The 136,636-nt window shown below is 39.9% G+C and overlaps 1 protein-coding gene across 2 annotated transcripts; it reads left to right on the top strand.

Moving 5' to 3' along the window:
- Nucleotides 1-28,186: 28,186 nt before the first annotated feature.
- Nucleotides 28,187-121,462, top strand: Ptprc (protein tyrosine phosphatase receptor type C). Of its 2 annotated transcripts, XM_090341461.1 has the most exons (31): nucleotides 28,187-28,292; nucleotides 28,378-28,493; nucleotides 69,515-69,541; nucleotides 77,485-77,634; nucleotides 78,926-78,985; nucleotides 80,324-80,350; nucleotides 83,011-83,223; nucleotides 84,545-84,697; nucleotides 85,804-85,941; nucleotides 87,421-87,537; nucleotides 89,832-89,999; nucleotides 91,537-91,745; nucleotides 95,363-95,423; nucleotides 98,389-98,497; nucleotides 99,511-99,545; nucleotides 100,131-100,240; nucleotides 101,099-101,189; nucleotides 101,283-101,359; nucleotides 104,094-104,130; nucleotides 104,225-104,322; nucleotides 105,456-105,581; nucleotides 106,777-106,934; nucleotides 108,191-108,326; nucleotides 110,048-110,197; nucleotides 111,229-111,319; nucleotides 114,360-114,493; nucleotides 116,555-116,689; nucleotides 117,122-117,244; nucleotides 117,443-117,621; nucleotides 119,387-119,522; nucleotides 120,760-121,462. In XM_090341461.1, the coding sequence occupies exons 2-31, from the start codon at nucleotides 28,421-28,423 to the stop codon at nucleotides 121,033-121,035; spliced, it is 3,597 nt and encodes a 1,198-aa protein (XP_090197587.1). In that variant the 5' UTR covers nucleotides 28,187-28,292; nucleotides 28,378-28,420; the 3' UTR covers nucleotides 121,036-121,462. The 2 variants fall into 2 exon arrangements, with proteins under 2 accessions (XP_090197587.1, XP_090197588.1); XM_090341462.1 differs by lacking the exon at nucleotides 77,485-77,634 and having other exon boundaries at nucleotides 28,188-28,292.
- The last annotated feature ends 15,174 nt before the right edge of the window (nucleotides 121,463-136,636 follow it).

The raw sequence follows: 136,636 nt of genomic DNA, 5'->3' as shown, positions 1-136,636 counted from the left end.
AACTGTTGATCCTTTATGATAAAGAGCAAAAGTTTTAAGCTTCCATGAAATCCAATTCATCTATTTTCATATTGGTTGCCATCTTGTTACTGAATCAAAGAAATTTAATGAAATCCAAAGTTGTAATTGCTTTGTGATGTCTTCCAAGACTTTTATAGTTTTTAATCTTATCTTTACATTATGAATCCTTTCAAATTGATTTTTGTTTTATTATTTATTTATGTATTTATTTATCATGGGACTGGGTTAGAACTTGCCTGTGCTTGCTGTGAGAGTGAATCTACCACTAAGTTTCTCCTTGAGTCCCTTTAGCTTTAGTTTCTTTTCCACATATTGCCTGGGTCTCTCTACCTGTGCTTCCATGTAGCTGAGATTACAAGCATGATCCATTCTACTCAGACTATTTATAGAGAAGGGGGCTCATTTTTCCTAGTCTGGCCTGGAGCCATGATTTTCTGGGTCTTTTCCTCCTAAATTGCTGAGATCACAAATGTAAGCCACTATGATGTCTGGCTCAAATTAATTTTTTCCTTGTGGAATTAGGTAACATTCCAACAGCATTATTTTGTATTTGGGCATTTAATTTTCCTAGTAATATCTTTTAAAAGACCTTGATTAGCTAGAAGCTTTATTTTCTCTAAACATTTTCTAAATTTTCTTCCCTGTGATTTTTTTTCTTTGATGCATTGTTAAAAGTCTGTAATTTAGGCTCTTGTGGCTCATGCCTATAATCCTAGCTACTGAGGAGGCTGAGATCTGAGGATGGCAGTTTAAAACCAGCCTAGGCAGAAAAGCCGCCATGAGACTCTTATCTCCAATAAACTACTCAAAAAAGAAGTGGGGACCAAGACATGAAAAAGGGTGTCAATGTGAAGTGATGCACCTTCTATCTGGTGAGTATAATGTAACCCTTCTATTAATTACAATAAAAATATATGAACAAAAGAAGTGGTAGCTGGGCGAGGTGGCTCACGCCTGTCATCCTAGCTACTCAGGAGGCTGAGAGCTGAGGATCAAGGTTCAAAGCCAACCTGAGACTCTTTTATCTCCAATTAACCTCTAGAAAATGGGAAGTGGGGCTTGGCTCAAGGGTAGGGCCCTATCCTTGAGCTGAAATGCTCAGGGACAATGCCCGGCCCAGGGGTAGGGTGCTAGCCTTGAGCTGAAGAGGTCAAAGACAGCGTCCAGGCCCAAGTCAAGTCCCATGACCCCCCACCCCCCAAAAAAGAAGTGGTGCTTTGGCTCGAGTGGTTGAACACTGGCTTTGAGCACTAAGAAGCTTAGGGACAGTGCCCAAACCCTGCGTTCAATCACAGGACTGGCAAAAAAAAAAAAGTCTGTAACTCTATTTCAATGAATTTGTCAATTATCCAGATTTATTTGTCAATGTCATCTTCTTACACTTATTTCAGTGAATCGTATATTAATTGTACTTTTTTTTTTTTGCCAGTCCTGGCTTGAGCTCAGGGCCTGAACACTGTCCTTGGACTTTTTCAAGGCTAGAGCTCTACCGCTTGAGCCTCAGCACCACTTCTGGCTTTTTTCCTATTTATGTGGTACCAAAGAATCGAACCCTGGTCTTCGTGCATGCTAGACAAGCACTCTACCTCTAGGCCAAACTCCTGGCCCCTTAATTGTCCATTTTAATGGTATTCAGGCAGAAATTTCCAATGTGACATACATCGATCATGTCTATTCACTCTTCTATCCTGTCTCCTCCTGCCCCTCTCCTTTCCCTCTTCCTTTCACCTGCCTCAGTCTTAGTAATCCTTTCATACGCTTGGGTCATCTTTTCAGTCTATTATAGCTGGTCAGTTGAGGCTCAGTTTGTGACCTCAGATATGCCCTGGCCTGGGAAAGATTTTGTGTGCACTTAGGAAAGATGGAGTGTGGCATGTGTTAAATCCAGTACTGTCCATGTCCTCTCGGTCTTCGCGTGTCCTCTGCTGGGCTGCTTGGGCCATTGGGAGAATGGAAGGTGAGAGCATCCGGTTATTGTAGAATTATTCATTTTTGCCTTCACCTTGATCAGTTTAATTTCATGTATTTTGAATTTCAGTATTTCAAACATGTTCAGATTTTAGGTGCAGAAATGTTTACAATTGCTATAACTTCTTAGTTTATGGAACTTTTCTTTTTTTAGCTTGCAATGTTTTTATGCTTCCTGTAATCTTTCTAAATTTAAACTGATTATTTTTTCTGGTAGCAGCAAAGCCACCCCCCAACTTCTCTTTTGGTTACTACTGCATGAAATAACTTTTTTCCATGTTTTCATTTTCTATCTATTAATATCTTACAATGTAGAGTAAGTTGCATATATAAATAAATTTCTATATCTATATCTATAAATGTTTGCATGTGTGTGTAATAGGGTATAGCTAGCTCCTGTATTTTTACTTCATTTTGTTAATCTATGTCTTTTGATTGGAAAGGTATTATTTACTTAAAAATACTGATGAAAGGCATTTATTTCTTTTATTTAGCTCTTTGTTTTCGACATGGCTTAAGCTTCTTTTGTCCCTTATTTCTTGCATTGCTGAGTTCTTTGGTATTTAGTTGACATTTTTTAGTGAAATTTTAAAATTTTATGTTTGCTCTTTTTTGTACATATCTTTAATTATGTCTCTTGTGTTGACCATGGGTTTCCATATCATACATTAAGAACTCCTCTAGGATTACCTTGGGAAGGGAAGAAAGAGGACAGGGCAGAAAGGTTAGAGAAAAGATTAAGAAAGGGGAGGTAGTCAACCCACTTTCTTTCCAGGTAGAAACTTCGTGTGTGTGTGTGTGTGTGTGTGTGTGTGTGTGTGTGTGTGTGTGTGCCTGTCCTTGGGTTTGAACTCAGGGCTTGGGCACTGTCCCTGAGCTTCTTTAGCCCAAGGCTAGTGGTTTATCACTTGAACCACAGCTCCAATTATGACTTTTAGATGATTAATTTGGAGGCAAGAAGCCCACTGACTTTGCTTTGCAGGCTAGCCTCAATCCTTGATCCTCAGACTTCAGCCTCCTGAGTAGCTAAGATTACAGGTGTGAGACACTGGTGTGTCAATTTTAGTAACATTCTCTCTCCCTCTCCCCATCCCTCCCCTCCTCACCCCCCTCCTCTGTTTTGGTTGTTCATGGGGCTTGAAGAGTGCCTAGGTTTGATCAAGGCTACAGCTCTACCACTTGAGCCACAGCACCATTTCCTGAACATGTTTCTTGACACACCCCAGCATAAACCTCATAACCTACCAGATACTGGTACTGAACAATCTATTTACAAGTCCTGAATGCAGCAGAACCCGGATTGCTTGGCTTAATATCATTTTTTCCAGGTCTTTCCATTTCCATCTGCAAAAGGATGTTACCGCATTTTCATCATCTCTGTGTGTGATTAAATGGGAAAAGAGTTTGGGAACCTTCAGAGGACATCTGGGCCATCTGGGCCTTCCCCACACTGCCCACTCCATGCTAGATGATTCGAGGGTAGCTTATTAGTTCCACTCTGGAATTCACCCATCACTGACTTTCAGTATTCTAACTATTCTGTGATTAAAAAAAGGGAAATATTGCTCCATCTAGTTTACCAAGAATTCTTTCAACCTTTGCTGTTCTCATTTGCTTCCTGTGTTAAAAAGTTTTGAGATAAATTTTAGGCTCAGGACAAAATTTCTCAGTCTGAAAGTTTCCATCTTTAAATTTTTCTGCCCATCTTTAGTACCTCATGTCCTATCAGTTTGACCTCTGCCTTGTCCTGCTCACTCTTGTCCTTTCTTTCTTTTTTTTCTAGTCCTGGGCTTGTCCTTGGACTTTTCTCAAGGCTAGAGCTCTACCACTTGAGCCACAGCACCACTTCCAGCTTTTTTTTTTCTATGTATATAATACCAAGGAATCAAACCCGGGTCTTCATGCATGCTAGCCAAACATTCTACCACTAGGCCAAACTCCTGGCCCCTCATTCTTTCTTGTTTTGAATATTGCACTGCTGTTCTGGATGGTTTCCTCACTTGCATTCTTAATTCTTTATAACTCTCGCATAATAGAACAAAAGTAGATAGAGGAGATTTTGCCTTTGTTTTTTTTTTTTTTTTCTTAGCACAAGGGGAGTTGGCTCTGGGGTCAGAACACTTGCCTAGTGAGCATGAGGCCTCAGACCACCACACAACCACCACCACCATCACCACAACCACCAACAAATACGATTCAAATAATGTGAAGTGTTTTGAAATGACAAAGAACAAAGAGAAAGGAATAAAAGCAGAAGTCAGACTCTTAATGACCTTTCTGTTGTACAAGCCCAAGCACATTCAATCAACCACACCCCAAAGACTAAGAGCTTGAGGAAAGGAACTGGAGAGTTTCTGTTAACATGATTTATACACAGCTACTCTGCAGTGTGTGATAGGTATGTGCTCCTGTGGGGAGGGCATGTGTGGATTCAAAGAAAGAATGAGTTAGAATTGTAAATTATTATGATGTCATTTATAGCCATAGATGTGATATAGATGTCAAATTATAAGTCACTTATAGCCTGAGCTTTTGGGGTAAGTTTCCTTTCATGGGCGGCATATTCCATGCCCCCTTTCAAATATATATATATACATATATTAATTTGGATAGTTTATTCCACAAATTATAAAAAGAATTTGAACAGGACTAGTGTTAAGACTGAAATAATGTACATACAAAATGAGCAGGCTATTCTCAGTCCTATAACTTTACAGGATCTTCCTAATTTAAACATCACAATTTTGTCCAAAAATCTTAGTTTGAAATCAGTTTTACCATTTTCAAGTGACACTTGAAGACTTTTAAACACCTTAATATACAAAAGCTAATAAATGTAAGTAATCAGGGAAGCAAAAGCCCCTGTAAAGAAACACCTAGTTCACTAAATATTTTCTCTGAGCATAAACACGCATCACTTGCCTAGATTTAATACAAGATTTTCCACGATATTTTTTGTGTGTGTTAGTTCTGTGCTTATTAGCAGGAATTTTTGTCTAAAGCAAGTAATGGGATTTTCCTGGCTTTGTATTATGTTTCTTTTCTTCCTTATGATTCTCTGTTCATCTTTTATGTCTTGCTCTGAGCTATCACCCATAGTAAACCAAGATAATCCATGTAGATGGTAATTTTTTGTCAGAACCAAGACACTAATTGGAGATAATCCCCTGTCTCTATACCAACTCTAGGGTCAGTTGTCTAAAGTATGACGTCCTAATTAACCTTGAACTCTATAGTTAGAGCTTTGCTATTTCTATCTATGATTGACACACTCAGATCCGGTCAAGTGGATCATCCGTCCAACTGCATCTGCTAGTTAGGAAATGCCTGCAAGCAAACTCCTCTTCCTTTTAAAATCTGTGCAGCAGGAGAGATTTTTATAGGGATCAATGTGTGTTTCTGAAGGCTATGAGAGGAATCCCTCCAAAATTACACAGAAGCCATGCCTCCTGCTGTATTTCACCTACTACAAGACAAATTCACTCCCCAAACACCTCTGCTCCTAATAACTACAGCAATATCTTTAAAAAATGACTTCCCTTTCCTTTATGGGGAACTCATTACTTAATTTTGATGTCTTCCTTTGTCATGGCAGATGTATACAAAACAATTACATTTAAAATATCATCATATTTTAAAGCCCTACCGCTTTCCTTTCTTCTAAATTTTTCTGCTTTTATGATCAGGGGACTTCTGTGCTCTACCCTAGACCTTTCTTTATGAATTATACTAATAGACTCAAAAGTCTATCTGTTAAGATAATGTTGTAATTATAGGTCGATAAGTAAAATCTATTACTACTTGAATCTGAAAGCACTCAATCATATTATGAAATCAAAATATATTTAGTCAAAAATATTTTAACAAGTGGACCTGAAACCCTCTTAATGTAATGACTATACTGTTTGATTCCATTTTCTACAATTCTGTGTGGTATGATTTGTCCACTGTTGTCTTGGTAACCTCACCTTACTGAAGAATCTTAAGTCTGTTGATTCTCTGTTACTCTGCCTCAAAGAAATGAGAAACATCAGGTTAACCTTATCACTTGGTCTAGCTTGGTCCCAATCTCTCTGAAAGACAGAAGTTCTGGATATAATGGGAGAAGGGTGGACAGGAGGGAAAATGCCCATGAAAGAACCAGGAAACTAACAAAAAGCCACTCAAGAGAATGAGAAATGAAGGCACAAATACAGCTATGTATTTTTACTTCACTGATGACTGTCCATCTTCTGTCTGTCAATATCTTTAGCATAATGAAGTTCCCAAGAATTTTCCTTTTGGATAAAGACATCTGATTTTGTAGTTGCGGTTGTTTCTAGTAGTGAATATGTCATAGAAGTGAATGACAGATACTGACTTTGTGCTACATTAGATCAGATGCGTGACCACATCTGCATGCATGTTGAGTGTCATCACTGGGTGGGGGAAGCGTGCTACTGGGATGGAACAGTCAATGCTAGAGGCACTGCTGAATAGCCCCTAAAGGCCCGGGCAGAATTCCCACACCAAAGGTGTCAGTCCTAAGAAAACTCACTGGAGGGGCTGGGAGTTGGCCTAGTGGCAGAGTGCTTGTTGGCCTAGTGGTAGAGTGCTTGCCTAGCATGCACGAAGACCCAGGTTCAATTCCTCAGTACCATACACACAGAAAAGCCAGAAGTGATGCAGTGGCTCCAGTGATAGAGTCTGAGCTTTGAGAAAGCCCAAGGACAGTGTTCAGGCCCTGAGTTCAATCCCCCAGGACTGGCAAAAAAAAAAAAAAAAAAGAAAGAAAGAAAGAAAGAAAAGAAAACTCACTGGAACTTGAATAAGATCTGCCATGTTATGTCATCCCAATGCAAAATTTCTGTATAAAAATTCAAGGGTGTGGAGCCGGGAGTTTGGCCTAGTGGTAGAATGCTTGCCTAGCATACATGAAGACCTGGGTTCGATTCCTCGGTACCACATGCATAGAAAAGAAAAAGCTGGAAGTGGTGCTGTGGCTCAAGTGGTAGAGCTCTAATGTTGAGAAGGTCCAAGGACAGGGCTCAGGCCCTGAGCTGAAGCCCAGGACTGGCAAAAAAAAAAAAATCAAGGATGTGAGTCTTTTTTTTTTTTCTTTTCTTTCTGGAGTGAATCCAAACTTTCTATTGTCAACAGTACCAGATGAAAAGCTCCTCAGAGTGACCAAGTCCGATGAAATAGAAAATAATTTGGTGGAGGTGGCAGAGTTGGGGGTGATTTGTGGCAAAACTCCCTCCCCTCCTCCCACAGAAGCTCCCTTTTGAAGAAGGGGAAAAAGAAAATCCCTATGTATCAAGCAGTGGAATGCAGCTCATTAGTTACCTAGCTGCATTCTGTTCTTTACAGGAGACACTTCCTCTGGGGTTGCAGTGGGGGTAGAGGACCCTCAAGGGAAGGGAGCGGGTAGGAAGTTTGCAAGTCTGAGAAATACAAATCTTTGAGGTGACTAAATTAAAAACATGTTAGGAAGCTATAAACTCACTACTGAATCTCTGGCCTCAGGTCAGAGTCCCTGCAGGAGAGCTATTTCCTCAGTACCGGTGCTTGTTAAGTTTTTCTGTAAGCAGCAGCCCAGAGCTAAGTCAGCTCTGAGCAGGACTCTGCTAGGCCACATCAAAAATGACAAACAGGCAGCCCGTGTGCTAGGCACAGTGGGAGGCTCACCCTGGGTGACGAGTTTGTCCTGTCGCACCCCGGGAAAAATAGCAAGGACAAATCTAAATGTCTGTTTCATTGAAAAACCACTTTAGATTACACAAAGCCTTTCTTCTTCTTCTTCTTCAGTTGAAAAGCTATCCAATTCTATATTCATATGTACAAGAGACAGAGATTTGTGATGGTCCACCGAGCAGTTCAGTGACAACTGCTCTGAGCTGTTCTGTCCACTCTGGGGGGACGTGGAGCTGCACTTTTGGTCTCCCCATCAAATAACCTCACACCCCGATCCATTGACTGTAGTTTGGTGTTTCATGGCTTTGCAAAGAAAGAAAAAATATAGTGTCATAATTACCCATCACAGATTGAATGTGTTGTTAAATGAAAATGATAAGCAAGAAAAAAGTGTTTCACAAGAGTTAGGCCAAGTAGTATGTGTGGGTCAGGAGCATGGCCGGGTAGCTTCAGATGCTCCAGGCAGCAGCTGTCACTCAGGTCCACACTAAGAAACCTTGGCCTAAGTGGGACCCCGTTCCATCAGCTAAAAAGAAAAAAAAAACAGTAATAAAACTGAGAACCAAAGATTTTGCTTCCAGCTCTCTTGGCCTGCTGAAACCAATTTCTAGTGTAGATGTTGAATGTGGAATTAGCTGAGAATCATTTCCAAAGTACATATATACAGTCATACACATCCTTTAGACAGAGGCCCAGGATGTCAACCTCAGTAGACAAAGTTCTTACAGGAGCTCATAAAACAGTTATTTTATTAATCAGTTATGTCAGCTTTAACCATATATCAGTGTGTCACGTACAGTACCATTATTCCTAATTATTATATCACAAATTAACATTCTATCCCAGATAAGCCTAAACTATTACAATTTATTTATGAAAATAAATGTTAACTTAAAAATATAATTAAGTATCACATTAGCTTCCCAGCTGTTGTTTTTCAAATTCTGAAAGCCAAAAAAATATTTTATTATATATTTGATTAGGAATTTTCCATCTGTTTTCTCTGAAACAGTGCCTTATTTCTGTTTTTTTTCAAATTGTTGTTTTCTTTTGAATCATCCATCTATATTTTAATTATTGTGAGATTGAATGTAGAAAGCAAAAGTCCTGCTTTGAAAAGTATTTAGTAGAATACATATTCTAAATCATTTTGACCAAAAGTTTCTGTATTGTTTTCTTGGGCTAAATTAGGGATATTGATCCTATAAATATAAAATCCTTTGAAACATGGCTTGATTTATCTTGAATTATGTAAATCTCCTGTTGCTATTGTTTAAACTGCCAAAATATGAGAGGATATTCAAAATACCCACTTTATTTGGTTTATCATGCTTTAGGTGTATTGTTAGGTGTTTGTATTTTCTTTTAAATTTCAAAGTGCTAAAATAACCAAGATACTCGTTTTTTCCAAATTTTGCAGGCTCTCAGATAACAGCTTGTGTTGTTGTACAGAAATAAAGGCTTTGTGCTTATGGGACATATAGTTGGTAACCTTAAGATTTCTCCAGGTGAGGCTTGTTATTTAAGGGTCTTTAAATTTTCAAGGTACTGTATGATGCAGTCTATTAAATACATGAAGGCCTTTGCTTTGAAATTTTAAGAGCTATTTTTAAATAGCGATTTCTACCAACTGACCTTGTTTTCAGAGCCCTTTCAGATACATTATTTTATCAAATAGATGCAAGAACAATGAGCTATGCTAATTGGCTCTATGTATCACTGAATTATAGCCATCTGTCATGATCTTATGCTCTTAAAAAGATATAAACCACTCCAATTGTGTCAGATAAAATGGAAAAAATTATAATCCTTTCATTTTAGTTATAGTAACTATAGAAATGTGATTTGGCTCCTAAACATGATAACCGTGATCAACTTACCTCTAAGTGAGCCAAACACCTGACACTAGTGGATTCTAATGGGAAATAATAAGATGTCAATTCAGAAAAAATATTTCTCAGGAAACTTTATCTCAACTCAACTATGACTTGAGTGTACTAAGTTTAGTGGATTTATGGTTATTTTTGTTATCATTATATTCAAAAACACAATGGCTGGCTGATGGTGGCTGATACCTGTAATCTTAGCTACTTAGGAGGCTGAGATCCAGGGATCACAGTTCAAACTCAGCATAGGCAGACAACTTCATGTGACTCTTATCTCTGATTAAATACTGAAAAAAAGAAATGGAACTGGTGCTGTGGCTCAAGTGGTACAACACGAAGCCTTGAGTGAAAAAGCTAAGGGACAGTGGCCAGGCTCTAAATTCAAGCCCTAGGACCAGTACACACACTCACATACACACAGACTCACACACATAAAGTGGGTGTGCAACAAAATCTCAGCACTTTATAATTAAGTCACTTAAAAAACACTTCACGATGTTAAATTTTAGAGTTTCTGTATTTTAGTGGTTAAGAAACTTGTTTACATTCACATATAAATAATATGGTGCTTATTGATAAAAGGAAAATTATATTATTCTCTTTATTCACTATATATATGTAACTAATTCATATTTTTTGGTATTTATGGAAGGAGTGCTAAAAGAGATTAATAACCAAATGTGGATAAAGAGAGAAAATGTATCTTCAGTAGTTTTGAACAAGAATTTTGTAGCCATTCCTTTATACTATTAAAAAATAATTATGTGGTATTAACAAACACTGCTTCCTGGGTTCAGTGGGCATTACTGCATCCTAAGAGTCAACAACCAACCACCCAACAAAACCAGAAGGAAACACGAAGAGTGTGAGGAGGGATGCGCCATGAGCTTGCACTTGTTTGGAAAGACGCTCTGACATGATTAAAGAGGCAGGGGTTTCATCACTTACGGAAAGGCACAAAAATAAGAATATGTGGACCAGTTTGGTTGAGGTTCTTGCCTCCATCTTTTGTCTCTGAGCCCAGGCTGCTTCCTCCTCACACCTCCGCCCACTGAGCCTCACCTCCACTGCTGGCTTTTCTGTGGTTAATTGATGATAAGATTCTCAGGCACTTTCTTGCTCAAACTGACTTCAAACCATGACCCTCGGCTCTCAAAGTCTGCTATAGCTAGGATTACAGGTGTGGGCTACTGGCACCCAGCCAGAGAATAAGTCTCTTGAATGCTTACAGCCTTCAGAAAAGGTCAGAAACCATAGAAACCTTCCTGGCCCAGGTCCTGTACCTTCCTGTTAAAACCTGAGCACCTCAGGGCTGGGAGTTTGGCCTAGAGGTAGAGTGCTTGCCTAGCATGCACAAACACTGGGGTTCAATTTCTTAGTACCACATACATAGAAAAAGCCGAAAGTGGTGCTGAGGCTCAAGTGGTAGAACTCTAGCCTTGAGAAAGTCCAAGGACAGTGCTCAGGCCCTGAGCTCAAGCCCAGGACTGGCAAAAAACCAAAAACAAACAAAAACAAAAACCCTTGGGCACCTTGAAGTCCACCTCTTGCCCATTTGAGATGAAATTCCACTCTCTTCAAACATTTGCTGAAGATAAACCCTTCTGGATGAATCTGTGCCTTCATAAAAGGAGAGATGTCACTCTAGGGGTTTCACTGTCTTCAGAAGGCCCTTCACATCCCTTCAGCACTGGAGTTCTATGCATTATGAAACATTAAGGCTAACTTTTACTGGTTGCTCTTTCTTTTATGTTCTCCATATCCAGAGAGGTAAATGTTGTTATTAATGAATGCTGTTAATTCTAATTCCAAGAATACTTCAAGAAGAGCAGTTATTTAGTTTGTTTTTTTTCACTTCATCTATGTAAGTGCAATCTATTTATAATATGAGCCAGTTGAATATGAGTTGTGACTTGTGCTTTTTTTTTTTTAAAAACAGTCCCTGGGGCTTGAACTCAGAGCCTCAGCTCTGTCCCTGAGCCTTTCCGGGCTAGCACTCTACCACTTGAGCCACGAGGACGTTTGTGGTTTTTTGGTTTGTTTTGGGTTTTTTTTTTATGAGTAGTTTATTGGAAATAAGAGTCTCATGGACTTTTGTGCGTAGGCTGGCTTTGAACCATGATCCTCAGATCTCATCAGGATCTAGGATTACAGGCACAAGCCACCTGCTTTTGGCAACGTGTGCATTTTATCGGTCCATGGGGCTTGAACTCTGAGCCTGGGCACTGTCCTTGAGCTCTTCAGCTCAAGACTACTGCCCTACCCCTTGAGCCACAACACCACTTCTGGTTTTCTAGTGGTTAATTGGAGATAAGAGTCTCACGGTCTTTAGGGCCTGGGCCGGCTTTGAACCTTGATCCTCAGATCTCAGTCTCCTGAGTAGGTAGGATTACAGGTATGAGCCACCATGCCCAGCAGCAACCACTCTTTTAATGAATATCTCATCTTCAAAACATATATATATTTTTAGTGCTTTTCTTCATAATTGCTTGCTTTCTTGCTTTTGCTTTTTTTCCTTTCATAGTGGGAACTTAAATCCTCATGACTTATCTGTCTTGTTCATCAAAAGGAATATAGAACCATCTAACTTTTGCAGATTTTATAATGTTGGGGCCTGCAGAAGAGACCTGTCTCAACTAGAGATTCTGGAATACTCCAGTAGCTTGGCAATAACTCTACCTCCATTTTAGATATGAACAATACTAACTAGTATCTAATTTTATTTAGTGAATGAGAAAGAGTGCTCTTACTGAGAGCACTCAGTTCTATAAAGTTACTGAGAAATAGATAAAGGAAGCTATTTTGAAAAGAAATGCCTAGTTTGTAAAATTGACTCTTCCTTCTTTGTTACATCCAGGATAGCACAAATTCATCTCCGGTCACTTGATCTACTTGCTTGTCAAGGGCTATCAAAGAAGTCTAGAAGGTAGGAAGGCTTGGCATAAGTTCAGAGCTTTTCTGATGATTCAGTTCTGGAGTCAGCCTTCATATGTGTTGGGGAAACATAATTAAAAACACAATCACATACCAAATCCGCTCCGTCAAGGTGAAGGATAAATGAAACAATCTGATTACTCATAAACATCAATCCACATTATAATGAACAGCCCAAACCATCTGCTAAAGGATTGTGAAAACATAAAGGAAGCTCACCCTTGGATGGAACCAGATGGATAGGGCAGGTTTGCAAGACAAACATTAACAGTGCTCAAGGACTTGCACTAGGTGGTCACACGTCAGTGAGCTCAGCTCTGCAGGACCAGCAAAGTTCACTATCAATATCAGCTGATCCACTGTACACTACATCATCCCATTGCAAATGGCAGTTTTATAACTTGAAGAAGTATGACCACATGAAGCAAGTTACCCAACGAGGTCAGACAAGAGGTGCCAGGAGTGTATTCAAAGAGCTTACATTCAAGTCCTTGAGAAGGACCATCTTGTATTATCAAGTAGATAAGCTAGACTATCAAGTTTGTGTGAATGCTAGACACACAAGTGTGTGTGTGTGTGTGTGTGTGTGTGTGTGGGTGGGTGGGTGTGAATGTACAGATAAAGAGAGGAGAGAGTACACAGCCATACCCATTTTTATGGTAAATGTTCTACAAATGAGAAATTTTTTCTCTTATGTTCAGAGAACTCATCTTCTCATTTTGAATCTATAGACGCCCATCAAATGTCAGAGATGAAAAGCCTATCTCTCTAGAAGGATTTTGTCATTGATGTTCCATAAGGGATCGTGCTGAGTGACTTTTCCTGTGGAAGTCTTGCCTCGTCTCGGTAGGATGAAGCTTGTTATAGCATCTGAATAAGACTTTTGGCTGGGTCCACTTTTGTGTCTAAAACACAGTTGAATCTTCTTCCTCTTCCTTCATGTTGTCCATGATGAACTTTCTTCATGGATCCTACTTTTCATTCAAGTTCAGACAGCTTGGTAACTATGAAAAAGAAGGGCATAGGAAATCAATGTAATTACCTGTCTGACGTGGTTCCTACCTGTAATAACTTTCCCATAGAGAACTGTGGTTATGATGCCTTGAGCACATGCTTCTCTATTACCATGAGAAAGGCCTCACTCACTATTTTATCTTGAAAGCTATTCAAATCTGCCTGCCAAATTCAGCATTAAAATGATTCATAATGTTTAAATTCATTGCCATTTCAATGATCTCTACCTTTTGATCTCTATCATGTTTCTTATTGTTATTGAGTATTATTTTCTCTTTCAATCTCTGCTTTTACAATAGAGAGGATGGTTGGAAATCTTAACCCCCTATCTTCTTGTTGAACAAATGAGGAAACCGTGGCCTCAGAAGGTCACAAAATTACAAGAGTTATATAGTTATATTATGTTATATTAGAATTATATTTAGGTCACAAAGGAATCACATCTCTGGGTTCTTTTTCTTCCTTGTCTCCTCCTTGGTGAGAAATAGTTATCAGCCAAAGTCAGTTCTTTTATTTGCTTTCTCATTATTTCTTTTGGATATATCACCTACCCAGTGGCTTGTGTGGTCAACAAATATTGGAGGAAAAATTGTCAACTGGGAATGAGCTGACTTGATAACTTCTTATACAAGTTAATGACCATTTGAACATCTGTATACCAAAGTATCCTTAAAGATGGAGAAGAAAATGTTAGCAAGCTAGACTGATGATCAAAGATAAATACTAGATATTAAAATTCGATGATGTAAGCTCTACTCCTATAGCTCACACCTGTAATCCTATCTTCTCAGGAGATGAGGATCTGGAGGAATGGGGTTTTAGGGTCTCTTGGGCAGAAAAGTTCACTAGACTCCAACTCCAAAATAACCAACAAAAAGCAGCGGAGAAGTGACTGAAGCGGAAGTGTGTTCACTTAGCGTATTCCAGGCCTAAGTGTAATCACTAGAACCACAGAAACCAAGCAACAGCAAACATCGATGACCTGGGCTTCCAACTCGGGAAACTAGACGTGGAATTGCAAAATCAAACCATTGTAATGTATCAGAAAATAATGTGGATAGGAGCAAAAGACCAAAAAACGAAAGATAAAGTAAATTATGTGGGAGAAAATTAAACCAAGAAATCAATTCCTTGAAAAGACTAAAATACCTGTAGCAAAACTGAAGCAAATACTACAAATTACCAAGATCAGTCATTAGAACTTGGTAACAATATAGATCCTATAACCCTTGAAAAGAGAACAAAAAGCCATTGAAAGTAATTGGGTCAATAAAATGATCGATTTAAACTAAGTTAATGATTTCTTTTTTATTGTCTTTAAGTAGTTGTACAAAGGAGTAACTATTTGACAAATGTTTATTAGCATAATGCATCTTGATTCATCTTTCTCCCCAGCCTTCTCAACCGTTCTTCTTCTCTAAATGTCTTAATTTTATGGGATATGCATTGAATTTCATGGGATATGTATTGAATTTTATGACTGCATTTCTCCTCCCTCCTCTCTTCATTAGTGTATTCCTTCCCTTTAATCCTATTTCAAGTACCAATATTGTGGTGTTTATTTTGTTGGACTGTGAGTTTGTCTTTCTGAGGATTTACACTGCTGGAATTCTCCATTGAAATTCAATTCATAATCTAAAGAACACGGTTTATTAAATCTGACTTAAGACAAATTTGAACACCTAAAACATTTTATTGATTTTTATTTTATTTTTGTCAGTCTTTGGGCTTGTACTCTGGGCCTGGGTGCTGTCCTTGAGCTCTTCAGCTCAAGGGTGGTACTATACCACTTTGAGCCACAACACCACTTCCGATTTTCTGGTGGCTAATTGGAGATAAGAGTTTCATGGCCTTTCACAGGTCAAAACTTTCTTAGTAAGGACCCAGAAACACAATAAATCAGAGAAAGTCTGGATAAGTGGGACTGCATTAAACTGCAGAACTTCTGTATGGCAAAGGACATAGCTAGCAGATTAACTAGAATGCCTACAGAGTAGGAGAAGATCTTCACTAACCATACAACGGACAAAAGCCTCATATCTAAAATATATCAACAGCTCAAAAAATTGAATCACTCCAAAACTAATCTCCAAAGAAACAACCATCCCATTAAAAGATGGGCCAAAGACTTAAAGAGAGTCTTCTCTGAAGAAGAAATAAGAATAGCCTATAGACACATGAAGAAATGCTCAGCATTTATGGCCATAAAAGATATGCAAACCAAAACAGCTCTGGGATTCCACCTCACTCCAGTGAGAATGACCAGGATCAACTAATCTAATAACAACCGATGCTGGAGGGGATGTGGCCAGGAGGGATCACTACTACACTGTTGGTAGTGCAAACTCATTCAACCACTATGGAATCAGTATGGCAGTTCCTCAAAAGACTAAACATAGAGCTCCCCTATGACCCAGCAATTCCACTACTTGGCATTTACCCAACCATCCAGAAACAGGAACATACTAAATCCACTAGCACAACGAAGTTCATTGCAGCATAGCAAAGATATGGAACCAACCCAGATGTCCCTCAGTTGATGAGTGGATCAACAAGATGTGGTATTTGTACACAATGGAATTCTATGCTGCTGTCAGAAAGAACGACATCGCCCCATTTGTAAGGAAATGGAAAGACTTAGAAAAAAATCATATTAAGTGAAAGAAGCCAGACTCAAAGGAACATAGGCTCAATGGTTTCCCTCATTTGTCATAATCAGTAGAAATCTTGGGCTCTCCTAGCAGAGATTTGCAATAGAGCAAAACCTAGATACATAAGGCCATATAGTATGACACTAAATGAAAGGACCTCCAGGATATAGAAACAAAAGCCATATAATGAGTGATTGTTGTCCTTAATGTTCTATGTTTTCTCTCATCTCTTTTGCTGTCCCTTGGTTATCTCATATTGTTATAGTATTTCACCTTGTTATCTGATATATTGTATATATGCATATTTGGTTATTTGAAATAGGATAGGGAAGGGGGAAAACAAATGAGGGACGGGGGTGGAGGGACAGAAATGGGGACCAAGACATAAGAAAGGGTATCAATGTTCGTGAATGTTCTATCTGGTGAATATAATATAACCCTTCTATTAATTACAATAAAAATACATGGAAAAAAGTATTATGGCCTTTTCATTCCCCAGGCTTGCTTTCAACAGTGATCTTCAGATCTCAGCCTCCTGAGTAGCTCGGATTACAGGCATGAGTCATGGTCTACCTGCTATCTAAAATATTTTAAACTACAAGGTGATGTATTTTTTAGGAGCCTTAGCTCTCTCCTTTCCTTAAAAATATCAGTGAGCTCCTGTCTGCTTTGGCTGTCAGAGCTCAGAACAGAATATACCAATGTACCACCTGGGATTGCCCACTGTGTAAGGAAGGCCTCAAAGCGAGATGTCTGTGACCGTCTACTACTTTCTACCTCATGTCTCTTGTCTCCCTTTCTCGGTCCAAACAAACCAGGAAACCTGGAACAATCACTCTCTGACCTACTTCCCCAGAAACTAGGTCATAGCCCCTCACGTGACTGACAGATGTGTTCTGCAGACAGGTGTCTAGGGAGGAGCCAGAGAAGACTGTTGCACAGGCAGAGGTGGAACAGCACTTGCCAGGTTCCCATCTGAGCTCCATCACTAGCAGATCACAGCTTTTATCCAGACGTGCTGCTTTTATCAAAAGTAGCCCCAAAGCAGTTTTCCCTGGGCCCCTGCATCTTCATTTCTGAGGGACCTCAGGTCATATAAAACTTTAAACATTTGCATCAATTGTATAGTGTTTTATTTTGACATGCCCATGTTTGCATTCAGTGCATCTTGATCACAGCCACCCCTTTTTGTCTTCCCCCTTTTTCCCGTCTCCCCCTTGGCAAACCAGTCACATCAAGGCCCTTGCTTCATTTTCATCCATGTGCACGAAGTGTTTTAAGTATCCTCACTCTCCTCCCTACCTATTCTACCTCCACCCCCGTTCCTGTACCTCACACAAGACATGCTACAGCTTTCTCATCTTCTTAAGTGCGTGTTAATTGTTCAAAGGAGTTTCACAATGTATTATACTTGAGTCAGATTGATAATATGCAGACAATTCTGCATGCAGATATGTCTTTCTTTATAACTTGGGTCTAACAGAAAAATCTCAGAAAAATATGTGACCTCCATTTCTTCTGACCATGGATTACTTTACTTCCTATTCTAGTTTTCAGAACCATCTGCTTCCCTGCAAACAGCATCTTTTTATTCTTCTTTATGGCTGAACAGTAGTCCATACTGTATTTAAACCCAGTTTTATGATCAATTTTGTCAATTATAGGCTGTTTGTGCAGACTGGCTATTGGAAATAGTGTGTGAATGACCCTGAAGATGAAGATGGCCTGTCTAACATTCTTCTGGAAAATAAAACTTTGATTAGATAAATTTGTTATGTTTTTGTTGTTAATATGTCTTTGGTTATAGATGTGTCAAGAAGTATATATTGCAAACGGTGAAGAAAAATATTGCTCTAGTTCTCCCCTACGATAAGAAGTCACAACAGCCTTACACAAACTGTTCTAGATAACGGAACAAAGGAAACATTTCCTATTTTGTCTTAACTAGTGCAATCTTATTCTCAAAAGTTTCAATCAGAATTCACTCTAGTACAGTCTTCTTCCCAAAAAAGTATGCCTACTTGAAAGAATAGAACAACGTAGTACTACCAAACAAAATATTAATACAAAGATGAGAAAAACATAAAAATAATATACAATACCATATACCAACTAAGAAAGAAGATCAAGAAGGACTTGCTATATTCTTCTTAAAAGCAATGGCTTTTACTTAGTCTGTTGATTAAATGCTACTGTTTGTAAAAATGCACTAAAATATGTTACTTTGGAAGAAGAGTGTGTCTTGATGCAAGTTAATTGGTATAGTATTAAATGTTAAAAACATGGAATAGCTCCTCCCTTTTATAACATGAAGAAAAATATATAATGTACAAGTGCTTTTTATTTTTATTTATTTTTACGCCCATGCTGAGGCTTGAACTCAGAGCCAAGAGCTCTGGCTTGTTTTAATTTTCACTAAAAGCTGATGCTCTACTACCTAAGCCACACTCATAATTCTGGCTTTTTGCTGATTCATTGGAAATAAGAATCTCATAGCCTTTTCTGTTTGAGCTGCCATCTAACTGTAATCCTCAGATCTCAGCCTCCTAAGTTCCTAGTATTACAGATGGGAGCCACGAGCAGCACCTGGCTTGTAATCTAAAAATGTTGTACACTTGTATGAGTGATGTAGGAAGGGAGTACAAGTCACTTATAAGATGTAGCATGAGTTAGTTAGGAGTTAAAAACTCCAAGTCAGATTTTGGTAGTGTACAGGCTTAACTTGCTAATGATACTTTAAGTTGAGAGAAATTCCATAGCAAATGTAATAATCAGTTTGACTTCTTTTTTTTTTTTTGCCTGCAGAATATAAATCATTCTCTCCTTAGATACAGAGAAAAAGCAGTATTAGAGGAAGTTATTCATTTAGGATTTCATGTTCTTTGAAATAACACACATTCAAATTCTATCCTAAGTGCAGGAAAAAGAAATATGGGTGCAATCTAAAAATAGCTGCATGCCATCAACTTTTTTCTTGAGAAGGTTGCTATCAGTCACATTTATTGTGTACATAGAGGAATATGTTTCTGGTTTACATCAAGTTCACGTATTTCTCTTATGGGGTAGGATTAAAGTCAGGATGTGATTTACTTCATGTATTAAGCATTTGAATTTTAAAATATCCCAGTCATTACGAAAACAAAATAGGAAAGTATAAGGGGAGAATGTCATCTGACAATCTAACAAATAATAACTCACCCACATGTCAGACACACTGTAGATATTGCTGGGTGCGGAATTAGTCCTTGCTTAGCGTGCAAATGCACAATATGGGACTTTTGAAACGATGCTCAATAGACCGTCTTCTCCATTGATCAATATATTTTCACATTTTGGGAGAAGATGGATCAGTTTATTCACAAATGTGCATTTGTCAGTGTCCTATCCTATCAAAAACCAGAAGGGGAGCTGTGGCCCAAGGTGGTACATACAGTGTTAATCTTGAGTAAAAGAGCCCAGAGACAATGCCCAGGCTCTGAGTTCAAGCCCCACAACTGACCCCTCCCCCCCCAAAAAAAACCAAGTTGTACAGTGGTACAGTGAGTGTCTACATAGGTGCAATTGCAGTCCTTACCTAGGAGCATCATGGTGCATTTTTGACTGTTCTATCTGCTCATCCGTTTCTTCTTCGTGTGGTTTACCCCCACCCCCAGCCTCCCGCCTCGGCCTTGGACTCAGGTCACCCGCTGTATGTAATACTTGGAGGTTAGCAGATGCACTGTGCGCTATGTGCTGCTTTCTGCCTCAGCTCCGCCCCTGCTGGGGAGCCGCCCTGCGCAGGCAGCCTGCTGGGAAGTCAGCGTGGCATCCTGGCTGACAGGCTGGCACAGGTACTGCATGGCTGAAAGGGGAACCACCGAGGACTTCCTCTCCCCAGGAGCTCTGTTCACAGCACCCCAGGAGGAGGTGCTGTCCTTGGGGGGTGTCCTTGGCAGGAAGACCCCCTGCACTAGGCCACCCACCAGGCCCTGTTCTGTCCCCAATGCCAAGCCAGTGGGCCTCCCACTGGCTGCCACCTTTGGAGCTCTGTGCTGCCCACCTATGAGCACCCCAGGTCACAGCACAGCCTGCAGCTGCACCGCCACGGGAGGGGGGGGGCAGGGGATGCTGTGGGGCCCAGCTCACTTCCCGCATCAGAGGTGACACAGGGGCTAGGCCAAGGCCTCTGCCAGTGGCGAGCTGTCTCAGGCTCCTCCCCACACAGGGAAGGAGCCATGGGTGGCACCCAGAGAGGCCCCAGCCAGCCTAGAGGGCCTGGCTTCCAACCCCTGGCTCTTCTCAGACCACCTTCACCCAAAGGGAATGCCACTCAGTGCTCCCACCAAGGGTTTCATATGGCCAGACACGTTTTTCTGAGTATGGGAGCAAAAGGAAAGAAAGCCAGAAGAGGAGACAGAGACACAGAGCCATAGCTGACAGGGAGAGAGATAAAGGGTCAGAGATGAGAAAGAGAAAGAAAGGAGAACAAGGGAGACTGGGAGGCATACACATACACACGCCTGCACACACATTCTCACACACCTCAAACATATATACCAACCAGAAGTTTAACAGTCACAGCTTGAAGATCATAAAAACACAGCCCTAAGTGAGCACACACTAGTCCATCACTCGTCCTTGTTGGCATCAGATGGAAATGAGTCCACCACGGAAAGAAAGAAAACAGGAAGTAATTAAGAGATACAAAACAGAAGCTGTAGGAGCTGAGTGAGGAGACAAGGAGGATGAGAGAGGAGCACCAATGTGTATCTTCAAACCCTGTATCTCACAAGTCCCAAGTAAGCTGTGGAGTTATCTTCCAGGGCTCTTCTCCTCCCATCCAGGACACAAATGCAAGCACGTGGCAGCGTTAGGATCTGTTGCTTCCACCTCCTGCACAGCCATGTGGCCTTTCTCCTGAGGGTGATGAAAAGCTTGAACAATACGACTGTCCCTTCCCTGCCAGGGCCCAGATTTCAGGGACTTTTTGTGAGCACCTTGCTAAACTAACCCCAGAGACAGCTCCTGAAGGCTCAACAGTCTGTGTTTCTCAAAAAGTTGAACACGCAGACAAACACATTCATGTTTGTTCTTGCGTAGATCGCTTGTGAGGTTCTGTTGTAGCAAGTTTGACATTTCTAATTTTCCTGTCTGTTTTGAAATTCTTGACTAACACTTGATTTTTATTCTCATGATAGAATTTTTATTATGTGTCAGAAGAATGTTTTAGAATTCTTTTCTTTTACCTTCAAGTTATCCAAGGCAAAGTTTTTGTTTTATTCCCCTGATTGATACCTAGGGTATTTTTGACCGAAATGTCTAGAAGTCCCCAAACTATAGTTATAGTCATCTTTTTACACTGTGGAGCTATCAGCCAGTAGATGTCCAATGAGAAAGTACCTTTCCTGTTACTCCTTTCAACCTGATTTGGGTTGATCATGTGACTTAATGGTTGTCAACTGAATAGGTGACAATACGAATTGTGTATGCAAAGGCTTTCCTGTACATTCTTTCCCTTTCGAAAGAAAGGCCAAGAGATCCTAGAGCCTTAAGATAAAGAGAATGGATTCTTGAATCACTGTTTGGAGATTACTTTCTTTTTCTTTTTTTTTTTTTGCTAGTCCTGGGCTTGAGCTCAGGGCCTGAGCACTGTCCTTGGACTTTCTCAAGGCTAGAGCTCTACCACTTGAGCCTCAGCACCACTTCCAGCTTTTTTCTATGTATGTGGTACCGAGGAATCGAACCTGGGTCTTCATGCATGCTAGGCAAGCACTTTAACCACTAGGCCAAACTCCTGGCCCCTGGAGATTACTTTCTAACAGACCCCCACATCAGATTGTGAGGGAAAAAAAATCCATCACATTTGAATCTTTACAAATATGTGTGTGCAAATTCTTCTAGCAAATAACATTACTCATCTTTATCAGTGCTAATAGTATAGTCACCTTTCACTGAGGCAGAGCTATGCATTGAGAAGATTGTTTTGTTCTTATACACATCCACTGTACAAGATTAATGTGTCTTTGCAAAGCGTAAAGCGTAAAGGTGCCAAAATGAACAAGTGTACCAGATTAGATTTTGTTACCTCAGGCTACAAGTGTTCAAAAATGATCACATCTGTTTTATTTTCTGAGATTCACATTAAATCTGATCTTGTTCCTAAGAACCTTATTCTTTGGGTCTGGTTGTAAGAAAGCTGGGTGTCTTAGATGGCTTATTCACTTTAGCAACTAATTACAATGTATACTGGCCTATAGGCACAGTAGCCACATTTATAAATGACATGCTTGCTCTAGAGACACAGAAACACATCACATGATATAGCAGGGGCCATAAAGAAGATGGAAAAAAACGCAGTGGGAGAATATTGGCAGGATATTTCATTTCATCAGAGAAGACAGGGTCAATGAAGCTCATACCTGAAGATTAGAATATGGTTAGAAGCATAGGGCTGGATGTGGGAGCCAGGCAGAGGTTTCAAGATAAAGAGGACTGTGATTATAAAGGAGATTAGATCATGCCTGTGTGACTGGGGTGGGGGACTCCGAGGGGATTGTGAAGTGGGGTTCAGAGAAGAGGAGCATGGATGCAAGGCCCTGGAGGTCCTCTTTAGCACTGGTCTTCAAATCACAATGGAGATTGTGTACCCCAGAAATGGCTTTCTCTAGGAAAGCATGGGCAGAGATTTTGCAAGTGAGAACTAAGGAATATGCACTCAGTCAGGTACAGGAGGACCGGTCAGGAGGCCATTTTAGAGTTGTTGATTCCAGTGCTGTTAGTCATTAAGTCGGAGGTGGCATCAACACAGAGAAACAGACAGACACATTTACAATATATTTAGGAAATATCATACCAAGGTACTTAAATGAAATGAAATTAGATCAGGAATTGGTAGAAAATAATTGTAATACCTGCAACATTCTACCAATTTCTCAACACCCTAGCTGGCACTTCTTAGTATAACAAAGGTGAAGAAATTCATATAGCACAAACTGTGTTCTATCAGCCCAAAGACAGAGTCCAACATTGCATGAAAAACTAGCCTAGCTAGTCCTTCCATGACAAAACCTCTAGGCAACTCAGAGAATGAAGCTTTTAAATGTGTCTACATCTTTGGCTAAAATAGTTCACAGTCACCTACTCTGAAGACAGGCTTAGGAAGCAGGGAGCAAGGTGGGTTTGGAGAGAACAAATAAGGTTCTGAAATAGAAAATCACGTAGAGGGATTTCTTTAAAGCAGAGAGGGACACTTCACTGGGGAAGAGACGTGCCTGAAGGAGGTCTGTTCAGTGTGGGTGCCACAGGGTGGGATGAGCAGAGCATTCTGGGAAGATGAAAAACATCCCAAAGAGATGAGGAGGTTGGCATTTCAAGGACCAGAAAAAGAGCAACATATAGCCAGCATGTAGTGGACGAGAGGTGAAATGTGAAAGTTGAAACATGTTCTGGAGTAGTTTTGGTAATGTAAATGAAAACTAAAGCAATACTGGTAAGTTTTAAGCCAGGATTCTATTGATAGAAGATCAATTTGACTGCTCCGTGGAGTTACTATAGAAGGGAGATAAAAATGAAAGCCTAGAGGCCGGTGAAGGGTTCTTTCAGCTCCTGCCTCTTCCCTCCTTTGGACAGCCTGCTCTCCTACAGACACCATACCTCCGGCCTGCACTGCCACATTCTGAGTTATCAGCATGGGAATGTGTTATTGTGTACTTGTCCATTTGCAACAGGTTGTATTTTTTCCTGTGGGGGCATAATATGGGTTTTGCTGCTTAAAAATCTAGTGAGCCTTGCAAACCCTGCACTTAATTTTAACAGTCTAAAATAAGAGCTATAAAGCTAGATATGGCAGCACTCTTGGAATCCAGGCACTCAGGAGACTGAGGCAGGAGGTTCCTAGTTTTTAGACCAGCCTGGGCTGCATCGTGAAACACTGTTACAAAAATTCAAATATTAATAAATGAAACATAAGCTCCTACTCATCTGGTGCTAGATAGTCTTTCATTCCTTGGGTAGAATAGTTCTATTCACTTGCCAACAATACAATGGAATATTCTAACATGTGTATGTATGTATATTTTCATAAGTGGCAGATCCTTCTTTGATGATCCTTCAACACTGCTCAAGCTATGCTTCTATGAGTATATTTTGTATACTTGACTCTCATTCAACAGATAGGAGAGTCTACGCTTGCTTCTGGTGTCTCATGTTTCCAGTATTTTACCATAGAGCATGGCTGCAGCACAAGCACAATGATGTGCTCTCGATAGACAGTGGTAACCCCCAAGGAGTAGGGCACTTGGAAAGGGTGGGGGAGGGCCAAGGGAAGAGGAGTAGATGAGGAAAGAGAACAAGACATGGGGAATACAGCCAAGAATCCAAGGAGAGCCTAAGAATTAGGAAGAGTGAGGTAAGGATGGATCGGGGAGGGATGGGTGAAAATAATGAAAAGGGGTGACTGGATCAAGATACACTGAATTCAGACACTGTTTCATTACATGGCAACTCCTCTGTATAATTAGAGATGGTTTTTAAAGTAGGCCAAAGAATTGAGCATTCAAATCCAGAGCCTTGGATACCCACTTTCATTATGAAACTTAGTTCTCTTTCACAGCCACCTGACTTAATGACAATTTTCACTAGTAGGGTGGCCTGCATTTTTTATATATAAGACATTATAAAGAACTCATTTGAATGATGAACTGACAGTTTAACACAACGAATTCCAGGAAGTTGAAACATGGTTTGTCAAGGGGAAGGGGAGAAGGGGAACGAGAAGGGGTTTGATGGAGAAAGGAGGGATGAGTGACCATGATCATAATAGTATAAATGTGTGTCTGTGTGAAAGTAGACCTAGGTAAATTGGGGAAATGGGTGATTTGGGGAGAATGATGATGGGTATGACACTGATCAAGATATATTGTACTGAGGGGCTCAGTGGCTCATGCCTGAAATCCTAGCTACTCAGGAGCCTGAGGTATAAGGATCAGGGTTCAAAGCTAGCCAGGGTACAAAAGACCTTGAGACACTAGAAAACAGGAAGTGGGACTGTGGCTCCAGGGGTAGGGTGGGAGACTTGAGCTGAGTATCTCAGGGACAACACCCAGGCCTAGAGGTAGGGCTGTAGCTTTGATTTGAAGAGCTCAGGGACAGCACACCCAGGCCCAGAGCTTCAGCCCCATGACCCACCAAAAACAAAAAGAAACACAAAAAGAAAAATGATATATTGTACTGAAAGACATGTTGAATTGAAACCCCTTTTTTTTCTTGTCCTGGGGCTTGAACTCAAGGCCTAAGCACATTCCCTGGGCTTTCTCAAGGATAGAGCTCTACCACTTGAGCCATAGCAACACTTCTGGCGTTTTCTATGTTTGTGGTACCAAGGAATTAAACCCGGGGCTTCATGCATGCTAAGCAAGGACTCTACCACTAGGCCAAACTTCCATCAAAATAATAATTTTTAAAAGTACCTGGAACAAAACGTATGAGGCAAGAAGTGAGAAGCCTGGAAGAGAATAGTGTATAAATAGAGACAGGGGTTGGGGGGAGAGAGAGAAGGAGGGGGGGAGAAAGAGAGAGAGAGAGAGAGAGAGAGAGAGAGAGAGAGAGAGAGAGAGAGAGAGAGAGAGAGGGAGGGAGGGAGGGAGGGAGGGAGGGAGGGAGGGAGGGAGGGAGGGAGAGAGGGAGGGAGGGAGGGAGGGAGGGAGGGAGGGAGGGAGGGAGAGAGAGACAGAGAGAGAGGTGGGGGGAGACATGGGAAACTGGGAAACTTGTTCAAATCATGAGTAACTTGTTTGCTTATTTGTTTTAATCTATAAGACTTTAGGCACGTCACCTAACTTCTCTCTGAGTAATGGCATATTATTCACCTTTGGTAATGTATGTCAACTGCTACATAAACTGAAAGTTCCATAAGACTGCAATGATAGTAATAGCCACAACAAAATAAAAATCATAATTAAGATCCTGGTGACTGATTCCTGTAATCCTAGCTACTCAGGAGATTTGAGGTTAGAGTTCAAAGCCAGCCAAGGCAGGAAAGCCTGTGACTCTTATCTCTAATTAACCACCAGGAAAACCAAACGGGTAAAGTGGCATAGCTCTAGCATAGAGTGGAAAAGCTCAGGGACCAGGCCCAGACCCTGAGTTTAACCTCCTGACCAACCCCTGCAAAGGTAAGCGTAAAGAGATTAGTCCATGAGGTCATTTCTGTGTATAGAATTTGACTCAATAGCTCAAGTATCAACTGCATATTTCCATGGGTATAAAAACTCTATAACAACTCCTTCATAAATTTTTTTTAAATTTAATTATTGTTTTTCCTTTTTGCCAGTCCTGGGGCTTGAACTTGGGGTCTGGGTACTGTTCTTGAGCTTTGTTAAGGCTAGCACTCTTTGAGCCACAGCACTACATCTGGCTTTTTTTGTTTATGTGATAGCTAAGGAATTGAACCCAGGGCTTCATGCATGCCAGGCAACATCCTACTGCTAGGCCGAACTCCTGGCCCCCCAATTTTATTTTATTATAAAGATGATGTACACAGGGATTTCGGTTACATGAGTAAGGTAATAAAAACATTTCTTTTTGAACAGTGTTACCCCTCCCTTGTTTTCTCCTGCTTTCCATCCTCCCTAGCTCCCTCCACCCCAGGCTGTTCCGATCATTTCCAACACAGTATCTAGTGCAGATTGCTGGTGCATTAGTTCACGCTTAGTCCCGCTGTTTCTGATTCTCCTTCCCTTCCCCAAATCAGACAAACTTATATACAAGACAAAGGGTGCAGAAATCAGAAGTAGTGACCAGCAAAGGGAATAAGCCAGAGGAGAAAAAAAAATAAGGCAAAAGAAATAACTGAGAACAGTACATTAAAAAAGAAAAGAGAAGAAAAACCCCAACATTTTGTTTCCATATCACAGAGATCATTTCGATTAGCACCATGTTGTGTGGTCATAGGGACATAGCTTTTGGGCCACTGTGAACCTCTGCTAGGACCTATCCTAGCTGTATTGTGATATTAACCATAAACTGGAGGTCCTGTCTGCCCATAACTTCCCAACACGTTATTCAGAGTTCAAATAATGAATTATCCCTGTGTGAAATCATACTTGTAATTGCATATAGACATTCTGACAAGGACGCTCATTCAGGCAGCATCTGCTTTGAGACAGTCACTAAGAACGCACCGGAACGTGATGAGCCTTTTATTGGTGTCTCAATCAAAAAGACTGGAAAACTACTGTGAGAACAAAGAAACGAAGTTTTTGTCCTATGGGAGACAACACTTGGACTTCATGCTTTTCTTCCTGGTGTTAGAAGCACAGAGGGTTTCTCCCTTTGCTGCAGATGCTACTGAGCTTTTGGAACAGTTTGTCGAAGTGGATAGGACAGGACAGGGTGACTTCTTTTCTCACAGCCATAGGGTCAGAAGCTGGTAGGCAACCTGTTATTCTCCTTAGGGACAGTTTTGCATAGGAAATGGGTCTCACTGTTAAAATTATCTGGGGCAAGGTTTGAATAGTCTTATCATGAATGACACTATTTATAAAAAGAGAAAAAAACAGATGGGTAATTTATGGATCCACTTGGTTATCTTAATAAATTATGTTTTTAAAAATTCAGTTATTGTGACACTTTTCAAGCCATCTTTGGGATAGCTTTGCTGAATACAGCATCACTTGCCAAGAGAGAATGACTTGACAGACATTTATAATTAAAAAATATGTTTATTATTAGCTTCAAGTAGTTGTACAATTTCAACAGGCCAGTCTTAGAGTTCAATGCATCTCTATCAGTGCCATTTCTTCTCCATTTTCTCTCCCATCTTTTATAACACATTTAGATATTAAAAAAAAATGGTCTAAATGATACTTAAAAATCAATATTACTTAGGTAGTAGATACTTAGGTATCTCTTGAGAGGAAAATCTTCTAACCGACCTCCTAACTGAGCAGAATTTCTTCAATTAAGGAAGTAAGATGCATTGCAGTGACTTTGAACATTTTTTTTTGCAACTTCCTGCAAAGGGGACCCTTCACAACATTTTTGGAGAAGTTAGTAAAAGCGAATCTGACATCACTCCCTAGCAGGACTTGAAGCTAGCAAGTGGTTTTGTTTCTTTGGGTAGCAGAGGAGGAAATTGCTCCCCGTCCGATAAAAAACTAAGTAAAGAGTATGTGTTGATTTCTTTTATTTCTCGATTCGGTATTTGACAGAGAAACAGTTTTTGGTGAGATAACTGTTGTTTTGCCTTGCAGGAGGACGCATGGTGTTTCTTGGGGTCAGGATTGATTTCCAGATATGACCATGTACTTGTGGCTTAGACTTCTGGCATTTGGCTTTGCTTTTGTGGACATGGAATTGTTGGTTACAGGTAAGGAGAAGAATAATTACTTTTTTTCCCTTTTGGAGAAACATTGGTTTGAAATGGATATTCAAAGTCAGTTCTGTGTTAAGTGACTGAAACCGATAAGAAAAATGGCCAGGCGTGGTGTGGCGGGGAGAGACAAAGACTGTTGTAAGATAGAATACATTGTTTCAGTTTAAAAAGGCAGCAATATTTGGGAAGAAAGATCACTATTTAAAAATGAAAGCATTGTTTATTCGTATCTTTATTTACATACCACTGAAGGATATTAAAAAAATCAACAGTTGCCTCCATGAGGTGGTGAACATGATGAGTTTCTAAAGTCTAAGGAAAGCAACTCACTTTGCTTTAAAAAACCACCACCACAAAATGTCCTATCTCCCAGTCCTAAGATGGTCTGAGTTGCATGAAAGCTACTTTTTGGGGGGGGACTGAGAATTTGATGCCTCAAAATTTGATTGCTGTTGAAATATTTTATCAAACCACTTAGGAATATACCAGTTCAGAAATCAGTTAGGTATTCAATAAAATATTAACTTTTTGCAGGTTCTTATCATCCATGTAAGTCAAGTTTTTATTTTTTGCTAATGGCTTTCATAAATTTTTGCTTTGGAAAACATGGGCAAGACCTCCTTTCCTGGGTGATGGGTAAATACCAAAGCCTTGAGGATGTAGAAATATTAAAATCCTTAAGAACCATGCAAATACAATGTCCTTCAAAAATGTACTTATTGAAACTTGGACAGTTCACTTTTTGGTCTTTGTACATTCACGGTCCATTTAATTATTTTTTTCTTGAACAGTTTCAGTTTAGGTAACACCTGCATTATTTTCTTCTTCTTTTTGGTTTTGTCTTTTTACAAATATATTAACAGTACAAAGGAGATTTATTGTCATATTTTCATACATGCATACGTGAGTACATTTTATCTACTATTATTAACTACTAAAAAGGGATACAAAATTTCTTGTTGCGAGGAAAGGATAAAAGCTTTAAAAATTATTAAAGGGACATCGAAAACAGAATCATTATAAAAATTCCAAAATAATTGTAGAGATTACTTTAAAAAAACTTTTTCTTTAATTTCACTTTGAAAAGAAGTGTTTTGTTGTTTGTTGTTGGTTCCCATCTTTACCTTTCTCTTTTTCTTCATAACTCAAGGCCATTTCAATATACATTGTCAATTTATGTTTTTGACACTCTTAAGACTAGGAAGAAAAGAAAAACAATAAGATAAAGTTTTTTTGTTGTGGTGATTTTGTTTGTTTTGATTTCCCAATGTAACTTTTAAATTTTTAAAAATTCCTATGGGAACAGCATATTTGTGAAGTTTCACCTCTGTAATTATGTCATCAATGAAAAGCAAATTATGAAGAATAAGTGAATAGGCTACTCTATGTGTTTTATCACTAATCACAGCATTATTTTTTGCTAAAAATTTCATCTCATGAAATGTTGGTAAGCAGTGTGTGTGTGTGTGTGTGTGTGTGTGTGTGTGTGTGCGTGCGTTTCCTGGGCTTGAACTCAGGGCCTGGGTGTTGTCTCTGAGCTGTTGTGCTCTACCACTGGTAGAGCCACAGCTCTACTTCTGGTTTTTTGGTTGGTTTTTGGAGATAAGAGACTCACAGATTTTCCTGCCTGGGCAGCTTTGAACCTTGATCCTCAGATCTAGACTCCTGAAAAAGCAGGGATTACAGCAAGAGCCTGTAATGCATTTCCGAGTGAGAACTAAAGGAATACTGAAATATTTTTACAGGCAACAAAACAAGTTGCATGAAAGTTTCAAATCAGTCTATCAAATATTACTCAACCCAAGAGAAATCTCTGGATTCCTGATCAATGAGTTTGTGTGAACTAGAAACCTTTAAACCAACATTGCTTATAATACATACCATGCTACAACTATACAGAGGGAGATTTATTAAGAAAAATTTAGTTTACTTGTAATTGCTAACAGTCACACTGAGATCAAACATGTTTAAAATGGGTTTCAAGAATCTTCCTGAATATATACACTAAAAAAAGTTTAAAAATGTACATAGTCATTTGTATCCTCAAATATTGTTTAGCATTCTAAAATACACTTTGTGATACAGCATATAATTTAGGAAACACTACTGCTTTATTTTTTTCATATATTTTTTATTGTAATTAATAGAAGGGTTACATGATATTTGCCAGATAGATGGTGCATTAATTCCCATACATTGATACCCTTTCTCATGTCTTGGTCCCCATTATCTCTCATCTCTTTTGCTGTTCCTTGGTTATCTCATATTGTTACAGTATCTCACTTTGTTACCTGATATATCGATATATTTATATTTGGTTATTTGAAATTGGATAGGGAATGGGGGAAAACAAGATGAGGGGTGGGGGTGGGGGGAGGGAAATGGGGAACACTACTGTTTTAAATGACACATTTTTCTTTAGAAGCCCCAAATGAAGCAACAAGTGAGCTGGATCATACATTTAATTTTATTATACTAACATTAACTTTGTGTCTAGGGAATACAAATTTTGGACAGCTAACTTATATACTTAAAAGGTATAAAGAAACATAGAAGAAGAGATATCAATGCATGACCACTGAGATGTATCATGTAATTTCTAAAACACACTTGTCAAGGAAGCCAATGTTTAATCTATGCTGGCCTCAACACTGTCCAAGTTTGTTTACATAAAATTTCTATTCTCTCTGCTGGAGGAGAAGAAGAGATACATTCTGTCTCTTCATTGGAACCAAAATGTTGCTTGTTATTTCTAAGCAATTCTAGGCACAATGAGGGCTTAAGAGGCCCAGGTCACAGTGACTATTCTAGTAACTGTGTAATGCCAGACCGCTCTCCATTATCGAGCAGTTAAAAGTGTGATAAATTGTGCCACACTGTGGCACAATGTTAAACTGTCTGAGTCATAATGGCGGAGACCCATTTCCTGAGTATAATTCTTCATTTCTCTATCCCTGTGTTATAAACCTGCCCTTCCAGCTAGCTGTGCAAGTTATGAGGTGACCCGGATGAAGTAGACCTCGTGAGTGGTCTATACTTTGTAACTTCGTGGGGTTCTGTGATCTGGGAATGACTATTTTTTCTTAAAAATGTTTTTCATACCGTGCATTTTTCTGAGACCCTCATCATTGCCAGAAAAGGTAGAAGTAAGACCGGAGGATTTAGAACTTTGGATTTCCTTTTCCTCTCTCACTTGATCTTACTAAGGACAGGCCCAGAGTGGTTTGCTTGAGTTGGATTCTTTCTCTATTCTATTTGATATCTTCTCATCAGTGATAAATAAGGATTCTACATTGCTCATACATATATATATATAAATATAATATGCCTGTGTATAAATACATGCATACATGCTGCATAAAGTTGCACTAAGTACATATAGTGTTGTACATTTGATTCTGTTATTAGCTAATCTATCTACTGGATCTTCATATCTTGTATTTTATTCTTAACTTTGTGGCCTGTACTGGTATTTGAATTCGGGGCCTTTTACTTGCTAGCCAGGCACTTAAAGACTTGAGTCATTTCCCTAGCCCTTTTACATTTTAGCTAGTTCTCAGGAGGCTCTGATGATTTTCACAAAGCCAGCCTGGGGCCATGATCCTTCTACTATGTCTCCCTCATAGGTGGGTTGACAAGTACACACCAGCACACCTGGCTTATCTTGTTGAAATGAGGGGGGTCTATCTCTTTTGTTTGGGCTAAAATTGAACTATAATCTTCTCGGTCTCTGTCTGCCTAGCAGCTGGGATTTTATGGATTTCAGTTCTTTGTAGTTTTATTTTTTTTCAACAAGCTAGTTTCTTTACATTTATCTGCTGTCTGTTGATGACCCCAGTCCACTCTTCTGAGTACATCTATTTCTTTAGTTATATGAGTGTCAAAAATCTGAATTTTTTATACTCTCTAAAATTCTAGCCTTCTCCATCATCACATTAACTTCTGGCTTTGATAATTTTCATCTGTAATAGTGTAACATTTTCCTGATCTACCTAGAGTTTCATCTTTAACTTATATACTCTACAATTAACAAAACAAAAGAAGATTCTGCTATCTCTGCATGGCTCTAGATCTAAACTCTAGTTCCAATCTTCTTGCCAGAACAAGTGAATTCTCCAATAAGCCCAGAGCAGTGCATGGGCCAAAGCAAGACACCTTTGTTTCTTCTCCTTTCAGGATTGATGAAAAGACACCATGCAGCAATTGGTTTCAGGATCCAGTCTTTCTCTTTTCCTCTGAGCCTTTGAGTTCTCTGCACATTCTCTTCTTTCTCACACTCTTTTACACCCTTTCTCAACATAGCTCCATTGAAATTGCATATATTTCCCCAATTCTCTTTGCTATTGTTCAAGTGGTATCCAGTACCCTGATTGTGATTGCACTGTGTGAGTCAGCGTGTTTACTGCCAGCCTTCCTCACAGGAAAGGAGAAATCAGGTCACATGTCCCATCCAGTGCTTTTGTAACCATTGCTGCATGGGAGATAGAACTTCTTCATCCAACTGAAGAGTGGCATGATAAAGGAGAAAGAAAAGAGGTAAACCTCAGAATAGAATACCAACAACAACAAACAATTAGCAAGAAGTAAAGCCAGAAAGGCTGTGCAAGATCAGATAAATTAATTCATTAGTCCTTCACAAACTTTGTCTTTTTATTTTGCTATTTCACACATATATGTATTTGTATGTATAAATATATATGTGACTATGTGACTATATATGCACATACATGAATAGATTTATATACATACATATGTATCCATATAGATTCATTGTTGGCTTTTTTGTGGTTAATTGGAGATAAGTATCTCATGTACTTTTCCTCTCCAGGCTGGCTTGAGCCACAAATCCCCAGAACTCGGCCTCCTGAGTAGTTAGGATTAGAAACTCTTTGTTTGCGAAGGTTATTCGTGATCACTCTGCTTATGTTATCTGATGGGTCAGGCTCATCCTTCAGATGGAGCTGTCCTTGGGAAGAAAAGTGAGAAGTGGAGTGGAAAATGCAGAAGCTGTCCTGGAGAGAGCCGGCCAGGGCCAGTGGCTGCTAGTCATTGAAGGTAGAGGAAGGTGAAACTGCCAGAGCAAGCTTCTGGACAGCGCATGTGGGCTTAGATCTTGACCCTGCATCCAGGTAGACAAAGTGCAGAGTGGCAGTCCTGTTGACTCATTTTGTTCATGGACACAGCTCTCATGGAGACAGTTTCACATTTAGAACCTTGGGATTGTACCTCTGTGTGACATCGAGATGAATGGATTCTCATTACACTAACATTCAGCTTTTCCAGCTATCCTAAAATTATGAAATGATGGATGCAATACAGATAGATTCGAATCTGAACTTGCTTAAGTTTGAATTCTGTTTAGTTTAAAAGTCTTTCCGAGGACAAGTTATCTGACCCCAGATAGTTGCCTAGAAACAAAGGATTAGGGCTCTGATTTGCATATGTCAGAAGAGCATTTTCGGGATATCCCAGATTCATTCAGCAAAATGATCTCCATTTTCACATCATTTCTAAGGATGCAGAAATGAGAAATTTATAATATGTCTTGATTTTAGTACTCATGGCTCTAACCAATTCATTTTAAGGTCTTGAAAAACTCTAGTTTGTGTTCTCATTTTACTGGCCAATGTGTTACTTTTAAATTCTATCAAGCTCAGGAGTAATTAATGTAACATTGAAAGTCGTGTGTTTGAGAATCACTAAAGATCATGAAAAAAATAAAGATGTAAAGCTCTTCTTTTTTGTCACTCAAGAGAAGCATAAATGTATAAATATATAAAGTCAGTGTTTGCAAAATTTTCTATTTACTTGAATAGTGCCTTGAACTGGTTCACTTCTGAAAGATACTGAGTGACTTGATATTTTACTAGATTTACTACAGACTCAAGCTCCAACCAATGTGAATATTTTATGATATAGATATATATTACATCAAAGATTTACATTACATATGCCATTTATAACTTTCATTTTCTTCTAAAAATGATGCAAATGTCTGGAGTGAAAATGCTAATTTACTGACAATTTCCCTTAAGATATTACAAACATAAACATTACAATTATAATGCACTGGTATTCAAGTGAAAAGAATCACATCTAAAATTTCAAAATACCATCTGACTAAATTTTGAACAACTAGAAGAAAATCGTCTATCTTGCAAACAGTGCTCACCTAAGCAAGAGCAAGGGCAAAGCAAGCAGTACCCTTCATGTGCCATGAATTGAACAGCTGGTGGAGTAAACTTAATCAAAACCACTGCTAGGCAAAAAGAAATTCTCTTCATTTCAAGGAAATGAAGCATAACCAGAAGTGAAGCAGGCATCTTCGGGGCTGGTCAGTGTCATGACACTTGGAGTTAGAAATATTGTTGAAATCTAACTCCCTGAACTGTGTAATATTGGTCTAAGTCCCTTTTCCTCTTTATGAACTGTCACAAGTGATGTTTACAAGAACACTTGGAAATTTGAGTAGTCTTTAAATGTATACACTGTGTTCATTATGTCTCAAGACATAAGAACACAGTTTTCCTTGGTGCTCTGGTCTAAGCCAATCTCTTCCTTTACATCCTAGGTGAAGAATAGACAGGTCAAAAGGTTCTGTGGCCAAGGCCTAAGACTCTTTTTTTTTTTTTTTGCCAGTCCTGGGCTTGAGCTCAGGGCCTGAGCACTGTCCTTGGACTTTCTCAAAGCTAGAGCTCTACCACTTGAGCCTCAGCACCACTTCCGGCTTTTTTCTATGTATGTGGTACCAAGGAATTGAACCTGGGTCTTCATGCATGCTAGGCAAGCACTCTACCACTAGGCCAAACTCCTGGCCCAGGGCCTAAGACTCTTTAAAGGACTAAGATTTCTTTTAACCTTGCACTTCCTTGCTTTGGGGATGTTTTTCAGGCTTTTCTGGGTGCGACTTTATCTACACATTTCTTAACTGCATCCTGTGCACCATCTTTTGTTAGGGAGGTTGGTCTTGTCAGTTTTTTAAACAATAGTTCTGCTTGTCTCCCATTGTCCCATGCCCATCTTTAAGAGGATCAGGATTCTCTCTGCAAAAGGCTAACTCTCTTTTGTACATCTCTCCTTTAATAGCTTCCTGTGGAGTAGAGAATATTTTCACCAGCTGATTTTGATATTCGGATATTTTTACTCAGCCTTTATGAAAATAACCACTAAATACTTTGTTAAAATACACCAAATACCTGCAAGTTTTCCTTAAAGTGCAGGGGAAAAAAATCCCCACTAAACAGACTTAATTCTGGAGTACTTTTACCTAATCTAGCTAAATAATTGCCATTATTTCACATTTTATTTTTATTTTGCTACACCAATATTTAATGGTATAATTTTCATATAAAACTATTATATTCATAAATAAATTTTCTTAAAGATTTTTATCAACATTTTTATCAACATTTTTACATTATATTTCAAATGTCATGTTTAACAAACAAGTGTTCAATAAAGGAATGTCTATATACAATCACTGGCACATAGATTTTAGAACATAATTAAAATTAAGCTTAAGGTTTGTATGAAATAGATACATATTAAATTATGTGGATTACAGTTTATGCCTCAGGGGGGTTTGTTTTGCAGTCATTATTTTTCTGAGAATAATTTTACTTATCCACTCATAAAGATTTACATCTTTCAAAAATGTTTTAATTCTCTTTAGCCAGGAACATTTTCTATATACTATTTTAGTGCATGTTTATTTTTAATTTAGTTTTGCACATCAACTTGACATAATGTCATTTTTATTTTTTCTGAAACTTGTATTGGGCAAGCCACTTTCAGTTTTATGCTGTGTTCTTGTTTCTATGAACAATATTCATTTTGAGATGGAAAGCTCTTCCCTCTGTGTTCATTTTGAAATTCTTAACACAGAGTTTTCTTAATGAAGACTTTAGGATGGGACTGCTCTGTCGTCATTGAAAATTACAAGGCTTGACTCTTGTACTCTGTTCTGACCATCATATGTGCTCTGTGCAGAGTTCTTCCTCATGCACCAACCGGAAGGAGAGACATCATGGGTGCAGGAAGCTTACAAGGCTCTCAGAGTGCAAGCATGGACCAGAGAGCATCCCATCACCTGACTCCGCTCTTTGTGTCTCAGTAAAAGAACAAAAGCAGTTCACACTGCCTCTGCAATTTGAATTCGATGGTCTACATTTCTACAGCTTGATTTTTTTAGCTAGTTTGTGACATCAACCATAGTAACTTACATTTCCTTAAACTTGTATTTCTCTTTGTGAGCTAGCTGCCTTCTCGCTTTTCCCCCCTTTGTACCATTTTCTCCTCCAATTGAAGAAATGATAATTGCGCTGCAAAACTTAGCTAGAAACTCATGTACCCTGGGAAGCTTCTCCTATCTCATTAAATCCCCTCTCTTCTGTTCCTGCCACCTCCCTCTTAGTGTTTGTGCCAGTCCTGAAGCTTGAACTCGGGGCTTGGGGGATGTTTCTGAGCTTTCTGCTCGAGGCTCCCTTCCAGGCTGGCTTTCAACTATGAGTGGTCCTGAGGAGCCAGGACGGAAGGTGTGAGCCACAGACACCTGGCCTCTCCACCTCTTTTCTGCCTGATAACATAGGATGCTCTACAGTATAGCTCGCTTCAGATAGTTCATGGTGAGGATAATCTTGCATAAGTTATGAAGATGAAGTCTCTAGTTCAACTATTTATAGTTTATGTCTCTCATCTTAGCTACTAAGGAGGCTGAGATGTGAGAATTATTGGCTGAAGCTAGCCAAGGCAGGAAAGTCCATGAGACTCTGACCTCCAATTAACCAACAAAAAGCTGGAAGTGGAGCTGTGGCTCAAGTGGAGTCCCAGACTTGGATGAAAAAGCTAAGGGACAGTGCCCAAGCCCTGCGTTCCAGCTCCATTACCAGCACAGTAGATAGATAGATAGATAGATAGATAGATAGATAGATAGATAGACAGACAGATAGATAGTTCCTATAGGTGGCATAAAGCTCTCATTGTTAGGATTATTCATAAGTACCCAATATATTTTTCTGCAGAATTGTACAGCTGCCAGTGAGTTATGTATGTTCTCATTAGCCATTTTACAAAGAAAGAGAGCAGACGCAGAAAGGACTTGATCAGCAATACTCATTGTTTATTTTGGTTCCTGATTTATTCTGTAAAGGAAATATTTATAGAGGGAAAGCAGTCAAAACCCATACGAATACATATCACATATTTTGGGTCATGTTCCAGAGAGGTTTCCCAAAGGCACCAGCTCCTAACAGAGGGTCTTGGGAGGGAGGGCTGGATTTACTCTGGGTCCATCTGTTTCTGGGTCTGTTCTTTTCCCCTTGGATTGATCACTCTTGTTCAACCTGATATTCAGAAAATTGCAGGCACAATCATGATTTGCAGAAAAGCACAGCTACACCAACGGGTCACAGACTGTTCCCAGAGGCCCTTTCTTAGCCCCATACACCTGATTGAGCTCCTCCTGTGAAGCCCTGTATCAGAAGCCCCTTCTATTCATTTGTCAAAACCTAATTTACTGGAGGTGGATGTCTCTTATTGCAAAAAAGATACCTTTGATCAATCTGCATTTACCACAAATGCTAGTGCCCGTCAAGTTATGCTAAAGTTGCATGTTCCAATCACCTATCACCGTGAAGAGGAAGCTAACAGAATGAAGGACTCAGCGTGTCTTGGAATGAGTGATGCCATGGAAAGAGTGGATTTTCCCTTGCCTCGTTTTTTAAATGTTTTTGATAGTACATAAACTAGAAGTCATTGAACGACTCACTGAGGTATCTAACTGTGTGTCTTGAAGTGCAAGGGAAGGAACTTGACCTTTCAGTTCTTTGATCGTTGAGGTTTTCGTCTCACTGGAGGAAGTGTAGATACCAGATAATCATTTCCTAGGGGTCCTGGAGGCACACGACAGAACTCAGCCGGGTACAGCCCTCTCCCAGGCTTCCCTCCCACAATCAACCTGGCGAAGCTCCCACGGAAGAAAAGAAAAATAATCCATGCAGTGCTTGCTTAACATGACTGACAGAAAATGCTAGCCAGACTGCTTAGGTCAAATATTCTACTTTTTGACTTCTTAAACCTAGGTTTCCAAACATTCCTGTAGTTTCTAAAATGCCATTTTAAATGAATGTTGAATACCGACATACTTCAATTCATCATTGATCTGGGTTGTTATGCTCTGAATGTATTGATGGATGCTTCAGGTCTGATCAAAGTATAGACCGGCTAAGAAAAGCACAAGGTATGAATGTGGAGTTTGACTCTAGGAAGAAGGTTTTTATGGGAGGTTGATAAGCAGGAGGAAAGGCAGGAAGCTGACAAGAAATATTAGAGTAGTTGAATCTCTGCTTTCTAAGCCCTGAGCCTGCTCATCAAGAAGCATGGTGGGAATGATGGGTCAGAGCTTAGTTTCCTCAGATGTGACAGGTGAATAACCAAAAGGGTGAAACGACGGTGGCTTAGTGCGTGCCTCGCATGTCCGAAGCCCTGGGTTTTAATCCTCAGTCCCACATACACAGAAAAGGTTGGAAGTGGAGCTGTGGCTCAAGTGGTAGAATGCTAGCCTTGAGCAAAAGAAGCTCAGGGACAGTGTCAGGCCTAGAGTTTAAGCCCCAGGACTGGCAAAAAAAATCAGTATTGAGATAATTCACTCACTGGTTTATCAAGTGTTTATGAAGCTGTTAGTATATGCCAAAAGCTGTTCTAAAATACACAAAAGTATTTATAAAATTTATATTCTAACCTAAATGGAAGGGCAAAGAGTGAAGAAATGCAGCAGTGACACTCACTAGACACTATGGGGAAATTGAAATGCCCAACTTGTAGTTGGGGACAGAAGGAAAAAATGGGAGAAACTGAGGGAAAGGGTGACTGTGCAAAAAGAAAAATACTCCTCACCTCATTTATGTAACTGTAAACCCTCTGTATAGCGCCTTCTTAATAATAATGAAGAACAAAAATGCCCCTATATTCAAGCATGGAGGGATCACAGAAGAAAAATATCAGCTTTTAATAAGTATAGTAAAGACTATGAAGCAGTCCAATGTAATAAAGACGGGAAAGATTCAGAGGCATATATTTCGTGTCTTTTTTTTTCCAGTCCTGGGACTTGAACTCAGGACTTGAGCACCATCCTGGGGCTTTCTCAAGGCTAGAGCTCTACCACCTGAGCCACAGCACCATTTCTGGATTTTTCTGAGCATGTGGTACCAAGGAATGGAATTCAGGTCTTCGTGCATGCTAGGCAAGCACTCTACCACTAGGCCACATTCCCAGCGCCCCCCACCCCCCACCCCAGCTCCTTTCTTCCTTTCTGGTTCTGTGGCTTGAATTTTGGGCCTAAGTACTGTTTATGCTGAAGGCTAGCACTTTACCACTTGAGCCACAGCATCACCTCCAGGTTTTTCTTTGTAGTTTATTGGCTATGAGAGTGTCCCTGACTTTCCTGCCCAGGCGGACTCTGAATCTGTGATCCTCAGATCAGCGTCCCGAGTGGTTAGGATGACGGGGTCCACTGCCGGCACCGGCTGCAGATGCTTACTTACGCAGAATAAGCAAGGAAGATCTTTCTGAAGAAGTGTTTTTACCAGCTGACATGAACTTGCGATCACATGAAGAGGAACTGGCAGGTGCAAAGGCCCGGTGGCAAAAGAAAACAAATTGTTGGGCTCAGGACTCAGAGGGTGCAGGTGCTTGCTTCCCGGAAAACAAAGACTGAGCATTGGTGAGAAGGTTAGACAGATAAGCAGGAGGAAGGTCTGTAGAACACTGCTGGACAGGATGCACACCGTAAGCGTCCAAAGGAGAAAAAAAAGCTAATCTTATTTTCAAGTAAAAGAGATTGTGCTGGGCACTGTGAGGTGAAGAGAGTTGATATAAAGCAAGTTGTGTTGGCAGGGTGTTTGCGGGGAGGGCATGGTATTCTGAACTCAGGATTGGTAGTGGAGGTGGCAGAACAAAAAGAGGGATTTGTGCCCCAAGAGAATTTGCAGACATTATACAGAATGGGTCTCTCCACCCGGCCCCCAACCCCTTCTGTCCCCGCCCCACCCTCCTCTCCCCCAGAATCTTTCAGAGTGTGAGTGACCAGGAGGGAGGAGAAAAACCAGAATGGGTTCCCTGTGTCCTCTGTAAGGGGAGAGGAGGGGAAAGGACTCAGCAAGCTTCCTGGGAAGTAGTGGAAATTTGACTGAACTCCACCCCCAAATCCCAGTGTATGACCTCCCTTCAAACAGCCTAAATATCGGCAATTACCTCCAATTAACATTGTCAGACAAGTCATTAGCAAGAGCTGTATATTTGGAGTAATTATCTTCAAGCAACAGAGACCTGGCTGGATTAGGTACCGATCGCACGAGTGCTGCAGCATTCCTCAATGAATGTTAACACAAGTTGTACAATATGTCCAGAGTCTCATAAATTAGAAAGTTAGCTGAAACTGTCTTGAGATTGCCTCGGTTCTGTTGAGTGACTTAGATGTATCTATTTTGTTTCACTTCATTTTTATAAAAATAGTAAAAGCTACTATTTAAGTCTCAACTTGAATAGGTTGGGGATTTGTTATGTTTATTTGTTCCATAAAAGGCTATTTTAAAATAACATTTTAAGGCTTGAACATCTTGGAGAATTTTGAAAGCAATTGATTATTGAGTATCATAAATATAAAGGTTGAGGTTAATATCTCTTATAGTTACCAAATCATACAAATAAAATGGCATGTAATATATAAATATATACATATACATTGTACATATATATGACATATTTTGTATAATCCATATTATATTATGCTATATTGATCCATATATTATTATATTGATTTCAAGCGTGGCAGGTTTTCTCAAGTGATAAAAACCTCTCTCTCTCTCTCTCTCTCTCTCTCTCTCTCCATATATATATATATATATATATATTGGCCAGTCTTGAGGCTTGAACTTGGGGCCTGGGCACTGTACTTAAGCTCAAGGCTAGAGCTCTACCACTTGAGCCTCAGCACCACTTCTGGCTTTTTCTGTGTATGTGATACCAAGGAATGGAACCCAGGGCTTCATGCATGCGAGGCAAGCACTCTACCACTAGGCCATTCTCCCAGCCTCCCAGCCTGAGATACTTTTAAAAATTTTAGATCACCTTGTTTTTTGTTTTGTTTTTGCCTTTTTTTTTTTTTTACAAACTTATAGCTTGCTAATAAGCAGTTATGTGAAAGAGTAGTGCTGACAGGCTGTCCCTCTGGTCATGGTATATGATGTTAGCACGTTTAGCGTAAGTTTAGAAATATGTTACCTTAAGTGTGCTGACACTTAAAAAACCCCATACTGATTAGCTTATCCTAAAAGGAAATTTGTGTATTCAATTAGTTTTGTTCTCTTAGTAAGTAGTAAAATTGTTTAAGTCAGAAAGGGATGTGCTGATGGCCCAACCCTGTGTGCCCCAAACTCAGTCTCCTTCACCCCAACCTTTGTTCCTAATTGTTCCGATTATTACATGAATGGAGAAATACTCCTTGGTCATTAGGTTTTTTTTTCTTTTTTTAATTTGTCATGTCACTGCCTTGCTTTTTATTTCTTTTCATTTTGACTCATTTATTTTAGGATGGTAGGAATCAACCTAGGACCTTGTATGTGCTAGACCCAAATTTTACCCCTTTCGTTTTAATAAGAGAAGCATAGTGCTTAAATTGAAAGCAAAACAATATAAATACTACTGATGTTTTTTCTGGAATACGGTAGTTTTAAAAGTCTTCAACTTACGAAAATTGCAGTAGGGAAAAATCCTAGCATTTTCTGTTTCCCTGCTTAACCTTTATATAAATATCAAGGAGCAATGTAATATAAATAAGACAAACGAAGTACATCTGATTCACGCTCATTAAAAAGAAAACACATGAAAGGGAAGGAGGAGGGAGAGACTAGACCCAACCAAGTGTGTGAATGTGACACACATTCTGTTGCTGAGTGTGGGGAAGAGATAATCGTGCTCAAGGGCTTATAAAGCAGTAGAGAGATGAACACTTAGTGATCCTAAATGATCTGTTTTCAGACATGGGAGCTCCATTTTGTAGACAAACACCCTTGCCTTGTCCATTATTCCATGTGAACATTTACTAGCAGGGCCTACCATGCCATCAACGAAAGGAGTCAGCATCCTGGAAACGTGGACAGCTATGAGGGCTGCCTGGATGTCCGGGATGGACGTTCAAGAGCCCACGGAAGTTTAAGAAAAGAGTGTGTGTGTGGGGGGGGCTCCCATGTTCGGGAACATGAACTGTAAGAGAAAATCACCCACACCTTGTAAGAGGCAGCTATTCCATTACTAAAAATAAGAGAGAGGTGTGTGGAGGGCGGTGAGAGGCCACGGCTGGAAAGTTTTGGGGGATGGAGCCTAGAGGCCAAGAGCCAGTGAGCTTCCAGATTCCGGAAATGGAACAAGTTGGATTCCACTGAAGGAGGGCGTCAGACATGGAGAAGTAACTTGCCGTTGTCAAATGTAAAATCTGTGCCATTGTTGTCTCATTCTATGTTTTAGGAACACTGTAAAACTGAAAGTGCTCTTCATTGATGTCCATTCCACTGTACATATCTCCCCACACCTCTTCATTCTTGTCTTCTTTTTTCCCCAGTCTTGGGACTTGAACTCTGGGCCTGGGCACTGTCCCTGAGCTCTTCAGCTCAAGGCTACCGCTCGACCCCTTGAGCCACAGCCACACTTCCTGTTTTCTAGTGGTTGATTGGAGATCAGAATCTCGTGGACTTTAGTGCCTGGGCTGGCTTAGAACCTTGGTCTGAGGATCTCAGCTTCCTGAGTAGCTAGGATTAAAGGCACGAGCCACCAGTGCCCGGCTGATTGTTCTGTGTTTAAAAGAAGAAAAAGAGAAAAACACATTGTACTCAAAGGAGTCCAAATGACTATTATTTTGTATTCACACTCTGATTAAACTTCTTAAGCCCAAATCTGACATGTATGCTTTGAAGTGTAGAACTGATATAGAAAATGAAAGAGGAAGCTCTTCATAAAGTGTGGTGGAATAGATTAATAGAATAGTAATATAGTTAGTATAATTGTCACATTGTGCATTTAGAAAGCTAGAAAGGAGCTTTCACTCCTTTCTTTAAGGAGTTAAATGATAGATATCTTGATTTTTAAAAAGAATCACACTAAGAAATATATAAAATTCGGCTGTTGTCCATGTGGACTCCTAGTTTGTAAATTTTCAACAAACTTCTATAGTTCCTACAAAATGACAGATTAAGGAAAAATGCAGAACGATGTGATTCCTAAAGCTATGATTTTGTGTCATCTTGTCTCCTGTGTATGTTTTATCACACCTAGAAAGGTCTACCTATCTGCTAAACAGCAATCTTTATATTTTAGATCAAAATCTTCACATAAACATAACCACTCAAAATAATATGCTTTATATGCAAATCCATCCATTAACCCATTCCATATTTTATATAGAAAATTTTACTTTGGTTATTTTAAAACAAAAGTCAAACACAACTCATTTACATGATAGAAACAACATGAGAGACAAAGCTCATTTTCTTATTTGTAATGAAAAGAAATTTGAAATTAGTGATCCACCAAAATCTATGTAGATGACAAATCTTAGTTTTGTTCTTAGTGAAAAGAGAACAACTGTACTTTTTAAGTCTTTCTGTTTTATTTTGTAATTTTAACAATTCATCTGCTAAACTCTCCAAGTGACAAAATACAACACACAACAAGTAACTTTGCTTGCGTGGTCCTTCTTCTGAAATACAACACCTGTTCTCTGCCTCACTTCAATTTTGCCTACCTAGTAGAAGAATAATATGCCTTGTAATTCAAAAAATTCACATAAAGAAGTTGTGTCAAAATTCAACATGACTAACATCTGTAGCAGTAATACATTAACAAAAAGGACTTTTTTCATTGAAAATAAAGTATTAAAATAGAAAATTTAAATGCTCATCAATCGAGAAGGAAGTGTGTGCAAATGCAGACATAATATTCAATGTACATATATGAAAATGGAGCTAGAAAATTGAGGGGCTGTGTGGGGTTGGGAATGATGGGGAGAATGATGGAAGGGGACACTGAGCAAGATGCATCTTACTCATAAATTTACATGTTGAAATAAAATCCCCATGTACAACTACTTTATGAAAATACAAGTTAATTTAAAATATCCATCAATTATTTCAAATGAAGACAGTTATGAATTACTGATCCAGAGATAATTTAGGAAAGTTTTATCTCCAGAAGTATATCAATGGATGACTCCATCAAACTAATCTAATAAATTCAGCAATTATATTTTATTGGTTTCCTGGCTGGTTTTCCTTTATTTTTATAGTCTATCTCATGGCTATAGTCGAAGATGAGAAGAAAAATGTATCTTCTCGTTAAATTAGAATTAAAAGCAAGAATCCTTTGTAAACACATCACTCTATTTTTAGATAGCACTTTCGGATATTATATTATTTTCTATTTTATAAGAATCAAGTGTCAGAACACTGTATTTCAGGATTATCAGTATTTCGTTTGCTTGAATTTGGATTCCTGAAACAAAATATTTAAAGAGAGAAAAGAGAAGAAATTTCAAAGCTGGAATTTATTAAAATGGAAAGTATCATTAATTCTAAAATAATTAGCATTCAGTGGAAGGAAACCTTAAAAATCAACGATTTAAAACTTGTCTACTTCAAAAACCAAGAAAAGCTTTGTAATTTAATGACTCATCTTCTATCACAGTTAAAAATGAAGAAATGTGATCCAGAGTGCCCTCTGCCCCCCAATTCTGTAAGACATTGATCTGATGCAGTAGCATGATTAGCAGATTAGGCGTTTAAGGTCAAGTTTGAATCCTCGCTGGATCGCTGTTTCCCTTCATCTCACTTAGATTCTGACAGCTGACAATGAGCCCGCTCTCGACTAGTGCAGGCTTCACCATAGTGAGATGTGGGCGCACAGCTTCGATCCTCAACCTTGACCCCATGCAGAACTGGGCCATGGCACCCACTTCAGACCGTGCTCACTACCTCTCCCCAGACCCCAGTGGTGACGACCAAGCATTTTCCTCATGCATTGCCATATTCCTGGAGGGAAAAATGGCCAATCCCTGTTTCCCTCACGGGGAATGTCTGTCCTGTTGGAGATCATTTCTTTGGGCAGGTCCAGTGCTCGCATTTTGCTGTTCTAAACCTCACGGTTGCCTGGTGAGGCCTCAGCAGAAACACACCCTCCACAGCAGAAAGCACCCACTGTGTGTTCCAAATGCACCAATATCCTTGCCAATGTAAGAAACAGAGGCCAATTCTGTTCAGTCTTTAAATCCAAAGAGACTTGCCCAAGCAGAAGGCCCAAGCAAATATGGAGTCTGCTGTGGGAGCTGCTAAGGCCACCAGACCCATGTCTGGCAATGCGGGCTAGACCACTATGGCGGCTCTGATGCACAGTACAAGGGGATTTTCTTTGTCATGCAATGCAGGTCAGCTCTCTGAGCACCTTTCTTACTTAAGTTAATTGTTAGAAATGCAAGCAGTTGGGGCAGAAGAGGTTGATAGCGGTGTGCAGGGAGAGCTAGTACTGCACAGTGGGAACAGACAGCTCAGTTAGTTCAGATAGAATTCTGCCTGGTGGAAATAAACTTGAGACAGCCACATCCTGTGTCAAGGCACAATTGAAGTAAGCACACTTAGGGCCTAGCATGACAGTAGACCATTAGCCAAGGAGGTTTAAGGAGAAGAGAAAAATAAAATCAGTTTTGGAAGGTTTCTTGTGTGTGTTTAGGGTGCATTGAATCCCTCCAGAAGAAAAAATGAGGATCTTTTTCTCCTTTTCTTTCTATCTATCTATCTATCTATCTATCTATCTATCTATTTGGGTTATGGAGCTTGAAGTCTGGGCCTGGGCACTGTCCCCGAGCTCTTCATTTCAAGGCTAGCGCTCTACCACTTTGAGCCACAGCACCATTTCCAGTTTTCTGGTGGTTAATTGGAGATAAAGGTCTTACAGTCTTTAGTAACCCAGCTGGCTTTGAACCTTGATCCTCAGATCTCAGCCTCCTGAGTAGCTAGGATTACAGGCGTGAGCCACACAGCTTAGGAACATTCTTAAACACATTGCACACACACATACATATATATGTACATATGTATGTATATATACTTATCTAAATATATGTGTATATACATATACATGTATATGGATGAAATATTTTGCTTTATCTTTTTCTAACAGAGAAATATATACTGAAATCTAAAACATATGGTTACCAGTGTGGTGATAATTATCTGGGTGATTTTGCTAATCAAAGTGCTGATGATTAACTTTTCAGGATATTAAGTTTTCTGTGTTTACTAACAGATGAAGTGCTAATGGAGAAAATAATCCTTGTCTGTTATTCAGTATGTCCCCTTGCTAATGTTACTTTTTTCTTTCCCCACTGAAGAACTACATTAGAAGCTATACTAGTTTCTGTTTTCTTTGGATTCAAACAATGTAGATTTTATTTTTCCCCAAGCTGAGATAATGGGTGGCAAAACCAAACCACTTCCTCATTTGCAACAAAAAATAAATCATTATAAATTGTCATCTGAAATCCCACATATATTTGAAGTATCGTCTGTATAACAACAAATTATCATTTCAAAAATAAACAGTGTGTTTATTTCTGACACTACTTCTGACTCTGGACTGAGTTCAAAAGCAGAAGTTACAAAATGCCATCAGAAATCTCTTGCTCCATATTTTTTTTCTCAATCTCCACCCAATGGGACAACAGAAAAGTCCATTCTTGGTAAATGCTACCCATGCTAGGCTCTGTCTCCGTGCCCTTTGTACAATGCTCTTCTCTTTCAGTCTAGCATCTCATCCCAGCCCTCTTCTTGACTGACTGTTGTCCTGCTAGCTTTCTCCTTGACATGGAAAAAAAAATCAATTCCTGTGGAATCTCTCTATAATTAGAAAGAAACAGTCTGTTGTGATTGGCACTCGGTGGACATGTTAAATAAAACCCCACCCATGTTTGTGGGATTGCAAGGGTTTGTTTAGGTTTCTAGAAGAGGGCCTGAGGACATTTGGATTGTCGTCATGCACTCACAATGACACCCTTCTGCTCTGCTTGGTGTCAGAGAGATGTCTCTCCTGGGGCCTTTTTCAGTGTTTTCTTTTTGTTTTTTCTTCCACTGTTCATTCCTCTAATGAAGTGGTTTCTCCAACCTTGCTTTCGTATACTCTGCATTAGGCATTATAGAGTAGCCTCTGAATATATTTAAATCCATTCTAAAATAAATATAAAAAATGTACCTGTATAACTTTTAGGTAATTTTGTATCTTGAAAATATTTTCGTTTGTTGGACATGGATTGATTGATATTAAGGACTGATATTCTGAAGGCAGAAGTGGATAAACTACTAAGTTTAAACTTTACTTAAGAAAGGCAGTTTTCACTGTGAATAACCATATCATGAAGGAAAGTCATACAAAAATGATTTAATAACTTAAGAGAAAATGTTCACCATGACTTAAAACTTTCTACAAGCTCAGTGCTTGTGATTTATGCCAGTAATCTTAGCTACTGAGGAGGTTGAGATCTGAGGATCACAGTTCAAAGCAAAACTTGTCAGGAAAGTCTGTGAGACGCTTACCTCTAATGAGCAAAATGTTGGGAGTGGAACTGTGGCTCAAGTCAGAGAACACTACTGTCCTTGAGCATAAAAGCTCAGGGACAGTGCTCAAGATTTGAATTCAAGCCCCAATACTGGCAGTGCTCTCCTCCCCATCCCCTTTCTCTCTCTGTCTTCTCTCTGTCGCTGTCTCTGTTTCTGTGTGTCTGTCTGTGTGTCTGTCTGTCTGTCTCTCTCTCTCACACACACACAACTCTACTAAATGAGGAAAAGATTACTTTTGGGAAGTAGTAAAGGAGTGGAAGGTATGCAAACTACATCAACACATTCTTTTTGCCTCTTCAGCTCTTCCTACTCTCCCTCCTAAAAAGTGATGGGTACGTGTGGGCTAGAATACTAAATGCAACACACCTAAATGCTGAATGCAAGATCTGTTGAAACTGCACTTCTGTTCCTATTGTGCTATGTTCTAAAAATAATATAGAAATTTAAGTACCCTTTGAGGTCTTTAGCACAGCCATCTGTTATTTTTTTTTAAATAAGAATCAGGAAAGAAATTCAGTTCCCCCTTCTCTTTGAGTATGAATCTCTAAAAGAATTTTTCATGAACTCTCTGAGAATGTGAAGTTTCTTGTGTCTAGTGCTATGTTGGTTTCCTGCAGGCAACCCCTGCACTGACCAGCAGTATTATACAATGTGAATAAGGGAAAGAATTAAAAAAAAAAAAAAAAAGGGAAAAAAGGGTCGGTAGCATGCACGAAGACACGGGTTCGATTCGTCGGTACCACATACATAGAAAAAAGCCGGAAGTGGTGCTGAGGCTCAAGTGGTAGAGCTCTAGCCTTGAGAAAGTCCAAGGATAGGGCTCAGGCCCTGAGCTCAAGCCCAGGACTGGCAAAAATAAAATAAAATATAAATAAAAATAAAAAATAAAAAAGGAAAAAAATGATTTCTTTCTATAGCACATTTTCCCCAATATTGTTTTAATCCCTACCCCAGTGATGCCAACCACGATGATACACACTTATAATCCCAGGGCCTAGAGGATGAGGCATGAAGTTACAAGAGTTCAAGGCCAATCCTGAGCTACAAAATGAGTTTGAAGCTAGTGTAAGCTGAAGAATGAAGCCAGGTTGTCAACGGTGATGGCAGAAAGGAAAAAGTTTGGTGATGCCAGAAGGATCGTAATGACTACTGTAGAAATTCTCAGAGAAGACTTGCTCGGTTCCCTTGGGCCCAGTGTCCTTCCTGCTACAGTTTCCTTTCTGGAATGCAGCCTTTCTGTCCTTGAACCAGCCCTAGAAAAGTGACTCAAATGCACCATGACATAGTACTGGGTTTTGTCACTTCTTCATTACACCCAAATGTCCCCGCCTAACCACATGGCAACCTGCTATCTTTCACAGCTGGCTTCTGAGGACAATGTTTCTGATGCTCCTATTTCAATTCTCTCCCAATGCAGGATCCAGTTTTTGTGTTGAAAGAAACCATAGAGGTCTTCATATTCTTATTCTCCTCCCATCCTCACAATCTGTTTTCTGAAGGTTATTTTTGAAAGGCCTAGTTTCATCATGAGCTGCTCAAATCACTTGAAATTGGCATTGTCAAAATCTCTTATGCTATGACTAAATCCAGTTGAGTCTCAGACCACCTTTTGAAACATACAATTTATTTTTAAGCATAATAGTGGACCATAGTTTTCTTTATATAGATCCTATGTCATATAAGAAAATAGTTTGTTAAATAATGAGAGTAATTTTACCAGAAGGTTCCACACATGTATTTTTTTTTTTTTTTTGCCAGTCCTGGGCTTGAGCTCAGGGCCTGAGCACTGTCCTTGGATTTTCTCAAGGCTAGAGCTCTACCACTTGAGCCTCAGCACCACTCTGGCTTTTTTCTATGTATGTGGTACTAAGAAATCAAACCTGGGTTTTCATGCATGCTAGGCAAGCAGTCTACCACTAGGCCAAACTCCCGGCCCCTCCATACATGTATTAATCAGAGCTCTTAAGAAGCTGAGGCAGGAAGATCATGTGTTCAAGGCTATCTGGGACAAGACTGTCTAATATATGTATATATTAACAAGACTCTGTCTAATAAATGTATATATTAAAATATATGTTAAATATACTATATATATGTAACATATATTAGACATAAACATAACTAATAATAAACCTAGTTTATATTAATATATGTTGTCTAGAGAATAACCAGTTAGCCTGGAGCCAGTGGCTAGATACTCAGGAGGCCGAGATTCTGGTTCAAAGCTAGCCCGGGCATGAAAGACTGTGAGACTCTTATCTCCAATAAAGCACCAGAAAACCAGAAGTGGCACTGTAGCCCAAGTGGTAGAGCAGAGGCCTTGAGGTGAAGAGCTCAGGTACAGTGCCTAGGCCCAGAGTTCAGGTCCCACAACCAACAAAAAAACAGATAATATAAAACAAAGCTTCAATCGAAATAGTTGCCCCATTCTGCAGGGTTTTTTGTTTTGTTTTGTTTTGCTTTTAACAAAACCCCTTTAACATCTGTCTTACTACAGCTTTTGTATTTTATTTGTTCCTGTGCCATCTGTCACAGAGCCTCTGGAAACACTCATTGTCTATTACTATCACGATGAGAAAGACTTCAAAACTTTCTTAGTATTATTTTTAAAAATAATAATATTCACGATAATAATTCTCCTTTCAATCTCCAGAAAAGGATTTAATTCCTTCTGAGAGACTGATATGGATAGCCCAGATTGGGTCCATCCTTTACTAAGCTGGGAATTGGTGGTGACGTGAACCTGCAATCCTAGCAACTCAGGAGGCAGATTCCTCACCTCTCATGTTTACCATTCTTTATGGTAAGAGTATTGAACAGCCTGTAACGCAGAAGCTGTTCTGCATTACAGAAGGCATCTTTGCTCCTTGTCCTTGTTCTGCATGAGGGCAGCTCCTGTCTACGCTGAACTTTGCATTTCTTGAGCAGTATCCATCCACTCTCTTTCTCTTCCCCTCTCCCCTCTTCCATGTGGATGCCTTTAAAATATTCCATATATGATGAGAGCATATGAATTCGTCTCTCTGGGTCATTTTACATCATGAAATATCCTTTGGGCTCACCTATGCCCTTAAAGATAAGAGGATTTCAACTTCTGTACTTTTTATATTACACACCAGCAATTTCAGAGTTAACTAGATTTAGGCCGTGTATTCCCTCCAGGCTGTTCAACCATTTTAACCATGATGATATTAAAAAAAAAAGCAATAATTATTCGAATCACTGGCAATCACAACTAGACATTAGGTTTCATGTATAAATTAGTTCCCTCTCTTAATTCTTATAAGTATGATAAATATATTTATACTTCCTCATTTTATGTATTGCTTAGCTAAAAAAAGGTTAAAATAATTGGTTGAGGCTATTTAACTAACAAATAAGGACAAGATTTGGTTCTGAACAACTTTATTCCAGTCAGTGTAACAAAGACTTTCCTGGAAAATGTGCATGTGTGTGTGTGTGTGTGTGTGTGTGTGTGTGTGTTATGTAAATAAACATACATTTTAAACTGAAATATTGCCATAGAACTGAATACTTCACTAGACACGAGATCAGAAGAGAATAGAAAGTGAAAGACAAGAAAGAACATGCATGTAATTATGAATATTGAAAAAACTAAAATGTCCTCCCCAGTCTATGGTTCTGTTTTCCCCAGCCTTAAATCCACCAATGGCTTCCCCTCACACTGCTCCATTTTTCCGCTCTCCTTTTTTAGGGCAGAGCTATAGACGTTACAGGCACCACTTTTGTTCAGCTTAGTTTCTGTTCTTGCAAAGTATGTCTCAGTAACTGTCACTTCTAGATGTTTCCATGGGCAATGTGAAGATTAAAGCTTATCCTTTGGCTCTGGGAACCTCATCTTAGGCCTCATTCTTGACTAACCCTTTGCCTTGCACCTTTCGTGTCCCACAGATGTAGGCGGGTCGGCCTCAATTAGTCTGGTCGCACATCAGGGAGTTGGTGAGCCTGTGTTTCACTTTTTCTTCCTAATATGACAGATTCCCAAGCTTAGCATAGGACTCTGAGGAATCAAGATCCTCAACCAGAAGCTAGTGGGCTCATTCCTGTAATCCTAAGCTACTCAGCTACTCAGGAGGGTGAGATCTGAGGATTACATTTCAAAGCCAGCCTGAGAAGGAAAGCCTGTGAGACTCATATCTCCAGCTAACCATCAACAAAGAGCAGGCCATGTAGCTGTGGCTCAAGTGGTAGAGAAGTAGACTTGAACAATACAAGCTCTGGGACAGAGCTCAGGCCAAGTTCCAACCCCAGCACTGGTGTGCACACACATGTAAACACACTCACACTCAATAAACACCTCTGGTACATACGTGTGCCCAAGGCGAGCCTGAACTGATGCTTCTTTATGGGAATTGTCAACCCTCTCTGGAGGTGAGCCCTGCTTACTGTACTCTGTTCCCTTTGCTTCTGGACAAAATCCGTTCTTTTTTAGCCCTTGAACAAAGCCACATCAATCTGGTAGTGGTGGCAATTTGAGTAATAATGATCTTTCATTTTGTAATCTGTTTTTTTTAAATTTTTTGCCAGTCCTGGGCTTAAGTTTAGGGCCTGAACACTGTCCTTGGACTTTCTCAAGACTAGAGCTCTACCACTTGAGCCTCAGCACCACTTCTGGCTTTTTTCTATGTATGTGGTACTGAAGAATTGAACCCGGGTCTTTGTGCATGCTAGGCAAACACTCTACTGCTAAGCCATACTCCCGGCCTTGTAATCTGTTTTTTTAAAAATATAAAAACAAGAATTGACACAAAAAAACAAGAAGTAGACACGAGCTGTGTGGACTCTAAAGAGGCAGCACTGATCTGGTGGCCGTAAGATAATAAAGTACTAGGCGAAGTCAGTTCCTCGTGGCTAAGATTGCAGACTTCACTAACTAGACTTTGTAGATTTAATCCCTGTGCCTACTCTATTTCTTCAGGAAAGTTGTTTCATCTTTTTGAACTTTCGGCTCTACCATCTGAAAATGGTGATTATTTGACTGTGGCACTAAGAATAAACGATGATCATCTGCAAAATACTCAGTACTGCTTGCAATTTTTAAATTAGGCTCTTTTGTGCATATATGTGTATGTGTGTGTTTATGTGTATGCAGTGTGCATGTGTATGTGTGTTATTTTCTAATGTATAAACAGTGTTACCTGTCCACTAAGAGAACATTGAGAAGAGAAACAAAAGAAAATTTTTCTTTTTAATGATCACATTAAATACATCCAGTGTACCATGTATTTTTATACTTCATATGGCTTGAAGTTATCTATGGAAAAATATTTCAAATAAGAAGAATGGAGGGGAGGGGACCAGAAAGGGAAATAAGGCAGTGTCTGCTGTAGTCATTGTAGAGTGAAATAATTGTGCAGATGGCATTAACAACTTGTAACTACATTGGAGTCTGAGAGTAATAAAGGAGAGCATCCGTTTCCATGTTCAGTGGCGGGCTGTGAGAAATGGGGAACAGAACGTCTTCCCACATTTGAAAGGGAACTATGCAGCGATGAGAAATATTTGTTGGAAATGGCTCTGTTTGGTATGCATTCTCTGCTAACTGTGGAATGTCATAAGACAAGTAGAAATTATTTGGGTAGCAAGAAGAGATGAAAAGACATTGTGTGTGTGATAAAGCCTCTAGATACAGTGCCCTGGATGTGTTGTGGTCAATTAATGTTAGAGCCACAGCAAACACTGCTGCTGGCTTCCCGGGAGAAAATGAAACTGTTCTCTTCTCTTCATTTCAACAAGTATTTTAAATGACAAAATCATTTAGATAACTAAACTGTGTGTGTATGTGTGTGTGTGTGTATGTATGTATGTATGTATGTATGTATACATGAGGGCTGAAACCCATCTTGACTGAGGGGTGAGGTTATAGAGACTAAAAGGAAGAGGATGAATGAGTGAGAAGGGGAAGGGTGGTGAGCACATAATACCACATATATACATATGCAAACTAACTCAGAAATGAGGTGATGGGTAGAATAGAAAGGGGAGAATGATGAGAGGAGTGATTCTGATTAAAGTGCATTATACACATAAATTGACATATTACACCCAAATGCTTTTGTATAACTATTTGAAGAAGACAATTGTAAAAAGTGCTTTGTTGACTTCTTTAGCTTTCCTGGGTTGGAAAATCCATTTTTCTCTAGGAAGGAGCTAAGAGCTCCTTGGAGAATACATATATAGGAGACGGAAATGAAAAGAATGCAACAAAATCTGCTACCTATTCATGCGAGCAGCCTGAAAGCTACCTGGTTTTGGCTATGGTACATTTAACTGCAAGGTATTTTAGGTAGTGGGTGACATGGCACTTATAGGTTGAAGCATATGAAACTGATGACATTTGATCATGGCCGACTGACACAAAACCCATCTTCTATGATTCTAATGGCAGCAGTGTCTGAAGATTGGTTTCTATGCCAATGAAATGTTTGAGCACCCAAGACTAGCATGGTGGGTACATGTTACAGAGAACTACAGAAATGCTTACATAGTAACCACAAAGTCAATGTACTGCTTTTCAGAGTTAAACTGTGGTAAAGTTGAGAGCGTGCTTGGAAATGACTCGTTCTCAGTGTCTTTGCTCAAGAATCTTCATCTCCCCCAGTCACGCCCCTCTGGGTCGTCTGCCAGCCTTTCCCAGGGCTCAGGCCCACCCTCCTTCACCCAATCCTCTTTCCATGCCCCCTCACACCACCCTGGACCAGTCTGCAGAGTGCTCATGAAACGTTTGAGAAAACTGGATGTCAATGTTAGTTTTCCCTTTTAAATATATTTCCCCTTTTTTGTCTCAATCTTCTTTAAATATTATTTTCATAGTGTTTTAACTGTCCCTAACCATGTCTTTGATGACTCTGCCTTTTATAAAAAGGATTTTTCTACATTCACGGTTGACAGTCACTTTCCATGTATGATTGCACCCACTGCTTCTGAGCCGATTCTCCCAACATGCCCTTGAAAGTATATCATCTTTCCCCGACCTTCTCAGATAAGAGATTCCATGTGAGGGACCAAGCTTAGAGAGTCACTACCCCTCTCAAAGGTATTTGATGTTACTGACTGTTACTGACGGTATCTTTTCTCAAATTCTTATCTTCGGTTTCCATGAAACATGAAAACACTTGATTAGTGATAGCTTTCCTATTTTTGTGGCTCTCTCTTCAGCTCTTTATTGCTACTGTTGTGTATTCCATTCCCTGCTCCCCTCTCCCCTTCCTCCACGCCATCTTTCTGGAAGATATCCTCTCTTCTCATTACCTACTCTGACTTCTCTGCATTGGTGACTTCTGTATACATCTCCAGCTCCCTTATCGTTTTTGCACAAAAGTCTGCTTTTCCAACTGCATACTTGATATGGCCAACTGGGGCCATTCACTCAACATTATGCAAGCTGAATTCCAAGCTCTTTCTCCATTCACCTGCCTTACTCTCATAATCCCTTATCAGCTCCAACACACCACAAATTTAAGACATAGTAGGACTTTTCCCTTTTCTTTAATGCAGTATTCAGAGATGACATACTGATTCTCTATTTTTAACTTTTTTTTCCATTGAGGATTTTGCCATTAAAAAATATATTTTTATTTTCTTTACCTGGTTGTACAAAGGAGTTGCTGTTCAACAGAGCAGTTTAGAATGCACTGTCTCTTGATCAATGCCCAGCGGTCAACATTCTCACCCACCCTTCCCACACTGCCCCTTCTCTAGCTTTTCTTAATTTTGCTTTTCTTAGTATTGAATTTTTCTACTAGTTAACGAGGCAATTTGTGTATATGCTGCATCTTAATCTGTGTCACCCTTTCAAAATCTTCACCCTTCCCCCACATCTTCCCTTGTATTTCTCAGTTCTGTGGCATCTGCAGTGCATTCTTGCCTGCATTCTCCTCATTTACACTGTTCATTCTCCTTCCCCTCTCCTCTTGAGTGTGTCTCCCACAAGCACTCATTTCTTAGTACTCATTAGGCTTTGACTTAGTCTTCCTAAGGAATTAAATGATTTGCATTTTCCATAGATTCAATTATACTTCAGTTAATTCATTTATAAGTGCTTTGCTACTACCCAGTACGCTTACTGTTAGACTGATAGGACCTTGTAGTCCCACTAATGAGGGAAAACAAACAATATGTGCTTCTCTGGGTCTGTCTAGTCTCTGAATCTTTCCATTTCCTTATGAATGGTGCAATGCCATTCTTTCTGATTGATGAAAGTCCTTTGTATGTATATGCCACATTTTTTAAAAATCTATTTGTCCTTTGAGGGGCATCTGGGGTGATACCATATCATGGCTCTGGTAAATAAAGTAGCAGTAAACATGGTTGAGTTGGGTCTTCTTTTCCTCTGTGATCTAAACTTCGGTCCTGATTGGTCAGAATGAATTGGGAAGCATGTGCTCCCTTTAGCACTGATGAACCTTAGATGAAAGAAAGAGAAAAGGAATTGGGGAACTTTCCCTCGATCAGGAAAGGGGATGGACCCCAGCATAGACCTTTCTCTAAGTTTGTCAGTGTTTTGTGAGAATTTGACCACAAAGGCCATCAGGCCCCAGCTTACGGGTATCAGAAGAGAAATAGGGAAGGAATAATGGATTGGATTCTGTAGTTGGTCATGAATTTAACTCAGCATCATAGATAACTCAATGGGAGTTACCTGTTAATTGTAGCAAGAATGGCTTTGACAGATTTTAAGCCTTTGACAGTCTCCGGATCCACGTCCTTTCTTATCTTCATTTTTATGTCCTTGCACTCTCTGCTTCCCGACCACTCGAATTCCTGCAAGCATCCAGCAATAGCAATAGAGTGCTAAACTCGTGGCTGCAGTGCCAGGTCTTTGATCACCAGAATCACATTTCCCTATCAGAAACATGTCCTACCATCTTTTTACCTTACACCTTGTGTTTCTGCTTTGAAGAATAACTTTTACCTTCAGAAATGTGGTGCCACACAGTTCTCCTGGAAAGAGACAATTTCTCTTCCTGCTTAGTGTCCTTCTTAACCCAAAACACACACAAAAAAACAAAAACATTATTTATTCCAGAAAGTCTCCTAGTGTTGTTCTAAGAATTGGTGAGACACGCTTCGTAACTGTACATCAGGGAAACATCAGGACATTGTAAAGACTCAGAGACTCCGTCCACACCACTGGATTCAAATCCTATCTCAGCTACTCACAAGCCAATGATCTAGGATAAGTTGTGTGTTATATAAGGATAATAATTATATAGCTCATGATTACAACAGTCAAAGAAGTTAATATACAGTGTGTATATAATAAATGCATATTCTGTGACCTAGTATAGTATTCAATGTTAATACTCCCGTCCATTAGCCGTTTCCCACCTGGTGTTTTGTTGGTTGGTTGGATGGATTGTTTTTGCGGTGCTGGAGTTTGATCTCAGGACCTCATGCTTAGCTGGCAGTCTACTGCTTGGAGCATATGCTCAGATCTTTTGTGTTTTAGTTAGCGTTCAGCTCCAGCTGTGTTCCTCCTTATCTCTATCTCCCAGGCTCATCTCTTTCAATAGATAATGGATGGTGTAGAGTTAGAAAGAGTAAGAGAGCATTTCCAGTGAGACATTGAGAGAGCCTGCAGGTTTTAGGTAGACCGTGGATGGGGTGGAGAGCTTCTTTATCATTTAATGAGGAAGTGTCAAAGTTCATAGCCTTATCTACGTAATGCTACTAATTATTAATATCTGAAATATCTGTGTACTCTGGCTAGAGCCACAATGACAAGCATTGTTCTATGGGAAGTGCACATTTAAAAAAATATGAATCTTAATAATAAAACAACCTGTCTCATTTGTTCCCAGACTGTTTACAAATGCACATTTTAAAAAATGAGCTTTCAATTTGGAGATAATTAGATTACAGAAAAGTCGCAAAGATATTATAGAGGTCTAAGTACTATTTGTGCCACTTACATTACTGTTTATTTGATAAAACTAGCCAAGTTATCATTGGCGCAGCGCTATTGACCACAACTACAGCTTTCTGCTTGAATTTCACCTTTTTGTAAAATTAATGTATTTATACTGGGGCATCCACTTGAGAGTGCCAAAGTGGCACTGGCAATGGCAGTCTCTTTAGTGCCCTCTGATTGGTGGTAATGTTTCAGTCTTCCTTTCCTTTGTATAGCCTTGAAACTCTTAGAGAGCTCTTACATGTTTTATGGCATCCATTTGAATTTTAGATTGTCTGCTATGCCATCAAGTGTTTATGCTTTTCCTTGAATGTGGGTACGAATTGCAAATCATTTTCCAGTAAAAAAAAATTGTTAGCAAAACTGTGTGTGTTGTGTATTGTGTGTATGTGTGTATGTGTGTGTGTGTGTGTGTGTGTGTGTGTGTGTGTGTGTTGTGCGGGTACTGAGGTTTAAATTCAGCCTAGGCACGGTACCTTAGCTTTTTCAGCTCTACCATTTGAATCACTGTTACACTTCTGACTTTCTGCTGGTTAATTGGAGATAAAGAGTCTCAGGGATTTTCCTGCCTGGGCTGGCATAGAACAGTGATCGTCAGATCTCAGCCTCCATTGGCATTTTAGGATTACAGGCCTGAGTCTATCTTTTAAGAATTCAAATGCATACCCACACAACCAATGGCATTTCAACTTGACAACAGCACCGAAGATGTGGACATGCGTGCTTTCCACTCTACCCTGTTAACCAAGTGACTTCTCTTCAGCAACACTGAATTTCCAGTAAAAAATACATGTAGTTGAACACACATCACAAAACCCCCTCATGGCTGTCAGCGAAAGCAGAACGCCCTACCAGGGAACGCTTCAGCCCACATTTGCCAGCTCCTCTCTGGAGTTGGCCATTTCCTGCTTGAGATTTGCCTGCCTGGCAGCTGTCATGGAGGCCTCTTCTGCGGAGGTTCCACGGTGTGCTGTGCAGAACACATCTGGACACCTGAGCATGCTGGGCGCTGTCTACCCGCACAGGGTCTTGAGATGAGAAGGCCATGTGCACCCTGAGTCTCGTCCCCATGGCAGAGGAAGTAGTGCCGGAATCTACGCTTGCCTGGGTGTCACCCACATTCCTGCCCAGAGGACTGGAGAAATAGTGGCTTGAAGGTGATGATGGATTTGGAGGAAGGGGTGCACTGAAGCAGGGAAATTAGGAGTGGAGTCAACTTGGAGCATTCCAGCGCTGTGCCAACAGTTGGTAAGGAATTGATGAATAAGCATCAGATCTTATCAACATTTCTTCTAGTGGAGGAAATTTCCTAGGAATTTGGATTTCCTGATTTTGCCATTTTACACCATTCATTTTTTTTAACGGTGTTACTAGCCTTTGCTTTGTGTTCTTTTTTTTCTTTTTTGCCAGTCCTGGGCCTTGAATTCAGGGCCTGGGCACTGTCCTTGGACATTTTTTGTTCAAGGCTAGTGGTCTGCTATTTAAGCCACAGCACCACTTCTGGCTTTTTCTATATATGTGGTACCAAGAAATCGAACCCGGGGCTTTGTGCATGCTAGGCAAGCACCCTTTCACTAGGCCATGCTCCTACCCCTCCTTTGTGTTCTAAGATACTCCACTGTTCTAAAGTTTAATCCATATCCTGACATATTACTTAAGGTAGGCATAAATTGAGGGGATTAGTCATGATTCTTTTCTTAAAAATGGAATCCGAATTCCTTTTCAAATTTTCTAATTTTGTTATCCAAGTCAAAATGTACAGATCAAGAGCCAGGAGTTTGGCTTAGTGGTAGAGTGCTTGCCTAGCATGCACAAAGACCCGGGTTTGATTCCTTGGTACCACATACATAGAAAAAGCAGGAAGTGGTGATGTGGCCCAAGAGGCAGACCACTAGCCTTGAGAAAGCCCAAGGCCATTGTCAAGCTCTGAGTTCAAGCCCCAGGACTGGAAAAAAGTCTACAAATAAAATTTTAAACCAATTTCTTCAAGAGACAATCAGTTCTAACTTCAATTACAAAGAATTTTTATAACAACGTAACAGAAATATGTAAGCTAAATGATGATGCTGAGTATTGATCTGAGACTTTTATCCCAATGAAACATCAAAAAGATGGAAATGGAGCTGTGGCTCAAGTGGTACAGCATCAGTACCAAGGCTCTAAATTCAAGCCCCAGAACTGGCAAAAAAAAAAAAAAGAAGAAAGAAGGCAAATAAGCAAGTAAATAAGAGTATACTGTTAGAATTCCCGTCCCACTTTTAACAATGACCATGAAAATGACAGGTTTCATATTTTAAAAAGACTTGTAAAAAGCCTGTTTTCATGTGAATGTTAGCATACTGATATGTCTTCAATTCAGAGGTTTGCGTGTCAGGATTTGAAGAACTACTATAACAGTTTATAGTCATCATTGAAAGCTTCTAGTTAAATTCTAGTTTCTAGGCAGTTTACAAAAATAATAATTGTACCTTATCACCAAAAAAATTAAATTTGTGAGAAATAAAATTCAAGATTTTAAAGAAAATGTAAATTTGATGGAAGGAGCCTATTATAAAAATACACGATAGAAAATATTCTGAGAATTTCTCAGTAGTAATTGCCCAGATTTATCCTTAGTTCATTACCAATATTTAGCTTTTATTTTTTCACCATTACTCATCATAATTAATATTTCTTTAATAACTATAACGATGAATTTTAATCTGCCTACCTTTTCACTAGCATGAAATCAATTAGTTGTCATAGAATCAGAAATAACATCAAAAGAGAAATCTATAACTCTTTTCTAATATTGTCCGAACTAAATGTAATTTTTTTTGTTATGCTAGGAGATGTCCTGCTTTGTAGAAATTAATTTCCGGTGTCACAGACCATACACAAATGTTTTCCTATCTCTATACATTAGATATGTTATGAAATCACCTTAGCGAATTGATAACTACAGAACGGTGTCCATTTTCCTGATGGTTGTCATTAATAAAATAAAGGGAAACGGCATCTTTTCTCAGTGTGAACCTTAATCAAACTAGTTGTTACCCTGCTTGTGTGGGTACAGGAAGTTGTATGGTGGCTGATAAATTTCATTCACAAGGACAAGTTAGAATCATTGAAAGTATTAGTCCAGGACTGTCCCTTCACTTTCAGCTTGGAGTGCTCAACATCTCATCTATGGATGTTATCTGGGCCTTCAGTTTATCCATTCAGTTTAAAACTCAGCCAAGGAAATAATTAGACTTACTTGGGGCCTCTAGACACCCACTTTCTGAATGTTGCTGTGATGGTGGTCTTTTTTTTTTTCTTTATCAATCATGGGGCTTGAACTCTGGGCCTGGGCTCTGTCCCTGAGTTCTTCAGCTCAAAGCTAGTGCTCTACCCCTTGAGCCACAGTGCCACTTCCGGTTTTCTGATGGTTAATTGGATTTAATGGACATTCATGTCTGGGGTTGTTGTGAACTGTGATCCTTAGATCTCAGCCCCCTAAGAAGCTAGGATTGCAGGTGAGAACTGCTGGGGCCCCGCTAATGGTGGTCTTTCATGGTGGTTTTAATCACCAAATTCATTTAGATCTTTTCAGCTCAATACCTGGGGCTGGATGGATATGCCATGAGTACCCACGTTTATGCTGGATAATGCAGGGCACAGAGAGCAATGCCTCTGAGGATTTAACATGTGGGCATTAAAAAAATCCATTTTATTATCTTGATAGTGGGATAGAAGGGTTTGAATTGAACACATCAGTTTGTCAGATACAATGCGTCTTCATCAATGTCATCGCATTCATCATTCCCCCATCTTCACCCATTTCCTCAGTTTACCCAGTTCCATTTTCACATGTGTATGTTAAGCATTAAGACGGCATTGGCCTCCTACTCTCCACCCTTCTCCCACACCTTGTTCCCTTGACTGCACCAGTACCTCGGTGACACCTTCCGGCTTTCTGGTATTCATCTGGTAAAGTTAATCGTCCAAAGGAGTTACATCACTGGAATCCCACCCTGAGTATACTCTACATTATTTATGTGTATATGCAAGTGACCCTGTATATGTTTCTACACCCTTAAAATTTAGATCTAACTTCTACATCTGAGTGTGAACATATGTCCTTTGTGTCTCTGAGCCTCAGAACTTTTCAGAGATGTCCTTTGGACATTTTGAAGAACAACATCTAATCATTTTGAATACAAAGTAGGACAGAGGCCGTGTCTTTTTCCTTTCCAACTGTGAATGAAATAAGTGTGTGTGTGTGTGTGTGTGTGTGTGTGTTTTATTTTTTTTTGTTTTGTATAGTGGAACTTAGAAAGAGATGGCAGATCTATAACAGCCAGTACGGAGTTTCAGAGGAAGTTTTCTGGATGCTTGTCAGGAGCCTGGGCAGCCATGATGGCACTGGCAATGCCATCTCCTGTGCAGGAAGGAAGACTGGAATTCAGGGGTGGCGTACGGACATAAAGACATGTAGAATCCTTTCTAGTCATTGTGTAGCATATCTACTGTGCCATCGCACACCGGAACACATCCCCAATATTTAACTGAAACTTTATCTGCCTTGAAAAATCTTCCCTATTCCTCCTCTTCCCCTTCTGTGGCCTCTGTGACTACTATTCTGTCTCTGCTTCTTACATCTCAAATGTTTTAGCTCCTGTATGAATGACATCATGAAGTATTTGCCTATAATTCAGTTAACGTCACCTATGTTTATCTATGAGGTTGAAATGACAGGGTTTCATTGCTTCATGACTGAATAGCATTCCTCTGTGATTATACCACATTCTCCATATCCATATATCTTCTGATGGACCTTTCCTAGCTACTGTGGGTAGTGCTTCAGCAAGTGCGGGAATGAAGGAATCTCATAGGCATGGCAACTCAGGTCCTCTGTGTAGATATTTAAGTAGGATGGTGAAGTATTCATCTTGAGCCAGGATCTAATGGACAAAGCTAGGGTTTGAACCAGGTCATTTATGTACAATATGAAGTCCAGCTCTTTCTATCTATTGGGGAATGTATGTTTCATTTTGTACTTTATTGCACCCACATATGGTATCCATATTTATGGATACATCTGAAAATTGAGAAGCACATGGAAATGCCAAGAGGAAATACTTTTCCACCTGATAAAAGGAGATTACCCCTGTCATTTCTACAATGAAAATTGTGTTGCTTGAAGTTTTACTGCCATGTGACCGTTGGCACAAAGTTTATTAAGATTAAATCCCCAAAAGTATTTTTATTATCTTTTCATAAACCATTCTGTTGTACTTTTTTAGAAAGTACAAATGGAATTGAAAAAACTTAAGATTCTATAAGGTGCCAATCCTAATAGTATTGGTAAATAGAAATAGTTATTACTAGCCTTGCTGAAGTTTTAAACCACTTATGAAATTTTTATTTGCCCAAATAATCTTCTAAGTAAATATGTCCAGTTTTTTTAATTGCAATGAAGGATATTGGTGAAGGTTAACTCTGTCTTTCTTTGTCACTCCTAAATGCAGGTAATTACTTCTATTACATGATAGTATCACAGGGATCATATAAGATAATGAACCAGATAGCACATGTTCAACGAATATTCTTTTTACACCAGAGACAGCAAACCTTTCCTGCTATAGCAATGGGTCATGAAAAAACTGATCCACAATGAGTTTCTCTTAAGAAACTAAAAATATTGTTATCATCCTTTCTAATAATTGTTATTTTGGAATATAGCCATATTCTTCTAATAATTTTTGGCATCATGAACCCATGATTTAGTAACCACATAAGAAAACCACGATTGGTGGAAATCCTCACTGTAGAAAATGGTTCTCGTCCAGGGTAAAGGGGGTGGGTGAGCGTGGCAGAGAACCTCTCTTTCCAGGTCTGTTTTCTCATTCCTTGCTTTCCATGAGAGCCCCTAGGGTGTTAGTAAAGAAGCCCCTCAGTGGAACAGAGAATGCCACGTATTTCCTGCTGGAGACACCTTATGTAAGAGACTCACTCTTGGCCTTTGTTACATCCCACCATCTCATAATCATGTGGTCAGAGGACTGGGAATTCTTCTCCAATGACTGTCTTATTGTTCTTTTTCTAATCTGTTTTTTGGTACTCAAATTTCATTATCCTTTTATTAAGAAACTTAATTACTGGGCAAAGAGACAATGCCTTCCTGTACTATGAAAGATAACACAAGGAGGCCTGACTTAATTTTTTCAACCCCTTCTTCTTAAAAATATCACTTGCAAGTACTTTTCAAAATGAAGCATTTTTGAATACCTCCCCTGCCCCCCACACAAAACAACCTTAACTTTAACTTTGAAAGAGGTTTTCATTCAAGTAGAACCAAATGAACCTAAGGTTCAGTCATTGTACCAGCTAAGCCAACCATCCCGCAGCTCCCCGTCAGCCTACACTAGAGAAGTTGTGGTTTCCCCCAGATCGGCTGATTATGCGGGTGCCATGGCAACCGGTTGCACCATTTGGAAGCGCTAGTGTGCTTTAACCACACGAGTTGCGCCTCTTCCTTTCCTATAAAGACTCAGAAGAAAAACAGAACTGTGTGAGGAGGAGGAGAAACCACAAGCGAAGTGAGGGCCCTGATGTGAGAAAGAAAAACAGAAAAAAAGAACCCTGTGCACACAGCCATCTTGTGAGAACAACATACAGAACAGCTCTTCTGCTGGAAAGCTGCGTGCTGCAGAGCTTTCTCTCCTGGTGACAAGAAATGAATAGTGTTTTCATCCGACTTTGCTTGGCCCATCTGCAGCTTTGAGGGCGGGCTGGACTTGCTACACTTTACCAATTATTTTCTGTTATTGTTTTGGAAAGCATTAGTGTGTGTGTGTGTGTGTGTGTGTGTGTGTGTGTGTGTGTGTGTGTGTGTGTGTGTGTGGTGTGTCCTTTTCCCTTTGGGGACTTGAATTCAGGGCCTCACATTCTCTCCCTCAGCTTTTACCCCTCAAGGCCTGCACTCTACCACTTGTATTTCACCCAGCTAGCACCTTCTCACACACGTCAGCACAAATGCTGCGTTTCCCATTGTTTTTCCTATACCTGAGAGCTCATGAATGAGCACAGGCCTTCTGAGAGTCAGACATTTCCACCTAAATTTCTTTTAGCACAAATTCATTAGCTGTGCATTAGCTGGCACCTCCCCCGCCTTCCCCAGTACTGTCTTAGAAAATAAAGGGAAAATATGACCAATATTGACCAATATTGTAATAAAAAATGCAGAAAAAACATGACCACTTCTGGCTTTTTGCTGGTTAAAGATCAAAGTCTCTCTTAGTTTTCTGCCAGGGCTGGCACTCTAACCTTGATCCTCAGAGCTCAGTCTCCTGAGTAGCTGAGATTATAGGTGTGAGCCACCAGTACTCTGCATAATTTTGTCTTCTTATATAGTTGGTAATCATGCATGCACACACTCGCAGAGGTAATGTAATTTCAAATTTTTGGATTGTAGAAATAAGTATGGGTACCACTGTACACATTTTACCTAAGTTGAAGAGAGGCACGCAGCCTGCTCCTCTTCAGGTTCTTTTCTTCCCACAGGCCCCAGTCACCTGCTTGTCCTCTCTTCCCACTTCATACAAGGTACAGGTTTGATCAGCAAAAGCATTTTTAAGTTGGTTGGCTTCAAAGTATGGGACATAATAAAGCAAAGCACTATCAAGCATGGTTTAGTCATTTTTCCTTGAAGATATGAGTAAAAATACTGATGGGTAAATGAGTTCAGCATTACTTTTGTTTCCTACAGGCCTGTCTCATTGTCTTCCCCCTTTTTTTTCTTTTTTTTTTTCTTTTTTTGCCAGTCCTGGGCCATGAACTCAGGGCCTGAGCACTGTCCTTGGACTTTCTCAAGGCTAGAGCTCTACCACTTGAGCCTCAGCACCAGTTCTGGCTTTTTTTCTATGTGTGTGGTACCAAGGAATTGAACCTGGGTCCTCATGCGTGCTAGGCAAGCACGCTACCACTAGGACAAACTCCAAGCCCTGTCTTCCCCTTTTTTGACTGAAAAATAAGAGTCTCCCTCTTCAACATCACCATCTAACTATTGACATATTGTGAATGTGTGGTGCTTGTAATCTCATTTTGATGGTCCATATACATATTTCAGTCAGCCATCATTTCCTCACACACTCCAGCAAAAATACTGAATTTGGCATTAATTGTGTCATTAAATAAGTACAGGCTTTCTGAGAGTCAGACAGGTCTACGTTTCAATCTAAACTTCCCTTTGTGCAAGGTTTTTAGTTGCGCATATGTTTAGTTAGGCTTCCCTGACCCCAATATTATGATAGAAATTAAAGAGACAATCTAACCAATATTGGCCACTACTGTGATAGAACATAAAGTGAAAACATGAGAAATTTTTCATGTATGATCACCTACCCTTTATTAATTTCCTGTTATTTGCCTAATCAACATGCTCCATTTGACAACATGACCCCACAAATTAAAAACAAAGACTTTAAATTTGTATCATTAATTTCTGAGGACTGTATAGGTGCAAAGTCACAGATACTCAAAAATGAATGTTTTGGGAAATATAAACATGGCTACTTCCTTTAAAAGTAATGAATGATTGGATTTTATTCTTAAATACTTTTCTTTTGCATACTAATACCGTTTCTATTTGTACTTTTGTTTAAATAATACTATAAAGCCTATTACAATAAGCAAGACTATTTCTTTGACCCAACAACTCACCCTAGCTTGCTTTTGAGGACAAATGCAAATGCCAAGATATTTTGCAGCTTGTAAATGTTGTATTTGGTTATAGTATGTGCCCTTTCTTCTTCCTTTCCTTCAATCTTTCCTTCATCCTTTCTTCTTTCTGTCTTCCTTCTTTCCTTCCTTCTTCCTGTTTTTCTCTTTCTGTCTCTCACCCACTCCCTTCTTCCTTTCTTCTTTTCTCAGCCAGTATCAATCTGTTTTGTTTCTGAAATATGAATCATCATAGCCTCATTCTGTTTGTACCTGCAATATCATTTTATATCTGAGATTCTCAGTTGCCTTTATAATTTCTTCTGTTCTTTGTGCTGTGTCTCCTGAGTTATTCTGTTTACCTTGACTTCGGTCTTTCGTCTTTGAGACTTTGGTCTGATATTTGTGGTGTTTGTCTTGTGAATGAAGCCTAAAAATGTATGCTGAAGTTCTTTGGACTTTTTTTTTGCCAGTTCTGGGCTTGTACTCAGGGCCTGAGCACTGTCCTTGGTCTTTTTCTCAAGGTTAGAGCTCTACCACTTGAGCCTCAGCACCATTTCTGGCTTTTTTCTATGTATGTGGTACCAAGGAATCAAACCCAGGTCTTCGTGCATGCTAGGCAAGCACTAGGCCAAACTCCCGGCCCAGTTCTTTCTTTGGATTTTTATGGAGCTTCTAAATACATAGGTCTTATGTAGATTGAGGGGGATCTGAAAGGCTTATGCTCTCTGGTCTGTGTATTCTTATCTATCAGATGAATTCCAAGCTGTAGATTCCATTAGACTTGTACGTTTGTATATGAGTAGAGAAATCTCTGGAACTATTTTTTTTTTGCCAGTCCTGGGGCTTGAACTCAGGGCCTGTGCACTATCCTTGAGCTTCTCTGTGCTCAGGGCTAATGCTCTACCACTTGAGCCATAGCACTACTTTCAGCTTTTTCTGTTTATGTGGTATCGAGGAATTGAACTCAGGGCTTCATGCATGCCAGAACTCTTCAACTAGGCCACATTCCCAGCTCTCTGGAACTATTTTCTGGTAGCATCTAGCAATTTTTTTACTCAATAGATTCAAGGCAATTTAATTGCATAATTCATGTTTTAATATAAAGTCAACATAAAGAATAAGGAAATTATTATTAAAGGTCCTACCTCAACTATAATACTTCTTCCATGTATGACTATTTACTCTTACTCTCAGTTTCATTCCCTATAAGTGATAGCTAACATTATTGGAGGGTTAAATAAACATATATATATATATATATATATATATATATATACACTCAGAAGACTGAGATCTGAGTATTTCCATTCAGAGCCAGTCTAGGCAGGAAACTCCATGAGATTCTATCTCTAATAAACTATTCAAAAAAGCTGGAAGTGGCACTGAGGCTCAATGGTAGAAACTTGCCTTGAGGAAAAGACTCTCAAGGACAGTGCCCAGATCCAGAGTTCAAGTCCCAGAATGGACAACCAAAAGCAAAACACAGAAAACAAATAAATAAGCAAATCTAGATAAAGAGAAATGGTTGCAATAATATTTGAGAGAACTGCACTATCACTTTTCTATTTACTGACAATCTAATGAAAGAGGAAGGGTAATTGGTTTGTTTTTTCAAATCTTGATGCCTTGTCATGAAGAGTTTTTACCCTTTCACTATGCATTAATCTGATGCTGTTTAGTGAATGGATTGTCTGTGGGTCATGTACCAGGTTTACTAAGTAAAAGTAGAATCGCTTATTTTGTGTGTTTTATTATTATCATGTTATGCTAAGAAAGCAAATCATATGTATTAGACTAGTTCCAGCTAACCCTTCCTTTTATTTTGATGTGTTTGTTTCTGCTTCTGTATGCCCTTGAGGTGTATGGAAAGTAGGAATGCATGTGTGCATTCTAGGCTTGCAAAACAAGCCACCATTCATTTTACCTCTACTCAGAATAAGTATTTACTTCATCTGTTCTGCATCACTTTTCTTCCCTTGCACTTTACTTTGATGTAGGAACTATCCAGGCTTAAATCCTCTTGAAGATGGTATTCTTCCCCCCTCCCCAGAATGGAGGTGGAATTGGTGATAGTTAAAGCAGGAATATTCCTTTTGAAATGGCTTTTCTATTTAGATTGATTCCTAGGGATTTTTTTTCCTGAAATCTCTAGTAAGGGACTTAGGGTGTGACTTCAAGGAAACTTTGATTTGCAATCATTTAAACATTTTTGAGTTGTAAAAGAAACATATTGGGAAAGGTAAATTCAGTAACAATACATGTGTTCGAGAAACACAGCTTTGAAGATCAAGTGTTCTGTTATCTACATTTTCATCCGTTTAATGCAGCCAGTCAATTCCTTAGGTGATTCATGAGACTATAATGGGAAGAAAAAGCCCAGGGTGAAGTGATTCACAGGTTTTTAGTGCTTTGGTGCCACCTACTGCAATATGACACGATATTCCTTTTTCCACATCATGAATGTGCAGAGCAATTACATGCATTTACAGAAGACTCTATGGAACCATTTTGTTAGTTTTCTTTTCTCGCTCATTTTCTCTTTCTTCCTCCTCCCCCACTTGTTTTTGAGACTTTTTAAAAAAAAGATTAATTGTAAAGGTGCTATCTGGTATCATCTCCTCCCTCATCCTCTCCCATTTTTCTCCCTCCCCTCATAGTTGTATGGTACTAAAATTCTCTTATATTTAAATGTACTTGTTTACCAGTCTGCCTAACTCAGAAACATTCTTTTTCCTATTTTTCAGGACTTGGTGAAAGTTCTACCACCCCTGGTAAGGATTAATATTTTCAGTTTACATGTTTGATTTTTCTTATTGCCTAGCTGTATGTTTAATGTAAATATAATTCTTATACTTAATTGAGAATAAAATTTAAGGATAAATTTTGTATCCTAATTCCTGATATCCACTTGTTTTAAAAATTCCTGCTTATAACACACAAAGTTTAATAATTATTTAACATAAGCTAAAATTTACATATAGTATATAAACAATGACTTTAAAACTTATCACTACACATAAATTTAAGATACATCACAAAATCATGTAGTCTATATGAGTTAAGAAATTAGCTAAAAAAGTACAAAGAAGATTAAACAATCATATATTTAAGAATTGATATATATTACATAGTAATTATTCCTATCTTTGTATAGTTAAAATTTCATGTAATTAATGGTTCTTTAGAGTATCCTAATTCTTAAATAATTTTATGCTTTGAATATTGCCAATAAATTCATGTGCATTATGTGCAAATCAAAGCAGAAATTATGGGTAGTAAAATATATGTGATGCATTTTTTCCTTAATCATGTGGTTGACAGTGGGCTTTAATGAGAAGGTAAGTAAAATTATTGTGATGTTCCCGATTTAATGCAATATACTAATCAAAGAAGCAGTTGACATCTTCTGAAAATTAAATTATTATATTATTGTTACCATAAAATTAAATAAATTCAAAATGTTGGAAAACTATGCAATACTTATCCAAAACCCTCTTGAAAATCTGTATTGAATTTATTTTTTCAAAGGTCTAGTACTAGAATTTTATAGATTTTTGTGCCTTGGATGATGCCATCCTTACTGAGGTGAGACAGAATCACAGTGTTCAGATTTTGTATTTCCTGTATGGCCAGAGATGTTGAGGATTTCTTTATGTGTCTGTTGGCCATTTTGACTTCTTCTGAGATGTCTCCATTTTTCCCATAAATTAATTCTGTTATTGATTTTTTGGGAGTCTAGTTTCTTGAACTCCTTATATGAACTGACTATTAGGCCATGGTCAGACATATTGCTGGCAAAGATCTCTTATGCTATAGACATTTGTTGTTGTTGTTGTTTAGCTTAATAACTATGTAACTTAGTAATTTGACAACATTTTATTTGCTTCTACCTTCAAATCCCACAGATGAAAGAAGGCAAGGGTGGTTTATTTCATGCAACTCACTTATTTAATTTTACATGTTGAGTTGACATTGGAAGAGTGTAGGTAGCAACTTACCTGTTGCTTGACTGGCTCTGTTGGGTGAAATTAAGTCTGCTGGACTGAGACTAGTTAGATTTGCTTGCTTTATCCAGCTATGAAATTCCAGGTATCAAACAGCATTGTCATAGTTTTTTAGTTCTGTAGTGCTTCTTGTACATTGGCTTCGGGCCAATTTGATGGGCTTCAGATAATTTTTTATCATATTTATAAAAAATCTTACCTTTAATGTTACTAAATGAAGCTAAGATTTTTTTATCATTTCTAGTTGGCTTTAATTATCGAATTTTAGCTCTTAATTTTCCCCTCACTTTTTCTTCATTTGTATTCCTTACCTAGTTTCTCCCTATTTTCCCCTTCTTTCTATATTTTTGTCCTTTATTCTTTTATTCAAGCTTGTTGAACTGAATTAATTTAAATGTTTGTGTATTAACCAGTTTTTGATTAACTGGACATTTAAAACTATATTCTTTGCTATTCAGAGAAGTCAAATATAAATTTTAAAAAACTCTATAATCCGTTAGCCCGTGTAGATTTTTAATGTTTTCCCTGTTCTTTCCAAAAGAAATACATATTTTCAGTAAAAAGAAAGAAAGAGCACCAAAAAATTGAAATCATGAATTCAGGATGTTCCTTTGCCATTTGTGCATACACATCACCCGGCCAGATGTATACTCCATTGTCACATGCTCACATTTTTTTCCCAAGGAAAAATGGAAAATGTGCATTATTTTATAATGAGTCTCTTTTGTTAGCATGAAGCTACATGCATTGTGACATTTTAATAAATGTGGGCCATTTGCATGCTGCTTGGGGGATTTTATTTTCCATACTTTATATTTCCCTTGCCTAGTTTGCATTTAATTAAAAATGCACTGCAGCTTTTACAAGATCCGAATGTCTGTAGACCTTTCTTCAGGCAGCATTGCGAGCTTGCCTCAGCCTCCTGCAATCTGGGAGTTTGGGCATTGAACATGCCACCCACTACAACTTTGTCTTTTTTTCTCTCTCTGTCCTGGAATTCCAGCTCTTCTCGGATTCCTTTTCTGACTTAACGTCCCTTATTTTCTTTATCTATAGGTCTTTTAAAAAGTTTCAGCATCTTTATGCCAAATTCTTTGGTAGCTGAAGACAAAGCAATGGAATGAGAAGAGAGAACGTAGGAGAGCTACTTTCAACTCCACTCCCATTCTATCTTCACCTCTCCTTCGACAGCTTCATCTATTATTTTTCTCTGCTGATTCTATTTCTCCATCTATATTTTCACATATGATTATATATTATATGTACATATGCTTGGAAATCTTGCCTATACCACACATGCATGCATATGTGTGTGTGCGTGTGTGTGTGTGTGTGTGTGTGTGTGTGTGTGTGTGTGTGTGTGTGATAGGGCAGGAAGTTAGTACACGAGGGTGACCATACATTTCCGGATGTGATTTGTATACTCATTTTCTCCTTCTTTTGCCTGCCATTAATATAACAGGACTGACCACAGAGAAGCCTAGTACGTGGTCTTCAGATGACCCCTCACCTGCTCACATCACAGCACTCTCACTCACAAGCACCTCTGGAGAGGAAAATGCCTCCTTGCAGGCCACTCCTTCCCCTGACTCAGGTACTCTGGCACTCTTTACAGGATGCTGATGTTAGCATGCAGGTCGACGTGTATGTTGTCACCACTGACTTCAACTGAGAATTGACGTGTCTTCTGTAAAACTCGAAAGCAATCAAAACTAGCCTTGCTTTTTAAACCATGTGTGCAGTTCCTATGCCTGTGATTTTATTCAGATGCGTATTGGGACTATTAGATGCCTAAGGAAATTGATTGGCTGAAAGAATGCATGGCTAGGTAGAAGGAGGGAGAGTGGGAGGGGAGGGCAGGTTTGGGGCCAGCGTAGGGGGGGGGGGTTAAGAGGGAGTCTTTCTGTTTTCTTGAATCTCCACATTCTGCACATATCCTCCATTCTTGCTCACGGTTTTACCTCTGCTGATTCCCAATTTCTGGCCTGTGCTAGTTCTGCCCTTCCTCACAGGTCTCCTAAAGTGGAACACTCCCATTCCTTCGTTCTGTGCTAGAGTTTCCTTATTAAGAAGTCATTGAATACATAGGCCAGTGGGTTTTAAACAACCACACTAAGGATTGGTAACTTGGATTTTTTCTGTGGGTTTCTACCAGAGAATTTTGGGTGAGTTCATTCTTCCCACATTTTAGTAGTATCAATTTTATGCAAGAGGATTCATTTCGACACATCTAGTTCATACGAGCAGACAATGTACTTTAGTCAAACTTTGATCACACCTCCTCCATCACGTTTTCTCATCGCTTCTTCCTAAACGAATCTCAACAAGCTTTGTGGCTTTATGTTCACACATGGACATCAAGTATTTTGACCATTTTTTTGTTGTTGATGTTTTGCCAGTACTGGGGATTGAACTCAGGGCCTGAGCACTGTCCTTGGGCTTTTTCCTCAAGGCTAGCACTCTGCCACTTGAGCCACAGCACCATTTCTGGCTTTTTCTATGTATGTGGTATAGAGGAATTGAACCCAGATCTTTGTGCATGCTAGGCGAGCACTCTACCACTAAGCCAAACTCCCAGCCTCTATTTTGATCATTTTCATTCTTTCATCCTGTGCATGCATCTCCCTCCCTTCCACTGGTACCCACCATGCCTTAGACAGGACCTGTTTCACATTTCTCTTGTTTACTTATTAAGCATATCCTATTTGTTTAAAGGTAAATATATATGTATATATATGTATAAACATACATGTGTAGTATACATCATAAACTTTGCACACACAAGGAAAGTTCTGCCTTCCCAAATGTACTCCCTTTGATGTATTTCTTTAAACACTATTCTATATCTCCTAGGATTTTGGTGTATGCTTCAGGGAGTGGTTGTGTAAGTGCGTATAAACATACACATGATTGTTTTCACATTTGTTTCAACACTAGATATCATCCACTTGTTAAATCTGCTACTGTACTAGTTTAAAAAATTCTCCTTGCTGTAATCCCAGTTTCTTCAGAGGCTGAGGTTTGAGGAGAAAAGCCAGCTTGAGAAAAAAAAAGTCCATGAGACTCATCTCTAATTAACCACCCTCCACCCCCCTAAAAATGCCAGAAATGGAGTTGTGACTCGGGTGGTAGAATGCTAGTCCTGAGCAAGAGTATAAAATCAGGGACACACACTTCTCGTTGATTGGCATTTCTTTTTCATAATAATAATGTGTCTTTTCATACACATTTTAGCTGCTGTGTTGCTATGGTTTGGCTATTTTTCTGTGTCCTCTGGGAGAGTTGTAAGAGACTTTGGGATGCTGAAAGATCTTTTCTTACTCTATCTACAAAGAAATTAGCCCCGGGGTTGTAGAGTTGATGTCAAAATCAAAATGCTCCAAATGCTTCGGAGTCAAAGCAGTGCCTGGGAACCGGGTGCCTGTGGGGCCACATCCGGCCTGGATTGCTGTCCCCTTCCACCAGGGCACTCGGGGTCCCTGTGCTGCGTGGCCTCTTGTCACTGTCCTGACTCAGAGACAGAGCTGATAAAACCATCTCCCTTCCTTCCCTAGCTCAGGTGTGGCGTCCCAGAGCCATCCCTCCTTCCCACCACCTCAGCTGACCTGACCTACTCAACCCTCATGGTGTCAGCTCTGCAGCTCTTAGGCTTGTGCAGACCCACTCGGGCCATGGCCATCTCCCGTGTTTCCAAACAGCCTGAGGAAGTCCAGCTGATGGGCCAACAAGGGCCTCTTGAAAGTTGAGAAACATGGGGTTGATCATTACTTCATTGTGAGATATAACATGTCAGAGGTGGATCTCACAGACATGAAAGGACAAAATGAGAGTTGTGGTGACAGCGCAAGCCAGCTCAGGAAGAAGAGGCAGTGGTTAGTTGAGATAAAGTGCATTTCTGTATATTTGGGTCAATTACCTCTGTACGGTAGATACTTCTTTTTGGATAGGAGTAATTACATCCTTTCCCCAAGACCCTGATGCACTAAGACAGCTCCTTATCAGCAGCACTGAGAGATCACAACCATCACAACCACAATGGAACTGCCATTTAAGGGATGAGAAAAATAGAAGTTGGTGCTAAAATTTCCTGTGCAAACATCAAATTCTCTCAGTTAATACTTTTGTTCTTAGAACAACAATGCAAAATATTTCCGTATCCCTTGTCATTCCAAAAACTAGTGTACCTTCCTCCTATCCGCCCTTCCTCCCTCCCTCCCTCCTCTCGTTGGTTGTGGGGCTTGAACACTGGGCCTGGGCATTGTCCCTGAGCTCTTGGGCTCAAGGCTAGTACTCTACCACTTTGAGCCACAGTGGCACTTTTCCGGTGGCTACTTAGATGTGAGTCTCATGGACTTTTATGCCCTGGCTAGCTTTGAATTGCAATCCTTAGATCTCAGCCTCCTGAGTGGTTAGAATTACGTATGTGAGCCCCTGGCGCCTGGCTTCCTGGTACACTTTCTAATCAGGAAAATCAGTGTCCTTTCCTAGAACATGGCCTTCTGTCTTTCTGTTTGTCTGTCTGTCTGTCATCTCTCTGTTTCTCTGTCTATCTTCTTATAAATTCAGTGACCACATTCTCAAGTGGCACATTCTCAGTGTACTTATTCCCAAGCTAAAGAATTACAACACTCACAGAAAATGGCTTATGTTGGATCTGAACCAAACAAGGAAATCATACACATATAATGAGACAGTTATTGCAATGAACTGGTCCAATACACACACACACACACACACACACACACACACACACACACACGCGCGCGCACGCGTACTTTAAAAAAAATCTAGTAAAGAACTTCCTCATTTCCTTACTCTGGTTGCCATGAGAACTACAGAAAAAAATATTGGTGCTTTTAGCAAATTCTTAGAGTTAGAGGTTGTGAATAAGAGAAAGATATAAAATAACCACCTAGGATTGTCCCCTGAAGGTGGCTCTCACACGAACTAGTCTGGTCTGTCCAGATCAAAGGGTATTTTTTGAAGCACACTGCCTAATATTACTAATGAATGATCTGTTAACATTAGTCCACACAATTAAAGTTCCAAGTATGGCTCTTAAACTGTGGCTGGGATTATCTATTTACCTGGTGAGAAGTGAGTTTTCCAGTGAGGAGGGAAGATAGGGAATCCAGGGAGATGGAAAGGTCGAGATGGGGGCATCAGAACATCACAAGATGGGAGGACCGGGGCTTGAGAAGGGAGAAGAGAAGAAGCTGAGAGAGAGAAGAGCAGAGAATAATGTGGAAGAGGCCTTCAACACATCTGTATGACTTTTGGAGCTTTACAGAAATCTATGTCTAGATGAATGTTGACTTTTACATTTTAAATGTTTGATGATCCGTCAGTTTTAAGTCCAGTGCATCTTGGTATATCCTTGTCCCACACTGCCTCTAGGTGACTTGTTTTGAAGGACGAGGCTCTCTTTGTGATGAGCCAATGCAACTTTTACTCCATTCTGTGATTTGGTTGAATTCTGGTGTGTCTTGACTCTGAAAGAACGAGTTTAGAACTCACTTATAATTGGGAGGCAGCAATGTATTAAATTATGGACTCAGTCTGTCTGGAGTCTCTGAGAGATGCCTGCATCTGCCCTTCCCAGCTTCCTGGTACAGAACCAACTGCACAGGGCAGATAAGCCTCAAACCATTGAACTGCTTGCCTGTGCGGGAATTCTGGGTGCCGGATAGGAATGAAGATGGAACAGGCAGGAAGTGCTTTGAAGTCTCACAAGGAAATGTCTGCCCAGCACAGCATACAGATTCTTTAGTTACAATTCCAGATTCTATGCCAGTTAGCTCACATATAATTGGAAAGTAAAAGAACAATGTCAACGTTGTATGAAGTTTATTGGTTACCAACCAATTTTATTTTTCTCCCAGACCAAGGCACCTATGTAATGAAAAGTAACATTTGGCTAGAAAGAAAAGAAGTGAGTTCAGATATTATCTAGGTAATATTTAAGTCTATGTTAAGAAAATTAACAGCCAGGCATTTGCGGCTCATACCTATAATCCTTACTACTTAGAAAGGTGAGCTCTAAGGTTCTTGGTTCAAGGACAGCCCAGGCAGGGAAATCTGTGAGACTCTTCTCTCCAATTAGCCACCCAACATCCAGGAGTGGAGATGTGGCTCAAGTGGCCTTGAGTAAAAACTGCTCAGGGACAGTGCCCAGACCCTGAGATCAAGCCCCAGGACTCACACACACACACACACACACACACACACACACACACACACACACACACACACCATTCATGCATGCACACAAATAAAGTATTGCTTGCACACAGGGATCTTTCCCAGAGAGGAGCGCTGGGCTCTGTGGTTGCACTCACTCCATGATCGACCTTACACACAGCGTCTGTTATACCAGGCAGCCATGAAGCACCCCTGTCTGCTGTCTGATGTGGTTTTAATATTGCTTAAGGCAGCCCTTGGCTGAGACGTGGCCTCCCTCGGCTGTCCAAGCCATTCCTTTGGCTTCAAGCATGACGTTCACTTACGATCTGAAAATGAAGCTGCACCAGCTTACGGTTGTCTCTTCTGAACTTGTTGCTCCCAGAGCCCTGGGGTTCTGGTGGCAGGGCAGGAGGTGGCTGTACCGCGTGGGGGCCAGGCTCGGGCGCCTCTTCCCTGCCCCTTCCTTGTGTTGTTCGGTCCATGCTGACAGGATGGAGTGACAATGCTGGTGGCCCTTCTGATTGCAGGTGTCCCGGGAGAGACGACTCAGGCCAGCATGGTCCCTGCTGACACAGCCTTCACCCTGTCAACCCTCCTCGATCCTGCACACAACAGCTCTGCTGCTGCCTTACCCGCACGCACGGTGGCCGCCATCAGCATCCCACCCAACTCCACAGGTCGGCCCGCTGCACGCTAGGTGCTTCAGGACACGAAGCTCACAACCGAAGGCAGCCTGTACATGTATACGCACATGTATATGTGTGTTCATGCACAGTGTGTGTAGATGCATGGATAGATAGATATACACACACATGTAGTACTGCTAGAGTTTGAACTTGGGACCGTAGGCTTGACAGGCAAGCACTCTGTCTACCACAGGGGCCCTGCTCCCAGTGTATTTTACTTTAATGGAAGTTTTAGCTAGGTTCTTCTTTGACTTTTTGTCTGGGCTGGCTTTGGACCAAGATCCTCCTATCTCTGCCATTCATGTAGCTGAATTTACAACTTTAAACCACCAAGCACAGTTCATATTTTAAGATAAGCTCTCCCTAGGTGTTTGTCCTTTCTCCCTCCCTCCCTCCCTCCCTCCCTTCTTTCCTTCCTTCCTTCCTTTCCTCCCTCCCTCCCACATCTTTCTTTCTTTCTTTACTTCTTTCTTTCTTTCTCTCTTTCCTTTCTGTCGTTCTTTCTTTGTTTCTTTCTCTTTCTTTGCTTTCCTTTTTATCTCCTTTTCTCTGTCTCTTTCTTTCTTCCTTCCTTTCTAAATTTTACTTGGGCTTGCCATGAATCAGGATCCTTCCATCTCCACCTATAGATATGGACTTACTCCAGATATGGTGTTTGGTGGTTACTGTTTTTATAGATTTTCATATAGTGATATTAAATAAGATGAAGGAAACTTACCAGTAAGGTTTTTTTCTCTGGAATTTTTATTTTCTGAGCAATGTTATAAACTTCAGAGCAAAGCATAGATAATAAATGTTAATGCTATCTCTAGAATTAAATCTCACTCTCCCATTTTCTAGCTGATTTTAAGACAAGGGACTATATCTGACCATCAATTTTCCTTTCTGTAAAAATAAATAAGATTGATATGCCTATGAAATATGCAAAGCCTGACAGACCATGCAAATCACAAAAAAGCAATCATTACATTTATTAGTACTCAAAACAGTGAGATGATTCAAGGGAAAATGATTACTTAAGAAGGTTGCATATCAGGTAAGAATTATTCGGAGTAAATAGTGTCCCTTCAAATGATAGTGTTTAATTCAAGTAACTTGAAATTGCAGTTATCTGAACAAGCTCTGTGTAGACAGAATTAGGTTTGAAACAAGCACAATTCAAAGAAGGGTGTGTGTGGCAAAGGCTCAGTGAGGAAACCTGCTTTGCTACAGAGATGAATTCCTTTCCCTTTTCCACATGGCGACGTCAATAACTCTGATTCCTCTGTTCATTTCTTTACAGATTCCACTGCAACCATTCTGAGCTCTGCAGCAGGCACTGTCACTCCAATCCCAATAATAGGTGACAAACAAAACCCTTACCCCCGGTCATGTAGGCAGCAGGGCTGGGAGGGCCCTGCGCTAGGCTCTTCCATCTGCTCTCCATTGGTTTGTGTTCATTGTTCTCCTCCATAGTGTTGGGAAATGACATTTACACCCTCATCTGCTTCGTGCCACAGCCATTCAGACCAGCATATGTGGCTGCACTTTCTGCCATGACCTGTGGTCACATCTTTCAAGAACAGTGTACCTTATGAACACATGTAGGAGACACAGACAAGGCTATTAGAACTTCTTTTTTAACAGCAGGTTTCACACCAGTGGAAAAGAATCCTTCTTTCTAAGGATTTCTTTTGCAAATGATGAGTAGGAGAAAACTGAATATCGTTTCAGTCAGGCAGCCAGAAGCCAGAAAGTCAATACCAAAGGCCTCTGGGGAAAGGCCATCTCTGAGGCTGAAGCTCTGGGTCAGCAAAGCAGAGTCTGTACTCTCCAGCACTGAAAGATTGCTGAAGATCAGAGTCCTTCACTTGCTCAGATCTCATTTCTTCCCAGTTTTTTGTTGTTGTTGTTGTTGTTCATCCTGGGGCTCGAACTCAGAGCCTGGGCACTATCCCCGAGTTGTTTTTGTGCAAGGCTAATCCTGTACCACTTGTAGCCAAAGCTCTACTTCTGGCTTTCTGGTGGTTAATTGAAGTCTCTTGGACTTTCCTGACCTGGCGCCTTCAGACTACTGTCTTCAGATCTCTACCTCCTGAGTAGCTAGGATTGCAAGCATGAGCCACTCGCACTCAGATCTTTCCAGTTCTTTAGTTCATTGCATAGATACTTACATAAGATACTGGTTAATTTTTTTTGAGAAAGCCATTTATTACCCTAGATCTAATATATGTACAAAGAGCTAACCTAACAAATGTTAACAAACTAGAGAACAAAACAGCATTGGTCTATTATCTAACTTTAAAGAAAAATCAACTTCACTGGAAAGGTGGGTCAGTTATGTAAATCTAGTTGCAGATTAATGAAGATAATAAAGACCCTTCAAATATCTTTGGCAGTGGATCCATTCAGCCATGTAAGATCATGGACATACCCACACATCTTAATATTGTTACCCGAGCTGTACTGGTGGGATCATATTTATGAAAATATGTTAGAGAACTAGCTGATTAATTTCTAACATTTGTAGTTTTGAGGTCAGAACATAGTGCCAGGCAAATTGCATCATAGGTTAAACCTAACCAGAGAAAATGTACAGTTTATGGTATTGGACCTTGCCCAACTACCTTTCCCTTGAATGACTATAGCAGATAGAATCCAAAACAAAATGTTAATATTCCGCTTTTCTTTTCTCTTCCAGATACAACTAACACTAGGCGACCATGTGGTAAGTTTATTTATTAAATTCTCTAGACATACCTCCCACCAATGAGTTCTTAATCTTAGGAACCACTGGTCCTGAGTTGCAAGATTTGGTTTTCCTATTCAGACTTGAGATTTGAATCCTAAGATTAAAAATAACTGCCTAGACAGTGTTGGAAAAGACACTTAGGTTGCAGTTTAGGGGTTTGTGAGATGGAATGATACCAAGTTTTTTTTTATAAATGTTCAATATTGATTACATGTTCAGCATCTATGAAGGACAAAAAGCAACATCTGGTTCTGCCCCTGTCTCCTCCCCTCTGTCTCCATGCCTTTCCAGGGGATGGCTCAACACAGAAACTTGAAAACAGTTGTTTCCACCACATCTTCCTTTGTTCTCACCAGCAGAAAAATCTTCTCTTGATGGTCATTTATGTCCTTGTTCTTTCATTTACTTCTAAGTCTCACAACTCCTGCTTTCCAGGGCTCTCCAGGCAAGTAGTGTATTCTTGAGCAGCCTTCCTATGTTTTATTTGTTTCATATTCAGGCTTCTTCCTGCTCTGACTCTTACATCTGCCTCCACTTAAATATGTCCAGTTTTCTGCACAGAAGCTTTTCCTCTGGCCTCCATGTCTTCCACTGGCTTGCAATGGAGCCATAGCCCTATGCTGGGGCCCCGGAGTGACTAAGATTTTACATTTGGCTCATGTTCGAAAACAATTTGTATGATCTCTGGAAATTCTTCCCTATCCCTCCAATCTCACTCTTTTTCCTTTCTCTCTTTCTCCTTCTAACACTGATATCTTCTTATTTTATTGCATTCAGTCTGTGTTGATCTCCACACTAAACTGTATATTTCTAAAAGTCGAATGTTATTGATTTGATTTTGAATTCCCAGTGTCTGAGACGCAAAAAGTGTCAAACACAAAAAGGGTCTCATGATTGTTGTAAAATAAAAACTGATATTTTTGTTGAAGAACTTTATAGTTGTTAAAAACAGGGTATTTTTTTTTATCAGCCAGTGGAAATGACTGCCGTAAGTAAAGATGTCTAGAAGGGGATTAATAATGTCAATGATAATATCATGTAAGTAAAAGTTTTGAAAGAGGGACAATTAATGTTCCACATATTTTGAGAAACAGTGTAGAACTACGTTTTAGAACCCAAGAGAAATTCTAAAGGAATACAAAGAAATTTATCAGTTCAACAAGTTATCCGTGTACTCTAATAGTAATACTGTGCATGGTTCCGCATTTAGAGCTATGATCTAAGAGACTAGTCTAACCTGGTGCTTACCACTGGCTAATGTCTATATAGCTACCTACTCAGGAGACTGAGATTTTTGCATGGTTCAGATTCAGCATAGACAGGAAATTCCCTGAGCCTTATCTCTAATCGACCACAGAGAAGCTAGAACTAGAGCTGAGGCTCAAGTGGTAAATTGCTAGTTTCAAAAAAAAAAAAAAAGCTCAAGGACAGTGTTAAGAGCCTTTGTTCAAGCCCCAGCATGCAACACACACACACACACACACACACACACACACACACACACACACACACACACACATTGCTCTTGGCTCCCAGGAAGTGTATCCTCCTATTAGGAAGACAGAAATAAATCCAGTAGGGGCTGGGAATTGGACCTAGTGTTAGAGTGCTTGCCTAGCATGCATGAAGACCCAGGTTTGATGCCTCAGTACCACACACATAGAAAAAAGCTGAAAGTGGTGCTGAGACTCGAGTGGTAGAGCCCTAGCCTTGAGAAAGCCCAAGGACTGTGCTCAGGCCCTGAGTTCAAGTCCCAGGACTAGCAAGAAAAATTAATCAATTAATGCAGTAATAATGAACATATAAGTTACAGGCTGAAGTCTTGACTAGGTAAAGGAAACCAGGAAATAATGATAAGGAGGTACCTTATATTTATAGATTTTTATTTTTTATATTCCTAAGAATATTTTTTAGCAATCTAGTATCTTATTTAAAAAACAAACTTCTGGGCCGGGAGTTTGGCCTAGTGGTTAAAGTGCTTGCCTAGCATGCATGAAGACCTGGGTTCGATTCCTCGGTACCACATACATAGAAAAAAGCCAGAAGTGGTGCTGAGGCTCAAGTGGTAGAGCTCTAGCCTTGAGAAAGTCCAAGGACAGCGCTCAGGCCCTGAGCTCAAGCTCAGGACTGGCAAAAAAAAAAATAAACTTACGTTTATATTTTTTAAGTAGTTATACAGAGGAATTACAATTCAACAAAGCAGTTTTTTTTAAAGAATACAACGCATCTTTATGAATTATGTGATATTTTTAAAATGCACATTAAGATCTGGTGTTGATAGCTTGTGCCTATAATCCTAACTATTCAGTTGCCTGAGATCTGAGGATTGTGGTTTGAAGCAAGCCTGGGCAAGAAAGTCCATGAGACTTTTATCTCCAGTTAACCATCCAAATGGCTTGAAGCAGAGCTCTGAATCAAGTGGTAGAAAACCAGTCATGAGGGGAAAAAAGCCAAGTGAGAGCATGAGGTCCTGAATTCAAGCCCAGTACCTGCAGACACTACCCATGTTCTCGCCTCCCTATCATCTATCAATAAGCATATATAGTAATATACACAGATAATTAGATTTGCACATTAAAACAGCTTTTAATATAGTTTTATCCAAATTTGAAGAATGATCTTGTTTTTTCTTTCAGATGAAAAATATAAGAACCTATCTGTGGCATACCAATATGACAAAAATACTCAAAAGTTTGAGGCAATCATAAATTTTCCCAGAGAAGCAAAATGTGAGCCCGAGGATTGCAGAAATAGCACACAACAACTGACTGAATGCTCCTCAAAGAAAATTACTGTCTGGGATGACTCTTGTTTTCCACATACATCTTTAACATTAGATGTACCCCCAAGTAAGTAGAGATCGATTCCTGTTTGCCTGGTGCAGGTTCTTTTGTGTATTCCATGGAATCTCAGGATCTGGTGGAGAGGAGCTCTGAGTGACAGGGAATCAGTTCTGAGTTGGCTGGACAGTACTTCTGAAGGCCAGGAAGTCAGCTCGGAGGGTCAGGTTGGGCTTCCGTTCCCCTTAACCCACAAGAAAATGGAAGTAACCCAAGCCTTCCCCTTTGTATGCTAGTTATCCCGTTAAGTTCTTTCACAGAGAGATTCCTATTTAGTAGACATAACTTAGGCTACTATATGATCCTCTGCAAGTGACCTCTTTTATTTGATTCAAGTCTTTTAATATATGTATAGGTATGCATTCATTTGTCCTTTTTTATTATCAAGTTCCTTTTGAATGACAAGGACAAACACAAAACGAGGAATTTGATATTTATAGAAGGAACCAGAATTCTTGTACAAGTCGAGAAAAGTCACAGTCATATTCACAAAGGAATGGAGCTAGTTTTGCCAATTCAACCACTTCTGGGGAGAGAAGGGACCAGAAGTGACGAGCAGTATCTTTGCAGGGCTGAGGAATCGACAGAGCATCTTAGAAAAATGCCTTTCAGAAGAGATTGCAATTGTGTAAATTAGTTTATATCATTTAATTATTCAAGATTCGTGATTTATTCACATCAGTCCATGTTAAAATTTGATGTGTTTTGAAAACATTCAACTAATGTAGTCATTTTCCCTGAACACTGCTGATCTCAATAATGACTCCTGAGGGAAATCTCTTCTGTGATGGGAAAGTCCTTTGGAACTGGTATGACAATGATTCCATTAAAACCAGAATTCATAGGTGAGCATATGAATTTAAAAGAAAATGAAATGTTTTAAAGTGTGAGAGGTGGCCTTATTTAACCATCCCAGTTTCATAAATCCTAAATGAAATACTTTCAAAATGTCTGGGGCTAATACACAGTGAATACTGTTCTTCATATTGAAATTGTTCTCTAGGTTGCATGGTAAGTGTTGAAAGTCGCAGACCTGGGAGATGCTCTGACTTCTTCATTACACAATGTAGACATGAATGCATATTCCACTATATCCCCATTTTATCCCATTGCATGTCTAATTTTGTCCATTTCAAACAAAGAAAACTGAAAATAAGAAACTGAATAATCAAGAAGCATCAAAATTAGAGAGGTATTACATTTCACCAGAAACCATCTCTGCTTACTAAATTTTATTTCCTGAGGGTAATTTCAGCATTTCATTTGGGAAATGATATTGTTTTCATGTTGGGAAATACTAATCAGATTTATTTCTGTGCTCTCTTGACAGACGAGGAAAAGTTCCAACTAGTTGAGTGCACATCTGATGAAACAGCACATACTTCCATCTGTCTAACGTGGGACATAAATGGTGCAGCAATTTGTGACCCAAACAAGTTTGTATACAAATTTCGGTGTAAGCTCATCACACAGATCAGTGAAGGTTTGTGGTAGAAAGATACTCTACACATTGCTTGCTTTTGCTCTTCACCCCTGCCTCTTCTCTTTTTAAAATTTTTGACTGTTGTACATATAGAGTCTAGTGAAAATATTGACTACAACACAAAATTCTACTAGAAATATCCTTAAAGTAAAATTGAAATTAAAAGCAAATTAAAGAATTTTCTTGACAATTATTAAACATCAAACCTTACTGAGGAGATGACGAGAGAAGACTCTCATGAAAGAATAATGCAAGTGTGGCTCAGGTCGATAATCTTAGAACTCAGGAGGCTGAGATCTATGGATCTCCGAATTCCAGACCAGGCAGGAAAGTCTGTGACACTCTTATCTCCAATTAACCACCAGAAAACTGAAGTCATGCTGCGGCTCAAAGTGGCAAAGAGTGCTAGCCTTGAGCAAAAGAGCTCAGGGATAGCATCTAGACTCTGGTTCAAGCCCCCTGACTGGCCCTCCCCCAACAAAAATAAGAATGATGCAATCCTCTACTAGGAAGGAAAATAAAAGATGAGATTTCATGATTTCTAAGTTTATCAAAATTCCATTGACAAAATTCAGACACAAGTATGGGAGAATGTGAACTAGGAAAACAGGAAGTGTTTCTAGATTGGGTTTACAGTGAGAGAATCACAGTTAAAAGCAGTTGAGCAAGAAAATCTGTGAGACTCTTATGTTCAGTTAATCAGAAAAAAAGTCCAAAATAGAGCTGTGGCTCAGGGGGTACAGTGCCAGCCTTGAGCCCTATCTCATGCACACACACACACACACACACACACACACACACCATCTAAAAAATCCGTCTCTAAAATGTAAATTATAATATTAGTTTCTGAAAAGAGAATACTGACTAATGACTGAACAGATGCCATATTTTATCAGTAAATTTAAGGACTCTCTTAAATGAAATGTGATATTTGCTAAATATGGTCTTTGAAGTTGATTATAACAAAATAATTTTAAAGATCTTTGACTTATTTGGACCATTTGCTTAGGTTTTAATTTAATGAGTATTGTATAGTTAGAAATTCTCAGACAATAAACTTGTATGTAATATGGTAATGTATCATATGTAATTCTTATTTATTTCAGGCAATTTTCATACTTCAGGGAATCAAAATACTTTAAAAGACTTGCTTCCCAATCAAAATTATACATGTGATGCAGAAATACTCTATAACAATAGAATATTCATCAACCAACATAGATATGTTCATACAGACTTTGGAAGTGAGTATTTTTTGTATATTTTGTGTTTGTGTGGAATTGCTTTCTCTTTTATTTTCTTGCAGTTTTTTCTTAAAGTCACAAAAATAAAAGTGATGTGGGCAATAGTAGCTCATGCCTGTAATCCTAGATATTCAGAGGCTGAGATCTGAGGTTTGAAGTAAACCTGAGCAGTTTGAAGCAAGCCTGAGCAGAAAAATTTATGAGATTTTTATTTCCAATTAACACCGAAAGAACTAATTAAAATAGAGGTGTAGCTCACGTGGTAGAGCTCCAGTTTGGAATAGATAAAGCAAAGCAAGAACGTGCAGCTCTGAGTTCATGGCTCAGTAGCAGCGTGCATGTGGGTGCGAGTGCACACACACGTGTGTACACATACACCCATGCACATGAGCATGTGGGCATGTTCACACAGAAATTATATAGGGCCAAAATTTCTGTGACTTTTTTTGTTTTGTTCAGATTTTAATCTAGGGGTTAGAGGCATAGCTCAGGATCTCAGGGTGCCAATGAGCAGAAGGCATCAGATAGTGACTTTGCATGCATTTCTCCAAACCCCTTCTTCCAAGGGCTCCCCAATTCCTGTTAGAACCATCCACGGGAGAGCGATAGCCCTGAGCTGAAGAACTCAGGGACAGTGCCCAGGCCCTCCCCCAGAGTTCAAGTCCCACAACCAACACATACACACACACACACACACACACACTCCAAATTACAGCCCTAAGGACAAAAAGGAAAGGAATGGTGTTAAAAATATCAAAATCAGCAAACTATTCCTCAAATGCATGCATTTTAATTTTATTCCTTATAAATTCTACTTAGAGACAAAGGATGCATGTTTTTCCTTATCTATGGAAACTAGCTTTAGGAAGCAGGGATGTGAACAGGATGGGGTGGGATCAAGAGGAGAGGGGTTGATGGGGGAAGAGGAGAAGAATCCAACCTACCTCCTACAAGATGAAGAAGAGCGAGGGAGGAGGTTCATGGGAATGGGTAAGGATGGTGGAAGGGGCGACATCCATCAAGATACACTGTGTTCATAAAGCGTTTTAACTGGGGCTAAATAAATAGGTGAACAGGACAAAGCAACTTCATCACATTCTTCATTTCAGCTTCCAGTGATTTTGCTATAATCAAAGCCATTAAATTTAACAATTAAATTTATTAGGGGTAGAAATTTAGCATTGGTACAAACAGGAGGCTTTTGGCACCACAACGTCTAAAAATGTTGACATTGAGACAATAGCATGTAGAAGAGCGAGGAATTGTTTCCATGCATCTTCAAGTTACAAGTGCTAGGAGTATACTCCCCTGATTCATCGTTAACTCCAAAGCAAATCTTGCAAATCCAAGTATCTTTCTATAAATCTCACTCTTCATTCACAATTAGTTGAAAGACAGCTATACCAATGAAGTTTTTCTATATAAAGATGATTCTCTTTGTGTCACTTTTGACATTACATATTCTTTTTCTTTGAACAGTTCCAGAAGAGCCTATAATTTCTTGTTCAGGAAAAAGTGCACACAACGTGTTGGTTGAATGGAGAAAGCCTCAAAATGTAACCCATGGATTTAAATTATGTTATCTTAAAAAGTCAGGTAATAACTGTGCAGAGCTTATTTCCTGGAACAGAACACAATAATTTCAATTTGGATTAGTTTCTTTTTTATTTAATTATTTAGTGGGGGAAGATAAGTTTTTATATATTTTATTGTAATTAGTAGAGGGGTTACAATTATATTCACCAGATAGAAAGAGCATTACTTCACAGACATTGATACCCCTTCTCATGTTTTTGTCCCCATATCCCTCCACCCACCCACTCCCCTCATCTTGTTTTCCCCCCTTCCCTTCCCTATTTCAAATAAACAAATAAACATGTATACAGTATACCAGATTACAAGGTAAGATACTGTAACAATATGGGAAAAACCAAGGGACAACAAAAGAGATGAGAAATAACCTAGTTTCTTCAGCCCGAGTTCTGGCCGAGAGTCTGCGAGGACCCCTGGGTGGCCTTGGTTTCTGACCTGCTTTACTGCCAAAGGAATTTCCAGTCCCAGTGTAACAAAACTCCAGACGTTCTCTAATTCTTGCTTACTTATCTGGATCTATCTTATGCCCAGTCTTCATGCTCCAACACTTGGGGAATGAGTCTTTGACAGATAACATGTATCTTGGTCTTACAAATTTATGTAAGCCAATTGCATTGTCTTGAACTCATCATCGAAACTCCTAGACAGCAAGCAAAAACTCCTGACTTCTTCCAGAATTTCCCGTAGTTAAAACACACTTGCTACAGTAGTAGTTACAAAGTAGTGAACAAAAATGGACGGATGTGTAAGTCAGTTTAGTGGGATCTTGGGTGGGTTTTGTTTATGTTTAGACTACTGCAGAAACTAAGCTATGGCTAGATCAAACCTGCAATCCCTAGATGAGGTTATATAAGAGAACAAACCTCCCCTGGACCAGGTACAGCATTGAAAACATTTGTAGAATGCAGTGGCACTCGTGAGGCATCCCGGAGGATTCCCCACACCAGAGACGGTGGCCTTCTGCCTGATCCTGTTTCCATAGGCTGAGGTTGGGGAGAGTCTTGCCATTTCCCTCTCTGTGGTTGGGGGGAAGGAGCCAGGTGTCCCCCTTACAATGTACAACAGCCACACCCAAACATCATATCTTGTTATTCTAGCTTTTGGTAACATGCCATCCCTCCCACAGTGCTTTAAGGCTGTATAACCAAAGTAGTAACCTGAAAGGTAAAAAATTATGAATAAGAAAACCTAACATGAGGCCCGATGCCTGAGAGTTGGAGGCAAGATTGTGATACATGAAGAAAGATAGAAGGAAAGAAAAGAAGGAAGAAGAGAGGGAAATCGAAAGGGGGAAGAGAAATAGAAAAAGAGAAAAAGGAAAGAAAGAAAGGAGAAAGGAAGGAAGACGGGAAAGAAGAAAGGATGGACAGAAGGAAGGAAGGAGAAAAGAGAAATGGAGAAAGGAGGAGAAATAAGAAATAGAAAAGGAAAGGAAAGAAGATAGGAGAAAAGAAAGAAATAGAGAAGAGAGAGCAAAGAAGGAAGAAAGGGAAAGAAGAAAGAGAAAGGGCAAAAGAAAGAGACGTGGAGAGAAGAATAAAGGAAGGAGAGAAGGAAGGGAGATTTTCCACATGTCAGTGTTAGTGGTGTAGTGCCCTACTCCCTCTCTAACATTTTGTATCCCACCTTTTTCTTTTGTACTTCATTTGATAAGCAATGTCAGCATCCAGTGAGTTTTGTTAAGCACAGCAGACTCTTCTGCGGAAACTTTAGAATTAAATCAGTCTCTTGTTCTTTGAATGCCTAGCCAAAGTCTACTGTTCTCACCAGTGAGTCTCCAAACCCCAAACAATTTCTTCTTCCTCTGCTGGCATTTTTTTAAATCCTTGAACCCATTCAGCCTCACTCATCTTTCAGTGAACAACACTGATCGCTGTATGAGAACAAAGCCTTGCCCAGTCTCCAGGCCCCAGGGCTTCCCATAGTGCTTAACTTAGTGGGGTAGCATCCAGCTCCTGATTGGCAACCAATGTCCTTCCCAAAGGACAGCAACTGTGCTCCCGTGGATAGTTAAGAATTAGAGATGAAGGGAAATTGCAGATTAGGAAAAGAGGCGATGAAAGGAATCTTAAACGCGGTAACTTATTTCTTTTGTAGTCTTCACCGGGAGCAATGCATTCTTAGAAAGCAAAGAATCTGTTTTGCTAAATATATCAGAACTTAGTCAATACCGTATGAACCAAATCAATATAATATTAGTGCTTATTTATCATTGACTTTATTTAGTGCATCTGCTAGACATCCAGACGTTTTCCATGACTTACTAAATGATTCTAATAGAAATTGTTTTTTCTTAGATGGAAAGCGCATTTGCCTCAGGAATGTACCAGCTAACAGCACTTCGCACCAGCTCATCAACATGGAGCCCTTTACAGTGTATAACATATCACTACTGGCCTATGTCAAAGGAAGAATAGAACGTGTTGGAAGGGCTGCACACTGTCAAGTTCAGACCCTGGCATATTGTAAGTTCTGGGCTTTCTTTCCAGTTTATTCCTTATTCCCACAAATTGAACAGAGTGAGTGTTTCGCTACTTGAGAAATATATTGCCCTGACTCACTTTTTCCTGTCAAAGCTTACAATAATTTTCTGCAAAATAACTTCAAAACAGCTCTCTGTGGGTCTCTGTTCTGCAGATCATCATCAAGTTTCAAAGAATAAAGCATAAGGATATGTTAATGGGTACAATATGTAGTATTTCAGACACTTGAACACCTGACCAACTTAGATTTCAGTAAAAAGGAATTGCTGTCTGGGATTGGTGGCTCACTCTCACATCCCAGCTATTGAGAGGCGGAGATTGGGAGGATTTATGTCTGAGGCTCACTTGGGCAAATAAGTGAGATCCTTTCTCAGACACTAGCTGGGCATGATGATATATGCCAGGAGAGGGTGAGATCAGGAGGATGGCAGTTCTAGGCCAACCATGTTAATATATATATATATCACATTTATTATATATGTGTGTGTGTGTGTGTGTGTGTGTGTGTGTGCTACATTTCATCTCAATGGAACATGAGCACTGTGTCATGTGTCTGTTATTCCAGCCACCACAGAAAGCCTAAAGTGGTCCAGGACTGTGGTCCAGGATAGGGAAGGGAAGGGAAGGGAAGGGAAGGGAAGGGAAGGGAAGGGAAGGGAAGGGAAGGGAATGGAAGAGAAGGGAAAGAAGGAAGGAAGGAAGGAAGGAAATTTATTTGAGATTTTGATCATTTGGGTTGTTTCATATATTTTTATTGTAATCAATAGAAGGATTGCATTCTGTTCACCAGATAGAAGGTGCATTCCTTCACACACATTGATGCCCTTTCTCATGTTGATCATTTGTTTTGATTAGGACATGCCTCCCAGCATCTAGCTATCAGCTTCAAAAGTCCATGTCTTGGAGCTCTGTGTTCTGGTCTTCCTGAGTTTCTGTGCTATGTCATAGAAAATGAAGACTCGGGGCTCCTTCCTGCTGAGCAATGTAGCTAACAGTTCGTGGAAGGGAGGAAAAGTGGGTCTGACTTGTACAACAGAGCATGGCATTTTCTCCCTCACTGCATTGCCCCACCACTGGCCCACCCCACATCTGTCCTCTCTCCTCACATGTACCTCAGAGCTCCCTGTAGGAGAGGGCAATTTACTCTTCAGCCATTTTGTTATCATAAAACCTTCGTGCTCTCATCTGGGCGCTGGTGGCTCAACTCCTGTAAGTGGAGAATCTCAGGAGGCTGAGCTCTGAAGATCTCCTTTAGAACCCAGCCAGTGCAGGAAAGTCCGAGATTCTTATTTCTAATGGAACAGTTTTATTTCTTTTTTTTTAAAGCCAGAATTGAAGGTGCACCAGATCTTTGGCACAAAAGCCAAATGAGGGTGTGAGGCAGAGTTCAAGTCCCAGTACCAGCACCTCCCCCCCCCCCGCCCCCCACATGCATAGTCTCATCCAAAGTAACCCTTCAAATGCCAGTTTTGATATTCGTTTATGAAATGAATAAATCCACCAATCTTGACTGTGCTAGACCCCACCCAGGTGAACCAGGTGACTGTGACTCGGAAGTCGGACAACAGCCTGACTGTCTCCTGCGAGCCCCCGAGCAGCGTAAACGGCCCCAGGACCATCTACCGCCTGGTGGTCAGGAGCGGGGGTGCTGTGATTAAGAATGAGTCTGGGAGCTCCTGCCAGTTCCCGGTAGAAAATCTCCACTACTCCACGGACTATGAGCTGCAGGTGAGTTCGTGGAAGTTCCAGGTGGATGGTCATAGCTGTGCTTGGTTCTTGACTCTCAGCTGTGCCGGTGAAGACCTGATGCTTACCAGAATTGCATGCTTGATAGCTCAAAGTGATGCCTGAAAGTGGAAGTTATGGTTTTAAGCAAATGTTATTTCTTAGACTATTTAACAGATCCACAGTGATCTAATCAAAAGGAAACGATTGTTCCGGTATCACAATGCTTTCTGGGTAATGGTGATGGCTTTGCCAACACAGAATGTGTACCTTGATGGTGTATTTGTATTTTTCAACTGAAAAAAATCTCCTGTGTCAAGGTCTGAAAAGATGAGAAAGCAATGTTAGAAGCTTGAAGAACCTTGAAGAAGTTGAAATCCTAGCATTCATGGATAATATTTTATGCACACAAGTTTATAATATGAAATTTGTATTAGTATTTAGCCAATGTATCATCTGTGTTTTGGGCACAGTTTGGCAAACCATATTTTTTATTTGTCAATATGTCATGCACATCTTCCCAAGATAATTAATGTATTGTTACATCATTTCCAATAGTTACCCCCAATACTGTTACAGTGTTTTCTGGTAGTCAGGTTGTTTGCTAATATAACAGCACTTGGTAAACATAGAGCAGTATGTGTGTACTGTGGGGTTTTTATATATATATATTTTTATTGTAATTAATAAAAGGGTTACATGATATTTGATAGATAGAAGGTGCATTAATTCACATACATTGATACCCTTTCACATGTCTTGGTACCTATTTCCCTCCCCCCACCCACCACCCACTCCCCATATTGGTTTTCTCCCCTTCCCTATCAAGTTTCAGATAACCAAATACAAATAAATTCAATATATCAGATAACAAAGTGAGATACTGTAACAATATGAGATACCCAAGGGACAGCAAAGGAGATGAGAGATAACCTAGTACACTAAGGACAACAATCATTCGTTATATGGCTTTTGTTTCACTATCCTGGAGGTCCTTTCAATTAGCTTCATACTATATGGCCTTATGTATCAAGGTTTTGTTCTATTGCAGATCTCTGCTAGTAGAGCCCGAGGTTTCTACTGATTATGACAAATGAGGGAAACCATTGAGCCTAAGTTCCTTTGAGTCTGGCTTACTTCACTTAATATGATTTTTTCTAAGTCTTTCCATTTCCTAACAAATGGGTCGATGTCATTCTTTCTGACAGCAGCATAGAATTCCATTGTGTGTACTGTGTTTTTATACAGTCCTTTTTGGTTGGGAGTATTACAGTGAAAGTAAAGTAAGTTGTATTTTTTAAAAAATGATGTGGTCCTTCTATGGGATGACACGTGCGATTTCTTTATATGGTCCCCAGTCGTGGTAGGTTTTTTAATGCTAAACAATTGTCCCATTCTTGGTAGGTTTTTTAATGCTAAACAATTGTCCCATTCTTGGGGGCGGGGAACTACTTGTTAGTGTGTGATCCTGTTCATGTTATTGAAAAATGATTTATTATGTTATTAAGCTTATGATTAGAGATTCCTGAGGTGGTAGAAGTGTGGGAAGCCAACGTGGGACTCCATTTCAGTCCAAACGTCCTGTCCTCTGGATCATGGCCTGACCTGGCCGTTCAATCTCCGCCACTTCCCCAGGGCGCACCTAGCTCCTGACATGACTGCTTCCTCGAGTTTCACAAACACACCCAAGATTTGCTCTTTTCTTCCAGTACTTGTAGAAGTACTACACAATTATGTTTGGAAAATGTGGGTTACTCCTCAGGTACCTGTGATCTTGCCTTGTAATCACAGATACTCACGAGATCAAGATTGGTAGGTCACATTTTCAACTCTGGGCAAAAGACCCCAAGACCCCATCTCAGCTGCTAAAACATACATTGTTGGGTGGGGCACCATGTGCCCATCATTCCAAACACATTTCGGAAGAGAGTTTAAGAATGTTTCTAGCTGGATATGTTGCTGTGCACCTATAATCCCAGCTGCATGAGAGGGAGGCACAGGAGATAAGATAAAGGTTCAAGGCTAGCCATGAATCTACTCTACACGGTGGTTTAATCGGTAATCCATGTATGAGGGAGGACAACTTGGGCAAAACTCATTGGGTCCCTGGTTCAAATGATAAAGCATAAGCTGGGGGCGGTGTCTCAAACCTGTAATCCTAGCTATTCAGGAGGCTGAGACAACCAGAAGTGGTACTGTGGCTCAAGGGTAGTGCCCTTGAGCTGCAGAGCTAAGGGACAACACCCAGACCCAGGGGTAGGGCAGTAGCCTTGAGCTGAAGAGCTCAGGGACAGTGCCCAGGCCCAGAGTTCAAGCCTCATGACTGACAAAAAAAAAAACCAAAACGATAAAGCATCTAGCAAATAGGAAGCCCTGAGTTCAAATCCCAATACTGCCTGCCTTCCCGCACCCCCCCAAAAAATAAATGGTACCCCACATTTCTTATTTTTGAGTTTTTGCTACTACTCATTATGAGTTTATAATAATTGACTTTATAATACCTGTATGTAAAAGTTTTTTAGTTCAATGCCTGTGAAGGTTTGTGAATGTTTTGTGAATAATGGAAATGTCATACTATCTAAAGTGAAAGGTTATGTATATATTTGTTCATTTTTTATTTTTTTCATGAAGTGATTCCAATGTTCTTATTGCGATTTACTGTACACAAATTTATTTTGTGCTAAAATCCACATTGCTGCTTTATTTCATTTAGTTTTCCTATATGCCTGCATTATTTTTCCTTGTTTGAATTAAATATTTGGAGACTGAAGTGTTTATTATACCTACCTTTTACTTTACCACCTCCATTGCACTCAAAATTATGGAGATTTTATATGCAACCCTTCTATGTAGCACATGGCTGAATTTCCTTATTTTGAATAAAATGTGAAAATATTAGCATATTAATAATGAACTTCAAACTTAAATTATGAGTCTTTGATGTACTGGACTTTGTTTTATTTTCCATTGTATTTATTTTTGCTGCTCATGTTACCATTACTAAAAATAGATTAAACATGTTTTTGTAGTTTTCCATTGCCTTTTCAAAAATGCTGAACAGCATTGACATAATCTGGGAATTTCAGCTTTACATCACAGCAAATCCGCTTTTTTTTTTTAAAAGAATATATAGTATTACATGAGAAATAATGTGTTGCACATTGTGAGAGATACATTTCCACTGGAAACCTAATTTCTTTTTTCTCTTATGAGTACAAGAGCTTATATAAATATTTTTATTGCATTAGTTTTGGGGATAATGTGTAGAGGGGTTCCATTCATCAGGTAATGGGTACATTACTTCTTGACCCGTAATAACCCTTCTCATGTTTTTGTCCTCCTTTCCTTCTCCCTTCTCCCTTCCACTCATCTTTTTCCCCCCTCTCCTTCCCTATTTCAAATAAACAAATAAGTGTACATATAGTATATCAGTATACAAATTCAGATACAGTAATCTCATGAGATTAGCCATAGGGGGGGAAAAAGGAGACAAGAAAAGAAATAACTTTACATAGTACATTAAGAACAGCAATCAAAGATAAATCTCTTGTTTCATTAACCTAGAGCTTATTTTGTTTGGATTCATCCTGTTTCCTTTTCTTTTGATTGCTGACATTTAGGTCTATGTGTTCAACGGGAAGTTTGATGGAGCTGCTATCAATAAAGTCTATACTACATCCTGTAAGTTACCTGCTCCTTATCTCTGTGCCAGCTCTTACCTTCATTTCTATCCAAATTTACCTTTAATTATGTCATTTATATATCATCCACAAATTTCTACATTTAAAAATCTCAGAGAAATCATCAAGGTGAACATCCTATTAAAATGCTATATCTTAGATTCAAAGTCAGAGTCCATTAATAAATGATTGTTAAATTCAGAAAGGAATTACAAGAGGATGTATCTACATAGACTAATAAATTCTGATTTTGTTAATTATCCTTTTCCCTTGTTTCAGAGATTACTTTCTTACTTCCCTTCACTGTTTCTTCTATTTGTGAAACTTGGCTTGTCAAAAGTGAGCATATATATGTATATATATATATATATATGTCCTGATTTTTATTATATATAACCATCTATCCTGATTTTATGATTAAAGACATACATGTCCTAAAAATACTATGGCTGTTTAAATGATTAGTAGTGTTATATTTGAAATATTTTAATCTAAGTAAAGGTACAAATTAAAATATCCCTTAATTCTAATGTCACTTTAATGATAAAAAATCATCACCATTTGTCAAACTGTTCTTCTCCACGCTCAGCTCCTGAGAATGACCACTTGCCAATATGTCTATCTCAGCATTCCGTGTAGTTTTCTTGATACGCCTGGGCATTATGTCAGACTGCTTCTCCTATGTATCATATCCACTGCAAATCTTGTCCTTAAGCCAGAGACCCAGAAAACAAAGTCAATGGCGTATATCCAGCTCTGTGAGGTCTCTGGATGATGGATTCCTGTTATCTTTTCTACTCATCAGAAGTTGCTGAGATTGCTCAGCTTCCAACTTCCATCCTCCCACTCTGTTATTGTGGGTCTCTGTATAGAATTGTATATGTGTGTATATATATATATATTGTAGGTCTACATATAGAATTCTCTCTATATATAGAAGTCTGTATATATTCATTTCTTCAGTTAGTAGAATTCCTAGAGGAGGGGGAGTCATTCTGTGCTCATTCCACAGAGTATACCAAAAGAATTGAGTGATGTTTTATTGTTAATAAACTTACTGAAGCATGTCTGATGCTACTAGTATCTTTGTAGAATCAGTCATAATTAGCAACTATGGATACAACACTAATTTATACTGACTTGGTACCATGCCTCTTAAAGTCTCACTTCAGGCTGTTTTATGTTGCCAATGCATCCAGTTTTTGCTTTTCAATAATGGACACGAGAAAGATGGAATACGATGTTTGTTTCTCTAAGGAGGTCCTTAGCCACAAGACCTGGAAACATGCTGATCCACACAAGTATCTCACTCATGAGAACACTAATCACTGGCATAAATGAAAAGTTTTGTGAAAGTATTTCAAGATAGCCACATAGCAAGAAATCATTACAGCTTTGTAAAGAATATATTTTGAAATTCTGGAAAGTAATCCTCCTGTTTTACTTAATTTTCTTGAGAAGACCTTGGGATATTTGGATTTTTTGTTAGTGGTTCTTTATTAATTTTAGAATTGCTGTTTCCATATCTTTGGAAATAATCTTGGTGTATTTCTTTGAGGTTGCTTTGAATTCAAGATTGCTTATGGTAGTATGAGCACATTATCAATATTTACTCTTGCAGTCTGTGAGCATGGATGATCTAGATTATTTTGAGTCCTTGGTAATTATTTTTATCAATATTTTTTGTGATTTTCATTGCAGAGATTCTCCATCTCTTTGGTTATACTCTGTCCTAGCTATTTTCATAGCTATTTTAAATAGGATTTCTTCTTTGGTTTCTGTTCCAAGCAATTCTCTAGTGGTGTGTAACAGAACTTCTTTTTGTGTATTGATTTTTATTGGATTTATTTTTAACCCATTTGCCACACTGTTTGGCAGATAATAAAACTCAATAATGTGTTTTGGTCATTGAAAAATTAGAACTGACAGTGTTCTAGAGCCTGTATAAGTGTTTGCTATGAATCAAGTTATTGAGCGCCACTTCAGGAATTAAGGAACAGACACAGGTACAAACAGACTAAGGGTGCTGGTGTTTCACAGCTAGAAGTCTGGGGTTTTGAATAACAGCTCAGCCATTCAGTTACAGACAGGAGGCCATTGAGTCCCTGTAATGATTCTGATCCATTTCAGTGCTGATAGAGACCAAGTATGAAATGTAATTCAGATCGAGATATTTCCAACATGCAGAATTTTCTCTATCCTTTACCTAAGAAAGTGTATGATTTCACATTGAACCTCAGGGGAAATTTAAGCACAGGCAAGTATCACTTTCCCTATCAAGTGAAATAATTTTGTCTCTTGGTTACTAGTTTTATGGATTAAAGAGAACTTAAGAGAGTTTATGTTTGTAAGGCAGAAACGTTTCTGATCTCCCAAGATGTCTTTTGCTTCTATATATAAACTTGAACTACATGATTTTTGTCTCTGGAAATGAAAATAATGGGCTTACCTCATAATCCCTTTAGAGTAGAATGACTAAAAGAGAATCAATTATGAATGATTGTATTTCAGAAAAGGATTTTTCTAATGGAAGGAAAAGGAAACACTTTCTAATATTCTAATCACGTGCTTAGCTGCAAATGCTTTTCTCAGTTCTGAGTAATACTGTCAAAATTTCAAAATCAGCTGAGAGCTGGTGGCTCATGTACATAATCCTAGCTACTGAGGAGGTTGAGGTATGAGGATTGCCATTCAAAGCCAGCCCCAAAGTCAATGAGACTCTTATTTCCAATTGCTTGTCACAAAACTGGAAGAGGTGCTGTGGTTCAAAGCGATAGAGCACTAGCCTTAAGCTGAAGAGCTTAGGGACAGTGCACAGGCCCAGAGTTCAAGGCCTACCACTGACAAATTTAAAAAAATTTCACAATAAATGAAAAGTACTAATTATGAGTTTGTAAAGGATAATTATTCAGGTAATGTCATATAATTTTTGACCTATTTTCTTCTTTTTGTTTCTCTACATCTAGATAACTCCAAAGCATTGATTATATTTTTGGTGTTTTTGATTATTGTGACATCAATGGCTCTCATTGTTGTACTTTATAAAATCTATGATCTGCATAAGAGAAGATCCAGGTAAGCAATGACTTGTTAATTTACAAGAAGGGTAGTAGAAATGGTATAAGTTCATTTCCCTAGGCAGCGACGAAACAAGATTAAGACAGGACTATAGAACTGAATTGTGGATCAAAGACTCTTAGTATTGTTACTGGTATATATCATATATTCATATTTTCTGTGCTTACTAGTGAGATTATGGACTTACCTTACTAAGCAAAGGGGGGTTGGAGGAATTTGGGAATGCCTGAATTAAAAGAAAAGAGGGAAATACCAGGAAATGTGTTTATTTCTTGCTCAAGAAGAGCAATACTTAAGAGAATGGGAAGGTTAAAGCTTGTAGGAGGCAGAGGTCCAAAGATCAAGGTGAAGGCCAGACCTGGCAAATGCATTCCAGAGATTCTTATTTCCAATTGACAAGAAAAATGTGAGAAGTGGATCAGGTGGTAGAGTGCCAGGAAACATCGAGCAAGAAATAGTTGAACAGAAAAAGTTAAGAAGAGTGTGAGGCCCTGAGTTCAAGCCCCAGTACACACACACACACACACACACACACACACACACACACACACACACTCCCTCCTTCTTTCTTTCCTTCCTTCATTCACTCCCTCCCTCCTTCTCTTTCACACACACACTCACACACACACACACACACACACACACATCACACCTTCCTTCCTCCCCCTTCCTCTTTCAAACACATACACACACATACACACACACAGACAAAGCTATTTAGTCTTGTATCTGAATTTAATGGAGAATTCTTGTTTGGCTTTTTCTCTACCTTTAATTTTGATTAGTTTCCTCCTAACTCCTCTCTCCTCTCTCTTTCCTCCTTTTTCCATCTCTTACTCCCTCTATTTTTCTCCCCTCCTCCTCTCTTTTCCTTCTATCTTCCTCATTTCCATTTCCTCCTCTCTTTAATACATTCATTACATTAAATTAATCCAATTAATTTGAATGAATGTCAACTAAATTCAATGTGAATTAAGAATATAGAAATTTATTATTTGTTATTTTCACAGCAATTTAGATGAACAACAGGAGCTTGTTGAGAGGGGTAAGTGTGTGTAACTTTCATTAAAGACCACTCTCTATCCTTTTTTTTCATGTATTTTCATTGTAATTATTAGAAAGGTTACATTATATTCACCAGATCGAAGGTGCATTACTTCACAAACATTGATACCCTTTCTCATGTCTTGAAGACCACTCTCTATCTTGAATTGCAATCTTTCATGAGCAAAGATGAAAATGAAAATAACAGAAAAGCATATTTTCAGCAAAGATGAAAACATGGTTATAAAATACATGTAATCAGGGAGAAATATGGAAGTCTTTATAATGGCGATATTTAGTCTGGGCTTTCTTTCCTTTGAGGCATAGACAATGGGGAGATATAGTCTAGTGCGGGGAGGGGGGGGGCATCCTACAAAGCCAGAAGAAGACTCAAGTAGAAGATTTAGATTTCAATGGGTTCTAAGCCAGTGCTCACCTACGTGTGACTGAGAGTTCCCAACCAGAACAATTGTGAGGAGGAAAGAAGCTAAGCCTTACATCCAAACAGCTAATTTCATGAACTTAACATGCATGTCTGCATGGCACGCGTGACACTGGTTTGGAATCATTATTAACCTCCCCGCAGATGATGAAAAGCAGCTGATGAACGTGGAAGCCATTCACGGGGATATTTTGTTGGAAACTTATAAGAGGAAGATTGCGGATGAGGGCCGGCTTTTCCTGGCTGAATTCCAGGTACGTTGTGCCACGGGTATAGGACATGAAAACCAGATCAGTCATCACTGCACACACACTTATACCGCCATTGCCATTTTTCGTTTCTGAATAAGACAGACAGAGGACGTTTATTTGAAAGGGAAAGCAGGAAAGCAGATTCTCTGTGGAGATAGCCTCAGATGCAGGAGTCCCACAGAGCCCTCTCTGAGGGCAGACACAGCAGTCTCGGCCAACTCTTATTCCTTCTCCTCTTGACTTTGTGCCTGATTCCTTGATGGCTTGTGCATGTATGGATCCAAAACTTGCCATTGGTGAGTGGGGGTCCAAGGCATTTGGGGACGAACGCCACGCTGAGGCCCATATGGCCAGGTCCCCTGTCCTGCACTCTCTATCCCCAGCCTTCGAAGCCTAACTCTCAACCAATGCCTTCAGACATGGTAGTATCACCCAATGATTGTATCAAGGCAGAGATCTGCAGGCCAGGTACGAGTTTGACAAGATCATAGCCTGAAGCTAGGCAATCTGTTTTAAGAATGTGGACGAAATCTATCTCAAAACCTCTTTGGCTCAGTTTATACTCTAAACAACCAAGTACCCATCATTAAATGAAGTTTAAAATGACACAGCAGCTCATTAGATACCAATTTGTAATGAGCTCTGTTCAGAAAGTAATCCTTCAGTTTTTGATTTTTAGGAAGCACGGTATTTATTTTTGCAAAATTTCAAATAATGTTCATTTTAGCTGTGCTATGCAAGTTGTTTGTCAGTACAAAGGAGGAATTGTGCAGGATGTGTCACTGACAGAGTGATAAATGGCAAAGGGAAAACTCTTTTCCTGGAGTCGGCTGCAACCCAAAGACTCTTTGTGTCTTCCAGAGCATCCCCCGCGTGTTCAGCAAGCTTTCCATCAAAGATGCTCGGAAGCCTTTCAACCTGAATAAGAACCGCTACGTGGACATCCTCCCTTGTGAGTATTCGTGGACGAGTGGAACTCTGCTATTCAGGCCTCTGCATTACCCATTCTTTCCTTAGCCTCTTCTTCTTTTCCTTGTTTCAACAGATGATTATAACCGTGTTGAACTCTCTGAAGTGAATGGAGACGCAGGGTCAAACTACATAAATGCCAGCTATATTGATGTGAGTAAAACAACCGCATTATGTCACAGCCTTCTTGTTTGCCTTCTTGTATCTATGCATTCCATTCGGCCCCTTCCTTGTCTTTGCAAAATTTTGGAGGAACTAGTACAAATATTTTGAAGTAAAGCCCATATTGCCATTAAGATGCACAACACAATCATCTGTATTTACCAGAACAGTAATTTATCATATGCCTATAAGTGTTAGGTGCAGCTTAAGCTTTTTCCCTCTTGGCAGAAGACAAAATTATACTAAAATGAGTGTACTCTGGTGCATTCCAAGTGCTGGCTGCTGCACAAATGCATGCATTTCTAGAAGAATGCCATATCTGGCTCGTATCACTCTACTCCCTGGAGGAGTGAGTGGGGAGGGCGGGCGGGGCTCAGAATGTCAGTTATCCTGTTCTTATTCACGGATCAGGTTGACTGGACTCAAATGGGCTGGACTTCAATTACATATAACTAACTGAAGCCCCGGTTGTACACTGTATTTATCCTACAGTGAAGATACCTGCACCAGTGAAATCTCTTCAGAACAGTTCAACTGTCCACTTATTATGTCATTTAAATCCATACTGCTTTATCTGAGTCATATAATTTTACATACTATACAAGCATCTAGACTGAAAATAAAAATCTCACCAAATCTATCACTTGACCAGTATTTCTACTGTAGAAAAAGTAATTTCTGTGCTAGAATCTTACTTCTGCTGCACTTTCTTTGGTCATAGGAAAAGAGCACCAGCATTTCCCAACACTTGTATACATTTGTATATACAAATGTTAATATTCACATTATTCCATAATCTTCATTTATTGACCTAATATATATTGGCAGACATATTAGACGCACACAGACATATTCCTGGGTGGCAGGTGCTGCTACTAGAAAGGAAGGAGTCAGAAAGGTTTCTTTGAGGGGTCAGAGATTTTTGACCTTGTGGATAATATCATGTTTGTTGCAACTACTGAGCTATACCGTAAGTGTTCAGGCTTCTGGATATAACCCACATAGTGCTAAGTTATATGAGGACAAGACTTAGAGAATCAGCCATGACGAATTTAGCTTACAGTATAACTTGCTATACTAACCCTGAATCAGGACCAACCCTTCCTTCCTTCCTTCCTTCCTTCCTTCCTTCCTTCCTTCCTTCCTTCCTTCCTTCCTTCCTTCCTTCCTTTCTGCCTGCCTGCCTGCTTTCCTTCCTTCCTCTCTCTCTCCCTTCCTTCTCTCCTTCTTCTGCCAATAATTTGGCTGTGTAAAATTTTACTTGCTCATTGGAAAGAGTGATAGTGCATCCATTGCAAGAAAATGGAAGGATCTAAAACAATTACGTTAAGTGAAATAAGTCAGGCCTAGAGAGACAAAAGTTTGCATGTTTTCTCTCATATATGTAGGCTAGACTTCATTTATAAATATGAAGGTAATTACTTTAGGAACTATGCAGGTGTACATAAATGTGTTCACTGTAATACAGTGAATGCAGGGGAAAACTCAGTGTAATTCTACAAAAGTAAAGTCAAAGCTCAACAAAAAAAAGCACCAGGAAACAAGTACTTGAAAAGGATGGCAAAGTGTCTAGAGGGGTAGGGTAGCTGAAGAGAAGAAATCGGAGAGAATGCAGCAAACATTCCATGTATAGCCTACAATATTAAGAAAAGTGAGGGAAGTAGGTTGGGAGGGTGGGTTGAGAATGGTGAGAAGGGTGACATTGACCGAGACATGCTAAAATCATCCACTGCATTGTTGGATGGCAACTCCTTTGTACACTACTTAAAGATAACAGAAATTATTAAATTAAAAAAATGGAAGAAAAATACAGGCAATGGGAGAGATTTTGAAGGGATTTAGATAGTTTCTAGGGGAAAATAACCTATAATTTCTGTTTAAGTATAAATGGTAGTGACTGGGTCTAGTTATAATTGTTAGTTTAACAGAGCCATAAGCCCCTGAAAAGCAAATATCTCTAGCTTTTAGATAGGTACTTGATTACTGTGGCCACTCAGTGAATACTTGTTGAGTAAATGAACATGCAACTAAATTGTGAAGTCCGTGGCTCTCTTGACAATTTTCATTCGGTTGCAAAGCTTATCTCTTTCTATGGAACTTTGCTTACTATTCAGGAAAAATTTTAAAGTGTGAGATAGTTCTGGAAGGAATTAGCAGATGTTCTCTGTGCTCCTTATCCATCTTGGTAACAGAGGCAGACACGATAAGCATTGAAGTAACACTTGTGTTATCATTTATTTGGAATCTATGTATTCCATTGGCAGTTGAGAAGCAGGAAAGGAGGTTTCATTCATTCCTTCATTAAAATCCCTGGGGAGTTTAATGGAGGAATTTGTGTAAGGATCCATGGGGTAACTACATAACTGCAGAGAAAGCCTAGAGAATGGTTCTGTAATGTCTGGAGGAACACTGAAGACAAGACGGCACCATCTGAGTACTCTTGTCAATTGCTCACGATCCCAGATACAAACGAAATGGACAGGAACAAAAACGCGTCAAACTTAGGAATATTGCTTGAAAATGTTCCCTATCTTGTTTGGGACAGTTTAATGTCTCATCATATCCCCTTCATAATTTACTTATTAGTATTTAATAATAAAACCTCAGGAAAAATTACAGACAAGAAATGGCTGATCTCAACCAACTTCTTCCAGTTCACAGTTTTACATGTTAATGAAAACTTGGCCATATGGTACATGACATTTGATATCTGTGTTTGAAACAGGGCTTCAAAGAACCCAGGAAATACATTGCTGCACAAGGTAATTTATTTAGTATTTCAGCCTTATTCTTGGAAATTCATTTTCTTACCCTTGGAAGAAAGTATTTCTCACCTTGTGTTTGTTGGTCTCTTAGGTCCCAGGGATGAAACGGTTGAGGATTTCTGGAGAATGATCTGGGAACAAAAAGCCACAGTTATTGTCATGGTTACACGGTGTGAAGAAGGGAACAGGGTAAGCACCGCTTATTGCTAGCGCCATGGTTGGGCTTGGGAAAAAAACATGGTGGACTCCATTTGGAGAAGCCATGCTTGTTGACTGACAGAGATGTTTCTCTGTTTTAATCAGTGTTATTATTCAGTTAGATTTTTATGAATGCAGAAACAATAAGATTGTTACATATGTCAATATCAATATGCACAACATTTAAATACATTGGCTTCATTGCTAGAGTTTTTACTTGGCTCTCGATTTTCTATTTGTGCTCATCTCGGGGATTGATCTCAGGGCCTGGGCACTTTCTCTTGGCTTACTTGCTCAAGACACGCTCTCTGCCATGACTGCTACTGTTTTACTTCCAACTGTTTGGTGGTTAATTGGAGATAAGAGTCTAGTGTACTTTCTTTCCTCGACTGGCTTTGAACTGTGATCCTCAGATCTCAGACTCTCCAGTAGCTAGGATTATTAGGCTTGAGCTACAAGCACCCAGCTTGGTTCCTAAATTTGAGCATTATCTTATTCCATTGAATGTGTTAACCTCATAAGTACTTGTGAATACGCCAAGCCAAACTGACCTGGGGCAGACAGTTTGGAAGACCAAGAGTGGGATGTTAAGAGGAAAAGCTATTGGTCTACCATTCTTGCCCTTACCACGCTGAAATGAGCCATAGCTGTCCCCTCCTTTCCACAGGCCCCGGGCAGTCTAACGTGCAGTGAGGCCTAGAAACTTCTGCAGAGTAGACAGAAGATCTGTTAGGTCATAGGAATGAGAAATGATGCATTTCTAGCCACAATTTGAGGTATATAGGTTATATTCTTATAAAAATGAAAGATACACATTATCATTATAATATTGGACCCAGTGAGACTGGGGAGACTGGACAGAGCTGGGAACCTTGGGGAGAATGACAGGAGGGGTGATACTGATCAGGAGGGGCGACACTGATCAAGAGGCCTCACACTAATGAGATATTTTGTTGAAACCCTTTGTAGAGCTTCGTAAAGATAAAAAAGAAGAGAGATAATGTTTTTAAAAATGAAATTATTTGCAAAGGTTTTGAGAAATGCGAATCAGTGAATTTGGGAGCTGGTGCTTTAAAAGGTTGCTTTCTTCCAATGAAAAGCTGGAATTCTTTTTTCAATTCTAGAACAAATGTGCAGAATATTGGCCATCAATGGAGGAAGGGACACGGTCTTTTGGGGATATTATTGTAAAGATCAATGAGCACAAGAGATGTCCAGATTACATCATTCAGAAGCTAAGCATCACAAATGTGAGTTTCTCTTATTAATTCTGTTTTGATTTTTTATAGGAAAAAATGCTGGAAGCTTACATATGGGAAATGCAGACACACCTAAGAACAATCATTTAAACCATCTTGAGGAGAAAAAAAATAGCTGGGTTAGATCATGAACACAAGCTGATGGACTCCAATTTAAATCCTTAGCTCAAGATTCATGGGTCCTTACCAAACAAAGAGTGCCTATTATGGTGGATCCTTTAAGTATTTTTGAAGAGATACATTAGATGTGTTGAATCAATGATTACATGATTAGATGAATAAAGAACGCATTCTTATTTCCCATGGGTTCTAACCATTATGGAGACAGTTTTTAGGCAGATGGTAATTACCAACACTATGAAGTTCTAGTTATGTAGCACAAACAGAGCGCTTGTTCAGAAAATAAGGAGGTCAAAGTGACCTTGGTAATGGTTGAAATAGAGGTAATGGCATATTGTGTAATTTCACACTGGAGAAAATTCCAGGTAAACCAGCGTATAAAGGCAGAAAGTTGGTGGCTGCCGTGAGAAGGGCAAGAACAGGAAGCAGCAGCTCATTATCTAGACTTCAATTTTATGGTGACCCTATGTCCTATAATTATTTAGATGGCCTGGAGGCTAAGGCCAATGTATCACTTTGTAATTCAAATCCAAGCACTCTTTCATTAAAAAAAAAAAAAAAGGACAAGTATACAGGCCAAATTTTTAGATTCATGGAATATATTTTCACCTTGATGTCTGGAAACAGAGCATTCTGTAGAGAGTTGAAAGGTTTCCTGCGTTCCTTTTTGTGGGAGACGTGTGATGCCCTTCTGCTAACAGTGCTCAGCCCGGATTCCTGTCCCCACACAACAGAACTCGCTCCTGTTCGAAAGGACACACCAGCGGTGGCGTTTGACTGTGCATTGCTTCACGTTAATCATTCTCGCACGGGAGCCCCTGGAGAAGGAAGTGTAAACGGCTTCCTCCACCTCCGGTGTGTCAGTACGTGGAGTGCAAACATTGGCACACGCAGTGTGGATGGTGTTAGCTGGTGTCTCCACCTGGATGCCCGCGCTCCCCACCCCTCCAGCGCCCTGGCCTGAGGGGACCTGGGCTCATTTGCACTGCGAGGTTTTCTGTTTTGGTGACGTGGTGGCCTTGACCAATCAAAGATGGCTTCAGAGAAAACCATTCTCTTGTGATAGAAAAAAGAGAAGGCAGCCGGCAGAGAGGTGACCCACATCCAGTTCACCAGCTGGCCGGACCACGGCGTGCCCGAGGACCCGCACCTGCTGCTGGCCCTGCGCAGGAGGGTGAACGCCTTCAGCAACTTCTTCAGCGGACCCATCGTGGTGCACTGCAGGTGGACGCGCCGGCCGCCCTGCCCTCCCTCCTGACCCCGCTCCACGTCCTCCGCTCCTGACCCCGCTCCACGTCCTCCCCTCCTGACCTCCACTCCACCTCTTTACCTCCTGAACCCCACTCTACATCCTCCCCACCTGACCTCCACTCCACATCCTTTCCTTCTGACCCCTGCTCCACATCCTCCCCTCCTAATCTCCATCCACATCCTCCCCTCCTGACCCCACTCCACATCCTCCCCTCCTGACCCCGCTCCACATCCTCCCCTCCTGACCCCACTCCACCTTCTTACCTCCTGAACCCCACTCTACATCCTCACCTCCTGACCTCCACTCCACCTCCTTACCTCCTGAACCCCACTCCACATCCTCCCCTCCTGCCCCCTCGCTCCACATCCTTTCCTCCTGAACCCCGCTCCACATTCTCCCCTCCTGTCCCCTTGCTCCACATCCTTTCCTCCTGACCCCCGCTACACATCCTCCCCTCCTAACCTCCATCCACGTCCTCCCCTCCTGACCCCCACTCCATATCCTCCCCACCTGACCCCCACTCCACATCCTCACCGCCTGACCCCTGCTCCACATCCTCCCCTCCTGCCCCCTCGCTCCACATCCTTTCCTCCTGAACCCCACTCCACGTCCTCACCTCCTGACCCCTACTCCACATCTTCAACTACTGACTGCCACTCCACATCCTGACCTCCTGACCCCTGCCCCACTGCTCTGCCCCTGCCTTCTGACCCCCACACTCTACCCTCTGCCCTGTCCTCACACCATGAGCAGCTCAGGCTATCCTTGCTCTTGGCAGCTCCTCTACTGGAAAGCAGTGTGATAGGAGAAACATACTCTTTATTGAAACAATTTTCCATACATTAGAAATTTGTAGTTGTATACATTCAGGGCACACAGAATCATGATTTATAACTTATATTATTTCATGTATGTATGTATGTATGTATGTATGTATTTATTTATTTTTGGAGGCACTGGGGTCTGGGGTCAAGGACTCAGCTGTACAGAGAGGAAGCTCTACCACATAAACCCTCCAGATCTGTTTCTGGTTTTTCTGGTTAGCTTTCAGATAGGGCCTGGCCTTTGCAGCCTAGCAGTCTTTGGGCCACATCCATCCCTCCATACACCACCTCCCACTCCGTGGAGCTGGGATCACGGAGAGAAACACCATCTCCCCATCTCTGCTCATGCCCCCTCCCGCCCCGGCCCGCCTCCACGTTTGTGTTGCTTGTGTTTGCTCTCCCAGTGCGGGCGTGGGGCGTACTGGCACCTACATTGGGATCGATGCCATGCTGGAAGGCCTGGAGGCCGAGGGCAAGGTGGACGTGTATGGCTATGTCGTCAAGCTGAGACGACAGAGATGTCTGATGGTGCAAGTGGAGGTACGTCCTGAATGACAAGACTGGGCTTTCTTGTGTATTACATCTCGTCTGGAGTGATCTCAGCACAAACAGAAACTCCCCCCAACTTCCCAATGTATATAGTCTTTTGAAAACAAAGACATTTTCATATAGATGCACTATAGACACTCTGTGAGTAATACACATATTTATAATATAGCATGTAATATATAAAACAGTAATAATAACAATGAAATACCACTTACACAGGCCAGACTGGGAAAAAACAAGCAGTAAACTCAGATTTGGTCTTATCTGCTCAAATAAAAATTGAGGACATACAATGAACAGCATAATGAAACTTTTGAAGTTCGAATCTTGCCTTGAATGCATTTCTCTGGTCATCTTTGGACTTCCGTCATTGTATGTCTCAGTTTGGTCTTTCCAAAAAAATAAAAAAGTGGAGATTCAGGTAGCACTTACTTCACTGATTCCAGCACCAAGAACAGGATAAGTGAAGGTTAATCGAAGGTGGCCCGGGGTTTGGTGGTTGTGGATGATACTTTCTGTGTGACAGTTTCGGTGGGAATGCCCATGCGTGGCTCAGCAGTGCCCCTGTGGGAGGATTTCCCAAACATGGGTCCCGAGATGCCCGGCAAGTGCAGGAGGCGACTTCGCAGTCAGCTTCCTTCAAGACAGCCGGCAGCAGGAAAGGTCTAGATGAGTCCATAGACCCATGCAGAGGCGCAGGGTAGAATGTGGGCTCTGCACAACCCCATGCCAGGGCACAGGCAAAAGAAACCATCTGGGTGTGTGCCTGACCATGCCAAGAAACTCATGAGCCAAGAAAGTCACCCAGCATCACACAGAGAAATCCTTGCCATCTCTTCTTATTCTTAAGCAAGCACATAACAGATCCAGTGTTTCTGTTAGTAGATAAATAGGTAGCCGCATGAAAATGTGGAATAGACAATCTACAACAAAATGAGCTATTGTTTGGTGGAAAAAATAAGGTAGGATCCACCAGACACAGGGAAATAGGTGGTTAAATAGGTTTAACAGAAATACATCTTTTTTTTTCTTAGAATGCTGGATTCAAACATGAGTTAGAGGGGTTGGCATACTAGATGGATTAAAAAAATTAAGAAAGTTCGGTAAAACTATGTAAAAAGATGTTCAGAGGAATAGGAACTTGCTTTTTAAAATATACACTATGGAGTTTGAGTCATCTCTTATGAACGTCAAACCCAGTAGCAATCACTGAAAAATGTAGTGGACAAGAATATGCTTTTAATTTAGGAAGTAAATAAAAGGCACGCTGAATGGTAATGAATACTCTGTTTGGCAAACTAATTTTACTGGGAAAAGTGAAATAGGTGATGCTCATATTCCAGAGAGATGGAAGATACTTCCAGAACATTTGAGAACATTCAATCCTTTTTTTTTTCATACATTGATTCAATAGGGGCAAAGTTATAGGGACTTACCTTTTATTTAAATAGGGCATAGAGAAATGGAAGGCATGGTACTCAATAGAAACTATGTGAAAAATGAACTATGCAATCTGTGTGCAGGGATGAGAGAGGAAAACTGGGAAAGCCAAGAAAGAAAGGGCGTTGTCTAAAAAGAAATGCACTCATTATTAGATGGCTGCTCTGTACAACACCTTAAGAATAACAATAAAAGTATGATTTTTTAATAAAATGTGATATCAAGGATTATGTTATCAGTTAATTACCTGTACATTTTCCTTCTTACTGAAGGCCCAGTACATCCTGATTCATCAGGCCCTAGTGGAATACAACCAGTTTGGAGAAACAGAAGTGAATTTGTCTGAATTACAATCCTGTCTCCACAACATGAAGAAGAGAGATCCGTCCAGTGAGCCATCTCCACTGGAGGCTGAATTCCAGGTAATGCTAAAGATCATTGAATGTGACCCACTTGCCAGGTGTCTGCCATGTGCGTTGCCATTGTTCTTTGACTTGGTTGGTTCTCAACATACTCAATAAAACACAGACTAATGAAGACACTGAGACTCAGATAATTTAAAAGAAAGGCCTGGCTTTCTACAACTATTAGGTAGGAGACTTATTTAAGCCCCAAAGTCTGATCCTCCTGTAAACACCTTCGATTATGTCTCATTAACCTGGTACAAAAGAAGTTGTCAAAACAAGAACTTATTTGTAGCCACAAAATTGGCCTGCCGTAGGCAATGTGGTATCTCGTCTAAAAACTCGCATCTGGTTTTGGTTTGCAAAGGAAATAATTAGAGGACTTTATGACTTATTAGGAAGTTGAACTGGCTAGAACTGGTAGACAGAAAGTAAAAGCCAAGCATATGTGTCCTGACCTATTTATTAGACAATTACTCTTACATCCAATCTAGATAGAATGGCATTGCCCATGGTTTCAGAAAGCTGAGAAGCCATCTCTTTCAACTGCTCAGTTGTTGACTTGAGATCTGGAGAAGCACAGTTCAAAGTCAGCCAGGGCAGAAAAGTCTGCCACATTTCATCTATGAGTAATTGACAAAAAGTCAGGAGCCAGGCACTGATGTCTCACGCCTGTCATACTGGATACTCAGGAGACAGCGAGAGATCTGAGGATCATGGTGGCTCAGAGACTGCCCAGGCAGGAAAGTCTATGAGACTCATCTCCAACTAGCCACCAGAAAACTGGAAGAGGGGCTGTGGTTTAATGTAGTAGAGCGCTAGCCTTGAGCAAAAGAGCACAGAGCTAGAGTTCAATCCCCATGCGCGACCAAAAACCAGTCAGAACGGGGTATGGCTCAGTTGGTTAGAATACCCACCAGCTTAGCAAGCAAGCTGAATGAGCAGGAGGCTCTGAGTTCAAGGGGCCGTTCTACAGGGGCGCATGCTCCAACAATAATTGAGCTGATATCCAGATTTTAAAGGCATTTTCCCTTCTGTTTCCTTCTCAGAGACTTCCTTCATACAGGAGTTGGAGGACCCAGCATGTGGGAAATCAAGAGGAAAATAAGAAGAAAAACAGAAATTCTAATGTCATTCCCTGTATGTTATCTTTTATACCTTAAAAAGATGAATCCATTTGAATTTCTTAATTTTAATTATCTTTAAGTAGTTGTACAAAGGAGGTGCCATTTTACCAAGCAGACTATGTTACCATCTTTTTAAAATGGCTAGTGTCAACCCCTTCATCATTTTCTTTTTTTTTATTTTTTTTTATTTTTTATTGTAATTAGTAAAAGGGTTACATGATATTTGCCAGATAGAAGGTGTGTTAATTCACATACATTGATACCCTTTCACATGTCTTGGTACCCATTTCCCTCCCCCCCACACCCCCCACCCATCTTGGTTTTCCCCCCTTCCCTATCAAATTTCAAATATCCAAATACAAATAAATTCAATATATTAGATAACAAAGTGAGATACTATACCAATATGAGATAACAAGGGACAGCAAAGGAGATAAGAGACAACATAGTACATTAAGGACAACAATCATTCATTATATGGCTTTTGTTTCAATATCCTGGAGGTCCTTTTAATTAGCTTCACATTATATGTCCTTATGTATCAAGATTTTGCTCTATTGCAGATCTCTGCTAGTAGAGCCCAAGGTTTCTACTGATTATGATGAATGAGGGAAACCATTGAGCCTCAGTTCCTTTGAGTCTGGCTTACTTCACTTAATATGATTTTTTCTAAGTCTTTCCATTTCCTAACAAATGGGGCGATGTCATTATTTCTGACAGCAGCATAGAATTCCATTGTGTATAAATACCACAACTTGTTGATCCACTCATCAACTGAGGGACATCTGGGTTGGTTCCATATCTTTGCTATGGTAAATAGTGCTGCAATGAACATTGTTGTGCTAGTGGGTTTAGTATGTCCTTGTTTCTGGATGGTTGGGTAAATGCCAAGTAGTGGAATTGCTGGGTCATAGGGGAGTTCTATGTTTAGCCTTTTGAGGAACTGCCACACTGCTTTCCATAGTGGTTGGACGAGTTTGCACTCCCACCAACAGTGTAGTAGTGATCCCTCCTGGTCACATCCCCTCCAGCATCTGTTGTCATTCGTTTTCCTAATCCTGGCCATTCTAGCTGGAGTGAGGTGGAATTTTAGAGTTGTTTTGATTTGCATTTCTTTTATGACCAGAGATGTTGAGCATTTCTTCATGTGTCTATAGGCCATTTTTGTTTCTTCTTCAGAGAAGACTCTCTTTAAGTCTTTGGCCCATTTTTTAATGGGATGGTTGTTACTTTGGAGGTTAGTTTTGGAGTGATTCAATTTTTTGAGTTGTTGATATATTTTAGATATGAGGCCTTTGTCCGTTGTTTGGTTGGTGAAGATCTTCTCCCACTCTGTAGGCTTCCTGATTAGTTTACTAGCTATGTCCTTTGCCATACAAAAACCCCTTCATCATTTTCATCTGCCTTCAACTCACTCCTACCCTTACTCATCTTAATTTTGTAGAATTTATCATGAGTTCTTGACTACATTCTCCATCCCATCTCCCTTTCCCTTCATTCATCTGTCCCTTCTCCCACCCCACTCTCTTTAATTTGAAATCTTGCTTTTTTATTGTTATAATAAATGTGATGTACAGAGGGTTTACAGTTACACTCAGGCAAAGAGTGCATTTCTATCTGGACAATGTCACTCCTCCCTCCCTCTCTCCCAGTCTTCCCTCCCGTTCTCAGCCTAGTGAATCTATCCTTTGTCGTTCCATTCCTGTGTTCCCTTTCCTTTCTGAAAGACAGATAAATAAACACACGAGACAAAAGGAAACAAAAAGAAAAAAGAAACAGTACCTCTTGCACTTTCTGGAGTTCATTCAGATAAATATTATTTTAGATGGTGACATGCACATAGCTTTTGTGCTTATGTGATCCTCTCCTAAGAATAAGGTGGTCTTGATTTCCTGTTAATAGGTTATAAACTTTTCATTTTAGCAGATGATTTGAACCGTAGACATTCCAATCAACTTTGGGGGAAGTAGCTTTAAGAAAGACCCAAGTCTCTCAAAATTGCGGGGCGGAGGTCAAGTTTCTAATTTCCTAGTTTTCTCTCCGTTGGTGTATTTCAGGGCCATTGACACATGGCTAATATTACATTGGTTTGCTCTGTTTATGTTTTCCCTTTGTCTCATAGCTGGGTTGGAAGTAGGTAGAAAGTTTTCAATATACCATCAGTCATCAAATCTGCCATGTTCATAGTTTTGAGGACTTAAATACTACTATTTATTCACATTGGATTCTACTGTATATCCACATCTGTACAATCATCGTTTTATTAAGCTAGTATGGATAAAAATAGAAGGCAAAGTGATAAACTAGACAAGCAAATAAATAACATCAAAGCATGGCTGACATAGTTAATTTCTATGGAACCCCTTATCAATACAGTGAAAATGTGGGATTGGTCATGATAGAGTTAAACAGATTGACCCCTTATTATAAATTTATAACATCTTTATTATTATCTTTACATAGTTGTTAAAAAGTGGTTTCAAATCCACATGTCAGTATATAGCTGTGTATCTTAATCAAAGTCATCCATTCCCACTGTTCCCCATCTCTCCAAATCCCCTCACTGGAAAAAACAGAGGCAAATTTAGGAACGAGTGATTTTTGACTTGATAATAATGAGCCTGACATAATGTACTTAAGGGAAGCTGTTGAATTACTGTTAATAGAACATAATGGAGAGAAAAATTTGTATGTATTTTTGTAATATACCTCAAGAGTGATATTTATTCCTTAGAGAATTATAACGTGTGTAGAAGATTGAACAGTCTTTTTTATGTTCCTTATTTTCTCCCACAACTTTTGAAAAACCATCTAGTTTTAAGACACGCTTTAAATTTGTTAATCAATATTTAATTTCATTTAGAATCTTGCTACATTTCAATGAATGTATTTACCTCTGGGTTAATTGTTCATTTCCACATGCCACTAATTTGATGATTTTTATTTTGTTAGTGGTACTGTAGATTGAAACCAGGGACTTGAATTAGGAGTTTGATCAGTCACTGAAATATATCTCCTGCCTTGGTGTGTCACCACTGGTTTATTTTACACAGATGACTTTAATAGAGTGCCGCTTAAACATGACCTGGAGTTGAGCAAAGGGAGTGAGCATGGCTCTGACTACTCATCAGATGATGACAGTGACTCAGAAGAAACAAGCAAATACATCAATGCATCTTTTGTCATGGTGTGTATCTCAATTCCCCACACCCATTTTCTCACCCTTTGAAATCATATCTGTGTTATAGTCTAATGGAACATATCTATATTATAACATGTAACATCTAAGAATTCTATATGAGTCAGGAGCTTGGCCATAACTACATGTGAATTTGCACTAATGTTTAACTTTTCATGATGTATGTTCATTTTGTGTATGTGTATACCAGGGCTGAGGCTAGAACTCAGGGCCTGGATGATAGTCTTTTTTTTTTTTTTCCCAGAGCCGGGGACCGAACCCAGGGCCTTGTGCTTGCCAGGCAAGGGCTCTTCCGCTGAGCCAAACCCCCAACCCAATGGATGATAGTCTTAAACTTTTGCTTTTTTGTTTTTGGTTCAAGGCTATAGCTCTACTTCATTTTTTTTTTTGGTGGTTAATTGCTGCCATGATTCTCAGATCTCAGCCTCTTGAGTAGTTAGAATTACAGGAGTGAGCCACAGATACCCAGCCTTTATTTTAATTTGACAAGCAACATATACTATTAAAGCTTGATGGGCTGATTGAAAAGTAACCAAAGACTGTTGGCTATATTTTGTGACAAAATATGACTATTGCCATGTTTGTATAATAAATAATATTTAAACAAATGCCAGAATTTGGACATTCTTTTTTTTTTGCCAGTCCTGGGCTTGAGCAGGGCTTCAGCACTGTCCTTGGACTTTCTCAAGGCTAGAGCTCTACCACTTGAGCCTCAGCACCACTTCTGGCTTTTTTTCTATGTATGTGGTACCGAGGAATCGAACCTGGGTCTTCATGCATGCTAGGCAAGCACTCAACCACTAGGCCAAACTCCCGGCCCTGGACATTCTTATTCTTATTCAGATATCCAGATTATAAAAAATATCCACGTTTTTGGGCTGGGAATGTGACCTAGTGGTAGAATTCTTATCTAGCATGCACAAAGCCCTGGGTTCGATTCCTGGATACCACATACACAAAAAAAGCTAGGAGTGGTGCTGTGGCTCAAGTGGTAGAGCACTAGCCTTGAGAAAGTCCTAGGACAGTGCCCAGGCCCTAAGTTCAAGCCCCAGGAATGGCAAGACAAAAAACAAAAAAGAAAATCCACAGCTGCTCATGCCTGTTATTCTAGCTACTCAGGAGGCTCAGATCTGAGGATAATTGTTCAAAGCCATCCTGGACACAAAAGACCACGGTTAATCTGCAGTTAACCACCAGAAAACTGGAAGTGGTGCTGTGGCTCAATGGTAGCCTTGAGCTGAAAACATTAGGGACAGTGTCCAGGCCCAGAGTTCAAGCCCCAACAACAAAAAAGTTTTATTCTGATTGACTGGGGTTTGTGGCCGTGTCACCCATGTTATAAATAAGTCTCCGCTGCAATTTCTGAGGAAATTTTGGCAACCAGTGATACTTATTGCAATACATTGAATTGGATTTTTTCTTTTCCAAATTTTCCTAAAACGGGGCCAGGAGTTTGGCCTAGTGGTAGAGTGCTTGCCTAGCATGCACGAAGACTCGGGTTCAATTCCTTGGTACCACATACATAGAAAACAGCTGGAAGTGGTGCTGTGGCTCAAGTGGTAGAGCACTAGCCTTGAGAAAGTCCAAGGACAGTGCTCAGGCCCTGAGTTAAAACCCCACTACTGGCAAAAAAAATCCAAATTTTCCTAAGACACATATTCACCAAATATTAATTGAAGTCTGCTACATCAGAAGAATGTACAGTACTGATCAAAAAGAGAAATGAAGATGATTTCAAATACTCATATAAATCCTTTCATACCATTGCACTAACCTGTATAGAAGAAAAATATGATTTTTGGAAGAAAAACATGTTTTTCAAGAAAATACCACATGTTTCAGTCTTGATTTCATGTTATTAGCTACAAGTTATTATCAGAATACCTTAAATATAGCTGATATATTCTTCTCAGACCTGAGAATCATCACAGATTTTAAATTTCTATAATAGCATTGATATCAAGGTGAAAACCCATTTTGCTAAATGGTTAAAAGTCTACTGCTGCCTCCAGAAGGGAATAATAACAATGTTCTACCTTTGCTTTATAGAATTACTGGAAGCCAGAAATGATGATTGCTGCTCAAGGACCATTAAAAGAGACTATTGGTGACTTCTGGCAAATGATCTTCCAGAGAAAAGTCAAGGTTATTGTTATGCTGACAGAACTGAAGAATGGAGACCAGGTCTGTGCTTCTGAGAATCTTAAAAAAACAAAAACCAGCCTTTCTGTTATAAAATGTCATTCTTCATTCTTGGATTGCTTGCATTATGGTTGTATTGTATCTTTTTGACCGCTCTGTTTTCTTATGGGGCCAGCGAGGGGCGGTCCCCTCATCTGTCACCAGTGCTGAGGCTCTCACGGTAGCCTCTGCTGCACACCGCTGGCTGATTGTCCACGACAAACAACTCCACTGTAGCTCTTTTTTTCTGTTGAGATAAAAAACAAAAACCAAACTCCCTCCTTTTCTGACATTAAATACCATCAGAAATGAGATAATGGAAGGAAAGAGAAGAAAAGAGAGAGATAAGGGAGAGAGATGTTGGAATGCTTTTAGTAGAAAGTGCACAGGGGTAGAATTGGTGAAGCCTTGTGGAACCATGTTCTCTTTATCTAGGAAATATGTGCCCAGTACTGGGGGAAAGACAAGCAGATCTATGGCGATTTAGAAGTTGACATGAAAGACGCAAGCCAATCCACAGGTTACACACTCCGAGAATTTGAACTGAGACATTCCAAGGTAATACATTATTCTGAGGTCATTTTTTTAACGTAATTATCTTGATGGCAGAAGTAATATCGATTATGTTATATAATGAAAGACACCATCTTTGTGAAGGTTCACAGTGGAATTTTTCACTGTGAAATGAATGCAGTTGTGACGAAAATGTTAATCTAGAGCTTGACTGAGCTGCAACTCCTTCTATTCTGGTTTCAGAGGAAAGATCCTCGGACTGTGTACCAGTACCAGTACATGGCCTGGAATGGGGAACGGCTTCCAGCAGACCCCAAAGCATTGGTCTCCATGATTCAGAGCCTCAAACAGAAGCTTCCTAGGAGGAATTCTTGTGAAGGGAATAAGTATCATAAGAGCACACCTATCTTAATTCATTGCAGGTGGGTGAGATGTGCCGAGACAGCATCAAAGTACTTGACCTCTGGGCTCCTGCCTACCCTTAAATTCTGTGTACAACTTCACTGAACCCCGGAGGGGTTCTCCACTCACTCAGGTTTCTCTCAGTAGCTGTCGTAGAAATGATTCCATTATAATCCCATAAGTTAAGGGTGTGATTTCTTTCATAATTTCATGTTACCTTCAGTTGCTCCTTTTCTGACAGTGACCTTAGATCACCATATGTGAGGAGGAGATGGAAAGTGGGTGGGCAGACAGATGGATGGTTTGCATTATTTATATATACTCTGCTCATCTGGGGGGGGGTTACAGAATCCACATGACTGAATGCTTTGACCCCAGAAAATTCAATTTGTGTTGGTCCTGGGGTTTGAACTCTGGGCCTAGATGCAGTCCCTGTGCTTTGTTTTTTTTTTGTCCCTGAGCTTTTATGCTCAAGGGAAGTGTTCTACCTTTTGAGCCACATCTCCACTTCTGGCCTGTAAGTAGTTAACTAGAAATGAGAGTCTCACAGACTTTTCTGCCTGAGCTGACTTTGAACAATAATCCTCAGATCTCAGCATCCTGGATAGGTAGGGTTACAATGCCCAGCCAAACATTAATTTCATGTTAATTGAATTAATTTAAATATCAACTGAAATCTCAGTGTGAGCAGCTTTGATTGTAATAAACCTGTTGTCTTAGTTTTTCTAAGCTCATTTCAAAGGCAAAGATTTTACCTACACTAATGATAACACTTGATTTTTTAAAAAAAATTTGTTAGGCAGACATTTAAATTTTACTCATAGTAGATGCCTACATATCTACCTCAATGAAGAGAAATTGAGCAGAAATCTCATAGTTTAGCAAAGTCACATAAAAAGAATGTTAAACAAGAATTTAAATAGTACAAATGTGAGCTATGAGCCTTGTGAGGTGCTTTTAGCATGCTTTTAAAAGTTTGATTATTATTGGAATTTCATGGACTAGAGTCAAGCCTTTAGTCTCTCCCACATTTTCTTTTCTTTTTTTTTTTTTGACCCACTTGCCCCACAAGTTATAAAGTTCATTTCAAACATAATGTGTAGTAAGTATCACTGTGGAATTGCATCACTTTTTGTCCCACAGTTTTTGTGTTTTCCCTTCCCTAAAAGAACAGTGACAACAAGGAATAAACCAAAAGAAAAAGCAAGAAAGAAAAAGAGAAATAACTGCAAACAGCATAAAAGAACAAACAAACCTCGTTTCCATTTCTTGGCGCTCATTTCAATCAGCACCGTTTTACATGGTCAGATGGACGTAGTGATTTAGCCATTGTGATTCTCTCCTAAGAATAGTCTATTCTAGTTATTACAAATGAGGGAAACCATGACACTATGTGTCTTTGGGTACGCCATACTCTGCTTAATATAATTGTGTCCCCAAGTCTTTCATTTCCTTATAAATGGTGCAATATCATTCTTTCTAAGGGAAGTATAGAATTCCATTATGAATATATGCCACATTTTCTTGATCTCTTCATCCACTGAGGGACATTTAGGTTGCTTTTATATCTTAGCTATGGTAAACAATGCATATGCCATTAAGCTAAAGAATTATTATCGTCATAAATTATGATCATTTTCCCCACAGTACATTAAACAGAAAGAAATTAACCCTTAAGAAAACAGAAGATGCTTATAACAACCATGAAGTAAACCAAAATGTATGCCATTCTTCTGTCTCTGTGGCAGTATCACCTTCTCTTCTTTCTCTTCTGTTCCTGTATAGAGATGGAGCTGAGCAAACAGGAGTGTTCTGTGCTTTGGTAAATCTCTTGGAAAGCGCAGAAACAGAAGAGGTTATAGATGTTTTCCAAGTAGTAAAATCCCTGCGTAAAGCCAGGCCGGGGATGGTGGCCACATTTGTAAGTATACCTCACATTCACTTCAATGCGCTTTGCATTTTTATTTGAGAATTTTCCCTGCTCCCCTTCCCTCCCTTCCCTTTTTCACATTGAAATATTATTGCTAGAAATGAGACAGTGTTTGCCAGCAAGTTGCTATGACAGTTCATGGAATGTGAAGGAATTACTTAATTTCCCTTTTGTTAGACCATTATCAGTGTTGTTAAATAACAGAGCATCCCTCAATTTGGTAGCTTAAAGACCATTCATAATTCAGCACTATCATGCGGATCTTCTGGAGTGTTCTGTTGATCTAGTCCTGCTCATCTAATGAAAGCAGGCCCAGGCATGTGTCTGCCATTAGCGGATGTGTCCACTTGGCTCTGGCAGGTCCAAAATGGTCTCTGCTGGTTTGGGCTGGTGATTGGCTGACATTGAGCTGTGAGGTCTCCCCCGTCTAGAAGGCTGGACCCAAATCCTTCATGTGAAATGGCAGAACCCCAAGAGCAAAGAGCAACCAACAAGTGGCTCATTCTGTATTTTCTGAGCCAGCCAGCCAGACATGCCTCCAATCCAGCGCCACGGGCAGGGTGGGAGAGCACAGTTTGCTTTCACACTGCAAGGAGATGAGAAGAGAGGGACCAACATGGCATGTTTGTATCCACTCATGTCTCTCCCTGCGTAATAGTCCCTGTGGATTATCATCTGGAAATCCGTAACTATTCACCATACGAGTGTAGTTACTCACTAAAACGTCTGAGACTTTCCACACGGCACACAGGTCGATTTTTAAGTGGTGGCCTGCCTGTGTACTTTTAGCATTAGGAAGCTGCTGCTCGGCATAGAAGTTATGCATTAGTTAAAATGACAGGCAACTAGAAGAGCACAGAGGAGGTTGTCCTTTCTGTCAGCTGTGCAGCGCTGGGCGAGCTTGCCAGTGCAGGCACTTCCCTCTCTGCTTCTTAAATAATGGGTCGACTTTTGCCAAGAGGAAAGCACAGGCATGGCTTCGTGGGCCAAAGCCTGGTGGTAAAACGTCACATGGGTGGGCTGCAGGAGAGAAGGTCCCATGTGAAACTTCTCTGCAGTCCATTTTTTGGAACTGTCCCCAAAGTTATTTCGGATGCTCTTGAAGAGAACCCGTCATTCCTCTAGACTCCCACAAGTAAAGGGTTCTTCTTGCCACATGGTTTCCAGTGGGCATGAATTAGTGGCATCCACCTCCTTGGTGTAATTTCCTGTCACTTTGCTTTGCTAGGATCAATACGAGTTCCTCTACGACACCATTGCAGGCCTCTACCCTGCTCAGAACGGACAAGTCAAAAACGCCAGCCAACAACAGGAGCCAATTGAATTTGATAATGAAGCGGATAGAGGGAAGAACGAGGTTCATTGTGCCCGTCCACTGCATGCCCCAGAGGAGCCCCACGACACAAACAAGGAGGAGGGGGTCTCTGAAGCCACTCAGGGCACCCAGGACCCAGAACATCCTGCCAACGGTCCTTCCGATCCAGCCTTAACTCCACCTTCATAGGAAAAGACAGACCCGGGGCACCTTTCAATCCATATTAGCTGTTATTTCTTTTCTTTTTTTCTTTTTTTTAACTACTGTGGTAAAAAGTATTTAAGTGGCGTTGGCTCAACTGTTTTGCACAGTCTTGTGCTTGTTTTTAAACTTTTTGTTTTCAGCAAAAGCATCGTCGTGGTGTTTGTGTATAAATGTTTCTGTTAGCATGTGTGTGATGAAGAAGGAGACTGAGCTGGAGTGGGGGGGGAGAAGCAGTACTTTCAACTGAGTTCAAATGCTTTTGAGAAATTGCCTTTTGGTCTTTCTGAAGAACACATACATTTTATATTGGAGCTGTTAGCTTGAATGACCTAGCTTTCAAATAATCATTGTGTGACTGCAAAAGAATACCAGCACAGACTTCGTAAGAGGACATCAGGATCTCTTCCTTTGCGCTACTTGTGACTCTCTTACAGTTCGCTCTTAACTACCAGAGAGAGTTCAGCTACGATAAGAACATTTACTAAAAAATCTATATGCCATTATGTTAAAATTTAGGTCAGTATCTTTTTTAAGCTATTTAATCTAATGTAAAAATTATGAGAGAGCCTGCCTTCCGAACCACAGAGGTTTAAAATTCTTTCACACAGATTGTTTTCTGAAAGTTTTGTGACCTGTGTTGCTTAATATTTTTGACTGGCTATCTTTTGTTACAAGTGAACTTAAACATCTTTGAAATAGACAAATGCAGCAGATACTGCTATTTTTATGATAAAATATAGGAAATTGCAAATCCTTTTGTGCCAAGTATTTATATAAGAAACATAATCCAGCTGAATTTTATGAAATTCACTGATAGGTGAAAAACAACATGGAGCTCTCATTAATCCCTTTTGTAAGTAAGCCAGCAATCTTCATTGATGTGAATTTATGTTAAACTTCTTAACTGCTTAGAAATTAGTATTGATAGCTATCATAAAATCCAATGGTTTCCTTTCTTGTTTATAGTATGTTAAGTGTGTCCTATTTTCAAATATAAAAAGTGGATGTAGCTGTTGAAAAAAGGCTTAATACAATAAGAATGTTTTCAGAATATTTTTGTGGATCCTGTTTTTTTTGTTTTGTTTTAAGATGCTGTAATAATGAAGTATTTGGGATCTAAAAAACCTCCAGAAGAGTGACATTTCTCCAAGATGTAATAAAAGTAACTTCTTTTGTGAGTTTTGCTTCTGTCTATGACGTTTTTCACATACTGCCCTTTGGTTGGTTGATTTTCTACATCTCTACCCTCTGGTTTTAAAGGGCTTAACTATTCCTTATTAATTACTGACTACACAACTCATGTATTTTGTGTTATTCTAATTATTATCGTGCCACTAAAAAATGAGCAATTAACCTTTAGGATAATCTATAGTCCTTTGCCATTATTTCACAGATGAAGAAAAGTAGAACTTAACAACAAAACAGCACTTTCTAGTATAAATCTATATTGAGTTTAATTAACCTTCCTTGATGCTAACTAGTGAAGACCGAGGCCTGAGAATCGCCATTTGTGGGTATCAGAAAGAAATAAAATTCCCTATTATGGCTCTCTCTGATCCCTCAGACTTTACCATCTCATTTTGTCCTCATTAAACTGGGTTCATCTCCATTTATTAGACAGTATAGTTAAAATGTTAAAATTCTGATGCTCGTTAGAGCCAAGTGACATGCTGTGACAGGTGACTATTTTTAGCTGTACAGTTGCTTCACAACACAAACAGCAAAATTTCTAGATTTTAAATTACCTCTAATTAAAAGTTTTTCTTCAGGGGTTTCAACTGTGGAAATATCTCATCGATGCAGAAGTTTTGTGTTTGAAATATATGTTTTCTGCTTGAGGCTATCCTTTCAAGGATACAAATGACATCAGATGGCATGATAATTTCTATTAATTTTGGTAGCTAGCAGGAAGCATGTTTCTTTTTCTTTCGCAAATTGGAACATGTGGAAAGTACACAGGTAAATAGTAGCTCAGAAACTCATTGATAGAGAAGGTAAATCACCCAGTTGGTCAGACCCAGGCTCCAGAGTATGGAATTATGATTATAATTCCTATCTTTACAAGGAATGATAGGGGCTGCAAATGTGGCTTCGTGGTAAAATACGTGCCTAACATGCGCAAGGCCCTAGGTTTGATTCCTTGGTACAACCCACACAAAATAAATAAATAAAATATAAAATAAAACAAAATAGAGTAGGATGTTTAAAAGGAATGGTAGTATATGAGCTAGTGACTCAGATTTGGGGCTATGGACTCAATTTGTAGGGAGCCAGTCACAAAACATGCACACAAGGTTTCTTGGTGAACAATTATCATCACCATTAATATGCCTAAGACCCAGTCAGAAAAATAAAGCCCAAACTCACAGCTTCAAACATCCTGGCTTACTTAAGAGGAAAGTTTCTGAACCCTTCTTCATATTGATTGGCCAGAAAAAGATTATGCTTTTTCTTAGTTATTTTTTTCTTTCCTTTCCCATAATTCACTGGGAATGCAAGACCTATTTAGTCATCTTGAAGTTCAGCTCTCGATAATATTGTGCAAGCCAAGTACTGGTGGCTCAGATCTGTACTCCTACCTACTCAGGATGCTGAAACCTGCAGACACCAGTGTGAAGCCAGCCCAGGCAGGTACTTTCCTTATCTCCAAATAACAAGCAAAACCATGGAAATAGAGCTGTGGTTTTAAGTGGTAGCGTACCTGCTATGAGTAAAAAAAATCAAAGGGCCAGAGTTCAGCCTCTGAGTTCAAACCCTAATGCAAGTATAAAATAATCAAGCAATAATTTTGTACTAACATGACAAATATGTTCAAGAAAGAGATACACATTTTAATATTCCCATGCAAAGAATAATCTATGTGAAGTCTCTAGCAAAAAAAGAATGTCTTTCAATGGTAATTTTAAAAGTGCAAATTTCCAATTAATCTTTTCATGAAATGTTCACACCTATGCTTTGCCTTTTTTCCCTTAAAATGTCAACAGTAAAGTCTATAATTTCTTACAATGAAGTAGGCTGTCCTTTGATGTTTAGTTTACGCTGGTGATTTGTTACAACGTGTCCTCACGGAGGTCCACAGATCAAAATTAAGAAGCTGATAACTGTCCCCCAATAGCTGTAAAATAGTGATGACATGAAGACCTTCTACAGGATCAGAGGAAATGAATGTCTGTTCACACTCAGGTGAGGTCAGGCAGGCTTTCATTCTCTTGGACAAATTTTATATCTGAAATAATCTGCAGTTTCTTCAAAGAGACACATTCGAAGTTGGGCCGTTTGATTTCCTGTTTTAAATGACACTATTGCAACAAGTCTTTTTTTTTTCTTTCTGTAAACCTCCTTTCATTTTATTCCTTCTTGTGATTCAAAAGGACTGCTGCGTTTTGAACGATACTTGTAAGGTGGTTAAGAATCTGTTAAGATTTAAGCTTTTCTTCACATAGACTGCTTAGGATAATTTTCATCACGACAATGTGAGATTTGGTTATCAGATAAGATACAAGGCACCCCAGTTAGCTTTGAATTCCAGATAACAGGGAACAATATTTTAATGCAAGTGTCGCATATTTGACATTTGGGACATATGCTAAAAAGTATTCTTTATGCAAAGTTTAAATCAAATGTAACTGAGTATGTGGCACCTGCCACACACACACACACACACACACACACTCCACACACCTCATAGCGGTAGCCTGAAAGCACCTAGCAGGTACATTTCACTGGCATTTGTAGAATTACATTTGATATTTAACTTTGGCCCAAACTTTTTCATCCATCATTTGAATATATAATATTCTTCCTACTAGAACCTTCCTGTGATGTAAAACTTGATTGAAATCACATAGATAAGTGTGCAAGTAAGAACTTAAAAAAATATCTCTAAGCTGAGCACGGGTGGGTCATGCCTGAAATCCTAGCTACTCTGGAATTCAAAGCCAGTCCTGGAAGAAAAGTCCATGAGAACCTTATCTTCAGTTCACCAGCAAAAGGCCTGTAGTAGAGGTATACCTCAAATGGTAGAATGCCAGCCTTGAGCATGAAAAGGTAAACAAGAGTATGAAGTCCTGAGCTGAAGCCCCAGGCCATGTACAAAATAAAACTAACTAAAGTGTTTGTAGACATGACATTCATTGACATATAATACTTTAATTATTTTACTTGGTTTTTTTCCTCAATATAAAGTCCAGGCTGCCCATCTTACCTTCACTTTACAGGCCAAGTAGGTTACCTGGTAACTCAAAGTGGTCTGTGAGTGTCAGGCAGGACCAGAACTGGCTTTTGCTGGCACTCTCAGGCTCCCAGCCCCTACTCCATATTCTGCGTCCTTCGTCTTGGCTCATGGTTTGGCATCATAGAGAAACAATCTGAGGTATTTTCTCCCTTTTCTCCATTGCATGATCAAAAACAAAACAACACTGTCATAGTGTTGTTTTGAGCTCAACCACTAAGCTTAGTTGAGCTTTCTTAGTCATTACAGGAATATAAACACATCCTTAAACGTTCACGGAAAGGGGTTGTACTCATTCATATAAACAAAGATCATCTCATCCCTCACGTGTGTGCCAGAAAAGAAAGCCTTACAATACACAACAAGGTCCAACCGTTTTTTCTGGGGGGCAGTTGTCATAGCTCATTCAGTGTGATAGTGAGAGAACCCATCCATCCACATTTAAACCTGCAGTCTTTGAGTCTTTCAGACGGCACTGAGAATCTTTCTGACCTAGAAATCCCACATCGAAGAACGTCAGGGAAGCAGAGTTAACTTTCAGTGTGAGATAATGCCTATCCACCTAGAAGAAAGCCCTCTGATGCATGTGTACGTTTCATTCCAGCAGCATCGAGACCCCTGGTAAATTGACATCTTATCCTCCAGAGGGAGGGGAACTCTTGCTGTATTAGTAAGTGTCACACATGCTTTATTCTTTTATCAAAGAATAAAAAACGTTGCCTTGCTGGGTGCTGGTGGCTCACGTGTGTCATCCTAACTACTCAGGAGGCTGAGATCTGAGGAGCACAGTTGAAGGAATACCCAATGAAACTACTCAGAAAAAGCTAGAAGTGGCACTGTGGCTCAAGTGTAGAGTGCTAGCCTTGACTGAAAGAAGCTCAGGGACAGCATCCAGGCCCTGAGTTCAAGCCCCAGAAATGGTAATAATAATAATAATAATAATGCTATATAAATATACACCTATAGATTATAGATAGAGCTAGCTATAGATATATTGAGGTATATATCTTGAAACTTTCATTCTTGGAGGCCTACTGTGGTGACACATGCCTTAAATCCCAGTGCTTTTATTGGTTGAATGGCACCTCCTTTGCACCACTCCCTAAAGATAACAAAAATATTTATTTACAAGTATTTTAATAGGTTGTGGTGTGCTTTCCCTGTGGCATGGAGAGAAACTGAGAGAAAAGAAAGGAAGCAGCCTGTCCCCCGTGGGCCCCCGGTTATGACAGGCAGAGTCTGGGTTCCCACAGACCATGCCTCCTGTGGGTGTCATGCTGGCAGGAAGGAGGGGCCACCAAGACACCCCCCCCCAGCTGTCCAGAGAAGAGGCAGCGCTGTGGGCCAGACCCGGAGCCCAGACTGCAGCCCCACCGCTGGGAACACTTCCAGGTGAACCACTGCAGCTCAGCAATTTTGTTCAAAAACCGGAGTTGTGTGAATCCCATGGCAAAATGGCCAACAGTGGTGCAAGCACAGTGAGTATCATTCGGAGTTTCAGTGTGTGTGTGTGTGTGTGTGTGTGTGTGTGTGTGTGTGTGTGTGTGTGTGTGTCTTCCCTCTGAGATGGTCTGATGTTTCTCATCTGGCACCACAAGTTCATTTTAGTTTTACAAAATGACTTCTTAAATGAGCAAACTACTTTGTAAACAAAACATGCCTTGGCAATTTTCCCTCTGTTTAAAGTAACATTCACTCATGGACAGATTTCTCCTTGATGAGACACAGTGGGGAATAAACTTCATTTGTTCTTTCAAGAGGTAGCAAAATGTTTGTTCACATCTTAAAGGCAGGAAGTTCTAAAAGGTCAAAATCAGTCCAGTCAATGGCAGCTCACTCACATCAGCAAACCCATTAAGTTTCTCTGCACAGATTTTTATATACTATAGTTTAATTTAATCCAGAGACTGTGAATTTCAGCAATGAAATCAATTTTTCTGCTTCTATGAACATATATACAAATACATAGTAAATATTTATGTTGTATAGTATATAATATGTATTTACATACATGTAAGACATATAGAGAGGACTTAATTTCATTTAGCATCACAAGATAATATAGGGTGTTCATTGCTTAACGAAATTCTGAGTATTTACATAAAAATATCCTTCCATACTATGTGCATCTGTATTTTGTGATTTTTATGTAGCTGCTAAAAGTTGTTACCAGTATAAAACATACTTCGATATTAGTTTTAATATCAAAAACAATAGAAAACAATAGAAATGACCAGGCATTTTCAGTTACTTCCTGGAAAGCTCTTGCATTTCTTCCCAGCCCTGCTCTTCTACCCCTGGCAGTCCCTGTCTTTAGTTTCCTCTGTAGTATCCTTGGCTCCTCTCCACCCAGGCCTTCTCACTCTTTGCTCTGCCACTGCTCCACTGGGAAGTAATATGATTTCTCCAAACCTTAAATTACTTAATTGACATCATTGCATGTGGGGCGAGTCTGAATTTATTCAGGAACACCATAAGATCTATGATTTTGGTTGTTGTTATTGTTCTAATTGGGTGTCTATTACTATGTCCCATGGTATTCTCACAGATATGAACAGATGCCTTGTTATCTCATATAATGTCCTTTAAGAAGAAGAGGAGGAGGAAAAAAAAGTTGCAGAGGGAAAAGGAAGAAAGAATGTGGAGGAAGAGGAGGAAGAGGAAGAGGAAAAGAAGAAAAGGGAGAGTCAGAAGGTAGAGAAGCCATTTACTTGTTTTTATTCCTAATCTCCTAAAAATACACATATATATATTCTTTCCACCATATGCATTTTCCTTCCCTGTTTCAAAATGGATTCCCTAGGCTTTATCTTGCCAAACTCTTCATCTGTGGTCTTAAAAGAGAACTTATCAGTGTGCATTACTTGTAAGGGGAGGTCAGGATGACATTTGCATACACACCTGCATGTACCCCAATCAAATTTACTCCCTCCACCCCCTTCCTCTTCGCCTTCCCGCTTACTAAAAGAATTGGACGGGTTTCATTTCTGTATTTTTCCCTAGTTACCCTCCTCTTCCTTCTCCGTTGGCCCGCTCTTTTCTTCTGGTACCCAACCCAACATAATCTGCTTTAAATGTTTTTGTGTGAAACAGATACCTACGATATATAGTGACATATATATCTTTATAACAGATCATGTAAGCAATAAGACAGTTCAAGGCCATTCCCAATCAGGCTGGAAAACAAGGAAAATACACTTCATAGAATAAGAATTATCAAAGGCTCTAAGCATATGTTAGATAGGATCATGTCCATATCTTGTGGTGAGGGTTGTGGGGATATAAGAATGTTCATGATGTTACAAGTATAAGACAAAGAAATTTACAATGGCTCTCGTTTCTCCTTTGATGCTGAACCTGTACACCTCATCAGTCAGTCTCCGAACACTATTCTCCAACAGTGTCCATGTCTTATTGAAGCCATGTCCAATACTGTTTTCCTCTACTTCCTGAGGTTTTTCTTCTTTATATCGCTTTATATAACCTATTAGAGTTCCCATATAACTGTAGATTTCTACATTATTCCTGTGAGGCTCTCCTTGTTTTCATTCATCTCTAAACCATCGTGCTTGCGCTGTCAGTAGGGCCTTTCACATGGCTGTTTCTGTGCATTCTTGCACACTTGAGGATGCCTTCAGCTGTCTTCACATTTGAAAAACAGCATGGAGCAGGTGTGAAATTCAGAAGTCACCCTTGCAGTCCCAGAGAACATGACATGAGTTCAGAAATCCACTGAATTCTGCTGTACACACACTGTGTGGCACAAGACTGGAGCCAACTCCAACTTTTTTTTGAAAGCATTAACTTGTGCTTTTGTTTTCCTTCTGCAAAGTTGCATGGTTCTTTCTTTTTTTAAAATTTTTTATTGTAATTAATAAAAGGGTTACATGATATTTGCCAGATAGGAGGTGCATTAATTCACATACATTGATACCCTTTCACATGTCTTGGTACCCATTACCCTCCCCCCACCCCTCCCCACCCATCTTGGTTTTCCCCCCTTCCCTATCAGATTTCAAATAACCAAATACAAATATATCCAATATATCAGATAACAAAGTGAGATACTGTAACAATATGAGATACCCAAGGGACAGCAAAGGAGATGAGAGACAACATAGTACATTAAGGACAACAATCATTCATTATATGGCTTTTGTTTCAATATCCTGGAGGTCCTTTCAATTAGCTTCATACTATATGGCCTTATGTATCAAGATTTTGCTCTATTGCAGATCTCTGCTAGTAGAGCCCAAGGTTTCTACTGATTATGACAAATGAGGGAAACCATTGAGCCTAAGTTCCTTTGAGTCTGGCTTACTTCACTTAATATGATTTTTTCTAAGTCTTTCCATTTCCTGTCAAATGGGGTGATGTCATTCTTTCTGACAGCAGCATAGAATTCCATTGTGTACAAATTGTTGATCCACTCATCAACAGAGGGACATCTAGTAACAACCATCCCATTAAAAAATGGGTCAAAGACTTAAAGAGAGTCTTCTCTGAAGAAGAAACAAAAATGGCCTATAGACACATGAAGAAATGCTCAACATCTCTGGTCATAAAAGAAATGCAAATCAAAACAACTCTAAGATTCCACCTCACTCCAGTTAGAATGGCCAGGATCAGGAAAACGAATAATAACAGATGCTGGAGGGGATGTGGCCAGGAGGGATCACTATTACACTGTTGATGGGAGTGCAAACTCGTTCAACCACTATGGAAAGCAGTGTGGCAGTGCCTCAAAAGGCTAAACATAGAACTCCCCTATGACCCAGCAATTCCACTACTTGGCATTTACCCAACCATCCAGAAACAAGGACATACTAAATCCACTAGCACAACAATGTTCATTGCAGCACTATTTACCATAGCAAAGATATGGAACCAACCTGCATGGTTCTTTCTTGACTGTCAAAATGTAGAAACGCCATCGGCCCCAGTCTTGGTTTTCATTTTTCTCCCAGAGACCCAATTGGATAGGAATTATTGCTTCATAATTATGTTTATTTACTATATGCCTGGCCTTCTTTCACATACCTGGCCTCTTTCAGAGAATCATCTGTGGCTCCTTTTCCTTTGAATCTTAGAGGCATTTGTCTCTGTGTTCAAGCCAGAGAAGCCTAATCTTTATTTGTCGAAATCTCTTGGCTCTCATACTTGAATCCCAGCCTCACTGTCTTCATGAGAGAACTTAAGCTTTTGGACAGCAATATTTCAAGATTTTACAATTGTGAAAGATGGAATGGAAGTCTTTGGTTTCTAGATTTTTTTCTTTTTCAATATTTAGCAAATCTAATTTCCCTAATTTCTTATATAATTTCCTATTTTCTTCATTCCCTCTTCTTTTTCCTTCTCCTTTTCATTCCCTTTCCTCCTCCTCCTCCTCCTCCTCCTCCTCCTCCTCCTCCTCCTCATCTTCCTTCTCATCCTCATCATCCTCTTTCTCCTTTTCCTTCTCCTTCCATATCTCTTACCTTCTTTTACCTTTGTTGTGTGAAAAAGAGAGACAGGATTAACTCTGTGTTAAGCCTACAAATTTCTAAGCTTTAAATTTTTGCTTAGATATTTTTATATCTCTCATTGTTTTTTGTTCTTCCAGAGTTCAAGTTCCAGTAGTGGCAATAAATAATTAATAGACAAATTAAAAGAAAGGTAAGCACTTTTTTCCCCAAATTGTGAGTTTCTTTATGTTAAGCCAGCCCATTGAGCCAGCAAGTAGATATGCTAATTTCAGTCAAATAAAATATTGGGGGCTGATCTTTTATATATATATCTATACACACACATATATATATTTACATTAGAGGTATTGAACCAAAAACAAGAAAAGAAATACAGATTCATGAATTTATAATAAATCTGGTGTTTAACTCTTTTGACTCTTCTTTATGGGCTGATGTGGAAATGCCGAGCTTTGTTTGTGCACTTCTTTGATACAGAGAAAACTCTCAGGAGATTCGAAATCCATGACTTGTTCTTTCTTCAAGTATTTATTATCTAAAAGGAAGGAATACATAAATCAGGGAAGGCCACAGACAGCCCGATTTTTATCTTGACTTAGGGATGGAATGCACATCTGGAATATAATAACCAAATAGGTTGATTATATAGAATTTCAGAAATATAAATAAACAACTAACAAATTTGTATCCAATAAGCAATTTTAGTGGTGTTTGTATGCCACCATGAGATGCCAAGAAAAAAAATTACACAACTGTTTCAGATTTTGTATAGCTACAATGTTTATTTCATAGTGATGGCCAATATTGTAACTGCTCAGTTTTATACTCTGAGTTTCTGCTTATATAAAAACTTTACTTTAAAACTCTAATTTTAATAGTATTATATCATAAATGTCTTCACATAATTGTAAAAGTTAATTTTCAGGGAATATAGGAAAAAGTATATAAAGGTTGGACTTTCAGTCTAGGACAACTTTCCATCTAAACTATAAGGTACTTTTGTTTGAAAGAGTGCTGAAAAATGTTTTAAAGAATATTTTCTTTATTTGTGCATCTGTTTTCCTTTAAAGTGATATAGAATAGTACATTTCATACTTTTATCATGCTCACGTGTTGGAATGCATTACCTCGTGCAAAATGTAGAGAAACCACCAGGTGGCGCTAAAACCCTTGTAATGGTTATATTCCAACGAGACCGTCTCAGTGTTATGTTGGTTAATAATCTGGGCACTATCATACCAGCTTCATTACCAAATCTTCTTGTGTTTGATATTTTATATCTGTGAAATTATGAATGCTTGGTATCTGTTCAGATCTTACTCATTTTTTTTCTTGTGGAAAATGACGTGTTTTCTAGACTATTTCATACAGCTTTCTCTAAGTATCCCAGTTGGATATTTTCAGTTACTCTTTATAGAAATCTCAGTGTTCCGACCATGACTTTCCGCCAGGGTGAGCATATTTAATGTCAAAACGCTCCTGGTCTGCCAGCTGGCACTGGTGGTCACTCAGGAGACTGAGATTTAAGGACAGAAGTTTGAAGCCAGCCAAGGTAGGCAGGTTTGTGAAACTCCTATCTTGGCTTCACCACCAAAATGTGAGACGTGGAGCTGTGGCCAGGTGGTAAGAGCACCAGCCTTAAGTGAAAGGTAAAGGACGACACCCGGGCCCTGTGCAAAACCAAAACAAATGCACACAGAAACCTTTCCCTGTGCATTTCTTCCACCATCCCAGCAATACAAAGTGAGGTATGCCAGGATTTTTAAAATTTTATTTTCATTCTTTTGAAATGATCCATTGAGGAGGACTAAATAACAAAATACAACATTAAACAAGTTTACAGTGAAGACAGCTTAAGCAATCAGGTTTTAGGAACATTCATTTACAGAAGTGCACGTGTGCTTGTAATTGTTTAAAGAAGACATTGAAACCTTGTGGCCACTCAGCACCTGCATTTTGTGGCAGGAAGTTACTTCCGTGTCCCCTCTATCACAACCTCGTTCACTGCTTGCCCGAGGCCCCAGCTTCTCCTGATCCGTCTGTGTCTGTCTCTGCCTCCCAGTGACTGTCTTCAGGGAACTCCCTGGAAGAGTTCCTTTCCTGGAAGACTCCATGGAAGAGCAGACTTCTCCCGCACACGTGTCTTCAGAGGTGAGAGAAGAAGAACGAAACGAATGGAAAAGGTTGATGAAGAAGGTCACAGCTTCGGCAGCCTGGGAAATGTACATTTTTCCAGGTACTCCACTTATTTAAAAAACATGCATCTGGCCTGACAGAATATAGCAACAGCCCAGACCCTATCTGTCTCTGAGCTCCGCCCTTTTGGGAGCCTGCAGGTGGCTGACCCTGTTCTCCACCTCTGGAGGGGAACGAGAGGGGCTCCTATCGCATGCAGGGAAATGGGTTTCTTTGGTTACCTTATACGGTGCAGCTGAAATCTCGGTTGATGGGTGCTCGACTCAGTGTCTCAGTTCGGTAGTTTCCTGGGCTTTTTATTGAATGTTCATGTCTGTTGATATCTCTTTCTGTGGCTCTCGGCTGTTAAGAGTCTATGTCCTCTGAGGAGTAGAACTATCCGAGTCAAAGCTTCCCATAAGCCAGATGAGATGAACACTTCCAAGTTCTAAATTTTTATTTGTTTATGAGGGTGGTACTGGGGCTTGAACTCAGGGCCTGGGCCCTGTCGTTTAGCTCTGTGTGTGTATGAGTGTGTGAGTGTGTGTGCGTGCTCGTGCTCTATCACTGGAGCTAAGACTCCACTTCTTGTTCTCTGGTGGTTCCTTGGAGATAAGAAGCTCATGGACTTTCCTGTCCAGGCTAACTTCCAACCATGAACCTCAGACCTCAGCTTCCTGAGCAGCTAGTACTGCGGGCATGAGCCACCAGTGTCCGTTCTTCTTGTTCCGTTTCACCTGGAACTCCATTCTTGGGATCCAGGCTGGGGCAAAAAGCCTCTTGCCAAAGTTGTGATTTTTCCAGTGTGCTCTCTACTACAGAGTGAGTTTTCACTACATGCCAAGAAGGCAAACAGCTTCCATCCTTAGGAAAGTAGCTAAGTTCTCAGCCCCAGGCTCCATGTCCACTGTGGTCAGGTGTCTATGGGCTGCAGTGTCTTAGCAGGATTGATCCGTCTGGCCCTCCGACCTATGGCCTGTCACTCACAGATGCCAGCCATGTTTCCTGTATTTGTGTAGACACTGAAGCCCTCGACCGCGGGTGAGGAGACTGTCACCAGGAAGAAGGAGGAACTATCTTTCACATGGCTTCCTGACAAGAGGCAAAAGTGGCCTGATTTTTTTTTATTGTAATTAGTAAAAGGGTTACATGATATTTGCCAGATAGAAGGTGCATTAATTCACATACATTGATACCCTTTCACATGTCTTGGTACCCGTTTCCCTCCCCCCCCACACCCCCCACCAGTCTTGGTTTTCCCCCCTTCCCTATCAAATTTCAAATATCCAAATACAAATAAATTCAATATATCAGATAACAAAGTGAGATACTATAACAATATGAGATAACCAAGGGACAGCAAAGGAGATGAGAGACAACATAGTACATTAAGGACAACAATCATTCATTATATGGGTTTTGTTTCATTATCCTGGAGGTCCTTTCAATTAGCTTCACATTATATGTCCTTATGTATCAAGATTTTGCTCTATTGCAAATCTCTGCTAGTAGAGCCCAAGGTTTCTACTGATTATGATGAATGAGGGAAACCATTGAGCCTAAGTTCCTTTGAGTCTGGCTTACTTCACTTAATATGATTTTTTCTAAGTCTTTCCATTTCCTTACAAATGGGTCGATGTCATTCTTTCTGACAGCAGCATAGAATTCCATTGTGTACAAATACCACATCTTGTTGATCCACTCATCAACTGAGGGACATCTAGGTTGGTTCCATATCTTTGCTATGGTGAATAGTGCTGCAATGAACATCGTTGTGCTAGTGGATTTGGTATGTCCTTGTTTCTGGATGGTTGGGTAAATGCCAAGTAGTGGAATTGCTGGGTCATAGGGGAGTTCTATGTTTAGCCTTTTGAGGCACTGCCACACTGCTTTCCATAGTGGTTGAACGAGTTTGCACTCCCACCAACAGTGTAGTAGTGATCCCTCCTAAGTGGCCTGATTTTTGTACCGATGCCTTTTCTCCTTGACACAGTGGTATCAATTGTAGGTGTGTGAAGTTTAATTTGTGTACTATTTGTGACTGGCGTTTTGAACCAGCTGGTTTCACAACCTTGGGATGTGCATTTTAGCCTCCTTCATTTAGAGTTTGACCTTCTGTAACTTAGCCTTCTCCGTTTTCTCCCCGGACCCCCACACCACCCCCTCTCGCCTCTTGCTGCAGCAAGGGCTGCAGGCCTCTGCTCGCTCTGAGCCACGCTGGTGCCCTGTGTCCACCCACTGTCTCCTGGGCCTGGCTGCCTCCTCCTGGCTTCTTGGGGTCCTTCCTCACTGAGTGAGTGGATCTCCCACGGCTTCTGATTTCCAGTCTCCTCATTTGCCTGGGAACCCACGCCAGGCTTATCCAAAATCTTCCCTGAGTATAAAGGAGATGTGACTATGTGTTTCATTCCCTCCCTCCTCCATTGTCTCTTTTCCTCCCTCCCTTCCTCTCTCCACCCCCGACTCTCCTCCATCTCCCTCCTTCACCCTATCTTATCTTTGAGCCTCCTTTTCTCAGGTCTGCTTCTCTCTTTCCCTCTCTCTCCCCCATCTCTGTCTCTCTGTCAATGTTTCTCCCTTCCTCCTTCCCTCCCTCCTTCCCTCTCACAATGGAGCTTCAAATGAGAAAATGAATGTTGCACAAAGGTAAAGTATTGTGTGCTGCTCTCCTCCGTGGCAGGACCCGTGCCTCTTCAGCATGGCTTTCGCCCAGCATGGCTTGCCTGCTCTCCACTCCCTTCCATGCTCTCCCAGAGACTCTGGGGGACCTGAAGCTTCCGCTTACTTAGTGAGTCATTTATATTAATGAACCTTGCGATGGGAAAGTCAGGTGGCCTGAAATCCATTACAGCACGTCATCATAAGGCGGGTCTCTCCTCCAGGCTTCCTGGTAAGTGTGGTATGGGCGTGGGGATACAGCTGGGCATTCTTCTTCAGAAAGTGGAAGGTGGAAATAACAGAGTCCTTCAAAGTTGGAGGCCAACATGGGAAGTATTTAAGCGCAGTTTTGAAGGGGTATTGATTTCCTTTCTTCCTCTTCGAGCCTTGTTACTGCAACGCCGGGCCATTGATTCTGAGAGCAATTGCTTGACTTTTACTTCTCACCTTTGGCTACCAATGTAAATAAATAAAGAGCAGCTCCACTCTCTACATGGATTTTCCTTTTATCCTAAGTAGTCTATTGACTAGCTTTTTACCAAAAACAAACAACAACAAAAACCCATGAAGGGAAATCAGAAGGGGGTGTGTGGTGGGGCGCATGCTGGTTTTGTGTGCTTTTACAACTCCAGCGAATTCACCGGACCAAGTCAAGTTCGATGCCTTCATCTGACAAACTAAACATAGCATGCAGGGATTATCTCAAACATCTTTTCCTCCGCCGAGTTTATGCCAGGTCCCCTGGTAGAAGAGGCGTCCTGGCGGCCTCATACAGCCCGACACCTAATGCTTTTCCTTCTGGCTGAGGAGCTCCCCAGGAGAATCGAGGGGTAGGTCAGGTGAGCAGGGCCGCACTCGGGCATGGGGGTGAGGATGGGAAGGTGGAAATGGCGCCGGTGTGCGTGGTGGGCCCTCTCTGCACAGGCAGCCCATGGGTGAACCCGATCCACCCAGCAGAGCCCACACCTGGAGCCCCGTCCACCAGCCATCACAGGACTTGAGGGGATTCCTTTTTAAAGAAATCTCTAGAGGTGGGAGTCTGGCCTAGTGATAGAGT

This window comes from Megascapheus bottae, chromosome 10 (genome assembly GCF_031878675.1).
Source record: "Megascapheus bottae isolate mThoBot1 chromosome 10, mThoBot2.hap1, whole genome shotgun sequence".
In the NCBI taxonomy this organism is placed as follows: Eukaryota; Metazoa; Chordata; class Mammalia; order Rodentia; family Geomyidae; genus Megascapheus; species Megascapheus bottae.
This window is presented reverse-complemented; position numbering and strand designations above follow the sequence as displayed.

Coding starts and splice junctions, on each gene's coding strand:
- Ptprc (XM_090341461.1), top strand. CDS start 28,421: ATGACCATGTACTTGTGGCTTAGACTTCTGGCATTTGGCTTTGCTTTT. Junction 69,542..77,484: donor TGAAAGTTCTACCACCCCTG/GTAAGGATTAAT, acceptor TTCTGATTGCAG/GTGTCCCGGGAGAGACGACT. Junction 116,690..117,121: donor AACTGAAGAATGGAGACCAG/GTCTGTGCTTCT, acceptor CTCTTTATCTAG/GAAATATGTGCCCAGTACTG.